The sequence below is a fragment of the Magnolia sinica genome, chromosome 15, assembly GCF_029962835.1.
Source record: "Magnolia sinica isolate HGM2019 chromosome 15, MsV1, whole genome shotgun sequence".
NCBI lineage: Eukaryota > Viridiplantae > Streptophyta > Magnoliopsida > Magnoliales > Magnoliaceae > Magnolia > Magnolia sinica.
Window position 1 is genome coordinate 24,769,416 of NC_080587.1, and position 144,179 is coordinate 24,913,594.

The window sequence follows — 144,179 nt, forward strand, 5'->3', positions numbered from 1 at the left end:
TTCTTCCTTTCTTGATTTCTTTATGCCTTTATTTTCTGAGTTTTAGCCTCACCATGTTTATGATTGGTTAAACCTCTTAGCTAGATCTAAGAGGTGAAGCTTGTAGCGTAATGGGAGACTTTTTGCTTATTTAATTAAGGGAATGTTTTTAATTTTTAATGGTCTGTTGTAACTAAAATTATAATGGGTTTGCAATAGCTTTAAGCATATTCCTTTTCTTTTTATGTTTATGATGTCAGGAGGCCCTGTTGTTCACCATCATCTCCTTGGCATGGTCGGATGACGGTACCCTTCCTAACCTTCATATATTGTTGATTGGTTGGTAATTAGTTTAATTATGTTATTTACTTTGTTTCCTAGGCATGGTTTTGTGATGAAATCCATTCTAATTTGTATACTTTTCATCTCTTGAAAATTATATCAAAGGAAGTTCAGTTTGATTTTTATGGTTACACCCTTCAACTGGATGAAGAGGGGACTCTAAGTTTAGTTGAGTTCTTGAAGCAGACATAAGATCTTCCTGATCTCTACAAGTGGATCCTCTGAATCCCTAGTTTCTTATCTCTGATCTCTTTAAATTTTAGATAAATCTTTCACCATTACTCTTTAAATTTATTTGATTTAAATTTCGTCTTAGTCTAGTTCTAGTTCTACTTAGTTTCAGATAATGTACAGGTATCAGTCCCTTGGGATTCGACCTCGGTCTCACCGAGTTTATTACTACATCACAACCCTATACTTGGGGAGTGAATACATAACACATCGACTATCGTTCAGAGTTCGAGCCCTTCATCCTGCAATAGGCACCTTAAGCTATTCCAATCTCGAAGCTTCTCATCCTGTAAGAGAGACCTCAGTCACTCTCCATGCCCTAAAATATACAAGGGGCATCTTCAATTAATCCAGTCTTCTCACCCTCAGTCAACTAAGGGCACATTTCTCTAGCAATCAATCAGGGGGACAATCTCCTCGTCTCAATAATAGTCAGTCAGGGGCACAATCTGTCTTTTCTAGCAAGCGTCAAAGATGACAACCTTTCCATAACTCCAATAGTCAACCAGGGGCACAACCTGTCTTTTCTAGTAAGCGGCAAAGATGACAACCTTCCCATAACTCCAATAGTCAACCAGGGGCACAACCTTTGTTCGAGACAACCCCAAATGCAGGGCTACAATGTAGTAATAACTTAGTGAGACCGAGGTCATACTTATATGAACTTATAATTGTGTGATTTCAGTAATACTTAAAAATTAGAACTAAAACTAAACTAACTGATGGCATTCACTTTAACGAGTAATTATGAAAAAACAATTAAGGATAAAATATTAGAGTGCCAATGATCCACTTATAGGTATATCTCGATGTTAATTTACTTGATCCAATTATATAACTCAACCGGAATCAAAATTCTATCATATTCAGCTGAATAATAAAATGGTTAAATCATCATTCATATGTCAAAACATAGTTGAACTTCAATTGAACTGGTTCTTACACCATGCATCAAAGTATTGATCGCAAGAAATTCAAAGCATCTATCGTGCCCGTAATATATGGTAGATCAATGAATTTTACATATCAATCTTTTGCAAAATGGATAATAAATTATCCTTACTGTTCCTAAGCATCCAATGTGCCCGGAGTTAACAATAGATCAAAGTAGACTACAGATATATCTTCATTCAAACCAAATATCAACGAATTGTTCATCATTCAAAATTAAATACTTGAATCCAAGTAAACTAAAACATTAAAAATAACTATAGGCTTCACCTCTTAGCGTTGACTAAGATATTAGTCAATCAAAGACATTATTGTATTAAAACTCATTAAAAAAACAGAAAAACTAACTAAAGCCAAAGAATTTGAGAAAAATGAGTACTCTTCAGAGGATTCACAACTCTTAGCACTACCCTAATTTGTCATTTAGAAAGCCTAAAACATTTATTTAAATAGAAAAAATTAGTCTCAACTTATAACTGACTTCAATTTACGCACTTTCGTTACGCTTCGACTGCAACTAACTGGGACATTCGGTCGCACTGAACATAGCCTTCAATCACACCGAATTAACTCTCGGCTGTAGTCAAATTTCTCTAATTTCCATCTAAAGTCTCAATATTCCTTAGGTCACATCGAACATCGCTTGGTGGCACCGAACCTGGATCAATCAAATTAAATGTCGAGCTAAATTATCTCTAAAAATCATAGTTTGTTGCTGACTGTTTTGTGCACATTCGGTCGGATCGAACCGACCGTAGGTGAGACCGAACATTGTGTTAATTTTATTGTAGAACTTTGTGATTTTGTCAGTCTTTTCTCTCTCATTCGCACTTGATTTTCTTGTATCTTTGCCACTTGAATTCTTCATTAATCAACTTCAAATCTTAAAATCTTCGCTTTGCTATTCTTTGAGCTTTAAATATTCACTTTAATCGTTCTTTTCACCTTAGCTATCCAAATCACATGACATAAGAAAAATATATGTAATTATATCAACTAAGTACATCTATGCTTATAAAACCAATGCATAACGAAAAGAAAAGTATACAATATTTCACACTCAACACCCCCAACCAACATTTTGCTACTTATGATAAAAACATTCGAACAACTAATCTTCAATATCCAAATTTCAAACTTTTTTAAGAAAAACAACATTTTATATAATCATATACATATGTAAGTAATGATTAAATATATATGGATGAAATATGTTAATCTAGACCCTAATATCACTAGGAAACCATAGAGTTAAGTTCTCTTTTATTAATTAATTCACATAATGTATCTAAACTTTAAGTTGATAGCGTGTTTAATGAATTTCTAACTTATAATCTATTAAGAGTTACACTTTTCTCCATAACACTAACTATAATGATTACCTCAAAGTGGACAAATCAACCCAAGTTAATGATTCTAAATACATATATTTTCAATTATTTTTCAAGCTTTTTGATTTTTTTATCAATGACTATCACATTATCGCCATTCTTTCTTTATTATTATTTTTAAAAATTATCATTAATTTTATTATTTAAACATAATTAATAGGTAGTTATTTTTTATTTCAATTATTTATTTATTTATTTATTTTTAAACATGCACACACACCACCACACACTCATGCCGTTGGTGGGATTTCACCACCTATGGCTACTCGAACCCTCAACCAGGTGTTGAAACTCTTGAGAGTCTACCACTGAAGTAAGAGTAAGTTCTTTACTTATTTTTATACCAATGTAGATAAGGACCTCAAAAATTGATTCATAACACTTTTATGTAATTATTAAGCTAAAATCATAAAACAATAATAATTCAAGTTAACTTTACAAGATATGAGTCAGACGTTAAAGGTGAATTAGGCTCCATTGATGTTTATAATTTTCTATTAATCAGTTTATTAAAAAAATTTGTTCAAATTTTTTTTTAAAAAGACACAGGGTGTCCCCACTTCTTTTTTGAAGTGAGACTGATCCATGTGGATACATGTAATCAACTACAACCACATGTATCGGGTAAAGACAACGAAGGGATTGAACCCTCACCTATAGGGAGCAAACCTATGGTGAAGACCATTCGCCAAAAATTTATTGATCAACTAGGCTCTAGAGTTTCAAAATTTACTTTGTATCTTATCATTATACTCAAATATATTCAAATACAATGAATATTACTTTCCAAAAAGAGTGTTGGAATCTAAAAATTGAAAATTTTACTTTATATCTTATCATTGCTATTTTCAAGCATCCAGCTGACACAAACACAAGGTATGCAATAAAAGCAAACCGCAATTCATGACTGGTCGACAAAGGTAGGGCGTCCACTCACCTTGGCATTCAGTTACACATAACATCTGTCAAAGATGAGCATCTGCAAACGCCCCAGCCGTGCTGATAAGTTGATTATGGTCAATAAAAACCTCATTTCTTAACTCTAACCCTAAAGCCTGAAACATAGGAACCTCAATCCTAAATCCTAAACTCAGCCCATTCAACCCAGTCGGCCTAATCATAAACCCTGAAAATCTAGAACCCTATAATATTGAGTTAACTCACTCGATCAACTCGCTGAGTTAACTCATTCGGTCAGCCTACCTGGTCCAACAACCCAATCAACTTTCCTAGTTAAGTCCAAAATCAGCTCGAATTAATGCCTAAAATTAAGCCCAATCGAAGTACAATGCGCAAAAACAATACGATGTCCTTCATAGCAGAGCCTCCATACTTGAGGAAGGCTACCTGTTGAAACAAGGAGTCCATGTAGGGACTGATGACAACTAGCTTACCACCAACAACGTGGCATTGCCCTATTCGAGTTGGCACCCCTCAAGCATGTAAACTTCCTCTTTTTGAGACCTTAAGTGTGTGACCGACGTGTATTCACTCCAATGCTTATATTCTTATCCAAAATTACCCTTTACTACCTCATCCAACCCACGAGATAATGTCACATGATAATCTCCAATCATATCCCTTCAATCACTTTTCCCCCCTTAAACTTGACATGAATTGCAATAAAACTGAGTTTGTAGGCTATAAATACCCCCATTCCATTCTCATTTCAAGCATCCATTCTCATTTTCAACCATCAATTCTCATCCAAGGAATCCCCATCCATCCATCCACTAAGGAGAGCGGGAGTAGGAGAGAGAAAGAGAGTCCAACCTAACCATAATCTGTCTCCTGAGTCGTTTAAGCCCTAACTGAAGCTACTTGATCTAATTTTTACGACACTATTGTCCATCCATCCATTCAAGTGTCAATCAGTTGTATTTAAATCCAAGCATTAGCATCGCGCCACACTCATTATCTTCTCACCCCCCCTCTCACTGCATTACATTTCATTGCTTTCTTGTATCTAACTGGTATGCGTATGTTATATGACTTGCCGATATAGTCAGAGCCCACCCACCAGAAACACATTCAGTTAGCCATCGTTTTGTCATAAGTATCAATACAGCATTAAGCATCCCATACAACATATTTCTATATATTTTGTACCTTGCACTCGGTCGGTTTGAATTTATTCTTTGCGGCTTGCCGATATAATCGGAGTCTGTCCATTAAAAATTCAGATCGATTACCCATCATCATCATTACATTACATTACCATTTTTTGTATGTGAAAACTTATTATATTCTTAAAAAATTAGTTAGATCTTATGAAGTGGAGACTGTACATCTGTATAAACAAAGTGAGTGATTAATACATTCCCTCTATGTAACTGTGGTCCCTTATTCATAATATTTGAAACGCAAACTCAATAATCATCAAAAGATTAGGGATCTTCAAATTTTCAATCTTAAGTGTATCTACAGGGTTTAAATGATTGTATGATCGAAGTAATTGGTTAATGGCCACTCTAGTCGAACATAACACCCTTTCAACCCCCAAAAAAGTTCTCAAGCGAGACAACTTATGGAAAGAGAGTTGATTCCTCCACTCTCGTGGGATCTTTAACGTCCACAATTTTCATTTCATTCAACTGCTAATTAAGTTCAAACAAAATTTGATACTTTTGTGGCTCACAATAGTCTTTTAATGATCATTCACCCCTCTTTAGTTGTATAGTTCATACGTGAGATTTGTACTTGCTTGAATTTTTAAAATTTACCTTTAGAAAAAAAAACCCTTAAACGTATAGACGATGTAGATCTTGAGGCGGGCATCAAGTCGAGTTGAACCGGATTGGGTCCAACTCGACTTGGTTCGAAAATTTCAATGAATTGACCCGAACTCGATCTGATCCGGGACCGAGCCCGGGTCATCTGACTCAATCTGATCCGTTGCATTGCAGGCCTGATCTGAATCGAGTCCGACTCGGTCGGTAAAACCGAGTTGGATCGGGTTGGGTACAGTTCGGATCCCATGAGTTGTCTGCCTTTTTCTTTAAAATATATATATATATATATATATATATATATATATATGATTTTCTCTGTTAAAAAATCCGTAGGGCCCACAATAAGGTTAATAAGGTCACAACTACATGGATGAAGAGGAAAAACAAATTTCATATTGATACGAAACTTCTGTGACCCTTAAAATTGTTTCAATGGCAGACGTTCAACCCCCACTGCTTTTTGCAGTGTGGTCCACTTGATCTTTAAATATGTCTTATTTTCTGGCTAAAGCCTTAAGGCGAGCCCCCCAAATGGGTGGACGGTTTGGATATAACAAATACCTCGTGATGGGACCCACAGAACTTACTGATGTCAAAAACAGCTGGTGCCTGTTACACCTGCCAATCCGCTTCTTGCTATGTCACGTCAATATAGGCATAAGGAGTGGACGCGGATTTCTAGTGAAACTTTTTTGTTAAAGAATTATAGGTGGGGCCCACTGCGATGTTTATGAGAAATCAAACCCGTCCATCTATTTTTCGACCTCATTTTAAGATATGCTAAAAAAAATGAGGAGGATCCAAAACTAAAGTGAACCGCACGAGAGGAAACAATGGATATTTAGTGACCATTGTTGAAACATTTATATGGCCATAAAATTTTTGTAACGGTCTAATTTTTTTGGTGTTTTCACTTTATCTGAGTGAAAATGACCTTATTAACGGTCATAAGATTCAACCGTAGGCATTACTTTCCCCAATGTTTCATCTCCTATGGTCCACTTGAGTTTTGTATCCTCCTCATTTTTGGTGGCATATCTTAAAATGAGGTCAGAAAACGGATGGACGGGTTTGATTTCTCACAAACATCGCAATGGGCCCCACCCAGAATCCTTGCTCGAAAGGGTTCTACAGGAAATTCGTGTCCGAAAATCCGTGCCCGTTACGAGTCTCGAGGCACTCGAGTGTTTTATCACGTAGATACACCTGAGAGGAGATAGATTGGCTATTCCCTCGGCTAGTATGTGGACCCCGCCGTGATGTATTTATTTAATCCATGCCGTCCATCTATTTTTCTAGATCATGTTATGGTATTTAAAAAAATGAAGTATATCCCAATCTCAAGTGGACAACATTACAGGAAACAATGTTGAATAAACGTTGTGCGGATCGGATCAGTCCGAATTGGTCATTGATCTGAACTCGACTTGATGTACGATCGGATCTAAGTGAGCCTACTCAATCCGACCTGATCCTGGCCTTCGGATTGGATTGGATCAGATCGGTTAAAATCTATTGGATCGGGTCCGGATCCTTCGGATTGGGTCAGATTCTGCCCAGCTCTCCGTAGATAAAAAAAAAAAATTGTCTAAGTTGGGCCCCACACGGGTGTTACCCGGGCAACACTTAATCTGCTCCCCACTTCTGCAATGTCGCCCGTGGTATCGCCCGTACGAGATTCGACTTACCCTTTTATAGTGGCAAAGCATGAAATTGGTACCGAAGCACTCGGCCGTCGTATGCTAGAAGTGAGCGTACTTAAATCCGAACCATCCAAATATTAGAATCACACTAGATGGCCCATCTAATAGAATCATATTGATTAAAAGATCTCAATATCTGATCAATGAATAATTACTTTTTAAATCCAGATTGTTGACTACTTCTCATTTTTATAATCCATTACCTGTCCACGATACTGTTCATTATATATTTTAATATCATAAGCAGTGGGACTGACTATACGAACAGTTTGGATCTAATTATTTGTATGAAATGAGCACAAAGACAGCGTGCGTCAGCATGGGTGCGTATGGATCATCACATTCTACCCGAGTTCCTCCTCTTACCATCGGAGGCGGATTCCCGTGCCTATTTCCGGGCTGTGTGGGCCCACGAAGATGTCGGTGATAAATCCACTCCGTCCATCAGTTTTTAAAGAACACAATAGACATATTATAAAATTCAGGCTGATCCAAAACTCACGCGGACCACACGAAACAGCGGGGATTGAATGATTGGGGGTGAGAGAAGTTTTATATCAGGACGATATTTATGCCTACAGTTTATAAAATTCAGGGTGACCCAAATCACATTATGAACGGTTTGGATGGCATATAAACATCATGGTCAGCTCCAGGAAGGTTTCAACGGTGGGCGTTTCCATTCCCACTATTTCGTTTGGTGTGGCCCACCTAAGTTCTGGATCTTTCTTATTTTTACTTATTTATTTTATTTTAAAACGTATGGATGGAGTGGATTTGTCACAGACATCTAGATGGACCCCACTCAGCCCCGGGCACGGTTCTGTCTCTTTGCACGGAAACATGCAATCGGCTTCACCACCTGTATCATCCCGGCGCACGTTAGCCCGGAAGCGGATTGCGTCCTGCCCCGCCCAGACCGTTATCCGTACAGGCAGGGTTCTGTGAGGCCCATCGTGATGTATGGGTTTGATCTACTCTGTTCATCCATTTTTTCGGATCATTTTAAGCTAAGAAACAGAAAATGGAACAGATCGAAGTATGAAGTAGACCATACATTGGAATTGAATGATCACCATTAAAAACTGATTGGGAACCTCAGAGGTTTTGGATCAATATGATATTTGTGTTTTCCCTTCATCCATATCTATACGACATAATTAACAGTTTGGATGGCAAATAAACAGTGGCTCTAGTAAGGTTTCAACGGTGGATGTCATTATCACCGCTAATTCTTGTGGTGTGGTCCACTTTAGATTTGGATCTAACTAATTTTTGGATTTATATCCTAAAATAATCTGAAAAAATGGATGGACTGCGTGGATAAATAAAAAAAATCACGGTGGATCCCACAGAATCTCTGCCTGGACGGATTATCGTCCAGCGGGGGTTGGACGTAATCTGCTTCCCGTTGGCCCGAGCCCCAATTTAAATAGAACGAGTGCATCGCAGAGTGCAGTAAACCTCTCCCTCTCCCTCTCCCTCTCCGTCTCCCTCCCATAAAGCGATTTTCCTCCAGCCATTTTCCCAGCATTCTCAAAATATAGGGTTAGGGTTTGCCTTCTTCAGCTACAAAACCCTAGCATTTCTCCCCAACGTACATTTTGTTCCTTTTTGCAGCTGTTGCTGAGGTTAGGGTTTGTCGAAATCCATGGGCGGAAAAGCAGTAATCTCAGATGACGAAGGTTGAAATGATCGAACTCAGCTCATTTTTCTCTCTCTGGATTCGATTTTTTCTCATTTTCGTGATATTTTTTCCCTTTATATTTGCAGATGAGAATGAGATTGCTGAAGAAGACAAGCGAGGAGGAGGAGCTCGAGATAACGAAGATGTTGACGATGACGATGAAGGTTAGGGTTTGCTAGATTTTTGTATGGACGTACTGGATATTTAGGGTTTTGTTGGTTGAGGTTTTACTGGGTGCTTTGCTGAGCTGGACGGTGTTTTGCTTGGCCATTCTTTAGTGCAGATGTCCTGCCATTGTGGTAGTTCTATCCGTTACGAATTCTAGACGGGGGCCTCTTCATTATGTGTGCTATGCTCTATTATCTCCTCCATCAGACGATCCTGGTCACCCAATTGGGGGCTTGAAATGGACAGTGAAATCCAATGGTCAACATTTATTGCGGTAATAGATGCAATAAGTTGGACAGTAAGGATAATTTGATGGGGCCCGCTGTGTGAGTTACACTGTGCATATAAGCAATGTTTACGAGTCATGCTTTGTGATTTAGCTTGATTGGAATGAGCTACATGGGCTGTTCTCCAAATCAGGTCATCGAATTCTCTCATCCAGGGCCAGTACCGAGTCGACTTGGATGAGTTGACCAGGAGTCATATGTTAGTTTAAACCATATTCCTGATGCAAAGAGACTTCCTATTGACATCTCCTTTGTCCAGAGTCTTGGTCATGGATCATGGTATTGTAATTGCCATTCTAAAATTTCATTCAAGTAAAAGGAAACTGCATTGGTAAAGGAGAATAATTAGTTTGTTAAGAAATGGCATCATTTGGGTCTTCTTCAACGATAAGCCGCAATGAGAATGAGAGTGAGAATTCTCAATCCCTTCCCTAATGCTTTTCCTGTCGCTTCCTTTGGACAACTAGCTGCTCTGAAAACACAAATTTGATCATGCTTTTGTTATCCCTGCAGACTCCATATGTCCATACGAAAAGGTTCCGGGTTATCCAAAGAGGAACCATCGACATTCAATTTCTAGATTTCAACTAAAGCACCTTCCATTATGTAAACACCTTTGGTCTCCCTCATTGCTATTGGCAACCATCACCAAATTTCTCATAAGATTTAATGTTGACACCCCTTTGGATTCTTTACCATGAAGAGCCCACTTGACAAAGTACTTTATATGGTTTCCACCATTCTTTGTTGAATGTCGTTTGTTTCTTTCTTACAAAAAAATGCACTAAGAATTGTAAAAGGAGGCGATCTCCAAATGATCCTCTCTGTAACAAGAAAAAGGACCACCTTAAATTTGTAATATTCTCTAGGGGAGACGAAGAGATGCCAAAGTACTCTACCAATTCCTCTTAGTCATCCATCAATGTAAAAAATAAATGTTTGATTATTTCTTCCACTGGTTTAAACATGTAACTATTCTTCAGGAGCCCATGGTCAACCTCAGAGATAGTCTAATGCAAGACTTAGTACTCTCAAACATGCTACCAAATCCTCTTAGTCATCCAACAATGTAAAAAATAAATGGTTGATTCTTTCTTCCGTTTGTTTAAACATGTAACTATTCTTCAGGAGCCCATGATCAACCTCAGAGATAGTCTAGTGTAAGACTTTTCTTCTCTATAACCGTCTTCATGCAACCACATCCGTCAGCGTGGCATGTGTGGGGCTCTCTAAGTGCTCTATCAGGCGGGCCCTGTGATGTATCTGACTTGGCCTAGTCGTAAGCTGATCCGCTTACCAGGTGGGCTGCATGTCCGTGAAAACATTGGATGGTTTAAAAAATTGCTAGTTGTCCACATTCATTGTACATGTGTGTCTTGCTGATGAATCTACTAGTTGGATTTGGATTACGTTACCAACATGGTGTGGCTTGTTTAATGCTTGTTTAATGCATGGCTTGAATTTCTCCCACGTTTGCCAATTATAGACATCCCAGGTCGGTACACATTGTAGTGCGTGGGAGGAGCTTCCCGAGGCTTCTTGCCATGTATATCTGTTTCCCTTTAAGTTTCTGCTCTTTCTTGAATAGTTATTCTCTTTTTGTTGTTGGATTGAATGGTATACTTCCTTTTTTTTTTTCCTTTTCTTATGATGCATGCTTTGTTTATCTAATTCTAGTTTGTCATGCTTGAGGTTCATGATTTCATTGATCCATGTGGCTTATCTATATGGTGGGCCTTTTAGTGGATGGACAATTGTATGATTATCTCATTGCTTGGACAATCTGATCAATGAGCTTCAAGGGATGCTAAAAAAGTTCAACATGGAAGATCTTGCTATGATTGTCCCATCTGTGTACTTCTGTGCAATTACCCATCCAAACTGGAGTAGTAGAGCCCACAAAATGGATGATGTGTATCATTTGACTAGGCAAACAGCATGGACTCCAAGCGACCTTGTGGTTTTTGCCATTGGAAGAAAGGGGTTGGATGAGTTACATGTGAACGTGATGGATTTGAATTTTTTTTTTTTTTTTCCTTTTTCTGGCAATTCAGCTTTGTAATCTCTCATGCAAAAAACATCACTGGATTTTCATTTGAATAATTGCTGTTCTTCTTCTTCTTCCTTTTTTTTTTTTTTTCTTTTCTTCAGGGCCAGGTTTGGTGCCTCTGGAAGTGCGACATATTTGTGCTTAAATTTCATTTCCGCACATGTGCATACATGAACAAGATCAATCTGTTCATTTGTTTTTTCAATAGTTAATGGCCCCTGGTCCAAAACTCAAAATATTTGAATAACCATATCAATATATAATCCTGTGTTTAATTGGTGGCATACTAATTAACGCGAAAAGACAAACCTCGTAACCTGTCCCATCCAGTGAAAAAATGTCCTTTTACTGGATGGTTAAGATGGTCTAAACAAGGAAATCTTTGGTCATTGGCTAATCAGGGGCAGAACATGCAGGCTTTGGACCATCATATGCATGTGCCATGTGTACGGTACACAATATGGAGGTATGGAGGCACGAAAATGGCGTGTCTCCTGAGGCACAATACATGTTCTCCTTTTTTTCAATAAGAAATTTACCCATTCCTTTATTGGGAGAAGTTTTTTTAATATTTGTGACATATACCTATAAATTGACACTCTTCCAAAAAAAAAAAAACCTATAAAGTGTTTGCATCAGTGATGTTGAAGGGCTGGCTTGGGGCACATTGGGGCTAAGTTTCGCCAAGCTAGACTTGGTGACTGGTGGGACTCAGGCTGATTCTTGCCTGGACTTGAACTGTCTAGGCTGGGTCAACTGGGTCAGGCCTATTCAAAATATTGATTTTGCCAGCCAAGGCCCAGCCCATTGCCAACCCTCTTCGGAAACCCCCAAGCACACCTCTGCATGCAATAATCTGTATATGAGGTGGGCCCGACTGATGATCTTGCCCAGATGTTTAGCCAGTTAACCCATCAGGTGCTGCACACGTACATGACGGAATCTAGGCAATACTTTTTTAAACCGTCCATCTTTCTCATGTGGATACATATATCTGCTTTATACAGAGTCCATACTTAACAAGGAAAAGACCACATGATATGGGTATGCTTTCCAATGGGTGAGAAGTTTAATGAGAGGCCTGTTCAGGATGGGACCCACCAACCATTTGAACTGCCTAGATCATAGAAAGCTTAACTTGCATGTGTGGTGTTGGCTGAACTTAGAACACTGGTTAGCTTTGTTGTGCATTCTATATTTCTTCTAATCTGTAATCTGTTGGTGAGTCCTTTGCATTGATGTAGACTTCAGTAAAATGATGATGTTGGGTGCCTGCCGGTACCATTGGTCTTCAATCAACAGTTTAGACAAGTTTCTACATGTATGATATATCTACACATGTATATGTCGGATACCTAGAAATCTAATAGATTGTATACCTCTTTTCTGAGCACTTCATTGCTTGCTTTTCCTTATTGGTCTAGATAGCATATTTGTCACAAAGTGTATCAATGACATAATAATCGTTTTGGTTCTTGATGAGTGTAGGATAATAGGAGGTGAGTCAAAGCTTAGGGTGCCACAACTCATCCCCTGTACTAGTGCCATACCTGCTGCCAAAATAGACCATCCAAATCATGGGCCTCATGATGGATTGATCAAAATCCAAATAGCAGCATTGGCACATGTAGCACGCATTGAAATTGTACATCTATTGTATGCTATTGGGGTCATATCTCAAAAGTCACATTGTTCAGATGGTCCTAGCCATATGTTAAAGATCCTTTTGAGGCTACAGAAAGATAATTAGGAAAAAGCCCAACCACTGGCCAACAGCTGGTTGGAAAAGTCCTCCAAATGGTGTATATGACTTCCTGACCAGTGTCAGTGTGATCTTGGGTTAGTCACATCAATGATAGAGCCCGGTAGTAGAATAGTTTGGATCACTTGCAACTATACTAATGATAAGGCCCAATAGTGGGAGTATAGTTGATGAAGACGTGAACAGCAAAGTGCTGATGGATTGCGCTGTTATACTTGCTGAGGAGTTCTAGAGCATGGAATGAGCCCAAATATCTCCAACAATGGGCCAGATCCATAGATCCATCAGTAAACCACACATAATGGCACTCTTGGCATACTTTTGGGGTCCATAAAGCATTCTTTTGGGGGCATTTTTACATATTAATTTTGGACTTGTTATGATTTTTTTTTTTCTTTGTTTATGTTGTGGTTAAGTGGATGGGAATATTTTAGTCATTTTCTTTGAAGTTGAGATTGTAGGGCTGAGTATATCTCTAGCCTATGGTTTATGCTTGATGTGCAGCCCAAATTAATGCTAGTGATTCTCTTTGCTTTCTTCATACAAAAAGTCAATAAAGAAATTGTCCTTAGATCTTGAGATGTTTTAATTTTTTTTTTTTTTTTTTGTTATTTTTTTTTTCTTCTTTGCAAGCCTTGGGTGTAAACTCCTCTCTAGGGTTTGTGCACGTGCAAGTTTCGACAAGTAACGCCTGTGAACTAGGCCATCAAACTAGATGAGAGCTTTGATTATTCATTGATTTTTGCATTGATTTACCTTTCTTACAATTTGAAGAAGCACTATTCTTGGATTGGGCGTGTTTTGAGGTGTTATTTGTTGCTAGTGTTTGAAATAACTGAGTGCTGTTGACGAATCTCATTTGTTGGCTATGCCAATAGTCTAGATTATTTTCAACTAGAGAAATAATAGGGCCCAATGGCATACTAGTGTAGTTTGGATTACTTACAACTTTTCAAGTAATAGGGACCAATAGTTGAATAGTTTGGATCACTTAGATCTATTCAGCATGCATGAGATTAATGCTTGATATCCAACTTAAAAGAGACCTTACAAATTGATGAGGACATCACATCACGTACACCCTTATGTACGTATCAGAGGAAAAAGCGGGCCACGCCGATTTCCTTGTGGCTAGGCGAGTACCCATGATTGTGCTGAAGACCCCATGTGCATGTGCGAGCATCTGGAAGACCTCACCCTAGGAAGATGCACATGGGCTGCTTTATGGAGTGATCCAGACTGTTAGATCAGAGGGACGCGATGATTGGGCCATTGGATCGCATAGATCATATGATCGGGCCGTTGATCGTTGATCGTCCACATCAGTTTTAAACTTTATCATATTTTAGGATTTTAGTTTTTTATTATTTTATATTTGGGCACATTATGAGTGTTTTAGTTGATTTTATTTAGACTGGCTATTTTCGTTAAAGTTGACAAGATGGGGATTTTTGTAAATTTTGAAACTTCTTGGATCTATCTATAAAAAGAGGAGGGCGTTTGACCTCCCCCTCATTGAATTTCGTGATTAAAAAAAAGAGAAAAGCTCTTGCTTTCTTCCTTTCTTCTCCCTTTGAAGATACTTCCATGCGATTTGGAAGGAAGATTGGTGCGAGGCTAATCTTCATCAACGGAGGTGCGAGGTCTCCATATATCCCCACATCGTCTTCTTTTTTCTTCCCCATTCAGGTATTTCCTTCGGATTCTTAATTCTCCCATCTCAAATCTTCGTCTTCTCCCAAACCTGACTTTCCCATATCCATCCACAATCGAAACCCTAACCCTAAACCTAAAATTTTCAATTTTCCTACTTTCCCAAATCACCTAAACCCTAAACTATATCCTATGTTAATTGGATGTACTTACATCAATTAGATCCGAGTTTCTTTTTATTTAATGATCTTAAGTTACGTTGTTGGTAGCTTAGGCTAGGATTATGCATGGTTTTCTTTTGATTTTCATGATATTTGTGATGATTATAGCGATGTTTGTGTTTTTTTTTGTTAAATATCTTAATTTGGCCATTTGATCTCACATGTTACTTAATTTATGCATCGGTCCTGCATCACAAATTCTTCTGTTTTTTGAAGTTACAAAGTAGAAACATGTTTGCTCCTTTCATGTTAATGTTTAGGCATTCCCATGTGTGATGCACATGCAATTTACTAGTGTGTGCATGCTCACACACACAGTACAATTCCACACACATGGGAAACAAAGTACAATTCCTGATTCTTTTCAACTTCTTATTTTTCAAAAACAGGCGATTCCCTGCTCCTGCTTTTTGCGAAATTGCAACTAAAGTTCTTGTCTTGATGATGGTTTCTTTTTCTTTTTTCTTAATAGTGTGTTGGTGTTGAGCTGAAGAGGTTGTGATTGTGTTCTATACTTTGTTTTTCAATTTTGCTATATGCTTACCAAAAAAGGAAAAACATACTGCCATTCTATTATTGTTTCTGGTGAGGAGTCTAGATTGTATTTTCATTTCCTTCTAGATGTTGTTATATTGCTGCTGGTAGGGTCCTGGTGGGTTCTTATAATGCTGTTTTATTGTGTGTTTTCTAGAAGAAGAGGGGCAGGATGAGTATGAGAAGGATGGGTTTATAGTAGATGATGTAGATGAAGAAGAAGGGGACAGTGACAAGGAAAAGCATATGAAGAAGAAGAAGAGGAAAAAGAGGTAGCATTTGCCTACAAGTTAGTCACTGTTTTGTCCACTGATTTCCTTCGCTGGCAGTAATGGTTTTCTTTTCTGCATTTTAGAGAATCCAAGAAGAATTTTGCTCTTGATGAAGATGACTATGAGTTGCTCAAGGACAACAACGTTACGACCTTCCATCGTCCCAAGCTTGTGAGTTAAATTTTTTTGGTTTCCTGTATTGCTTTTCCTTGGGTTTGAAATTCTAACTATTTGCTAAAAAAGTGGAAGGTTTTTTCCTTTCATCTCAAATTCAAATCTTACTTGAAATGTGAGTAGGGGAGCAAAAACTTCAAGCGATTGAAGAAAGCTGGAAGGGACTCTGAGCAAGTAGAGCTATCTGGTTTTTTGGATAATGATGAGGTCGTTAAAAGCAGTCGGAGTGGTCAGTCTGCTGAAGAAAAACTTAAGCGAAGTTTATTTGGTGACGATGAAGGTTGTTATAGAAACCATCTGTTCAATTCTATTCCTTCTAATTTTTTTTTTCTTTTCACTTTCTATTTTCCGTTAAAAAAAGGAAATTTACATGATTGAATGATGAAACCTTATTTTTCCTAGGGACACCTCTTGAGGATATTGCTGAAGATGAGGAAGAGCTGGAAGAGGGTGGGGATATTGCTGAGGAGGACGAAATGGCAGATTTTATTGTAGATGAGGAAGTAGTTGACAAGTATAGTGCTCGTGTTAGCTATATTTTCTCAATTCAGAATCTCCAGTCACATGTTCATATTGTCGTGATTCTTAAAACACTTTTCTAACTGGGCAAAACTTCCTTCTCTAGGAGAAAACCTAGCAAAATTAAGTTGAGGCAGACAGCTGGAGCTTCCTCATCTGCATTGCAGGAGGCTCACGGCATATTTGGGGATGTTGATGAACTTCTGATGAAGCGCAAACAAGGGCTTGTTAAGAGTGGTAGTTTTCATGATTCCGGTGAGTGGAGCGTAAAGAACCCCGAAGATGAATTTGAACCTTTTATTCTCACGGAGAGGTATAAGACTGAGAAGGATGATCAGATACAAGAGATTGATGTGCCAGAGAGGATCCAGGTCATATTGTCCTGCACTATAATATTCTCCTTTTTAATAATCTTCACAGAAAGAAAGAAATATCCTTTATTGCAGTTCATATGCACATTCTGTGTGTTCAAGCTTCTCAATGAATGCTTCCAACATTTGGGTAAGATCTTAACCATGCATTGTTCTTTCATTGTGCAGTTATTGAAGGAAATTACTGGCCATATTCCAACAGATGATAAAAGTATAGAAGAAGAGAGTGCCTGGATATATAATCAGCTAACTATGTCTGACATGTCGCCATTTTTCGGGAACATGAATCTTATTGGGGAAATTAACAAGGAAGAGATTGGGAATGTATTGGGAATGCTACATGTGCAGAAGCTTGATGTAAGGATTCATTTATTTTTCAGAATAGAAGATCATCGACATCATACATATTCTTTTGATAGCCTGATCCTTTGCTTTTCTTTTCTACTATTTTAGATTCCTTTTATTGCTATGTATCGGAAGGAGCTCTGTCTTAGCCTATTGAAAGACCCAGAGCAAGATCTTGTGGAGAGTGATGATAGTGTTGAGAGAACCTGTACACTGAAGTGGCATAAGGTAATTCTGTTTCACATGGGAATAACTTCTGCATTCATGAATTTTGCATTGAATCTAAATGTTGGGTTCGAATCTTGTAAAATGGAGTGCTGAAGCCGGGCCAACAATATTTTAATTTTGCAGAAACTCTGGGCCATCCAGAACCTTGACAGGAAATGGTTGATTCTGCAAAAACGGAAGACTGCTCTTCAGATATACTACAATAAGCGCTTTCAAGAAGAAACCCGGAGGCTTGATGATGAAACAAGGCTTGCATTGAAACGGCAGCTTTTCAAATCAGTTATTAACTCGCTTAAAGCTTCTGAATCAGAAAGAGAGGTTGATGATGTCGACTTGAAGTTTAATTTGTATTTCCCCCCAGGTGAAGTTGTTGTGGAAGATGGCCAATTTAAAAGGCCAACTCACAAATCCCTATATAGTATTTGTTGTAAGGCTGGTCTTTGGGAGGTTGCCCGCAAGTTCGGGTTAAGTTCTGAGCAATTTGGATTACTTCTAAACTTGGACAAGATGGTATGTATATATTCATTGTCCTTGTATTTGCTTTCAACATAAAGTTGTAACTATGTGCAGCTTCTCTTGATTCCAGCGTGTGGATGAATTAGAGGATCCTAATGAAACTCCTGAGGAAATAGCTGCCAATTTTACATGTGCAATATTTGAGACCCCTAAAGATGTGCTCAAAGGTGCCAGGCACATGGTAAGCATTTTCTTCATGTTGTCCCTAAATTTAAGTTCTACTTGTATCTATCTGGTGCTTATGGCAGAGGATGCTTGGTTTATTTTTCATTTGTGTTTTCAATGCTTGTTATGTTTTGCTTGCTCCAGGTAGCGGTAGAAATCAGCTCTGAGCCATGTGTCAGGAAACATGTTCGCAGTATCTTCATGGAGCATGCAACTGTTTCTACAAGTCCCACTTCTGATGGGAACACGGCTATTGATTCTTTTCATCAGTTTTCTGGCGTGAAGTGGTTGTGTGACAAGCCCCTATCTGAATTCAAAGATGCACAGTGGCTTCTTATACAAAAGGCTGAAGAAGAGAAACTCCTTCAAGTGAGCATAAAACTGCCTGAAAATGTTCACAATAAACTAATGAGTGATGCAAAGGATTTTTATCTTAGTGATGGTGTTAGTAGATCTGCTCAGCTTTGGAACGAGCAACGTGAGTTAATATTGAAGGATTCTTTCTTTAATTTCCTTCTTCCTTCACTGGAAAAGGAAGTTCGGTCTCTGCTGACTGTGAGATCCAAGAACTGGCTACTTATGGATTATGGGAAACAGTTGTGGGAGAAAGTCTCAGTTGCTCCATATCATCAGAAGGAAAAGGATTCTGGTTCTGACAATGACATTGTACCAAGAGTCATGGCTTGCTGTTGGGCCCCCGGAAAGCCAGCAACCACTTTTGTGATGTTGGATTCATCGGGAGAAATGCTAGATGTGCTGTATGCAGGGTCTATCAGTCTTCGGTCTCAGAGTGTTAATGATCAGCAACGGAAGAAAAATGATGAACAACGTCTAGTGAAGTTCATGACCGATCACCAGCCCCAAGTTGTTGTTGTGGGAGCTGTGAATTTGTATTCTACACGTTTGAAAGATGATATATTTGAGGTATCCTTAAAACTTTTGATGGTTTAATTCTAATTGGATGGTTGTTTGAACAAGCTTCTGAGCAATGTGTGCTTGCATACCGAGACTGACCACATTTGTATAGAAAATACAAAAGAACTGTCAGAAATTCAAAATTACCTGATTTTTTTGAACACTGAACTAGAACTTTAAAAAATTACCTGATTTTTTTGAACAATTTATTTTTAAAGTTCTGGCATGGTCAGTTAGATTTTCAAACATTTGTATTTGGTGTGTTTAAAAAACCTGAAATCTCAACCAGACTCGATATCCAGATAGTTTGGGTTGACTCGAAGACTCAACCAAGTCTAACTCGAGACAACTTGGTATTTACTAAAAATGTTTAAATGAGTCCTGCATATTTTTTTGAAACATATTTAAATTTACTTATCTGTTAGTAAAATATATAAATCAGCCAGAATAAACAAAGGCATGGCCTATGATATGATGGTTATAATGTTTGCTTCCTTAGTAAGGGTCACTTCTGAAACTTCACCCTGTTAGTGCTTCGTTTCTTTACTCATAGTTAACAGTAGTTTTCAAACTATGGAGCTCCTTTTTTTCCTTCTAATTTTCTTGCTATATACTTCATAACCTGTTCTTACCTGCTTTTGATGTATTCTTTCTTCAATGAATTGCAATGTCGTATTCATCTTCCACGTTATCTCCAAAAGATATACTGATAGTTTTGCCTAATTTGACAAGTGCTTTGAAAACCAACTGTCTTTTGCAACTACTCTTCTGAGCGATTATTGTGAAGTTCCTTCGTGGTAATCCCCAAACTGTTCATTTGCTTTTATATGTGACACTTTGTAAGTGCACTTGCTCGTGCAAACACAGTCTAGGTGTGTGATATTAGATCTGCTTTTCAGATGATCCGCACTGTTTTGATTCCATTTCTCAAAGACCATTCTGATATGATGATCAGTTGGTTCACATGCATGTATACATCGAATTTAGGCCATTCTTCTATCCCTCTTAACTATTCCATTGTTCGTATAAGTCCAGCTCACCCCGATCATATTTGTCTGATTTTCAAGACGTAACTGACATAGTTGGGAATTGGGATGGCTGGATGTGTGGCTCTAATACTGCATACACGAGCCTTTCTTCCACATGAGAAGCAAGTGCACTTGAATGAGTAGACTTAGCATCCTTCATTTTTTAATTCAGTAGGTGCAACGCTTCATGAGTATGAACTGGCCATAGCCCATTCACTGTGAGGGATCCCCATGTGAAAAAAAGGCGTTTGACTCCTAGTTGGGCGATTGTTGAAACCAGGTGCTGCCTCCACTCTGAATCTGGCTTTGGACTTGTGCTCCCACTTGCTAGCTGTTTATACTCACGAACATTTTGAAACAGGCACTTCCCTTCATCCGAATCTGTTGCTGCTTCACTTCATGCTTCGGGAAACCAACTGAATAGTGCATGGACAAAGTTGCAGAACTAACATGTTTGACTGATCCAAACCAAGGTTTAAAATTGTTTTTAGCGTATCATATAGTTCACCACCAATACATGGTTGTATTGCCCTGTATTGCCGCATTTCAGGCCTGTATTGGCCTGATAAACCTGAATCGTCTGTCCGATACTGTTTTGTATTGTTCAATACATACCAGTTTTGGATGATGCTTTAAACCTTGATCCAAACAGACCACAAATCCCTGTTCAATAAAATTGCGTGGCATTTGAACTGCATTGTTTCAAATGGAAGTAAATGCAATGAAGTCAACATTGCTATCTAGTTCAATCGTGCATCCAGACACGTCCTAAGTTTACATTTTCTGCATGTTTTGATATAGGCTAAAGAAATCATGAACCTGGTCAAACTAAAAGAATTTTCTAACAGTTATTTTCTTGTAATTATGGGCTTGCTTCAGGAAAAAAAACTACACCTGTAATTCTTTTGAGCCTTAACAAAATATTTATTTATTTATTGATGAATAATGACAATTTATTGAAACTAGAAAGATAGTTAAAAAGGCAGGGGGAACTATCCCAGTCTTCCCAGAGGTTTTGATCAATGATTAAATACGCCCACCTGAGAAACGAAATACTTTGTGCTCTAGGCTGTGAGCTCAACGGCTCTAGGATCAACGAAGCTTGGTTTGGGTATAAACAAGATATTTAGAATCTTTGGACTCGACACCACATCCCTGATCACCTCGCAAACAAAAAGAAACCTGCACTGTTCCTGAAGGGTTGGGGAGATGCATTCTGATATTTTGGTAGACAGCCCAGCCACCTGGATGGGGTTAGCCTGGTAATTGCCAACCACCTTCAATACTACCAATAGGACTTCAACAATATCTTTGTCAAACGCCTCAGAAATACATTAGAAAATTTGTTGCAGGTTCATAAAACTCAGTTGCATTTTGGTTAATCCTTGCTATGTTGGCCTGTTGGATGTCTTCTATTTGTTTATTTATTTTAGAAATAGTTATGTCGGTAATAGTTATTTGCACTTCAGCTGGTTTCATTTTGTAATGGATGATTATTAAGCATTTGTGGTATTTTTGTCATGTTTTGTGACAATTTACTGCAAAAATAATCTTGTACATCTGGTGACTGATATCTCTTGTTTTATTTCAAGCAGTGTTTTAAATAGCGTGTAGCTTAAGCTACACAATCGTTAATATTTTTTTAATTAAAATAATAGAAAATATGATAAAATTTACAAAATGCATAATTTCTGTATTCTAGACTATGAATCTGGATCATCAACCGCGTATTTCCATGCAATCTCTCTCTCTCTCTCTCTCTCTCTCTCTCTGCCTGTAGACATCTCTAAGTGTGACCTCTTTTTTTTTTTTTTTTTTCGTTGATATACACCACAATTTGGATAGTCTGGATTAGTTTAATGTAGTGCCACGTGTCATAGGTATAAGTCATCACTATTTTAAAATAGGTGTTAAACAAATATAGAAAAAACACTCAAAAAAAAGAGATTTTAGATAGCTTGTGCTATCTACGCTACACACTACCCCACGTTGCATGCACTGTGGCTTACGCTACCAGGGGGTTATGCTACCTGCTACGCTACATATTGTTTTCTCTATGCTACACTACGTAGTGTACGCTACACGCTACGCTACAATGCTACCGAAACACTAATCTCAAGTTAGTCGTGGAAGCGCAATGGTTGCTGTGAAGAAGATGCAGATGGTTACTATGCATTTATTTTTTGGTTGGAAGATACAATGTTTCATTAAGGGCATGTTTGGATTCACGTATAGTATTGTATAGGGAAGTAAAACTGTCCCATCAACATATTAGTGGTCCTGCAGCGGTAATACGTCTGCAAATTGCAAACCGCTCACAATGTTTAGATAAGAGTGCACTCGTATTGCACTCTTCCCATGGTTTCCGAAGTCATTGTTTGGGAATGGAGTGGTCATCAGCCGCACTGCTTCCCAAGCATGACATGGGTCTGGAATTAATGTGGGCCGTGAGAGGAAAATTGTATACAGACATCCAGCCCTCACATGATGTATTTCCTGTCCAAAGTCAATGTGGGCCCCACCATGATGACGTAAGTAAAACCCCAACAGTCCACCTGATTTATATATCCTGGATATATTCAGTATAATCAGTTAGATCGGTATCAATCCAGATAGGACGGTCTAGATTTCAATTATGCCTCCAGGCCACAACCGTTATGGTTCATCAGTAACCAACCAGATCGTAGATGTCGTCACATGAAGTGGTCCCACTATGACATATAATAATGCCCTCAATAAAAGAACATGTAAAAGTGTTCATAGGATGATTTCCTTGTGAAACATAGCTGGTGGTGGAGAGCAAAGAACAACCAGACAGATGTACCATGATTCCTGTTCACAGCAAGAAAAAAAACCACAAAAAAAAAGAAAAAAAGAAAAAAAAGGAGCGTTTATCTTTCAAAAAAATCCAAACAATTTGACTGGAAGTAACAGACAATACTACAACTGCTGCTAACCCGACACAGATGGTGGAAGAAACATAATGCAAACTTGCTACATAAAAATAGCAGACATATTTTGACTTGAAGAGAGGTTTGCAACCAATATGGACATAGCCCTGCAACTATATGTTTAAGATACGATAGAAGAAATGATCCAGGCAATGACAACATAAATCAGCAACACCACAATCACAACTTTGATTAGTGCATTCATCATCCCATTTTCACCATGTTCTCCTATCAAGCCTGTGTGTGATTCGCATGGAGATTGCGTCCCAACAAAATCCTCCTGCCGATGAGCCGAGCCCTGAGGAGGAGAATTTTCAGTCTGAAATCTCCTGGTGGGCCCATCATAATTTTGGCGTGTGGTGGGTCTTCCATGATTCTGGTATGTGCTTTGACAAACAGTTAAAAACACAATATTCAAATGTATTATGATGGAGATGGTATACAAATCGCTTCTCAAACAATAAGACTAACGATGTGACGATTCCATCTGAACATAGGTTTCTTATCAGTACCAGAAAATCCTGCCAAGCTTTTGCAGCCTCCTCATATGACTTGTACGATTGGTGCCTACATCCGCTATAGCGATCCACCTGTGCTCGTGCATCCTCTCACTTGTAATATAATCCAAGATGTCTGCCAACAAAGACTACGTAGTATTTCCCCATACGTTGCTGAAAAAACATTCCAAATAACAGTCATTATTACAATGAAGTGAATATAGCATGTGCCAGCAGTTTTGAATCTGTTCAATTGTTATTAGAAGAATCAGATAACAACAATAAGTACAACTGCTTCCATCCACACCCAATCTCGGGTCTTACCTTATCAGTAGGTATTTATGAAGTGATGAACTGATATTCAATCCCATGAAATCATGGAATTTAATACAATCCTTGCAAAAAAAATGAAATATACATATCCTAATTCATACCAGGTGGTACTGCAACAATGATAAAGTGCAGAGAGTTTATAACATCAGTTAACAGAAAAGATAATGTACATATATGATGTGAAGAGATGACAGTTTTCTCTGCAAGGAAACAGAACAGACAGTCCACATATAACAACACATACAACATGGAAAACCATCCAAACATAATATATGCAAACATTCGAAATCAAGAGGTATGTTCCTGCGTTCTGAGGTAGATAATCAGTTTTACCTGCACTCGTGCATTTCATTCTCATTGCTAACAGATATTAGAAGTAATCCTACCACCAAGGATCAATTTGCAGAGTCAAAGTTAATGAAGCATTATCAACAAGGTCCCAAAAGTTGGGTGCTAGTACCCATGTAGTACCCTAATTATCCAGCCCACCAAAAACAACAATCCAAAAAACCACGTGTTTAAATTACAAAAAAAACCAAAAGAAACTATTTCAGTAATAGTTGTTTAAGAGTTCCAGAAATCCCCAGGATAGAGATGTTTCAAACATTTGTGTTGCGGTCGATGAGCTTTTGAACCCACTCCTTCCGCCTTTCATGTCCCATCTTGATGAAGAAATTGGCATGAACAATATCATTCTGTAGCAGTCTAGCAGCCCAGACCTGATCCTCCTGGCTGAGACCATCGACATCCTCTAAAATGCTCAGTATTTTTTGGAGACGGGTCATAGTTTTTCCCATTGCTATAGTAATTGTTAGGGACCTGACAGCCTCGGCCACTTCACCCATCTTGTATCTTATTTGGTCACTTGGTTTAACCCTTTGTTGACGGGTCGTGCCAGTACCAGTGCTCTGACTGTTCCTAGACCCAAACGAAGTCTCCATAGGGCCTATATGAACCCTCTTCGTCTGCTTATGTGACCCCTCATTGGGACATCGTGCCGAACCACTACCGTTTTCATCATCATCGTCTGAAGAAAGGCGTACTGTATCATTGCCATCCTCTTCAAACTCATCGGAAGAGTCAACGTCATCTCTTGGGCGGCGACGTCCAGAAATGGGAGATGAGTATGCTGTACTGGCATAAGATCCCTGCGCACAGTCACTACCGAACATAAAACTCAGATCCTCGTACTTATCTATATGTTTTCCTCGTACCCTTTCCACATATGGGTGGGACTGCAAGAACAAAAAAGTACAAGTTAACAACCTAACAACTATATAATCAGATATGTCCCACCTAAAGAAAATGAGGTTGAACACATAATTTAATTACAGAGATGTCTATCTGATATCCCCTCAGTCTATAATCATTTTGAAATCAGGTATGGGGTCTACAAAATCATTAGCAACAACCATTCTCTTCTCAGATATGCATAGCTGAAACATTATATCCGACAAGTCCATTTATACAGATAACACTCCGTTCAGTTCATTGAATTTCAGATATGCATTGCTGAAATTTGGGCAATGCATCAAAAATGCATAGAGATATGCATAGGACTGATATTGTCTGCAGCAACTTCAGTTTTCTTTAATCAGCTGTGCATATATTACTTGTTCAGCATTATATAGAGAATACATGTATCTTACCGCAATATAGGCCTCCCAGACATCATTAGTAGCAATGACCATTTTAACAATGGGATCCCAACCAAAACCACTCGCGTTTAACATATCCTTCACAACCCAGTAGAATTTTTTCAAAGTGCGCAGGCGGTTGGATATATGTTTATTCTCTAGCTGGACTCTACATCTGACACTGATTTCAGTTATAGTTGCTTTGTACGCTTCCGGCTTGAAGCTGACGTTGCTCTTACGACCCAGGTTTACCTGCTCAACTAGAGCATCGACCAATGCGTTGTCCATCGCATCAGTCCATTGTATGCGAACAGTTTTCTTCGGGCGTGCATATCTTCGATTTTTTCCGGTTGGAGACACTGGTGATGCTGCTGTCAATAGTGCTGCTGAGCTGATTGTAGCTGATGTTCCAAATATTTTGCTGGGTGATGTCAGGGGGCTATTGGTAGAGCCTTTGCGTTTTGACGGAGATGCTAACACATTCTTATCTTTGCCTATTTTGTTGGAACTCCGTAGGAAGTTCATATTACCTACGAAGCATTAACAATCAATGGAAAGTAGTCTGAAAGAAACAAGCATGTGGACAAGAAATATGAGTATGAGGCATACTAAGATTATACATTGCAAACTTAGCGATAATAATCGATTAAACTGTCAGACATCATGAAGTCATTTCATAAGAAAATAAAAAGGGAAATAGTCGTAAGTTCTCAAGAGCACACGAGATGACCAACAAAACAGTAAAAATCTGATGTTATAGAAAACAGCTTAATACATGACATAAAAAAGGGAAAATTAACACCGCCGTCGGGCACGAGGAAGGCTGTCATTTCACATCCTCTGCGCAATTTGATCCCTTTTTTTGATCCACTCATCTCTCGCGCGGTCTGTCAGACTAGTCAACGCGCGATCTTCGTCAGCATTATTGACCTCGATAGGGAAAGGCGAGATTTCCTCAGAACCACTCCAAAATCCTCAACTGCTTCATAAAAATCGTCTTCACCAGAAACACAGATGAAATTGTGCAGCACACAGAAAGCTATAACAATTTTTACTTGTGTTATAAACTTGAACTGTGGTGCTATCCGCAATATAGGGAATCAACCCTTTAAAAGACCGAAACACTGTTCGATAACATTTCTCAACTGGGCATGACGATAATTGAATAGTTCTTTCATATTTGCAGGCTTTCTTCCTGTACAAAATTCATTCAAATGATACTGGACACCTCGATAAGGTGCCATACAACTAGGAGAGTGGGCATATCCCGCATCCACAACATAATATTTTCCTACACAAATCAATATATGAGAATTAACCATGTGAACAATCGCATCCTACATATGTACATGAATAGCAAGTGTCATTGATTATCATGAGGGACAAGGAAACAATTAGGGCGACGAGTTAATGCATTTTGCAATACACGAGCATTGGCGGCTGAACCATCCCAACCCGCTAGCACATATACAAATTTCATATCGAACGTACATGCTGCCATTACGTTTTGTGACAGAATACCTTTTCGATTATGAAAAGTTGCTCTTTCGCCTTTCGGCAAATAGGCTGGAGTGTGGGTGCCATCGAGTGCCCCAATGCAATCCTACAAGCAACATTCAACTAACATTTAGGTTGTTATTAAGCAAACAACAATATAACTTTATCAGTATTTCAATATTATGGGATCGTATTACCTGAAAATAGGGGCTCCACATTGGATTATTGGATATCTCTTTTGGAGTATGTAAGCCTGAGAACTTGACATATTCCGGATAAAGACCAATTACAGCTTGAAGAACCCTATTGAAGTGTCGACTCACTCTCTCCAGACCTTGAAAACCGATTACCAATGACCCGATTTCGCACGTTGTGGCCAATTGTATGTAGGAACATGACAACTTGTTCCTCTAAACTGCACCTTTTAGTATCACACAACAAATTCTAATATCTTAACAAAGAATATAACTCAAAAAATTTATCTCGCCCCATACGTAGTTGTGAAAGGCAGTCTGCATCACTTTTCCTTATGATTCCATTCACAAATCTATTTCTCGTTACATGACAATCTCGAGAGGACGACTTCAAACAATAACGATGATAATATTCGGCAGCCCCCATGACACATGCAGAGGCTGCAATTGCAGTCATTGTTGCTGCTACCTCATTTTCATTCCAGTCACTATTGGATGAACCCTCGCTACTAGAGACACCACTACTAGACCCCATGAGACAATTTGTGTCCGAACTGTTACTAGGTCCAAGTTACTTTGAATTTACAGATGGAAATGTCATGAAAATCCCAAATGTACATCAACATTATGATATATTTTGCAGAGTTTTTCTGTTAAACATTAGTTCGATTATCAACATAGTATCGAGTTTAACATACATCTATTCCATCTAAAACATGAAAACCATTTTCATTCATCAGAGATAACACAGGATATTGACATTGATCAAGCAACCAACAAGCATGTCTTGAAATACAATCCGAAATAGATATTAGCAATAGCAACCACATCAATTAGGATAGCCTGACAATATATTCACATATTTTTTCATGCCCAAAAAAATGGGGAAATGTTCATAAAACATACATACACTATGCGCCTTTAAAAAAGGTGATCAAGCAGGCTACGGAATGTGTCAAATGAGAAGAAGCATGTTCGATACATTGCAAAAGATTGCTAACACAGATAGGAAGGTAATACCTGACCTAATGCAGAAGACTTGGAGTCTATGCAACAGTTCAGTATTTAAGGATGGGATCGAATGAGGGAAGAAGGAAGATAAAGATAGTTTATATAGAGTATCTGCAAATGGTTATGAGGCGCTTCAAAGATCAGTACGCCCTGTTCATTGACATGCACAGGTCAAGTCGCATGTCGTGATGACATGAATCCACCAATCGGATACACTGTAGATACGGAGTGAAAAGAAAAGATTCATCTGCCAGGAATATCTCCTTGACGATAGCCTTCACACAGGGTCCATCGACTAAGCGTGAATCCCCACCATGGTCGTTACTCAACCCACACATGCATATCCAAGAGGTATATACATTTGGGCTTTTGGGGAGTAAACAGAGAGATGGAGAAGCATGTAGCATAATAACATCGTACTACATCAAACGGGAAATTTCTCCCAGAGAATCGAGTCATTAGGGTGTTTATTACCTGTAATTGCGAAATCACCCACCTGTAATGTCTGCAGGGAAGAAGGCGAGAGGAATGGCGACAGTAAGGATGTTACTTGAATCCTATTCAATCGGTTCCAGTCGGAGGCGGTGGTGGAGGTATTTGGAGAGATGCACAATAGGAGGAGTGAGGGGAGGAGGGTGGGATTCGCCTGAGACAACCAAAGAGATGAGAAGAGAGAGTAGATGGTAAATGATGGTCTGCGGAATTGCTTGGAAATCCTGGGATTTTTTTCCCCTTTCCGTCTGCTATGGCAGTGTAGTGGTATCATTGCACTGGACAGACGCTTGCGTTATAGTAATGTTTTACATGACGTGTCATCTCGAGAAACTGGGTTAGCGACGTACTTGGGTAGCCAGCGTACCACGTGGCGCTGTTTGGATCGGATCGACTTCGGTGTTGTATTTTATTAATATATACGATACATTATCATATGGGCCCGACATCCAAACACGCCTTAAAGGATATGCTTAAAAAACTGGCAACTTACACCAATGAGACCCAATGCAAATGGGAAAAATTACCATTAGCTAAGGAATCAATACATGAAGCCCACCCCATAACATCCATAGCCCTTTTAAATGCTTCCGACATTGATCTAGTCTTGTTATGAAAGCATTGATTATTCCGTTCCCCCATAGGGCCCACAAACGTGCTAGGAGCGAACCTCCAAACCACCTTTGATGGGGACATCTCGTGCACATGCACGCCCCACCCCCCAACACCTCTACGCGCGTATGCAAGGAGGAGGGCCCCATCGTTGATCTGGATCGATGACGACGTCCAGGGAGGGTCCCCTAGTTAGAAGACTGAGTTTTGGTTCGTTGGAATGAGCCCGATAGTCAAATAAAGCCCATCACGGGTTCTCATGATCGTGTCCCGCTAGTCTGATTAGTCTCATATTTTAGGTTTTGCTTATTAATGTTATTTAGAATATCATGGACGGTTTAGATTACTTTGATTAGTTATTATTTGTGTTTACTTCATCACCAAATAACAGGTTGCGCACATAGCGCGAGTTTTGGGGTATAGGGTTTTCTTATAAATAGGCACCCCTTGTAGGCTTTTTTTTTTTTTTTTTTTTCTCAATGAAGATTAATAAAATTGCTACGTTTTCCTGCTCTTTTTCGAGTTATGAAAACCTAATTGGGTGCGAAGCCCTCCCTTCTTCGAAGGGCTAACTATCGTGGTGCGAAGCCACATCTATCCCGATTTGCTCCCATCTTCTACCATCTACCCTTCTCATCTCCCACAATCATCTGCGCTACAAATCTGTCTTTTATTGCGGCAATTTTCCTCTATTCAGCAGAATTCCAGAATCTGGCCCTGTAGGAGGGCTAAAATTTCAGCGGAGCATGACGCCCAAACCGTACATTGGATCGACTTGAAACTTGGAGGTTTTGAAGCTCAGCCCTGGCCGACCAGACCCAAGAGGGCGTTTTTTGGGTTCGTGGGCCCCACACGTGCGGCTAGCCATCAGTGCACGTGCATTAGGCCCAACTTGCTGTCCACACGCGCGGGTTGGTTACAGGTTTTCTTCTCTTTTTCACTCCTCTCTCACCTGATTTCACTAACTTCAACCCTAGATTGTCCTAAATCTCCAATTTCTATCCCTTTTCTTTAACCCTAGGGTTCCCCGAATTGAACCTATGAATCCCTTGGATTGGGAAAATATTTCTGTGCACGTGTGGATGAATTTATTCTCCTTTGAGCATTGTTTGATTTATAATTTTAATTGATCCAGCCTTAGCCTATGTAGGCCTAGACCCGCATAGATTCCCCTTGTTGAGTGCTTGATGTTATGTGGGATGTGGAATTTTGTGTGATAGTCTCTGAACTAGTGTGATCTAAAGCCTAAAAATCTTGCACATCATATTTGAATTTCATGTCCTGTATCAACCTTCTTGTATTCCCTACACCTCCCCCGTATGGCCATACTAAGCTAGGAAAAAACTATCAATGGATCCCGGCATTACCCACTCCATTCTAAAGGTTTCAAATAACTTCTCCCACACTTCTTTAGCAGAGGGGCAATGAATAAAAAGGTGATTGACCAATTTGGCTGCATACACAACACCGCATATTTTCTATGATATTGGTTAGTTTCTTTAGTTTTTCTTGCTTTCTTTCTTTTACATGTATGTAAAGGGAGTTGTATGGATAATTCTGGGAGTTGCTTCAGTAAAATCTCATTGACTTGCTTTCTGGATTATCAATGCGATCTATAATGTATATTTGTTTTTTTACCACTCAGATCATTTATAATTTGGTCGAGAAACATTCTAGGGAAGATGGTCAAAGCATGAGTGAGATGAGTGTTGTTTATGGTGATGAATCTCTGCCTCGTCTCTATGAAAATTCACGGATTTCTTCAGACCAGTTGACTGGGCAGCCAGGTGAACACCTCTCTTGGTAATCAACAAATGTTTTGTGATTTTCTCCTTTAAAATTTTAAAATTTTATTTTTTTCATCTTATGATTTTCTATCACGAAGTATGTTCCTTCTGTTTGCAGGCATTGTCAAGCGTGCTGTTGCTCTTGGCCGTTACCTTCAAAATCCATTGTGCCTGATGGCGACACTATGTGGACCAGGGCGGGAGATCCTATCTTGGAAGCTGAACCCACTAGAACACTTCCTTAGCCCTGATGAGAAGTATGGGGTGGTTGAACAGGTAATGATAGATGCCACCAATCAAGTCGGAGTCGATATAAATTTGGCTGCTCACCATGAATGGCTTTTTGCTCCTTTGCAATTTGTCTCGGGTCTTGGACCCAGAAAGGCATCTGCTTTACAGAGAGCAATGCTAAGAACTGGTGCTGTTTTCAGTCGGAAAGAGATTCCAATGAATGGTGTTCTTAAAAAGAAAGTGTTTATTAATGCGGTTGGTTTTCTGCGTGTCCGTCGGAATGGGCTGGCTACCACTAGCAATCATACTATAGACTTATTGGATGATACAAGAATTCATCCGGAGTCGTACGACCTGGCAAAGAAAATGGTAAAGGATATTTATGATGAGGGTGTTCGAGAGGAACCGTATGACATGGATGATGATGCGCAACAGATGGTGATTGAACATGTTAGATATAGGCCAAAGCCGCTAAAAGCTCTTGTTATTGAGGAATATTGTAAGAGTGTGGAGGAACGGCTTGGGACGAGAAAAAGGGAGACCCTTTGTGATATACAGATGGAGTTGCTTCATGGGTTTCAAGACTGGCGCAGTCCGTATAGAGAACCAAATCCAGATGATGTTTTTTATATGATATCTAGTGAAACTAAAGATACTCTTCTAGTGGGAAGAATTGTTCAGGCAACTGTCAGCAGGGTGCAATCTCAACGTTTGATTTGTGAGCTTGGATCTGGTTTGACAGGGGTGATTTTTAAGGAGGATTTTTCAGATGAAGGAGATGTTGATTTAGCTGAGAAGGTAATAGAAGGGAGCACAATCACGTGCAAAATTAAAGTAATTCAAAGAAATAGATACCAGGTGTTACTAACTTCTAAAGAAAGCGAACTTTGTAAGTGTGACCAACCACAGAGTTCTGGAAACCAGGATCCTTACTATGATGAAGAGAAGGGCAAGTTACAGATAGAACAAGATAAAGGTCGCAAGGAGAGGAAGGGAAATTTACATAATGAACAAGATAAAGGTCGCAAGGAGGAGACGGGCATTTTACGGAACGAACAAGATAAAGGTCTGAAGGAGGGGCTTGTAAAGAAGCATTTCAAGCGAAGGATGATTGTTCATCACCGTTTTCAAAATTTGACAGCTGATGAGGCAATCAAGGTGCATTTTCATAGAAATAGGATTTACCAATTCTTTTATCATAATTGTGTTGCTTATTGCCCTGAAGCATGTGCCTATATATTGTGTTGAACAGTTCCTGTCAGACAAGGATCCAGGTGAAAGCATTATCCATCCAAGTGCTAGAGGGCCATCTTATTTAACTCTGACTCTGAAAGTGTATGACGGAGTCTATACCCACAAGGAGATAGTCGAGGGTGGAAAAGATCACAAGGACATCACAAGCTTGCTTTGTCTTGGGAAAACATTGAAAATAGGGGAAGATACTTTTGAGGATCTGGACGAGGTTGCTAACTTTTTGTTGATTTTTTAATTCTTTGTTGTCATCTCCTTTTGTTTTTGCACTAAAGGTAGCACACCACCTGTAATCAGAAGGCAATAATTACATTGTCTAACCCCTGAAAATACTGTTTGTTGCAATTTGCTTAAGGAGAACTGTTGGTTGGAGCAGGCCATGCTAGGGTTTAGATTTCATCATAGATCGTAATGCACCATTTTTTTTTTTTTTTGTTGTTGTTATAGCTGGATTGAGTTTCTTATTGAAAGAATGTGTGATTACAGCAAGGGAAAGGCTCTTTGATATCATGATACACCTATTCATTTTATTATTGGTGAAAAAATATCGTTAAATTTGCTTATAATGGTTAGATTTTCTTGTGATTACAAGCTGATCAATTTTCTCAAGACCACAAAATATATTTAAATGAAACTACAGAAATGTATTGAATATCCAGCAAATGCAAAAAATACTTAGTAGATAAAGGGTCCGTTTGGGCTAGGGGTCCCATATTATTGGGATTAAGCATAATATCCAATTTTAGTGGGCCCCATGCCCATCATATAGGATCAATGTTGTTAAATAGCATATGCGATCGTGTGCGATTGCATATGCCTGTGTGCATATGCGATCGCACAATTTTTTTTTTTTTTAAAAACATTTTTCAAAAAATTAAAAAAAATCAGAAAAATAGGGATAAATTTAGAAAAAAAAGAATAAATTAGTATATGTCATTGGCCCTTGAAATACATTTAATTTAAGTAAAATAAAACCAATTACATAATGAATTAAATATTAAGTCATCATTCATCAACAATTCTACATTCTACAATATAGTTAACATTTAACAAATATGAAATATCAACATTCGACATTCAAAACTACATATACATCAACAATCAACATCAACACACTTAGTAAACAAAATGAAGTTATTTATTTATTATTTATCTAATCATATACTATATACATTGATCTAGTTGGCATTGTGGCATATCACCACCACCACCATCATCATTCGAGTCATCTCCTTCTTCCACATACACTTCTTCTTTTTCTGTTTCTTCATCATCTGTACGTACTAATGCTTCATCAACATCCAATGGTAGATCTTCATCTTGATCATCATTATCACCATCTCCTTCTTCCATCTCCTCAATCTCTTCAACGGGTTGACGGCTACTACTCTCCTCCCGGCTCTCTCCATCCTTCGCCTTCGAGTGGTACTACCTTCACTAGGTATCGATCCGTATGCGGAATCTTCAACTTGTGCCCATGTTAGGTTCTCTCCAGCAAATACCGGGTCCTCCGTCTCTACGAGCCACTCGTTATCTACATCCAACTCATCTAAGCAGATAAGGTCAAAGAAACCGGGCTTCACTTTCCTAGTTTGGAATCGTTCTCGCAATTTTTGATTGTATTGAACGAAAACCAGGTCATTGAGCTTTTTTTGCTCAAGGCAATTCCTTTTCTTGGTATGAATCTGTAAGAAAGAAAGCACATTTGACATTAATTATTCAGGTAATTAATTTAGCTTAGGCCTTATACTAAAAAATTGAAGTTTACAATTACTAAATAGTTTAAACTTACCGCCTCAAATGTGCTCCAATTGCGCTCGTAACCACTGGCAGAACACGTGAGTCCAAGAATCCTCATAGCCAGCTTTTTTAGAGCTGGATCCTTCCTGTTCGGGTCCACTCCATTGGTAGCCCACCAGTCAGCTGAGAAAAACAGTTTAAATAGGTTAGAGACACTTTGCATAAAAACTATTTGTAAGACACTAAGACTGACATTCATAGTAGTATTTACTGGGTAATTTGTTTGTCCGATGCCTTATTACAATATCCCTTGAGAATATCCCCTCACTTTTTGTGTAGAAGTCCATCAAAGTTGTCCTGTTCTCCTCTATCTGGAATCATTCTTTCCAAGACATCAATAAATCCAACCATATGCATGGTTAGTGCTTCTCCTGGATCAATAGAAGCGAATAAACAGGCTGGGTTAAGGATGTAAGCAACCAAATACAATGGAGATGACATTTGGCTGCTCCATCTTCTATCTATAATATCTAAAATTGGTCTGTAATCACGGTCTCTATAGTTAAAATGGTCCATAATCTTATTTTTCGCCATCTCCATCGCATCATATATGTAGCCCATTGCAGGCTTCTCATCCCCGTCCACCAATCGCAACACAGTGACTAAGGGCTCGGATGCTTTTAGCGCATTTACCATTTGTGTCCAAAAACTTTGAGAAATGATTGTTTGTTGAACCTGTTTCCCTTCAGCCTTCTTTGATCAAGGCCCACTTGTAAAATCGGCCGACATTACAAAGCTTCTAAGTTCCAATTTTTTTGCATGTAATCTTTGTAGTGTTAAAAAGTCTGTAGTGAAACGGGTGACTGCTGGACGTAGCAAGTTACCCCAATGTGTTTTCTCATTCAACTGAGAAGAAGGGCGTGTTTGTACGTAAAGACCGTGATTATTCTAGCCCTTGCAATCACATTTATAAATAATCTACATGTCTTCTAACATAAGATCAACACAATGGGCCTCACAGGGGGTCCAAAATAAACGTTGCCTCTTCTCCATAAGAATATGACCGGCCACTAAATACAAGGCTCAAGGTATCCCAAATCGGTTACGTATCGACCGATACGTAACGGTAATGGTGGGGCCTGTTACGCGATACGGGGGCGTAACAGGCGATGGGCCGATATTGTAACCGTAACGGCCGTTACGGGGCCGTTATGGGCCATAATGGCCGTTACGGACCCGTAACAGCTGTTACAGGCCTTGAAAAAAAAAGAAGAAAAAACTTAACTTTCTTCTTCTCTTTCTTCTTCTTCTTCTCTCTCTCTTTCTCTCTCTCTGTTCTTTCCCTCTTTCCCTCTTTTTTCTTCTCTCTTCTTCTCTCTTTTTTCTTTTCGGTTTCCCTCTCCCCTTTTTTTTTTTTCCATGTGTACCACACACCAGCTTAGCTGCTGTAGGTACGTGTCACGCTAAGACGAGCGCTGACACTCCTCGAGCTCTGAGTTGTACGAACAGTTCAAAGGAGATCAAAGTTATATGGGCTCCACAGTGATGTATTTATTATATCTACACCGTTCATCTATTTTTAAATATCATTTTAGAGCATTACCCAAAAAATGAATCATATCCAAAGATCGTCTGGACCACACCAAAAATAGCAGCGGAGATGATGATTTTCACCATTAAACAATTCGTAGGCCCACCATAACATTTATTTTCCATCCAATCCGTTCATAAGGTCAAAAGGACCTGAATGAAGAGGAAAAACAAATTTCGTATTGATCCAAAAGTTCTGTGATCCCAAAAAAGGTTTCAATGGTAGACGTTCAATCCCCCACTGCTTTTTGCAGTGTGGTACACTTGATAATTAGATTTGTATTATTTTTTATGTCAAGCCTTAAGATGATCTCATCAAATGAATGGACGGTTTAGATATAACACATTCATCACGGGTGGGGCCCAAAAAACTTTGACACGTGTGCTACACTTCACAATCCGAGTCCCGCCTAATTCGGGCACTTAAAAATTGTGCACGAGACATATTAACTTAAAATTTACCAATTTAATTATGAACTGCAATTGCTAACTCACAATGCCAAAATCAAATTATTTGAATAGTTTTAATTGTTATTTTGTGGACTTTTATTTTTTGAAATAGGGCCTTTTGATTTTTTTCATGATTCACTATCCAATAAATGTCCGCCAATACATAAGTGGGATAATGGCAATAAATTGCATGAATTTGAGGCTAATTTGGTGCATAGATTGGTCCTCCAAGTCAGCCCGAAATTGGCAACGCCATCTACCTGAATTTAATTTCATTTTTTTAAAGAACTATTGGGAGAAAGATATTAAATTGTTAAGTATATAAATTAGATATTTAGAAAATTAAATATATGAATTTTGTAGTCAAATTCAGGTTACCTGGTTCAAAAATTAATAAGATAGTCCGATATAACTTCTCACCAAAGAGTGGACCGTTACACCACCATAAACATGTTCCAATTTATAAATGAATGCATATTTGGAATGCTTAGAATATTCCATATTTAATCTATATTTTTTCATATTTTTTGGAAAAAAAAAATTTGCGTTGTTACGGGTCGTTACGCCCCCGTATCTGTATCGGTTTTGGAGGGCACCGTTACGCCAACCGATACCAATACGGGATACCTTGACGAGGCTGCGTTGTTTGTAATTACCTGTATAACATATTTCTCACCTATTTCTTCAACTACATTATCTAATAAGCTAAACAAATATTCTCCTGTGTGCGAATGGCCCGATGCATCCACGGACTTCAAGAACATTGTCGCAGCTGGACAATTTACCAAAAAGTTAATGAGAGACCGACCGGATCTATTGGTCCATCCATCGGCCATTAGTGAATACCCATATGTTTTCCACGATTCCTTGTATTCAATTATGAAGGATCGTTATATTCAACTTCAGTTTTCAGGCATGTCTCCCTCATTTCATGATATGAAGGAGGTTTAAAGCCCAGGTCCAAATTGACCTATAGCCTCAACCATTACTTTGAAGCTTCTCGATTTAACGGTGTTGAAAGTAATACCGGTTTGGTAAAACCACTTAGCAATATATTGAATAGTGGTTTTTCTATCTTTTTGTTTATACCGGTTCTCTAAAGTTGTTTTAGCCGGCCCTTTGCCTTTACCCCTTTAGTCGATCACATCCTCGGGGTGTGGTCTATACCATCTATCCATGGGCCCATGCCCCCGGGCTCTTTTCGAGACCGTTGATTGTATTTGTGATCTAGACTGGCCTGTTAAAGTAGGGGGAGTGAGACTAGTTTCATCTACATTAATTACATTTTTATCTTCATATGCATCTTGTTCTAAATATTCCTCCTGACGTAGGGCAATATTGCATCTCTTTCTTGATTGTTTTTCCATATACTCCATGATCTCCCTTCGGATTTTTGGAGTAATTTTGTCGCATGCTTTTGCATTTGACCCCGGTAAATGTGCAAGGTGTTGCTTGTGCCTTGTAATGCCATTGGAACTGACATACCCACATAACTCATATACTATGTGAGTCTTTTCCGTAACACTACGGTAGTGCCCATACTTCCAACCCGGGTCATTCGACTTGGGTTTCAAAGAGGAAGATTGGGAAGAAGACATTATGTTGGTTGTATGTGTATTGATTGCTAGTAGCCTAGTATTAAAAAGTAACTAGAAAGTAAGCTAAAAAGTAAAAACTAAAGTAAAGTAAGAGACTAAAGAGATGGGACTTGGGAGAGGGAGAGAGAGAGAGAGAGTTACACACACACACACTTACACACTTACACTAGTAGTAGACTAGTAGTAGTCTAGTAGAAACTAGAAAGGGAGAGGAAAAAGAAAAGGAGATAAGAGAGAGAGAGAGAGAGAGAGAGAGAGAGAGAGAGAGTTGAGTTACACTTGTAGAAAGGGAGAAGAAGAGAGAAAAGAAAAGGAGCAAGAGAGAGAGAGAGAGAGTTGAGTTACATTTGTAGGCTTGCGGAAAAGAGAGGGGAGAGAGATATATACACAAACAAAATTACAATTACAAATTTAAGAAGAGGTTTCAAATTCTTCAATCTTTACTTCTTGTCTAAGTTGTCTTCTCTTTGCCTTGAGTCCTTGACCCTTGACTTGAGTCTTGATCTTGATTCTAGAATTATGTAGAATGTAGACTTGTAAAGTTGTGTTGTTGTAAGTTGTAAGTTGTAACACTAAGTCACTAACACAACACTAACTTGTCACTTGTAACAAAGTAAGAAATAAACTAAAAAAAAATGTTAGAAGTTGTTAGAAAACTTAGAACTTGGATATTATTAAACTTTAAGAGAGAATGAGATAGAAAGAGAGATAGATAATATATTAGAAACTAGAAAGAGAGAGTGGTGGGTGTTGTGTGAATATTTATAACTTGGAAAAATTAGAAACTAGAAAGAGAGTTCAATTCAATGGATGAAGAGCTTGGTTGTCTTGTAATGTCTCTTGATTCTTGATTTTTGAATCCTTGTGGATGTATGTACTTGTCCCTTGATTGAAACTTCAATCTCAATCTTGATTCTTGAAAGAAACATGGATGGAGGAGTGGAGCTTGAGGGTTGGAATTGTGTAAGAGAGAGTGTAAGAGAGCAAAATAGAGATAAAGAGAGTTTGAGCTTTGAGTGCATGTAGGAGTGTTTAAAATCCCTTTTTATAGAGAAAAAATCATGATTTTTAATTTTTTTTTTATTTATAAAATTTCCAACGGTCAGAAAACGGTTAGATTTCTGACCATTGACAACTATGCGATCGCATATTATGGCACATGGCATGTGCGATCGCACATGACAACACTGTATAGGATCCTCGGCACTAAAGTGCAACTTTCTTTCGCATAAATGCAATTAGTAGCATTTCACCCCCAAAAAAAAAGAAAAAAAAAACATTGGTAATTACAATTATGTGGAGGAAAGCAGCAACGAATCTTATGTGGAAGGCTAGAGCCCAATCCTGATTTAGTAGGATCCCATACCCAAATGGACCCTAAATATCTTCAAATTGGATAAATGGTTTATGGGTTAGGATGTGGGAATTAGGGTTTTGGATAAAAGGTGTGTAAGGATTTTGGGTGAATTGAATAATAGGAAAAGTTAGGGTTTGGTAATTTGGGAAAGTAGGAAAGTTATGGATTTTAGGTTTAGGGTTGGGGTTTTGGAAAAGAGAAAAGGGGGTTTTGATTTTAAGGGTAATGGGAAGCCAAGAACGACAAGGTGTGGCTGTACGTCCAACCCGAGTGGTTCACATGTGTGGTCGTAATGTCACACATGTGGCTTGGTTGGATGGGTTTAGGTCTCTTAGGGCTTGGATTGTAGATGGGTATGTGAAAGTTAGGTTTAGGAGAAGATGAAGATTTGAGATGAGAGAATCAAAGAACTTCGAGGAAAAACCTTGATGGAGGAAAAATGGATGATGATATGGGGATAGATGGAGACCTCGCACCTCCGTTGATGAAGATTAGCCTCACATTAATCTCCCTTCCAAATCACATGGAAGTATCTTCAAATCTCATGAAGATGATGAAAGAAGAAGAAGAAAAGGAGCAAAGCTTCATTGTTTTTTGTTTTTTTTTTTTTTTTTTCTGTTTTTCACAAAATCTAACGAGGGAGAGAGTCACACGCCCACCCTCTTTTATAGCTCTAGGAAGTTTCAATAATTACAATAACCACCCTGTTTTGTGAATTTTAAAGAAAATAGCTATAAATAAAATCAACTAAGAACATTCATAATGGTGTCTAAACATAACATAAACAAAACTAAATCCTATAAGCTGATAAAGTCTAAGAAAAACTAGTGTGGACGATCCACGATCAATGGCCCGGTCGTCACGTCCCTCCAATCCAACGGTCTGGATCACTCCATAAAGCAGCCCATGTGCATCTTCTCAGTGTGGGGTCTTCTAGATGCTCGTACATGCACACGAGGTCTTCAGCACGATCACGGGTACTTGCCTAGCCACAGGGAAATCGGTGCGGCCCGACTCCTCTCAGTGTACGTGAAGTGATGTCCTCATTAAAAACCTTGGATAATTTAGAAACAACATTGGTCCTAATGCTGTCTAAATTATCTTGAGTGGAGAGGAATGTCCCCTTGGAATATTGTAAGCAACTTACAGCTGGACTCTTCTCAGTGTTTTCTGCACGTGTTACTTCATGAAACCTTTCTGCATAAGCACAAAAAAGATGAAGATGAAGAAGAAGAGGAGAACTAACAGACTCCATGTATGGATACCAATGCAGAAATTAGTTCATTATCCAAATTAATATACCTAAAAACTGGAAATGCCTTTTATTTCATTTTCTTACCTTCAGTTCATGGATATTGGACCTGTGGAAGTTCTGAAATAACAGTGGAATGATATGCAAACCATTTGGGAAATTGATATTGATGCGGACACAGGTGCATTCAAGGTGTACCAACGAAGAAAGCGCCAACCACAAGTGCCGTCCTTGTGGATAGGCGAATATTGAGGAGCTGAAGACCTTTCACATGTGATTGGACATATAGAAGACCCCACTTAGGGAAGACACATGTGAAGGAAGATTGGAGAAAGAGGACCGAGCGCCCAAACTTTCCCATACTTATGTTATTTGCACGTTTTTTGACTTAGTTAGCGGTCTTTTAGTAATCTTATATCTTTATTTGCTTATCCTAGGGGTATTTTAGTAATTTTATGTCTTTATGTGCTTATTTAAGTGGGGTAAAGCCCTAAACACGAATTTCAACTATTGATGAATGAAAAGCAAACCCTTTGGTTGCCTCCTTCCTCTCTTCTCTCTAATGGTGCTTCTTCTCTCCCCTTGATCTTCTTCTTCTAATTTCTTCTTGTGCCCCTCCAACTTCCTCAAGGTAATAACTTTCTTTCTTCTATTATTTTGTTTTGGCTAATTCCTCTACGATCAAAATCTTGAGAACCGATCTAAACCCTAAATCCCCAAATTCTCAAATCCCTAATCCGAGAAACTTCTTGGTTCTTCGGACTAGTGATCTTCATTGATCGATTGGGTGTGACCATGCAAGATCGGGAGGTCTCATCCTGACGGATCCAACCTAAGTAGTAATTGAATTCCATACTCCATGGTTGTAGTGATGGCCCGCTCCATAGCATGTTTCCTTTATGATTTTCTCAGATATGATGATTAATGTTAGAATTTTAGAACATTTATTCCTTTTATTTCCTCTGTTTAATTATATCCATGAGAATGCATAATAATAAGGGCTGTCCTGCGTCAAATTTGGTATCAAAGCCTAGGCTTGCATGGTTTTTGTCTAGATCGAGTTATCAAATTAGGGTTTTGATTTTTAGGTTTAACTTAGGAAAGTTTCAGGTTTAGAAAGTTTTCAATTTTAGAAACTTTCCAATTTTAGAAAGTTCCTAATCTGGAAAATTTTCAAATTTGAGTTGTTTCCTGTTTCAACTTAATTGTGTCAGTTCATAGTAGTTTTGCATTCATCGCATTCATCTTGAAAGTCATAACACCTAGTAGTCTAGTTAGGTAGAGTTTGGTTCAAGTCTTCATTGTATGCCCACGAGAAGAGGTAGAGGTTTCGGACTTCAACCTACCATGAATAACGAGCAGTTATCTGAGCAACTTGCTCAATTGATACAAAAGATAACCGCCCTAGAAGCGGGTCAAAGGCGTGAGTTTGCCCGCCTTGAGAACCAAATTACCACCACCATGACTAAGGTGGAGCAACTAGAGGCGTCCCAAAAGGAAAATCCCGCTGTAGGGGAAGATGCGCACTCCCAAGTGGAAGGAATCATTGAAGAACGTGCTGCCACACGTGGTGGTAGTGAGGATAGAGATCGTGGTAACGGTCGTGGTGTGGTGCGAGAGGCACGAGCCACATGCGGTCATCAAGACCGTTATGATCCAGATGAGCGTGCGATGAAGAGTGTGAGAGTTGAGGCCCCGAGTTTTGATGGACGCTTGGATCCCAAGGCATTCCTTGACTGGGTTGACATGGACCACTACTTTGAGTGGTATGGCATGTCGAAAAACCGTCAAATGCGGTTTGCTAAGATGAAGCTTGTGGGTCAAGCCAAGCTCTTCTGGACCAACACCGAGCGTAGGGTAGAGAGAGTTGGTAGAGCCCCTATCACACATTGGTATGAGATGAAAGAGAAGTTGAAGGAGAAGTACCTTCCTCTCTCATACCGTCAGAAGCTCCTTGACCAATGGCAATCCTTACGCCAAGGGTCAATGTCTGCCGCTGACTACATCGCTAAATTTGAAGAGTATGTGATGCGATGTGATATCCGAGAAGACCCTCTAGTAACGCTCTCGCGTTTTAAGACGGGCCTTTGTGCGGATCTTCAGCGCGAGCTTATCACTCGGCCCTTAACGGACTTAGATGAAGCATATCAAGTCGTGCAGGAGTTAGAGCAGTCTGAAGGCTCCTGTCGTTCGTCGTTTAGACTCCCGAGACTCCAATACTAGATCTAGTTCCCAAGGAACTAGACCTAATATTGGTAATCAACCTAGGACACAGGCGACCATTCCGCCTAGGCCTAGGGAGGACAAGGGCAAAGGGGTTCTTGGTGCCGGTCCTAGTAACATGAGCCAAGTGAGGTGCTATGAGTGTGGCAACCTTGGCCACATGTCTAATCAGTGTCCTACGAAGAGCCGTGGGAGAGCCTTAGTTATAGGCGAATCCCACGAGGGTGGAGATGACCAGGGTGATTATGAAGTTGAAGAGTATCACCCTGAAGGAGGACTTACTGATGAAGAAGTGGATGGAGAAGCAACGCTTGCAGTAGTTAGGCGTGTGTTAGCTCAGTCTAGAAGTAGTGTTGACTGGCGTCGAAGCACTATCTTCTACACTATTGCCAAGTGTGGTGAAAAGAATTGTAAGGTGATAGTGGACAGTGGAAGTTGTCAGAATGTGATTTCCACTAGCACCTTAGATCGCTTAAAACTGAAATCCACACCTCATCCAGACCCGTATAAAGTTTCTTGGGTTGACAAGACATCCCTACCTGTCACCCAGCAATGTCTAGTCCCCATCGAGTTTGGGTCATACAAAGAGTCCCTGTGGTGTGATGTTTTACCTATGGATGTGGGGCATGTTATCCTAGGTAGATCGTGGCTATTCGATAATGATGTCACGATCTTTGGCCGTTCGAATGCGTGTACTTTTATGTATAATGGTAAAAAGATCAAACTTAATCCCATGCCACCTGAGAATACACTAGGAAAGAAGAAGGATGAGAAGGCAAGTGAGCCTAGAGAAATGGGGAAATCCAAACCTAAGTCTTTACATATAATCAGCGCAAGAGAGTTTGAAAAAGAGGCTAAGGAGGATTCTATGGTGTATGCCCTTGTGGCTAGAGAAATTACACCTGAGGTTCCATCAGAGTTGCCCTGTGAGGTGATCTCGGTCCTGAAGGAATACAGTGATGTATTTCCTGAAGACTTACCGAATGAGTTGCCACCTATGAGGGACATACAACATGCCATTGATCTTGTCCCAGGGTCTACTCTACCGAACCTTCCTCACCACAGGATGAACCCTGCAGCGCATGCAGAGTTGAAGAAGCAAGTTGATGAGCTTCTACAAAAGGGTTTCATCCAAGAGAGTATGAGCCCGTGTGCCGTGCCTGCATTGTTGACGCCAAAGAAAGACGGCACGTGGCGCATGTGTGTGGACAGCCGTGCCATAAACAAAATTACTGTCAAGTATAGGTTCCCTATACCTAGACTTGATGATATGCTTGACATGATGGCCAGGTCCACTATATTCTCTAAGATAGACCTCAAGAGTGGATATCACCAAATTCGTATACGCCCAGGAGATGAGTGGAAGACGGCGTTTAAGACGAAAGATGGGTTGTATGAGTGGTTGGTCATGCCCTTCGGCTTGACTAACGCACCCAGTACTTTCATGCGGGTGATGACCCAAGCTTTGAGGCCGTTCATGGAAAAATTCCTAGTGGTGTACTTTGACGATATTCTTATTTATAGTACCACTAAGGAATCACACCTTGAACATTTAAAGAAGGTTTGTAGTGTCCTTAGGAAGGAAAAGTTGTACGCTAATCTTAAGAAATGTGCATTCATGTCTAGCCAAGTTGTGTTCTTAGGATTTATAGTGTCATCTGAAGGGATGCCCGCAGACCCTGAAAAAGTCAGGGCCATAGTTGAGTGGCCAGAACCAAGGAACATTCATGAGGTGCGAAGTTTTCACGGCCTAGCAACTTTTTATCGTCGGTTCATTAGGAGTTTTAGCACGATCATGGCTCCCATTACCGAGTGCATGAAAAAGGGAGAGTTCGTGTGGTCTAAAGCCGCCGTCAAGGCTTTTAAAGAAATTAAGGGCAAGATGGTGGAAGCTCCTGTCATGCGTCTACCTGACTTTTCTACAGTCTTTGTAGTAGCGTGCGATGCGTCTGGTGTCGGTATAGGTGGAGTGTTGAGTCAAGAAGGACACCCAGTGGCCTATTTCAGTGAAAAATTGAATGAGGCAAAACAAAAATACTCCACTTACGACAAAGAATTTTATGCGGTAGTGCAATCCCTGAGACATTGGCGACACTACCTCCTACCGCAAGAATTCGTTTTGTTTTCTGACCATGAGGCTTTGAGATATTTGCATTCTCAGAAGAAACTCAACCCAAGGCATGCCAAGTGGGTAGCGTTTCTTCAGGAATATTCGTTTGTTTTGAAACACAAGGCCGGGGTTGAAAACAAACCAGCGGATGCCCTTAGTAGGAGAGTGGCGTTGCTCAACTCCTTGAGTGTAGAGGTAGTCGGATTTGAGCAACTGAAAGATGAATACCCCATATGTCCTGATTTTGGGGGTACTTACACGTCGCTCTCTAGTGACCAGCATATTATGGGTGGATATGTTCTTAAAGATGGCTTTCTTTTCAAGGGAGACAGACTTTGTATTCCCCGTATGTCCCTTCGTGAATTCCTCATCTGGGAGCTTCATTCAGGAGGGATAGCTGGCCATTTTGGTCGTGATAAGACCATTGCCCTCGTGGAAGATCGTTTCTATTGGCCAAGCCTCAAGCGAGACGTAGCCAAAGTTTTAGGGCAGTGTCGAACATGTCAGCTGGCAAAGCAAAGAAAGCAAAATACCGGGTTGTACACGCCATTGCCAGTGCCACATGCTCCGTGGCAGGACATTAGTATGGACTTCGTGCTCGGGCTTCCCAAGACTATAAAAAAGCACGATTCCGTTTTTGTCGTTGTGGACCGTTTTTTCTAAAATGGCGCATTTCCTCCCATGTTCGAAGACGTCAGATGCGTCTCATGTTGCTCGTATCTTTTTTGATGGTGTGGTGCGTCTCCATGGGTTACCTAAAACCATAGTGTCTGATCGTGATGTTCGATTTACTAGCTATTTTTGGAAGACACTGTGGCACATTATGGGAACTCATTTGCAATTTTCTTGCTTACCACCCACAAACAGATGGTCAAATTGAAGTGGTAAACCGTAGCCTTGGAAATCTTCTACGTTGTCTAGTGGGTGAACATGTTAAGACTTGGGACCTAATTTTACCAACTCTGAACTTGCTTATAATGGGTCAGTTAATAGATCTACCGGGTTGAGTCCTTTTGAAATTGTAAGTGGTTATAAACCTAGAATACCCATAGATCTCTTACCTATGTCTGTTACCCAAAGGTCTTTTGAGTCAACCGATGCATTCGCACGCCATATTCATGATTTGCATACACATATTAGACAGCGGTTAAATAAGAGCAATGATGATTATAAAGTTTCAGCTGATTCTCATCGTAGAGTGCAAGAATTTCAAGAAGGAGACTATGTAATGGTGCGAATAAGGCCAGAGCGATTCTATCAAGGATCTGCAAAGAAATTACAAGCGCGTAGTGCTGGACCATTCAAGATATTACAAAAGGTTGGGTCCAACGCGTATCGGGTTGACCTTCCATCTGAAATGAGCATTAATCCAACTTTTAATGTGGAAGATCTAGTCCGTGCCCATACTCCCATTGTTGATACATCGTCCCTTTCATGGCCTTTTTCTGAGTTTGCTACCCAACCCCATACACCCCCACCACCACCCAATAACCAAAAAGAAGCAAATGAGGAAAAATTGGATGACGAGATAGTATACACGAGAGATGGGGGTTTACAAAGGTATATTGTCAAGTGGAAGAACAAACCATCGTCTGAATCTACGTGGCTGTCGGGCGACGCATTGCAGGGTATTGATCCAGATCTACTTGAGCGCTACAAAAGTTTCAACTCGTCGGGGTCGAGTTTTTCTCACCCGAGGGGAATTGATGCGGACACAGGTGCATTCAAGGTGTACCAACGAAGAAAGCGCCAACCACAAGTGCCGTCCTTGTGGATAGGCGAATATTGAGGAGCTGAAGACCTTTCACATGTGATTGGACATATAGAAGACCCCACTTAGGGAAGACACATGTGAAGGAAGATTGGAGAAAGAGGACCGAGCGCCCAAACTTTCCCATACTTATGTTATTTGCACGTTTTTTGACTTAGTTAGCGGTCTTTTAGTAATCTTATATCTTTATTTGCTTATCCTAGGGGTATTTTAGTAATTTTATGTCTTTATGTGCTTATTTAAGTGGGGTAAAGCCCTAAACACGAATTTCAACTATTGATGAATGAAAAGCAAACCCTTTGGTTGCCTCCTTCCTCTCTTCTCTCTAATGGTGCTTCTTCTCTCCCCTTGATCTTCTTCTTCTAATTTCTTCTTGTGCCCCTCCAACTTCCTCAAGGTAATAACTTTCTTTCTTCTATTTTTTTTTGTTTTGGCTAATTCCTCTACGATCAAAATCTTGAGAACCGATCTAAACCCTAAATCCCCAAATTCTCAAATCCCTAATCCGAGAAACTTCTTGGTTCTTCGGACTAGTGATCTTCATTGATCGATTGGGTGTGACCATGCAAGATCGGGAGGTCTCATCCCTCGCCGGATCCAACCTAAGTAGTAATTGAATTCCATACTCCATGGTTGTAGTGATGGCCCGCTCCATTGCATGTTTCCTTTATGATTTTCTCAGTTATGATGATTATTGTTAGAATTTTAGATCATTTATTCCTTTTATTTCCGCTGTTTAATTATCTCCATGAGCATGCATCATAATTAGGGCTGTCCTGCGTCAGATATTTTGATGTCATTGAATGAAAAATAGATTGTTTTGGCATTTGGTCATGGAGTTTGGTTTTGGCATTTTAAATTTGGTGCTTGCCATCTTTCAAAAGAGAGAGAGAGAAAAAAGAACCTGCTATTATCTTGTTTAAAAAATGCTTGATCTTGGTACAGTAGAACTTGTCTGCACTAATGTTCTCTTATTAGAGAATTGTTGTGAGTTTGACAATACACGAATGCATGAAATTCGGCATGTCTCAAATCATGGGAGAATGTGAAATCAAATCAGTTACTGTTTTAATGTTTGTGTATTTAATGGCTTTGTTCTCGCTTGCTACTTTCAGGCAGTTTACTTCGAAACAGCTTCACTCATGGATTAATCTTTTTTATATTTTTCTTGTTTGCTGCTTCCATTCTTGGCAGGTTGTAGATCGCTATGTTGACCCCCTGGTAGCCTACCTGAAAGTTATGCTTGGGTACCGCAAATTCCAGAGGGGCTCACAAGCAGAAGTTGATGAGCTTTTAAGGGTGGAGAAAGCAGAACATCCAATGAGAATAGTTTACTGTTTTGGCATTTCCTACGAAAATCCTGGAGCCTTTATTTTATCATATATACGGAGTACGAATCTGCATCATGAATTTATCGGTCTGTGCCACAATGGCTACAAGTTTCGAAAACAGATGTTTGCTGGAAATAATAGCATCGACAAGCTTGTGGCATATTTTCAGAGACATGTTGAAGATTTTGGGCCAACAACCGGATCGGTAGCTGCCATGGTCTCAATGAAAGGCCCTGGAATTGGGGGTTCCTCTGGCAGGGGATCTGCTAGTGGTGGTTGGGGCGGCTCTGCAGCTGATAATGATGATGGTAGTGGGAGAGGTCAGACAAATTCAGACTGGGATGGATCTTCTAGGCCAGGGTCTGGAACAGGTAAGCAAATAATACATACTTTCTGCATTTTAATATGCATGAAAATTCAATCATGTTGATAGAATTCAAAGAATAATCATGTTACTGCCATTTGAAGTCTGGTGGAGTACCAAAAATTATCCCGGTATGCCCTTGATGCTGATGAGGTTTGTTTCAACAAGGTTTGGTAGCTCGGGACTTGTACTTGATTCTGCCCGCTTAAAATTTTTATCAGGTGAGGGGTCTATTCATTTTTGGTAAATAAGAATACACACACGTGCACGAGTGAACTTCATAAAAAAGACAACTAGAAGTTACTCTCTCTTTTTTTCCTTCTAAAGTATCAAAACTACTAAAAAAATAAAAATAAATCCCTGGGATATTATTTGCTTTCTCCTTTCTTCTTTTCCTTTAATCACTACTGATAACAGCCCCAACTTGATGGTTGGAAAATTTCCAAAAATCTACATGTGCCTCAATTGCAAGTACCAGCATTCTAAGCCTTTCAGTTAAGCTCATAGGATTCCTGGAAACCCCAACTTTTGAGGGGTTTCCATCCTTTTGCCGGAGTTTGCCCTAGCATTGAGCGTTGTTGGAGTCACCAAGGTTGTTCCCACATTATTGATCATGCTTAGTGTTGTCTCATCCTTAAATCCTTTATCAACAAGACGCTAATACTATGAGTCACATCTGTAACTTGGGAATAGCTCTTTTAGGTATATGGCTTGAATGTTGACGATGAACTTGTTTGTAGATGAAGAGTGCCTCATATTGTTTAACTCGTGGGTGTTGCTGCTTCGAGTTCAAACTGGTCTGTTGGCTGTTTGGCTTGAATGTTGACGATGAACTTGTTTGTAGATGAAGAGTGCCTCATATTGTTTAGCTCACGGGTGTTGCTGCTTCTAGTCCAAACTGGTCTGTTGGCTGTTTGGCCTTGGCCGCATTTTAAAATTTGGTCGCGGGTATCTTTGGATTGTCAAATATGTTGTGTCGCAATTCAACAAGATTGAATCAATTAAGTTTTAATAATAGGAAACAAGGCTCCGACAAGTCTCTTTCTACTTGGGGGAGTCAACACACTATGCAAGAGCTTGATAAAAGTTGTTTCAGTCAACCCTTTTATTTTATAGAGTGAGGGTTCTGCCGTTTTGGCTTGGTTTTAGCTAAAATTTGGTTGACTTTGAGTCATGGGTTGAATTGGAGGGTCTTCGGACTGTCTATTGAATTTGTGCTTTCAACATTGTTCACATGAATCACTCTTATAAGAGGCACTGGCCATCTATACTTTATTTGTTAAGTCTGTAAACTTCTATCTTGCCTTGAGGACATTGTGGTCATTTCATGAAGTTGTTATAAAGGCCTAGCAAAGTGGGGGTTTTACCAAGAAATTTATTCACATTTCCCTCCTTTTCAAATAGCATCTTCCATGGCTGCTGCTAAATAGTTTATATGTGCGTGTTGTGTTGTGCTGTACAGTGTTCCAAACATTGTTGGTATTATCCAGTGTTTTAAATAGCTACGCTATGTAGCATGTAGCTTACACTACATAGCGTAGCATAGCCTTGATGCTATGTAGCTCATGAAAATAGCTTAAGTCACATGTAGCCTTCTCTACGGGATAATTTGCACACGCTACCCACTACATAGATTATGCTACATGCTATGTAGCTCACATGATGTTTTCAATGATTTGTTACATTTTTCTATTTCTAGTAAAAAAATTAGTTAACATTTTAAATTATTTTAGTGAAATAATATAAATAACATTTATTTTGAAAGGTGAGAAACACACACTCTTACACCCCCCCACACACACATGGGTTCTCGAATCCATGACCTCAGAGATGAGACACACAATCAGTTTTGATACCCTTTCTTTACCTTTATACTCAATCATTGTCCTTTCCTATTACTTTAGATTGCATTTTGTTGCACCAAATATCAAGAAATTTTGTTAAATTCATTATTAATAAGTCTAATTTGTTACAAAATATCATAACGCTAGTGTAACCAAGCACCTTGATTAAAAATCTACAAGTAGTGTGTAGCTTACACTATGCGCTATGTAGCTTATGCCTCACGCTTCTAAGGGGTGAATGCTATGCTACACACCATTCGCTATTTAAAACACTGTATTATCTAATATCATCAACATTACCGATATCAGCAGGCTAACGATATCGTAATTCCTGGCAGTTTAAAATTGTTCGAATATTGCCAATATTTTCAATAGTTTATTAGGGGTATTTTAGGAAGAATCCCTTATGAAAGTTCCCCAGTATCGATGATAATGTTGTAATTCTGAGCCATAACAATCCCGAATCATCCCTAGGTATTAGAAATTCGGATCTAATACCACCGTTAATCTGTGCACTTTGTGGAAGCATGTTCAACGAAGACATAACAATCAAATAGATAATAAAACAATCAAGCAAGCAAACACAGAACACCGATTTTACATGGAAAACTCTTGCAGGAAAAAACCACGGCACAAAGCGACAAAGATCTCTACTATAATCAAAAGCCTTAAGAGTTTTTACACCATTCACCTTCTCTGATTACAGAATCACCGGATCCTACCTTGCAATGTGCACCTAGGAAAACCCTAGCCCCTTAAGAAAATCCCTCCTAAGCCCTTACAAGTGTAGAGAACCCTCTCACCTTGCAAAACTCTAGCCCCATTTTTTGCAAAATCGCAAAACTAAATTGGAGTCCATCGGTCGGACTGATTGCACCGTTCGTTGGACTGACTCGAATTGACAGAACCCTGTTCTGCACAGATCTCTGATCGAGAAAACGACCACTCTGTAAGTCGGATCGACAAGGTGTTGGTCCGATCGATAGAGCCTTGCAACTACCCCTTGGCTATGCAGAATCCAATGCATTCGCACAACAATCTCTACCTTGACTTGTATTCTACAAAGTCACCATGAAGATCTCCCGTGCAAACTCTACCTTGAGCGTGGACCGCTCCTTGCATCCTTCACCTGCAATGCAGCTCCATCCACACGCCTGTGCAAGGGTGGCCAATCTCATTAATGGCTGGTGAGATTGATCAAGCCCAAGCTATGCTTGAACTTATTTGTGGTCACCGGCTTCGTCAACATGTCCACGACGTTCTTATCCATCAATGGGTTCTTGTATCTTGTGGAACCTCACGTTGATGTGCTTGGTTGTCGCATGATACACCTTATTCAACACTAGATGGATAGCGCTCAGACTATCGCAATGTAATGGATCGCCTCCTGCTTCAACCCTAGTTCTCCAATTAGACCCTTCAACTATAATGCCTCTAACTCCTTTGTCGCAGCCATGTATTCTGTCTCGGTTGTAGACAACACTATAGTAGAGTATTAACGTAGATCTCTAACATATCGGTCTGCTTGCTAATGTTTAAACATATCCCATAGTGGACCTCCTGTTGTTCAAATCTCCTGCATAATTCGAATCCATGTAGTTTACAACTCCACCTGAAGCTCCATGCCTCCTGAACATGATCCTAGTGTCGATTGTGCTCTTGAGATACCCAAGAATCCATGTAACAACATTCCAATGCTCATTTCCTGGATTCACCATATATCTGCTGACCACACTAATTGCCTGTGAGATATCCCGCCTCATGTAAACTATTGCATACATGAGACTCCCCACTAAACTCGCGTACGACACCCATGACATGTCCGAAATCTCCTATTCTATGTTTGGACATGACTTGGTTGATAACTTAAAGTGACCCGCTAGAGGCGTGCTAACTGGCTTAGCACCTTCCATATGGAACTTCTTTAGCACCTTCTGCACATAACCATTTTGAGACAACCACAACTTCCCAGACTCTATCTCTGTGAATCTCCATGCCTAGGATCTTCTTCGCAGCGCCTAAATCCTTCATGTCAAACTCCCTGCGTTACAAACTTGAGCAAGAGTATCTTCTTCTTGTCCTTTGCAGCAATTATCATATCATCAACATATAACATTAGTAGAATGTGAGACCCATCCTCAAGCACCCTGTAATATATGCAACAATCGTACTTACATCTGATATAAACCAATCTCCACCATGTAGGAATCGAACTGCGTATACCAATGCCTCAAAGACTGCTTCAACCCACACAATGACTTCTTCAGCCTACACACATGATCTTCCTTATCAAGTTCCTCAAATCCTTCTGGCTGTTTCATGTAAATAACTTCCTTCGAGTTCTCATGAAGGAATGCTGTCTTCATATCAAGCTGCTCCAATTCCAAATTGGATTCCACTATAATAGCTAGCGCCACCCTAATTGACTTATGTTTCACAACCGGAGAGTACTTCCTTGTAATCTATTCCTTCCCTCTGCGAGTACCCTTTTGCTATAAGCCGTGCCTTGTACTTTTCGCCCTCCTTTTCTATTAATGTTTCCTTTTTGAACAATCATTTACATCCTATAGCCCTTTGACCTTTTAGAAGTTCCACCAACTCACATGTCTGATTCCTGTGTAAAGATTCCATCTCCTCCGCCATGGATGACATCCACTTGTTGTCATCCTTTCCAGACTTGGCCTCTTGAAAGGTGAAGTGATCTTCACTCCCCGTGAACAATGCGAAAGAAACCATGTCTTAGAACCCATATCGAACCGGGCCTCTAATGGTTCTTCTCTTCCTGTTCTTGGCTATACTTCCTGTGTATTCTGCTAATTGTTTCAGTCAATTTCTTGCTCTCGCTGAATTTTGCCTTTAGTAATCGGCTTAACTTACTCCACCTGCACCAACAATCACTCTGCATCACCATGTATTTTTGACTAATCGGCAACGTTCTTGTTGGCCTTCAGCATTGATGCCTCATCGAAGATGATATCTCTGCTAATGACCACCTTATGAGAAACTGTAACTCAAAGCTTGTAACCCTTGACACCTTTCTCATACTCGACAAAGATGCACTTTATAGATTTAGGATCCAATTTCATCCTTTGTCTACTCTGCACGTGAACGTATGCTGGACACCTAAAGATCTTCATCCCTAAGTAATCAATGTCCTTCCCCATCCAGATTTCCTCCGCAACTTTGAAGTTCATCACTGTAGATGGTGATCAATTTACAATATAGCATGTTATGTTAACCGCTTCTACCTAGAAGATTATTGGCAGCCCCGCATGCAACAACATACTTCTTGCCCTCTCTAATAGAGTTCTGTTCATCCTCTCTGCCACCCCATTATGCCGTGAGGTCCATGGAGTTAAGAAGTGCCTTGTGATGCCTTGTTCCTTTCAGAATTTCATGAATTCCTCTTTTATGTACTTTTTCCATTATCTGACTTTAGACACTTCACCCGTTTCTCGGTTTGCTTTTCTACTTCCGCCATTTATAACTTGAACTTGGCTTACACTTCAGACTTGTGCTTTAAGAAGTAGACCCAAACCTTCATTGAGTAATTGTCTATGAAGCTCGCAAAGTATTGTGATCCTCTCTTAGACGGTACTCACTGGCCCCCAGACATCAGAATGTATGTAATCGAGCACCCTACTGCTATTATGTGTGGTAGGCTTGAACCTTATCCTCCACTGCTTCCTATAGATGCAATGCTCGCAGAAATCTACCTTGCATGCCTTAACTCTCTTCAACAGTTTCTGTTTATTGAGTTTTGTCATGCTTCTATCGCTCATATGTCATAGCCACATATGCCACATATGCCACATATTAGTACGGGGTAAGACAAGTTGCTTGACAGTCGGGAACGTCTCAATCCACTCGGGAGAGACAAGAAATCTATCAAGCCGAGATTGGATAGTATTTGCCCGCCCATCGGACCAAGTGAATCGGGCGCCCAAAAGGGGTAAGTCGATGAGCTGCTCCTGTTGAATCCATTCAGAGAAGCGCAACATTCCTGGGGAAGGCCTTCTACTTCTGGAATGATCCTTCGCAAAACGAGTGACATTGAAGTCGCCAACCACGCAGGAAGGCCCCGAGAAAGATTCTCTAGCCTGAGTGAGCTCATCCCAAAAATCCGACCTGAGAGAGTCATTGTTTAGGCCCATAGATAACAGTGAGTAAGCATTTAACAGAAGAATACTTATCTTGGAGAATAACTGTAAGCGAGAATGTGCCAACAGTGGAGGAAACGAGCTCCCACTTGGAAGATTTCCAAGCAATGAGGATCCCACCCGAGCTACCGATCGCATTCAACGTCAAGAACTTAACATCCCTTTCCTTCCAAAGAGAAGTCAGGAGATAATCTTTAAATCGAGAGACCTTCGTTTCTTGAAAACAAATTACATCTGGTTTTTTTTCTGCTAATGGACGCTTTAATCAGGCTCCTTTTGAGTTTGGAGCCCACACCCCTAACATTCCAGGAAATGATCTTCATTGACTCACCACACTTCCCCGATTACCCTGGCGCCTTGGTTTTGATGCAGAAGCCTCTATAAAACCAGGACTCGCTTCTAGGCATTGAAGCTCACAGCTACCTGAAATCTTCAGTAAGTGCCTTGGCGAAGAAAGACATTTCTCAATAGGTCTACCCCTATTTTCTATGCATTGGAATAAAGCAACGTAATCCGCCAATCTGTCCCCGAAGGAGAGTCCAAGGGATCTCCCCACCTTACCGATGGCTTCTCTGATCCATCGTTTCTTCTGAATTTTTGACATTAAGTCGGCTCTGCTCAAGTCGGACAGTTGCAGATCTGTCTGTGAGTCTGCAATCATTTGCAGAGGTTCCGCCATAAGGATATGTGAGGAATCGTTGTCTTGGAAAAGAGTATTCGGTCCCATATCTAAGGCATCAACATGAGGAGATGAGCAGGAATGGGAAATAGGCGAGGAAGGCCGCAATTGAAGATCAGCCTGGCTACAGTCAGATAGATGGCGGTCAATTGACGCTGTGTCTGCGGGCCATGAAGATGGCGACGAGTTAGAAGGGAAGGAGGAGGTGATCGCTAAGGAACCCATATTCGGGAGGATACGAGAAGTTTCCAGTGGGTCCGGTTGCTTAAGCGCATCGCTACATGCATTACGCAGTCTGGGAGAAAGGAGATGGGACTTGGCCAACTGTCCCGAGGCAGTACCCGAACAACGATCAAGACGGTCCACGTGTTCTAACGGAGAGACGTTGCTTGTTGAAGAAGAAATCCTCCCTCTCTCCTCGACATCCATGCGTCCCACTTTACGTGTCACAATAGACAAGGCAGATAGATCAGCACCTGGCGCGGGCTGGTGGAGGGACCGGTTAAAAGGCGAACAGTGCTGGCTAAAAGAGAGAGCGTCTGAATAATCTCCTGGATAATCAGGAGGCAGAAGATCCTTCACTCGATTCGATTCGGCGCAATCGCCACGTGTCACATCCTCCTCAATACTCGTCTGATGCCGCGGCAGACGAGGAGGCGAGGCAGCTGGAGGGGAGAGCGAAGGCGGCATGGTTGTTCCACATGTCGCACTGGGGAAAGAGGAGGGGACGTCTCGTCTGGGAGTTGCAGGTGTATTGACAGGGATCGGAAACGGTAGTCCGCTGGAACATGTGGTATGTGCACCTTCCTCCAGAGAAGGTTGACGAAACGCCGTCTGCTCTGGTGGGGGTCCTCTGACTCTCCAAAGGTCACCCCAATGAGGAACCGGAACTCCGTTCGTTTCTATGATGACCGGAAAATCGAAGCATCGGTCTTCGACTATCACTTTCACCGATAATGGCAGAGGAAGACCCACCCTTCTTCTGACTCTCACTCTAATCACATCGACCTCCTCTTCGAGCTTCGTCTTCTCATCTAACTCTAAATAGGAGCCTAGATAGGCGGCAACGACAATAAAAAAATTCATCGAACCATAGTTCCAGAGGGATTTCCCAGACTTGAAACCACACATTCTCCATGCTGAATGTCGAAAACTCTTCCCATCTCATCACCCTTGCCACTGGTCCTCTTGAATGAAGATGACCTGCCATTAGCAGCATCTCCGAGTTGATCCCTGGACAAACCTTCATCCACAGTTTGTTGTAACCTAGCGGTTTGATGATATAATTCCCTGGATGAAATCCGGTAGTTTTTCATATCCAATCCCTCACTTGAGACGTAGAAGCACCTTCTTTAGAGATGATGACCATTGACTCCTTAAGATGTTCCTTGGACCTATGAAACAGTTCGGGATCAACAGCTATGGGAACACCCATCTTCGAGCAGAAAGGGTCGAGCGAGGCAGGAAAAACTAAGGGAGCAGGCGGCACGGGGGGGTGTGTGTGGAAGGATAAGGGTGGGTTAGGGCCTCCTTGAAGGATGGAGCCCGAATCTAACCCGCTGAACCAGAAGAGGGGAACCTGCGAATTTTACTCCGTGTAGCATTGTAACCGCTCTAGCCAGCTCGATTATGAGGATATCCGAACCAGTGCAAAGCCCTTGTAAACTCCCGTCTTTCGGTCTCTGGGCATAACCACATCCATAACTGCACCAGCACGGCTGAAGATCCTTTCGATATTAAGAGGAAACCAGCCTTTCGGGAACCCTTTCACGAACAAGGTTGGATAGGTAGCTCTCGTTTTGGCCGCGGATGCAATGGAAGTGGGTTTCCGGCGACGAACCTCTTTCCATTCGCTATTGTTAAAACCTTCGACGTCCTCGTCTCCCGACTCAACGTTTTTCAACTTTCTATTTGGCGCATCTGAACCTTCACCAGTAACCCTCCTGGATTCATCAGAGGATGAATCGCCACAGCGGCGAGAATGCGACTCCCTTACCATCGTCATTTTAATCCAGTTGTTGTCGTTGGCGATGCTAACGTTGTCGGCGTTGTCATGCTGTCGTCGTCGGCGTTGTCATGCTCGTGTTGTCATGCTGTCGTCGTCGGCGTTGTCATGCCCACCTCTACTCCAGGGTATGTTGCTCAGGGGGAAATCTTCAAAAGTCTGCAAACTAAGCAAGTCTATATATGGATTAAAGCAATCGTTGTGGGCTTGGTTTGAAAAGTTCAGTAGTGTAGTAAGTCTGGTTATATTGTACTTGTTGTGTATGTGGGTGACATTCAAGGTATCCCGTATCGATATCGATTGGCATAACGGTGCTCACTGATACCGATACGGGGATGTATCGGTGATAAGGGGGCGTAACGGCCCGTAACGGTGCAATTTTATTATTATTTTTTTTTGTCAAAAAATATGGATAAAATTCAAAATATTCTAAGCATTCCAAATATGCATTCATTTATAAATTGGAACATGTTTATGGTGGTGTAACAATCCACTCTTTGGTGAGAAGCTGTACCGGACTGTCTGATGAATTTATGAATCAGACAACCTTGTATTGGCTATGGATATTTTATATTTAATTATCTAACTATATAATATCAATATGAATTAATTAGAATGAATCTAATACCAAAATATCTCATATTTGTAGGTATTGGTGTATTACATACCTTGTGACTTGTGTACATTTTATTTCAACATACAATGTAGGGACTTTTATGTCTAATTATATAATTCATATATCTAACATATTAATATAATTTTTCCCAATAAATCTTAAGAAAAAATTTGAAATTATATTTAAGTAAATAGCTTTGTCGATTTAGAGCTGATTTGGTGGACCATTTGATGCCCCAAATCAACATTAAATTCATGCAATCTATTGACACTTATCTCACTAATGGATTGGTGGATATTTATTGAACAGTGATGAATGAAAAATATCAAATCATCTTATTTCAGAAAAACAAGTGTTTGCAAATTAACGGTGAAAATTATTTAAATAATTTAATTTTGGAATTGTGACATGGCAACAATAGTGCCATAATTTAATTTATTAATTTTGCCTCATGGACAATTTTTACGGCCATGTACATAGAGCCCACCACGATGTATGTATTGTATATCAATGACATCCATCTGTTTTATCAAATCATTTTAAGGCATGGTCCAAAAATGAAGTAGATACATATCTAAGGTGGACCACTAGTGGGTGAGGCCTTGAAATTGGGGTCCACCTGAATTTATTTGTATATCCGTGTCGTCAATCTATTTTGCCAGCTCACTTTAATGCATGATCCAAAAAAACAGGCAGATTTAAACCTTAGGTGGACCGTTAGTGAATGACGCCCTGAACATAGGACCCACCTTGAATTCTTGATGCATTTGTTGCATATCCATGCTGTCCATCCTTTTAGCCAACTCATTTTAAGGCATGGTCCAAAAAATGAGGCAAATCCAAATCTTTGGTGGACCACACAGTGGAGATTGAATTCCCACAATTAAAACTTTTATTATTATTATTATTATTATTATTATTTATTATTATTATTAGTTATTTTTAAGCTGCGACTTTTGTTTTCCTTGGTCCAAGTCCATGCAACCTTATGAGTAGTTTCGATGGTAAATAAACATTACAGTGGGCCATAATAAGTTTTTAACAGTGGGCATTCAATCCTACTGTGCGGTCGGCCCACTTGAGATCTGGATCCGCATCATTTTAGGGACCATGCCTTGAAATGATCAGGAAAAATTGATGGGTAGCATGGATTCATAATACAACACATAAATCAAGGTGGGCTGCATGCCACTAAAACAATGCAAGTGCACAGTGGGCATTCAATCCTATTGTGCGGTCCACTTGAGATCTGGATCTGTTTCATTCTAGGGACCATGCCTTGAAATGTTTATGAAAAACTAATGGGTGGCATGTATATATAATACAACACATAAATCGAGGTGGGCCACTTGCACTAAAACAATGCAAGTGCACAGTGGGCATTCAATCCTACTATGCGGTCCACTTGAGATATGGATCTGCTTCATTTTAGGGACCATACCTTGAAATGATCAGGAAAAATTGATGGGGGGTGTGCAGCTGAAGCCGCAGCCCGAGAAGAAGAAGAAGAAGGAAAGAAAGGGGAAAAAAAAAAAAAAAAATGTCCCCCCCCCCTTATTTTCTTTAGGCCCGTAACGGCTGTTATAGCCTGTAACATATGTTACGGCTTTGTAACGGTCGTTACGGTCACAGAATCCGGGGGGGGGGGGGGTGTCCGTTTTGGTCCTGTATCGCGTAACGGTCTGGGCCGTTACGTATCAGCCGATATGTAACCGATTCGGGATAACTTGGTGATATTAGTGTTTACAATATTAACGATATCGGCGATATTATTGATATCGCAAGTCACCATACCCCTATGGAGTATCCAAAATCCATGGTATCGCTTAATGTATCACAATGTATCACTTGATATCGCGATATATTGCAATTTATCGCTAGTCTCCTTTATTTTTTTTTTCTTAAGTATTGACTGTGAAGTGAAAAAGAACCCCAAAAATTCAATTTTTCTTGTTTTTCCTCCATTCTTTCCTTTTTTGAACACTTCTATAGTGGATTCCAATCCATCCTCTTTGATCATTTTGAAGGAAAACCGCATTTTCATACCAGAATCAAGATCAATTTTGATTTAGGGCCGGTTTCGATTCAATTAATATTTTTGCATTTTCATCTTCTTTTTTTTTTTTTAAAAAAAAATCATATTAAATCAGTGTCAATCGGTTAGAAATGCATGATTATTCATGTTTTACATGAATAATCAAGAATTCAACCTTCGATTTTGATATTCGAGGCTAGGTGGTCCGATTTGGGGGAAATTGGGGAAAATAAAAAATTCCGCAATTTCTTCCAAATTGGTTCCAATTTTTCTGTCCGAACACTAAATCAAACATGTACAAGGCCTAATCTACTGATTTGTATTGTTTTGGATACTTTTCTGGAAAAAATTAAAATTTAATATATATATATATATATATATACACAGAGAGAGAGAGAGAGAGAGAGAGAGAGAGAGAGAGAGAGAGAGAAATTCCACTTCTAAATTTCTAGTTCTTCTTTTGTTTTTGAATGTACTGGTTGTGTTTCCATAAATGTCTTCTTGTATTTTATTATTATATGAATGGACTTTGAATATATTTGCATTAGTTCAGTCAGACAGGGCATAGCTTAGGACCCTATACAAAGGAATCCTATTACGTGCACATTTAAAAAAAATGGTTTAAAAGTGTGTATTAATGTTATTTATTTATTTATTTTTTTAAACAATCCATGAAGTTTCATTGAAAAATTCGACCAGTTTCCCAATGTTTCCCATGTTTCCCAACAACATCGAAACAACTGATATATCCCATGCGATAATAGATACGGATATGTATCCGTATCCCAAGGGTGCGATATCGATAAGATAAACATTGGATGACATTATAATGACAGGTGATGACTTAGAGGTACCAAGATGCCGAAGTTATATCTTCAATCTCAATTTCAAATCAAAGGATCTTGGTCTTTGATATTTCCTAGGCATTGAAGTGGCAAGAACCAAAGCTGGAAATAAATCTATGTCAAAGAAAATATATTTGCGACTTACTGGAAGAGACAGGTATGTTGGGCGCCAAGCTTGCGGATCAATGTATTCCGTAACGGTAACGGTGGCTGTAACGACCACCGCTATTACTTTTACATTACGGAGTGTAACAGCCATTACGGGGGTCATAACGGCCGTCACGGTCTCTCTTTTATATTGAAAAAAATGAAAAACCTATATTGGCCCCCTTAACATACCGTTACGCTTTACGACCTTTACAGGGGGCGTAACGGGCTGTTATAGGATTGTAATGGCCTTTACGGGTCTTTTTTTCGTAACAGTTGTTATGACCTATACGACCCTGTAACATGTAACAGTTGCCATTGTCACCTCTACATAATGTCCTTTATGGTCATGTAGCATCCTTTACGGCACACCATGTTGCAGATACTCGAATGGATCCTCATGTTAAACTTGAGCTTGGAGATGGAGAGTTACTGCCAGATCTTGGCATGTACAGAAGGCTTGTCGGTAAACGTATCTATTTGACTGTCACTGGACCAGACATTGCCTTCTCTGTTAGCGTGGTTAGTCAGTTCATGCAAAGTCCAAGAGCACCTCATTTGGCTGCAATTATGAGAATTCTCAGGTACTTGAAGGGTATGCTTGGTAAAGGCGTCATGCATAGGTCTCATGGTCATCTCTAGATAGCAAGTTAATTTGATGTAGATTTTGCATGGTCAAGATATGACAGACGGTCAACTACAGGTTATTGCACCTTGGTGGCAATGTGGTTACTTGGAAAAGTAAGAAACAGAATGTGGTTGCCAAGTCAAGTTTTGAGCGGGAACACAGATCAATGGCACACACATATGAACTTGTTTGGCTTAAATCTCTTCTTGAAGAATTAGGGTTTGTCGTGCAAGATCCAATATCTTTACATTGTAATAATCAAACTACTATACATATTGCCAACATTCCGGTATTCCATGAGAGAAAGAAGCATATTGAGGTCATCTGCCATTTCACCCGAGATAAGGTCTCTGCGAAGGAAATTCACACTTCTCCTCTCATGGACAAATTGTAGATTTATTCACCAAAGTTCTTGGAAAATTTCAATTTGAAAAACTTATATCCAAGCTGGGCATGTTTGATATCTATGCTCTAACTAGTGTTCTAAATATTGGTATCGCGTTATGTATCACACTCTTGGGATACGAATATGTATTGGTTATCATATGGGATATGTCGGTTGTATCACGCAATGTATTACTATTGTTGGAAACATAGGGAAACATTGGGAAATTGGTTGAATTTTTTAATGAAACTTCAATGATTGTTAAAAAAGACATCAATACACACTTATAAATCAAAACATTACAAAAAAAGTGCACATAATAAGTTTTCTTCATACGGGGTCCTAATCTATGCATTGTCTAATTGAATTGATGTAAGTATATTCAAAGTCTATTCATATAATTATTAATGTAAGAACACGTGTGGAAACACAAGCAATACATTCAAAAGCAAAAGAAGAATCACTAAATTAGGTTACATACATGTTTGATTTTATGTTTGGACATAAATTATAATCAATTTGCGAGAAATTGAAAATTTTGTTTTTTTTTTTCCTTCCAATTTCCGCAACTCGGTCCATCTCCTCGAAATCGATGCTCCAAATCTATGATTTTTCATGCAAAACATGAAAAATCATGGATTTGTAACAATTTGACTCTGATTTAACATGATTTACAGAAAAAAAGAATCGAAAATAAAAAATGCTCACGTGATTGAATATGTGGGATATATTTCACTACTTGTGTGTTTCATATCACACATGTGAGATACAGGATATATCTTGGGATATATTAGCCGATATCATTGATACTTAAAACACTGGTTCCAACTTGAGGGGGTGTGTTACATCTGTCAAATTATAGAGTGGTAGTGTCTGGAGTGTTGTTGGGTCTTAGTTGTATGGGTTTTGGGGGTGTTTGGGCCCATTGCTTAAAGAGTTCAAGTTGTTACTTAAGCAAGAGGGGCATACTTGTAATTTCATTCTTCATTTGTGAAAGCCCTATTAAAAAAAAGGGAGGGGGGATGTGTGAAGGCTTTCAATAGTCCAGCGGTCCACTACTCTTCTCTCTCCTTTTCTCTCTCTCTTTTCTTTTCCTTCTTATTCTCTCATCTCTATTTTAGTTAAGTATCTTTCACTTTACACCGTTCACATCCTCAAATCCTCTTACCTAAATTTTCTAATGTCCCTACACTCCTCAATTTATTGGCTTTCTCTTGCGTGGTGCAAATGGAAACTTAAGTTTGTTTTAACAAGTCCAATGCAGTGCTTGAATGCTAATAGTAGAAAGAAATTAAGAAAAGGATCTCATGGGCTTATGAAAAATCAAAGGAATTTGGGAGAAAAGATATTCTTCATGAATCAAAACATTTATATAAAGGAAATGGGGAAAGTGTTGAAACTAGTATTGCCACTATGTGGCTACAAGCTCTCCTAATCACCTGCGCGGGGTTCGGGGGAGCGGCAAGCGTCGTGGGTGTGCTCCCTATAGACGAGAGTTCGACTCCCCTCCCTGGGATTTACCCAATGCATGTGGTTTGCGGGTGATTGTGTGCATCCGTAGCGAATAGTCTTGCCTTTAATTGGGCAGGGACACCCTGACGTCATCAAAAAAAGAAAGAAAAAGCTCTCCTAACTCAGACGAGTTCAGCTTTCGACCATCTTTGAAAATCATTGTGTTATTATTTTTATTGTTGTTGTTTGTTGTTGTTGTGAATCTGATATGGCTACAAGTTACAATCAGATGGTGATTCCATCTATTAATGATTTCAACAGGTGCCACCTTATTGTTCAGAAAAAAGAAAAAGGAAAAAAGGTGCCACCTTATTTTCAAATATTTTGGCATCTCTCCTTCCACAGGCCCCATAAAATCCCAAATAGTCACATTGCCCACAATGATTCATTTCAACCCTTAAACGGTCCACCAAGCCAATCAACCACCACACTTCCTGTTGCATTGTTGACTGTGTATCATTGTTTGGTGAACTGACATGGAATTGAAAAGAAAAATTACATTCTGGAGATTTGACATTGAAACAGAAGATATAGGCTGAAGCCAATGGTGTTTCGTATATTACAATCACCTGAGTTGGGAGTCAAAGGTTTTAGGATCATCAAGGAAAGATGCCTGAGATTTTTAATAAAGGGGTTCTTTTGTGGACAATTTCTTGATTTATGTGTGTCATCCTTGCACAGGGGCCATGCTAATCTTCTCTGTATTTTCCAATTTTATCGTCATTTCCAAAGGAAATAGTTATGCTCTCTTCATGCAAACTTGTAAATCATAATTGTTTTATTACAAATATATGCAAGTTATATGCCCTAATGCTTCTTGTATATAAAGCTTGTAAAACTTGGATGGAACAGGGCATAGTTTATCATTTTGTGACAGTTGTGGAATAGGTATTGATTAAGGTTGAGTAACTATAGAGTTTTCTTCTCTCTCTACTACATAGCCTACACCTATTCTACATTTGAGGCCCGGTTTTGCCCTCACTCTTCTATTGTATTCTTGATGCCAAAGCAAACTACTTGCACACATGAATACTCAGATTTGCTTGATTCGCATGCGTGGAAACTGATATTTGCATTTTGCATTCTGATTGAGCAGGGGGGAAAGATTACAGGGATGGTGGTTATACTGGTAGTGGCGGCAAGCACAATAGTGAGCGGGGCGGCGGCGGCAATAGAGGTCGCTATGGTAGGGGTAGCAGTGGTCGTGGTAATAGGGATGGTGGTAGTGATTGGGGCGGCGTTAGTGGTGGTGGTTGGGGTGACGAAGGTGGCGGCAGTGGTGGTAGTTGGGGTGGTGGTCATACCAGCAGTAGTGGTAGGGGTGGCAACGATCGTGGTGGTGGCAACAGTAGGGGTCGTGGTGGTAGGAGGGGCAATGGTGATTGGGGAAGTGGTGATGGCGGCAATGACAGCAGTGGCAAGGGCAATGTTGGCGATGGGGGCAATGTTGGTTGGGGTGGTGATGGAAGTGGGGGTTGGGGTGGTGGTGGAAACAATAGGGGTCGGGGTGGTAGGAGTAACGGCCGTGGTGGTTGGGGCAACAGTGATGGTGGGGAAGAGGGCAATGTTGGTGGGGGTGGTAATGAAAGTGGGGGTTGGGGTGGTGGTGGAAACAATAGGGGTCGGGGTGGTAGGAGTAACGGCCGTGGTGGTTGGGGCAACAGTGATGGTGGGGATGAGGGCAATGTTGGTTGGGGTGGGAATGAAAGTGGGGGTTGGGGTGGTGGTGGAAACAATAGGGGTCGGGGTGGTAGGAGTAATGGTCGTGGTGGTTGGGGTGGCGGCAATAGTGATGGTGGTGATGAGGGCAATGTTGATGATGGGGCCAATGTTGGCTGGGGTGGTGATGAAAGTGGAGGTTGGGGTGGTGGTGGAAACAATAGGGGTCGGGGTGGCAGGGGTCGGGGTGGTAGGAGTAACGGCCGTGGTGGTTGGGGTGGCGGCAATAGTGATGGTGACGGCCGCATTAGCAACGGTGGTGATGCTGGTGGTAGAGATGATGGTGGTTGGGGTGGCAGTGATAGTGGTGGAGGTCGTAGGGGTGGTCGGGGTCGTGGAGGCGGCAGAGGTCGCAACAGTCGTGGTGGCAGTGGTGGTGGTAGTGGCCATTGGGGTAGCAGCGGAGGTGGCAGTGGTGGTGGTTGGGGCAATGAAGGCGGTAGTGGTTGGGGCAGTGGCAGCGATGGTAATAATGGTGGGGCCAGCGGAGCTAGTGGTGGACAGGTAAGTGGTGGTTGGGCTGGTGGCAATAAGGAAGGCAGTAGTGGCGGTGGTAGTGTTGGTGGTTGGGGAGATGGTGCTGGTGGGCATGGTGGTGGAGATAATAGTGGCGGGAACAGTGGTTGGGGAGGCTGAAGTGGGTGGTCTGGAACTGGTGGCAGGGCCAGCAGCAGTGGCGGTGGTGGCTGGGGAAGCTAGTGGTTTGACTGGTTTTCAAGCCTCTCCTCTACGCAATGCAGAATCATACTGATGTTTTTGTTTGGGGCCATTGAACTATTTCCCTGTTTTCTGGAGCTGTACAGCTTACTCTCTACCCTTTTTGGGTTTTATGACGACAGAAAGGATGTGTACATGGGTTGTCTCTACTGTGAATAGTGGTCTCATGCGACTTATGAAATGCTTTTGAGCCTTTGGAATTGAAGGTTTTGCTACCCACACGCGGCACATGAGAGATCAAATACCAGGCGGGATCCACTGCGTGGATGCCATGGCATGAAAATCAGGCCAAAGATTGTTCACTTGTAGTGTTATGTTGACAAAGGTAACCTTTCTAGAAGACGAGACCTCCCTGCATGTGGCCCAATCGATAGATGAACTTGTGGATGCCTGTGTCATGAATGTTCATGGCAGCTGGTGGTAGCTGTTGAACTTGGACTATCAGGTTGTGGGTTGTGGATTTCTCCTTACGGTATGATAGTCCAATCTTTGTGGCCCTTTAAGCTTGTGTCGAACTCTACGGTTAAAATAACCCTGCTTTGCTAATTCTACAGGCTTGTTTGATTCCTATTAGGCCTTATCATCCATGAATGCACGCCACATATGTATGAGACAAGCTATAACTGTGGGATTGGTCCCACCATGTAGCTGCTTCTCGCTGAAAGGCTTGTCCAGCGATTGAGCAACAGGTAATAAAATGAAAATGTATGTATTAGAAAAAAAAAAAGATCAATATTGATGGATGGCTGGGATCTAACACAACCTCAATGCAATTGGTTGCACTCTCTCTAACCTTCCAATTTGGCCGTCTTGAAGTTAGGGGTAGCAATGGGCCAGGCTAGTGCCGGGCCACTGTTGCCCTGGTCTAATCGCCCTTGCTATAACCAGCTAATCCCTCGAGTCCTGGCAGCACTAAGCCTAAGAAGGCCTCCACCTCGGGCCCTGGCCCTGTAAGATAAAAGAGTGTCATGACCAGAGGTTTGAAATAGTCTGAATCTAAGAATTTCTTTTGCAGTTTCCATTGATGATGAATCTCATTGTATGGGTGGTTTTCATAATAGAAGATGACCTTGAATCTAAAAGTGATTTTAACTTACACATGTACATGGATTAGGACCACCAACTAGTGTATCTAAATCGGCCATTCTTTTTATATAACAGTGACCCACTTGATGACTGGACTAGGCCAATGGTCTGGGCTGGCCTATTCATTGTTGGCCACGCTGGGCCTAGATTTGAAGCCTGGGATCAGACCTTAGGTCAAGTTTAAGGGCCAAGCCCTGGCTCCACGGGTTAGCCTGGCCAATTGTCACTCCTTGAAAGTGGTGATTATATGATCCTCAATCCAATGAGATGGACAGTGTACTAGCCTTTCTCCAAATTAATAAACTTTAGGCCGTACCGTTCTCAGGATTTAGATTATCGAAGTGGACCTCATGTTTTTCCTATCCATTCAATTAATCTGTTGGACTCCCATGTGGATGGATGATGCCGCAAAAATCAACTGGATTGGAAGATCCTAGCCGCCAATCTTGTCTCTTTTTCTATTAAGTGCAGATTTTTTTATTTTTTATTTTTCTTTTGGTTTTTCTAAATTAAGATGGGCTTGACTTTGTCACTGGAGCTCTACGCAACTTTAAAAAATCAGAAAATTCTCTCTAAATTTTGTTCCCCTTTCGTCAAGAATGTATGGTGGTGTTTTTTGAAACATTGGAGACTGTATTCTAAGGATAGTGAGCTGCAAACTTACCGCATGAGAGAAATTTTACCGGGACGTGAACCATTCAACTAAGCCCGCACCTCATCCAACATGAAGATAGCTTTTTCGTCGACTAGGATTATTGCTTTCGCAATCGTCTAAACAGGTGTGCTATTATATATTTCATTGATTTATTCTAGTTTAAAGATTTCTTATATCAATGTTTTAAACACCAAATCATATGAATAAAAGAGATCATTGGTCCTCTCTGTCCAAGCTCAAAAACCTAAAAGTCTACCTATCTCTAATACACACTCAAGAGAGAGAATTAGGGACTAGGTGAGCGTGGCACGTGGGAGTGGGAGCAATGATCGGAGCCATTCATCTTCAAGGCTAAGCGAGGGGAATCTAGCCGTGGGTCACCATTCTAACACGATGCAAGGCATGTAGCTGATTTTCCATCCGCTTTGTGGTTTTCTAGTCGATAAAATTGAGTAACTATGGGTTTCACTTTCACGATAATGAATTAAGGAATCATAACGGGTCATCCAATTCCATTAAAGTTAAACAGTTAAAAGTGAGGTGGACCTCTTGCTCTGAATGCCTATGAGAAAGCAAATGCTTGTTTTTGAGTGTTGCCCTCCTCATGGAGGTGGTGGACCTTGGAGCAGCTATTGTGCATCTATGGATTGGTTGACCATGTTGGTCATAGAGTCGTGTGTTTCTGTTTTTAAATGGCTGGGCTAGATCCTACTCGTTTGGTTGCGTATATTTAGAAAGCATTGGTTTTGAAATTTCAAATTGGAATCCTTAATTGTGTTTGGCATCCTGTAATTGGAATGCACGGGAATCTAAAGTTTGTATAATAACTTGCATTGTGAATTATAATCACAGATGCCTGAATTTGATTAGCTAAATCATCTACAATATTTCAAAATGGCATACATGTATAACATTATAAATAGCCATTGTAATTAGCCGATCAAAACATACACCACCTTCAAATTGAGGTAATTTCAAGCCTTAGGTGGGCCACAAAAGTGAGCCTGCAAAGATCATGGTGGGGCCCATGTGCACGTGCGATTCTCCATCTTAGTTTTGAAGGTCTCCAAATCATTCCCCCCAGTTTTACTGCCAAAAGCAAAAACGATAGGTTTTGGATTCAGAATACATCCAAATACCCTCAAATCCTGGCTACCAAACGAAGCTAGCCTTAATTGGGCTTAAAAAAGGTGTCCCACATGAACTATATCAGCCATATGAAAAGGCAACAGCATAATTAAAAAAATGGGCATGAATAACGTTACAAAGGCACATCAAATTAAAACAGCAACACCAACACTGACGAAAATGTTCAACAACATGACGGGACTTGAGAGCAAACCCTAGAAGCATTTGCAAGCTAGAGAAATATATGAGAAATGATCCAGCAGGCTGTGTATGGAAACCTTCCCATGCGACCTCGTTGCATTTGGACGTGTAGACATCCATATCATGACCGTCCATTTTCTTTTTTAGTTCCATTTCAATCTTCTTCCAGTTTTGTGCAAAATTCAAAAGCATTGGGCGGTCCCAGACATCCATTACTAGACCTATCTCCTCCAAATAATCGTCCATACATTTTTCACAACCCACAAAATGGGCGTTTTCAGTCACTCAAATCAGGACAATTTCATCAAGGCAGGCAAAATGAACAGTCCACATCCAAATGTCCCTACGTGCATGGGAAGATTTCCAAACGCTTTAATCCAACTTGTCATTTCTCGAAATAATACATTTTTAAAAATATATAATTGATGGAACTGATAGCTTCCTTGGCAACCACGGAAGGCAGATGTAATGACAAAGAACACATCATCATCATATACACAAATTGAACAACAGAATCAACGGCTTCAGGCTTCTGACAATCTTCACATTCCTCGCCAAGGTCTTAAATAACTTTCACTCTGAACTCATGCCGAGTTGAACTTGTAGTACCAGTGAAGGAAAAGCTATAGAGAGACATGAGCTTAGCAATCAAAAGGCCATTGAGAATGACTCACCTGGTTCATTATTCCCGCGCATGGGTGCTGAGACCTGATTCTCTACGGGAATTAGAGCTTGTTGAACGGAACGGCCACAAAAAGGAGAACCGATTGCGCCTCCCTCTATTCTCTCCATCTCTGCCATTGGTGCTGTTTGCACCACTGGTTCTACGGCCACTGCTGGAACTTTGACTACTCAATCTTGCTTGAGAACTGCTAGAGCCCTGTGGCGGCAATTCATGACGACAAACAGGGCAGGAGTTGTGCTGAACCAACCATGGGATAATACAATCGGAGTGATATATATGGTTACATGGCATTTCTCGTGCTTCAGAACCCAACTCGAATCTTTCTTTACAAACAGCACAATGCGAGTCTCCACGCAAATGCCTCTGAGTGATCTTTACAGTCGGCATCCCATCAATTGCAGACCTGGAAGCAGGAGGTGGCCCCCGGGAATCATTCTGAGTGAGTTCTTCGATTAGTTCGTCTAACCCTGGGCCCACAAAGTAATCGCTAATGTTAGCTCGCCTCAACCCAATACCTGGACCGCCATTGAGGAGAACTTCAATCCCACCTTCAGACATGGGTAAAGGAAATTGGCCACGGAAGATTAACCAAGGACTGGAATCAAATCCTAGCCCGGATCTCCCTCTAACATCAACCTCACGATTTCTCGGTAACATTGGCTGCCTCATCAGAGCTGAGAAAGCTTCCATCATCCTAATCCTCTGGTCACGATCATCGTCAGCATCCAGACCAAAGGAATCCGGAGTGATAACACTTTCCATCTCATTGAGTTGTTGCACAAAGCCTCCATCACAACTAGGGCAGGCTGTGTCTCGCCCCCGGATGCGAACTGGTCGCCTGCATCTGTAGCACCAGTGTGTATTCCTGCCACTTGACATTCTTTTCCTCCTCTTCGTTATCAGTGTCAGATCCTCTTCGGAAACGCTCCAAAGAACCCAACAACAAAAATGCAATGGAAAACCAAACCTCGGCTCCCGAACCTGTTTCTAACCAAGCATCACCAAACAACTAAAAGAGAAAAGCAGAGAAGTAAATAGATGAACAAAGAAATATAAAAAGAGAGAGATCATAACCAAAGGGGGGAAGAAAAAAGAAAGATTATGCCACATGTAAAAAAAATGACGAGTTTGCATTCTTCGAAAGTCTGATATAGTTTGTGTCACCATCTCCACCCCATGGCCACATGTAAGAAATATGAACCGCCCATCTGGTGGGTGGTGGGCTCCAGATGAAAAGAGAGCCCAAAAGTTGCACTGGCTGAGCCAGTAATGGCCCAAAAACAAATGAAAAGTAATGCAAGCATGAACGTTCAGAATAAGCATCCAATGGAGGTGTGGGTCCCAAAAGCCCAATTTGCATATCCTACACTCTGCCCTGTGCCCCCCACATGTTGAAGTCATGCTTAGAGATTTTTAAGAGATGGGTATCCTTTGTGTGGTCTAGCTTGATTCTTTGAGGTCTTTATTTAGTAAAGAATTAAAGAATGTAGAAAGGAACATTGTTGATAGTTTTCTATTTCGAGAGACTCGAGTCTTGGGAGATATTTAATAGGATATATAAATCTCTTTGGTATCTTTAATAAGATATATTAATATCTTCGGAGATCTTTGTAAGATAAGTAATAAGAGGATAAAAGTAAGAGATTTATGTCCATAAATGTGTTGGATTCTTTCTTACTTTAGGATTATTGAGATTTGAGTGCGTGTGCGTGTGCGTGTGTGTGTGTGTGTGTGTGTGTGTGTGTGTGCGTGTGTCTTTGTAGATGCCCTAGGGCAATGAAGATTGGAATTAAAAAGAAAAAGAAAAGAAAAGAAATACTGGGAGAAGTATGCTCTTGTGGAGAGAGAAAACCCTATAGAATCAACCATTTGATTTGTGTGGTGTGTGAAAAATCTGTTTTTCTCCCCTTCTCATTCTTTCCATCCAACCTACATCAAATTGGTGGCACAGCAAGCTCATCTATGGGCTTGTATAAGATCAATGATGAGCAATGAGAGGAATGTCGTGGAAAAAAATAAGTCCGAGGCTCACCATCACTAAAACCTCGCCTTTCGATTAGTCGAATTCCAGTGGTTTGGGGGAGGGGTGGAGCATGCACCCCAAAGGCCAACTGATGATAATAGAAAGCTAAAGAAAAGATAAGGATACCAAATGCCACCCAACAAAACCAGCAGCTGATGCGTGCGAGGGTGAGCAAAAGGAATGCTCCTCCAAGATAAAGAGGTGTTTGAATGAAAGAGGAATAATAGTCACCAGAGGAAGAACAAAAAACCTGAGTTATGATCATATGAAGGGAATGCTCCATAAGATTTGGAGTTGACGGGATAATTTGGTAAAGCCAAAACAACATTAAAGAGTGCCTCCTTGTGCATGAGAAGGTGGCAGCATCTTGGAATCAGATGATAACGGTTTTGATGATGTTTCGTCAGTCATCCTTGTGGAAGAAGAGATGAACAATTTGAGGAAAAATACTAGGTTTTGATGATGTTTCATCCATTCATCCTTGTGGAAGAAGAGATGAACAATTTGAGGACCTTGACTACACTTGTGATGGAAAACTTGAGATGCCCAAGTTTAACAGAGAATCTGAGAATGTCAATGAACAAATCCATGATTTATTAGAGGAAATATGGCCGAAGATTTGTAAGGATTATGTGCCTGGAAAAAGTGCCAAAAGACCAGGCCAGGTCCCCAATTTCTTCTTTTTACAAATTAACTCCAAGCATCTCTCTTGCACTTAGCCAGATTTACCCTCTGCTACAAGACCACTGCGAAACACCTTATACCCAATACTCAAATTGTCAACCTTCGCCTCATCAGCCTTGCAAAAGAGAAGCATATTGTCTGCATATTAGATATGGGAAATTGGAGGGCTCAGACTTCCCACTTTGAACGCTTCGAAAAGATCCACCTCCTGGCCTCTAGTAAGCATCTTACCCAACACTTCGGCAATCACAACAAAGAGGAACGGGAAAGAGGGCCACCTTGTCTAATACCTCGCAAGCTTTTGAAGAAACCTTTAAGAAAACCACTGACCAAAACTGAGAACCTAGCAAAATCAATGCATCCCCTAATCCATCCTATCCACATATACCACAACTAATTCTACCGAGCAAGTAATCTGTCAAGCCCTAGTTCACATGGACATAAGCCTTTTCAATATCTAACTTCCAAACCACCCCTTTTAGGAGTTTCAACACCCAGTGAAGGGTTCGAGTATCCATAGGTGGTGAAATCCCACTAAGGCGTGAGTGTGTAGAGTTGTGTGTGCGTGTGTAAAATAAAAAAAAAACCCACCCCTTTTAGCCCTTTCTTGTGTCTTGAATCGACGCACTCATGAGTGATAATAGCATTATCCAAGATATGACTCTCCTCAACGAAGGTGCCTTTGTTCTTAGAGAAAACACTGCCAAGAGCACCGCAAAGTCTGGACGCAAGAACTTTAACAAGAATTTTGCACGGCCCCCCAATAAAGTTAATCGGCTGGAAATCCCTCAAATTTCCCGCTCTGGAAATCTTAGAGATGATCACAATAAAAAAGGCCCCCATTTCCGAGGAAAGACGACCCCTAGCGAAAAAACTGTCGCATGAATTTCATCACGTCATCTTTAAGCATGTCCCAAAACTCCTAAAAGAAAGCTCATGGAAAACCTTATAGCCACGGGGCTTTATCTCTCCCTAAAGAGAAAGCAACTTTTTTCACGTCTTCCTCTGAGAAAGGGTGCTCCACTCTTGCAAAATCGAATCCTCCCAAGAGAACCTACTGGAAAACAAGTTATCCACTCTTGGTCTTTCTATATATATATATATATATATATATATATATATAGAACTTAACCACCTCCTTGCTTACCCTAATTTTTCCTCTATCCTCTCACCTTCCACCACGATACTGCTCACCTTGTTGTTTCTAGCTCGAGCACTAGCAATGTTATGGAAAAAAAAAAAAAAAACTAGTATTTTTATCCCTCTCTTTCAACCATGTGGCACACGATCTTTGCCTCTATTTTGTCTCCTCCTCTTTTAGCCGACTAGCGTAGTCTTGGGCTAACTTAGATCTCAAGATCTTTTCCTCATTCGACAACTCATCTCCTTCCCGCCTTTATGACGAGAGCTTGGCTATTGCTCAATATGAAGTCCACCTCTTCCCATCACTTTCCCATCAATTCTTTTTTCCAATCCAGAATCTTCCTTTTTAAGAGCTTCAACTTTTGAAATAAAACAAACCCAATGTAGCCCAAAACCTTAAAGATTCCCACCACAGAGGAGAGGCTTTCGACCTTTAACCATAATAACTCAAACCTAAAAGCTTTGGGACCCCAATTCTCCTCCTCCAACAAAATTGGATAGTAGTCCGACTCAAGCTTAGGCAAGGCACGTTGAGAAGCCAACGACATCCTCTCCACCCATTCAGGGGATACAAGAAACCTCTCTAGCCTTGACATGATGGCCTGATTTTGACCATTCGACGAAGCAAAACTTCCCCCTCCCGATGGAAGATCTACAAGGTCATGCTATCATACCCAGCCCAAGAATGCCGTCATAATGCTTGTGATTCTTCCCCAATGGATTTCTCGAAAGTAAATCTGGTGACATTGAAGCCACGGCCCCTGGAGCAACTTGTGAGCTTTAGATGGCTCTGCCCACATCTCAAGCCTTTTAGTAGGCACATTTGGACCATATACTACTGTGAAAAGCCAACAGAACACGTCAGAGACATTTTTCAGCACCAACGAAACACTGAAGGTACCTCCTTGCTAAGATTCCTTCACCCAAATTGACGAATCCCAAGCCACCAAGATCCCCCCAGTACTACCAACAACGTTCAGGGTGACCCATTTCTATGATTTCACCCCCATAGAGAATCCATTAGCCTGCATCTTGATCTCCTAAAGCATGATAAATTGAGCTTTAGATCTTTTGCATGTATCCCTAATATGAACCCTCTTCTGACTACACCCCAAGCCTCGGATGTTCCAAGAAAGAATCTTCATTTGGGAACTGATCTCCCCCATCAACCCTTCCTCTTATGCTTAGCGGAATCCACATTCCTTGCCATGGCCATGATTGTTGAGGCTTCCTTGGGGACATTGGCCGGTGTAATTGTCTTCCTTGATCCTTGATGAAGTGGGTGAGAGCATAATAATCCTCGTCCCTATTCCCAAATGATACTCCAATTTGCCTTCCCACATGACATAAGGCTTCTCTTATCCATCTTTCCCTTTCATAACCTCAACTTACTTGGCAACCTTGCTACCTTCTAGAACCTTGGGAAACTCGGTAGGAACCTGACAACCTTCCAACACCCCTTCTGAAGCGATTGCCATACACAAAGGGGCCACCTCCAAAATTTCCTTGAAGGTGGAGATGATGTCCCTGGAGCTACAAGGACTTGACTCTAGAAGGAAGCCATTAGCTTCTAAACCTCCACTTTGAAATGAGCACACCATTACCTGCTTTGCCACATCAGAGGAAGTAGGAGAGATAGTAGATAACCACCCTTGACCCATAAATTCCCCGACCAACGAGCACTCCCCAGTTCATTCTCACGCAAACGAGTGGCTAACGATTCGAAACCTTCGATTGACTTGAGAAAAAGGATAAAAAAAGCTTCGCACGTGTGGCCTAAAGCAAAACTCCGCATGAGATGAAAATTCCGCATGATTTGGGCTACTTGTCTGCATATCCATCTTGACCTGAACACATGTACTGAGACCATCAATGGCACTTGACGAAGCCAGCTCGAGATTGACACCTTCAAACCCATGTGCTGGTTAGCTTCAATCACCCAAACCTTGCCAGCATGGACCATGTCCCCACTAAGCCTACAGTCTGAGCCTACATGTGTCTTAGCCATCGAGATTTCCCCCGCCAATGGTGCAGGTGGTGACATCAAGTAGGAAATGTCACCTTTCTCACCACGCATCCACTGGAGAGAGAAGACCTTGCCGCCTGATGCCATTCGACCCATCTCCGCATGGCATGTAACGTCTCTCCATCTGGTAATCCACATGTGTATAGCTTTCGTGATCCACCATCCAACGGAGATGCAACGCCACCCACAAACATGAGTCCATCATGGTTGACCATTAGATCTCACAACTTATTTATCCTCCATAGAAATCCTAACCTCGCAAACAACAATAACAATTGACTCTGGAACTAGCACAACCTTCTTTCTTCAAACACGCCCTCACCGAACACACCTCCACTCTATCCGCCATTGATGGTTCGAGGTCGATTGCCAATACCTCGCCCACACAGGACCCCACCATGGCGACAACTTCCATAAACTAGACTTCCATCGGCGCCTAGTCTGCCCATCTGCATATGCTCTTCATCACTCCTCCCTTGAAAAATGCCCCCGCCATGAGAAGCTTACCCACCTCCACCTCTAGGCTGAGGGCCATCCACACTTCCTTCATGGATAGGAACTTGAGCATACACCGATCATTCAACACTCCTCCATTCTCATTGAGCCACTCTGGAACTTTTCCATGGAGGCTCCTTCCTTTGCATGTGCCACCAGACTCCTCCAGAGAGATTCCCATACATGTTTAATGACCTTTGGATGAAACCTCGTCGTTGATCCTTCTTCATTATCATCCCCCCATAATCCTTCCTTTTCCTTGTTCCTCCTCCCCGATGACCCCTTTTCTCAGATTCCCTATAGCCCTCGGTTCTCTCATGCCTTTCCCCCTGGTCAGATGTTTCTCTTGTGAAACCATCCCTGCCCCCACCATTCAAACATCCCCGGGAAGGGTCGTGAGAGATACCCTTTCGATTGGCTTCACCAATGTAAATTTTCTCATTGACCTCTCCTTTTGCATCTCCCTCTGAAACTCTAGCCTCGAGTCACATGAGGAAATCCTGATTTTCTCCTAGATCTAAGCCAAAGCTCTATCTGAAGACCTACCTTGCATCTGTGACCTGCTTTGCCTTCTCGCTCCCGAACTCTCTTGATCTTTCAGCTTCAATCTATCTTGAATCCCTCCGTTCTCATTATCATCAAGATGGTGAATGAATTAATCGCTTTTTTTATTTATTGATGATGGTGACGGTGATGGTGAATGCGACCATGTAGGAAATCTTGCCATATAACTGCTAGGCCCTATCACGAAGATCACCTATCTTGGAAAATCAGGAAAACCAATTAATTAGGTGGGCCAAGCCTATATGTTGGGTCGGATATCCACTTTGTTGTCGTACACGGGTACAGATTTGGATAGTCTAGAAAAGTCGGATAAAAGCCAAATACAGATGTTGGAATACAAGTTGCATACAGGTCATATATTGCAATAACTGAGCTGTATATAGCCCTAGTTTTTTTACATTATCACACTGTCAAGTTGATGGTTGATAGGGACCTAAGCATGTCCTTAAACTGCTAGCTGGGGGACTTTGAGATGTACTTCCCTAGCTGCCTTAAATGGCTCACTAGGTGAACGGCCAAGGCAAAGTGATCCTTGTACCTTGGGCAAGCCGCCTAGTGGTTAGGAGTAAGTGAAACTTAACCTCCCAGCACCTAATCTCAGGATGGGGGAGGTTTCAGTGGACAAAGTCCCTGCTTCCGGCAAACCTGAGGTTAGCCACCTGAGGTAACAAAGGTGGAAAAACCAACCACTCACCCCCCAAGTTGATGGTTGATATGCGAGAACTCATAAATTATACACATGGCATGCATCAAATGAAATTAAAATGGTGCAAATTGTAGGACCCAATTTAGATAGGTCATTGTTCCAAAATCAGAGTGGTTGAACAATCACAACCCTCTAATTCAGGGCCACTTTCTTGACAAATTCAGATGGTGGGATCCTTTTCACCTCACCTGTCTCTTAAATGTCTACCAATTGGCCAGCTATCTAAGTAAATCACTATAGTGTTTTACTTATAACCCATCCAAGTCGTGCACACAACTTGGTCAGTTCAATTTGATGAGTGCAAGTTTTGAGCAACTGCAAATCAACCATCGCATTCTACAATAGTATCAAAATTCTCCTCAAAATCAATAACATATAAAAAAATGTCCATCCCTAATCAAAATATTAGAAGCACCCTCCAGAACACAATATATCAACCGAATACCCCAATCCGATTGCTGCCGATTCTTCAAAAAAAAAAAAAACAGATCAGATTTGACTAATGCGAAAATCTTCGTCCAAACACAGCAAAGCAAGAAATTACATATTCATTAACCCCCCAAGTTGATGGTTGATATCCAAGCACTAATAAATTATACACATGGCATGCATAAAATGAAATTAAAACGGTGCAAATTGTAGGACCCAATTTAGATAGGTCATTGTTCCAAAATCAGAGTGGTTGAACAATCACAACCCTCTAATTCAGGGCCACTTTCTTGACAAATTCAGATGGTTGGATCCTTTTCACCTCACCTGTCTCTTAAATGTCTACCAATTGGCCAGCTATCTAAGTAAATCACTATAATGTTTTACTTATAACCCATCCAAGTCGTGCGCACAACTTGGTCAGTTCAATTTGACGAGTGCAAGTTTTGAGCAACTGCATATCAACCATCACATTCTACCAGTGTATCAAAATTCTCCTCAAAATCAATAACATATAAAAACTGTCCATCCCTAACCAAAATATTAGAAGCACCCTCCAGAACACAATATATCAACCGAATACCCCAATCTGATGGCTGCTGATTCTTCAAAAAGGAAAAAAAAAAAAAAAACCACAGATCAGATTTGACTAATGCGAAAATCTTCGTCCAAACACAGCAAAGCAAGAAATTACAAGTTCATTAACCCCCCAAGTTGATGGTTGATATGCAGGCACTAATAAATTATACACATGGCATGTATCAAATGAAATTAAAATGGTGCAAATTGTAGGACCCAATTTAGATAGGTCATTGTTCCAAAATCAGAGTGGTTGAACAAACATAACCCTCTGATTCAGGGGCACTTTCTTGACAAATTCAGACGGTTGGATCCTTTTCACCTTGACCATCCCTTAAATGTCTACCAATTGGCCAGCTAAGTAAATCACTATAATGTTTTGCTTATAAACCATCCAAGTCGTGCACACAACTTGGTCAGTTCAATTTGATGAGTGCAAGTTTTGAGCAACTGCATATCAACCATCACATTCTACCAGTGTATCAAAATTCTCCTCAAAATCAATAACATATATAAAAAATGTCCATCCCTAATCAAAATATTAGAAGCACCCTCCAGAGCACAATATATCAACTGAATACCCCAATCTGATTGCAGCTGATTCTTCAAAAAAAAAAAAAAAAAAAAAAAAAACAGATCAGATTTTACTAATGCGAAAATCTTCGTCCAAACACAACAAAGCAAGAAATTACAAGTTCATTAACCCCCCAAGTTTGGTTGATATGCAAGCACTCATAAATTATGCACAGGCATGCGTCAAATGAAATTGAAACTGTGCAAATCGTAGGACCCAATTTAGATAGGTCATTGTTCCAAAATCAGAGTGGTTGTACAATCATAATCCTCTAATTCAGGGGGCACTTTCTAGACAAATTCAGACGGTTGGATCCTTTTCACCTCAACCATCCCTTAAATGTCTACCAATTGGCCAGCTTTCTAAGTAAATCACTATAATGTTCTACTTATAACCCATCCAAGTCGTGCACACAGCTTGGTTAATTTAATTTGACGAGTGCAAGTTTTGAGCAATTACATATCAACTGTTATGGGGAAACTGAACTGGTCCCTTGCACGGAAAAAACGATCGACTAACTATAAAAGAATCCAAACCAAGGTAGTCGAAGGCCCAAGACGGGTTTCTGAGCAGAGCTGTCCAAGGATAGAGCTAAGAGGGGTAGGATTTGTCTCACCATGAGCATCTACAGCATAGGCGAAGTGCCCACAAGGCAAGGAGCTCGAGATCCAAACTCACCCGGCCTTCCGAGCTGATCCAACCACCCACCGCCATGATGGTACAAGTAACCAAGATGGGATTACACCCTAGGTCCAAAGAAAGAGGACCAGACCTGATTTTGTCCGAAGAACACGCTGACAGAGGTAGTCCCGGTGACAATTTTGGAATAGTTTCCTATCCAATTAGGGACTCTCCAGCGTATCCCATTAAAACATAGCAGTTTCAGAACCACCCAAGGACCCTATAAATACCGCTACCCCAAACTAGAAGAGGTAAGCAAGAAAACCCATTGTCTACTCCTTAACCCAAGTTTCTCAGCCTAACTTGGGCATCAGAGGGTCCATAACCGGTCATTGGCACCCCCCACTGTCTATATCTCCCTTGTTCTTGCAAGTCCATCTGTGGGTATACCTCCACAACCGATCATATATGTTGGCCCATCGGTGGGTATATCTCCCTTGTTTAGCACCCCCACGACGACGCACTTGTGGTCGCCAAGAACATTGCCAACCACAAGGTACATTGGATGCTGGTCAACACAGGTAATTCGACAGACATCCTGTTCGCAACCACTTTCGACAAAATGGGTGTCAGGAGATCGAGACTGCGACCTGTGTGGACCCCTCTGCTTGACTTCACAGGAGAGAAGGTGACCTTGGAAGGAAGCATCTTGCTATAGGTGACAGCAAGAGAGTGCTTCAACTAGGTCACCATAGACTTTCTCGAGGTAGATTGCCCTTCAGTATATAATGTAATTCTGGGCAAACCATCATTGAACGCCATGCGAGCCATAGTCTATACCTATCACCTCGCCATGAAGTTCCCGACCGAGCATGGTCCGGGGCGACCAACATGAGGCCCGACAGTGTTATTTGACAGCTCCCCGAGGAAGGGCGCAAGAGCAATAGACAATGCAAGTCAATGCCCTCGATCCTAGGGGTGAGACTACCAAGAGGGGATCACTTACAAAAGACCTCGTCTCGATACAACTCTCTAAAGCCGACCCATCCCGGACAGTCCAAGTCGGGTCACTCCTCGAACCTCAACTCCAAGTAGAGATAATAGACCTGCTAAGAGAACACACCGATGTATTTGCATGGTCTCACCATGACATGCCTGGGATAGACTCGAGAGCCGTAGTCCATCGACTGAACGTAGACCCCAACCATAAGCCCGTTCAACAAAAAAAGATGAGCATTCGAAAAGATACGCAACAATCAATGAGGTTAGCAAGCTCCTCGAGGTCGGCTTTATCGAGGAAGTGCACTATCCCGACTAACTAGCCAATATGGTACTGGTGAAAAAGGCCAGCGGAAAATGGCGAGTCTGTGTGGACTACACCGACCTGAATAAGGCTTACCCAAAAGACAATTTTCCACTATCGAGGATCGACCAATTGGTAGATGCTACCGCTGAGTACGCACTCAGTTTTATGGACGCATACTCAGGGTACAACTAGATTGGCATGCACAAGCATGGCAAGCAGAAGACCGCCTTCATCGCATACAGAGGGTTGTATTGTTATTGAGTAATGCCATTCGGGTTGAAAAATGCCTGAGCAACGTATTAAAGACTAGTGAACAAGATGTTCGCCAAGCAGATTGGGAAAACTATGGAAGTCTGCGTCGACGACATGTTCGTCAAGAGCACTGTGGTTAAGGACCATGTGGCGAATTTGAGAGAGATGTTCAGAATCTTGAGGAGATACTAGATGAAACTTAACCCGAGCAAATGCGCCTTTGGCGTCAACTCGAGCAAGTTTCTAGGTTTCATGGTCTACTAGAGAGGGATCGAAGTGAATCCCGACAAAATCTGAGTTCTCATAGAAATGAGCTAGCCTAGCTCAACAAAAGAGATCCAACGCCTCACAGGCAGAGTGGCAGCGTTGAATAGATTTGTATCTCGAGTTACAGATAAGTGTCTACCCTTCTTTAAGCAGTTGAATGAGACTAAAAAGCCGACATAGACAGAGGAATGCGAACAGGCATTCCAATAGCTCAAGGCTTACCTGGGGTCCCCCCCCCCCCCCAAAAAAAAAAAAACTACTCTCGAAGCCCGCACAAAGGGAAGAGCTATTGTTGTACCTAGTCATCTCGCCAACAACAGTTAACTCAGCCCTAGTGAAGGAGGAGGGAAGCGTCTAAGGACCTGTCTACTATGTGAGCAAAGCCATGGCCGACACAAAGATGTGCTACCCAGAGATAGAGAAGCTAGCCCTGGCCCTGATCACGTCATCCCGACAACTCGGGCCTTATTTCTAAGCTCACACCATCATCATCCCGACCAATTAGCCTCTTCGCCAGGTATTGCAGAAACTCGAGGCTTTAGGGCGACTCGCCAAGTGGGCAATCGAGTTCGGTGAATTTGACATCATATATCGACTTCGGACAACAATCAAAGGGCAGGCCATCGCCAAGTTTATTGCAGAATTCACCTACCCTACAGACCCGCCACCCACAGGGGCAATTGAGCAGAGCGTAGCACCACCAACATGGACCATCTATTTAGACGGGTCCTCGAATGCTCAGGGAAGCAAAGCGAGACTGATTCTGCCCTCGCCCGACTAAGTCTAGATCGAGTACGCGCTACAATTCAGCTTCTAAGCCTCACACAACGAGGCCAAATACGTGGCGCTCCTGGCAGGTCTGTGATTAACCAAGGCAATGGGAGCTAACATGTTGAAAATCAATAGTGACTTGCAGTTAGTGGTCAGCCAAGTGACCAATGAGTACCAGGCCAAAGGCGAAAAGGTGATTGCCTGCTTGACCAGGCTCACGAATTACTCGACGAATTTGAAAAGTACGAAATCGCACCAGTTCTGAGATCTGAGAACTCCAACGCGGACTCTCTAGCCAGGTTAGTCGCGGCCATCAATGCCGACCTTGTCAGGACCATCCCAATTGAATTCCTGCCTGAGCCGAGCATCAGTCAGCCCGACCAGAGAGTAGCTCTCCCGGTTAGCCACACACCGAGCTGGATATATCCAATCATGCGCTACCTACAGCAGGGTGACCTGCTCGATGACAGACTGGAAGCCCGAAAAATAAGATACCGATCTGTTTGGTACACGATACTGAGGGACGTCCTATATAAGAAAGGGTTCCCACTACCCTACCTGAGGTGCTTATGACCGGATGAGGCCGAGTATGTCTTGAGAGAAATCCATAAAGGTGTGGGGAAACCATTCTGGCAGGAAAGCCCTAGCACACAAAACAATTTGACAGGGATACTATTAGCCCACTATGTACAAGGATGCTAAGTGGTTTGCAAGAAAATGTGACAAGTGTCAGCACTTCGTGGTAGTGCCACGACAACCGCCCTAACAACTAACCCCGATGAGTGGGCCTTGGCCTTTCACACAACGAGTTAACGTCATTGGACCCCTGGCAACCGGCAAGGGGTAGACCAAGTTCGTTATCGTCATTGTCGATTACTTCACAAAGTGTGCCGAGGCCGAGCCTCTAGCTCGGATCACCAAATAGAAAACGACTGACTTCATCTGGAAAAGCACCGTCTGCAGATTTGGCACACCCCACACTATTGTTACCAACAATGGTAGGCAATTGGACAACGCTAAGTTCTGAGGATTGTGTTAGAAGCTAGGCATTCACAACACCTTTGCCTCACCTCGGCACTCGCAAGTCAATGGCCAGGTGGAAGCGATTAACAAGATCATCAAGAGCCACCTCAAGACCAAGCTCGAGGGGTTCAAGGGGGGCTTGGGCTGAGGAGTTGCCGCATGTCCTATGGGCGTATTAGACCACTGCGCGAACAACTATCAGAGAGACCCCTTTTTCACTAGCCTTCAGCACAGAGGCAGTGGTCCCAGTGGAAATCGGAATGCCATCAAGCCGAACTAAACCCTTCCAAATAGAGGAAAATGACAGGCAAATGCTATTGAGCCTCGACCTGTTTGAGGAACTCAGAGACAATGCCCAAGTAAGAGTCGCCGCCTACCAGCACAGAGCTGCTCGGCACTACAATTCAAGGGTCAAGCAGCGAAGATTCAGGGTGGGAGACCTAGTACTTCGAGAGGTCTCCCTGAGTACCAAGGAGCCCGGCTTGGGAGCCCTAGGACCGATCTGGGAAGGACCCTACAAAGTCATCGGTATAGCCCGACCTAGGACATACCGGCTAGAGGACATAGAGGGGTGAGCCCTGTCTCATCCCTGGAATGTAGAGAACCTGAAGTTCTATTATCAGTAGAAACTGATCCGATGGAATTCTGCAAGCACCTCAGGCGTGCCAGGTTGACAAAACACCTTAGGTGTTAACTAGTTGTAATTTTTTATATATATAAAAAGGAAGAACACATTTTTTCTACATCAACAACTTGTTGTCTATAAGTGACAAACGCGGCAGCTAGAGAGCCTGAGAAGGGGCCAAATCCGAGGAGGTACCCTTCCAACTATGAAAGGCTCGGTGGCTAGAAAGCCAAAGAGAGAGGGGGAGGCCAAGAAAGGCACCCTCTGGTTGAGCTCATTACCCTAATAAGGCAACGGATCCAAGGGGTACAACCCGAACACAAATATTCGACACTGACCGAAGTGCTCAGGATTAAATATTTTCAAGGAGACTTGTAAAGGGTTCTAGCGCGAGCAAGCCAAGCTCGAAAGTGGGGGGAGTAGCAACCATACACACAAGACTTGAAGTACGCAAAGACTTAAGAGATGTAAAAAAAAAAAGTATTTCATTGATAATGAAAACTTGTACAAAATATCTTTTAAAAAAACACACAAATACTGATGGAGGCCTCTCTGGCTCAATGGTGATACGACCAACAACAACCTCGGCCGCAGCAGTGCCCTCCACTGAGTCTGCCTCCTCATCTAGCCACAACATGCTAAGCTTAAGAAATCGACCCTAGATTTCTTCTAGGTAGTTAGCGAAGCCGGCATTGAAAACTTCCTCCAACTCCGCTTGATGGTCCTTGGAGGCCTATGCCTCCACTACCGCCACCTCTCTGGCCAGGATACCAACTTCTGCCTTGGCTGCCCGAGTCTTTACCTCTGCCACCTCGGCCTCCTGCTTGGCCCCCCCTGGCCATTAGTGCGACACTCTGCTAGCGTTCTGTCAGTTGGGACAGAGTAGCCTCCTGTCCCTCCTTGGATCCGTGAAGGGCATCGCGAAGCTCCTCCAGGGTTGTCGTGGCCGACACTAGCTCCTAGGCCTTTGCCTCGAGGTTGGTCCGGGCAGAGTTTAGTATGCGGTCAACCTCTGGATCAAGGAAAAATTGGCAAAGGGCGATGATCCCGAGGACCTCCTACAACAAAGAGAACCAAAGTAAGTAAAAAAAAAAGTGAAAAATGAAAAGAAGAGGAAGGGAGATGGACTCTGGCGTACCGGAAAAAAGCCCCGGCATGGGAACTTCGGATTGTCGGACACCAGGTAGAGAAAACCGTTAGGTTGCGGTGAAGACTAGATGTTAGTTGGCAGAGCTCGGACTTCGCAAAACAAACAAATGAATAGAAAGGGGGGATCGGGATATTTATAGAATTCGTATGACAGCACATTTACTCCTGCATAGTGCCACATGTCAGCACGAGAGCCCGAGGAGACGCTTCGACTGACGTGCCCCTCCACGTGGTAGCATGGGGTTCGTCCGAGCAAAAACATGACAGCTCGGGTGACAACTGTTGAGCTGCCATTCGTCCAAAATCCAAACGGTGATCTGTCATTAATGCATGCCTCCTCATGCCCTGTGACAGTAATCATGCCCCTTCAATTTCCGCATCGGGTGCCGACTTTTCAGCTATCGTCTTTGCCAGCAAACGATAAACCCAAGCTTAGCAAGCCCATCGACAATTTCAGAACAGTTTCCTATCCAAATAGGGACTCTCTAGCATATCCCATTAAAACATGACGGTTTCAGAATCGCCCAATAACCCTATAAATACAAATACCCCAAACTAGAAGAGGTAAGCAAGAAAACTCATTATTTACTCCTTAACCCAAGTTTCTCAACCTAACTTAAGGCATTGGAGGGTCCATAGTCGGTCACCGGCACCCCCCACTGTCTATATCTCCCTTGCTCTTGTAGGTCCATCGATGGGTATACCTCCACAACTGATCATATCTGTTGGCCCACAATTTGGTGACAATATCAACCATCGCATTCTACCAGTATCAAAATTCTCCTCAAAATCAATAACATATAAAAAAAAAATGTCCATCCCTAATCAAAATATTAGAAGCACGCTCCAGAACACAATATATCAACCGAATACCCCAATCTGATTGTTGTTGATTCTTTAAAAAGAAAAAAGAAACAAAAAAAGAAAAGAAAAAAAAAACACAAATCAAATTTGAAATATGCAAAAAACTTCGTCCAAACACAGCAAAGCAAGAAATTATAAGTTTATTAACTTGCTAAAGACACAAAAAACAGTAAAACTGCTGAATTCAATTATGGTCCATTTGGGAGCTTGTATTTGGAATGCATTGGAATCCAAATTACAATAACATTGGAATCAAGGAGATTCTAAATCATCAGTTGTGTTTGATTGGAATGCAGTGAAATCCAAACCTTCCATTTGGTAGCTTGTATTTGGAATACATTAAAATTCTTTAGTATATTCATAGGACCTGAATTTGATTTAAGTAAATCAGTTTTAATATGATAATATCCCAAACTAGTATGCACACATGATATTTGATAGAATGATTGTAATAAGCCCATTGAAATATACCCTTTGGCGAAAAACGAGAAAATTCCAAGCCTCAGGTGGGCCACAAATGAAAGGATCACAAACTAACGACTACCGATGTTTTCTAACCGTCCATTTGGATGGCCGAAGTTTGGATAGTTCAAATGATTCTATTAATGTGATTTTAGAGTTGCAGTCGATAATTGGAATGTTTTGGCGCATCATCAGCGTGCCACATGTACAACGGATTAGTAGCCTAGCAACACCTTTGTTACACGAGCGAATCTCCTACTTTTAAAAGGGAGCCAAAAAAGGCATTTCACTCATATTACACCCAAATCATAGCATTTTGTTGGAATTTCAAAACACACCAAAAGTGTGTATTTCAAATACCTCCGATTCCACTTATCTCCGAATCTGGGGCTGCCAAACGCAAAAGGTAGCTACTTGGATTCGAAATACACCCATTTACCTCCAAATCCAGGCTGCCAAACGCCCCCTTAGAAAATTGAAGACATCAGAACCAATGAATTGAAGAAAATAAAACTAAAACCTAAAACTTGCTATTCTCAATCTCTAATTATGAAAAAACCAGATATGAACACAAGAAAAACAGTGAAATTAAAAGAAAATTTTGAAGAAAGCACTAAACTTGAGAATACCAACATCCAACCATGCACAAAAAATAAAATAAAATAAAACAAAACAAAATAAAATAAAAAAACCCAAATTTCTCGTTAAAATTAAAAAACCCTAAAAATAATATCCCTAACAGTGCGTTAGGTTACACCAAACATCATCAAAATTTCATGATTAATTAATCTAAATTTGGTCTAAAATTTCATGATATTTGGTCCAACCAAATGCATACCAAATCAAACAAATCAAACCAAAAAAGGAAAAAAAAAATCCGCATTTCTACCTCCAACAACAAAAAATCCCACTCAAATCACTCCTGTAACAATATCAAACCCTAGAAACAACAAGCGATTCGAAATTTGAATGACATATAATGTTAACTGTCAATTGATCGAAACCAACAGAAAATTACTAAGGGTCCATTTCGTTGCACAAAATATCATGAAATTTCAGGATAGTTCCTGCTTAATGTGCCTAATTTGGTGGAAATTTTCATGAAATTTGATGCAACCGAAAATGCCATAAAACATCAAAATACAAAGAGAGAGATAGAGAGAGAGATAGAGAGAGAGAGAGAGAGAGAGAGAGAGAGAGAGAGAGGAGATGAGTACCTTGATAGAAGGGAAGAAGGAGAGAAGATCCGAAGGCGAGCTTCCATGGAGGAAATCGGAACCCTAGCTCCTCCCCTCCTCTCTCTCTCTCCCCCCTTCTCTAGGGTTGAGAAACGGCGTCAGAAGAGAGCAACGAAGACGCTGGAAATGATTAGACGAATGTCAGATTCATTCGTCAAATGGACGCTTCTGCCTAAATTACGCGAGATGATAATGTGCATGCTCCCCCTGTCTGGATCGTAAGCCGGTAGCGTACTGCATAACTCAGTAGAACTCTCGCGGGGGAACCGTTATGTATAGATCTTATCCACGCCGTCCATCCGTTTTAGCGGCTCATTTTAGAGCACGATCTAAAAATTGAAGCATATCCAAAGCTCAAGTGCACCACACCACAGTAAACAGCGGGGATAATGGGGTCTTCCGTTGAAACCTTGTTAAGGACAACGATGATGTTTATTTATCATCCAACCTGTTGAAAAGGTCACACGGACATAGACGAAAGGAAAACACAAATATCAGCTTCATCCAAAACTTATGTGGCCCCTAAGAAGTTTTCAACAGTAGGGGTTTAATTCACACTTTTTCCTGTGGTGTGGTCCATTTGAGATTTGAATATACTTCAATTTTAGACTCGTTACATTAAATGAGCTGATAAAACATATGAACGGCGTGGATAAGATACACGCATCACTGTGTGCCCCACAGAGTTTGCTGAGTACGCAATCTACATCCGTTTAGATACATGCTCTACGTCAAGTTTGATAGTCAGTCACTTGCATGAAGCATCTCAATTAGAATTATAATTTGGACAGTTTAATTCCGATTAATTATATATTATTATGCAATTTCTAAGTAATTGCTTGAGTATCATCCATCACACTCTAGCAAAGTATCAAAGTTTTTCTAAAAATAAAAAAAGAAGGTAAAATGCTAGTGTAAGCCCGCCTCTTACTTCTGTGGGTGAATGACTTCATGTGCATGCGATCCATACCGACCATCCGGTGGACCATCTAATTGTTGGCATTGGACCGGAATATAGCACCCATCTAAAACTCGGGTGGGCCTCATCGTAGGAAACAATGTAAAACCATGCCTAAAACCTGGCATGGCCTACCTTAGTTTTGGAATAAAATTATTTTTTGAAGGTCTCTTTCATCCCAATGATTAGCATGAAATGAAAGTATTATTATGAGATGTCTTAAATCTATACATGAAATAAAGTTTTGATCGTCGATTAATCGAGTGAATTTCGACTTATGCACATTGGTGTCTTGACAGTTTTGGACATCTTTGATTGATCGAACTGTTGGGTAGATCGACCAACGAAGATTTAGAAATACCTTTAAACTCTCTAGACGCTTTTGGGTATGTTCAATCACTTGAACACGCTGGCTCGATCAATCAAGGATTGCTAAAAAAATATCGATCAATCGATGCTTCGATTGATGGCACACACGATTTTATAGAATTGCAAGGATTGTTTCCTATTTCGTGTGTGACACTATATATATGGGTGTAAGTGGGATTATAGTATATGTTAATCGAGGACTAAACATTTTTAGAGTTTGAGGAGGTAAAAATGAGGATTTTTTGAACTTTGTAAGTGATTCCATCTCTTATACTTTTGCTTTCATAGTGATTCGTTGTTACTTTGTACCGTAGTTTTTTCCCGTAAGGGTTTTTTAACATAAAAACAACTTTGAACTATAAAAGGCGAAGATGAGAGGCATTCTAGTTCAGCTAGGGCTACAATATGCACTCATAGGTGTTGAGAAGCCTCAGTTTAACTATGTTTGGTGGACGATGTCCTTTATAATGTCTTTGATCAAAAGACTACCGCAGGAGTTTAGAAGAAATTGGATAACATGTTGTAACGCCCTGAAATTCGAGGGTCGAGCATAACTCAGCTCCCGAGTTCCAAAACATCACTTATGCAACATAATGAATGATGGATGTATGTTGTCTGTATGAGTGCATAAAACATGGAATAGATTAAGCCAAATAGCAAATATAGTTCAGGGATAAGTGAAGAACGCAAGCGGAAGACTTACAAAAATATATGTGTACATGTGCAAATCCCTGAAATACATATACATACCAGGTCGTATTTCAAGTGTTACTATCAAAATTACAAGTATCAAATTACATTATTTAATTCCAAAAGAAATCCCAGCATCCCGCGCATCAGAATAAGGCTCACTAGAACCCGTCTGAAAACTGCATAAAAGAGAAAGCAGCCTCATCATCCTCGATCTCCGGCTCTGCCTCAAAGGTTTATCAACATCTGCAACATCAACAACTAAGACAGAGTCTAGTGGGTGTTTAACACCGCCCCAGAACGTGGGAGTGAGTGATCAACTCAGTGGAACAATAAAGCAAAGGTTAACATGTTATCAGTTCATTCAAGCAGTAATGATAAAGCAGAACAATCAAACATGTCCTAAGTACTCTTGTTAATGCAAGGATGTATGCAGAATGATGCGTGCCCTCACGCGTACACCCTCAGCGTCTTCATCTTACGTTACGCATGACATCGCCTCAAAGTGTGCTACGTCTACAAAGCACATGCAAATGCAGTGCATGAACATGATTACCAAGTTGTTATTAGTCCTTTTCATACAGCAGGATTGGGAAGCTAAGGTACCTTCCTCATATCACTATCCAAACAGTGATCCATTCTAGGGTCGTCAGTCCTAGACAATCTCATACGATCATATATTTTCAGGTCGTTGCAAAGGGCTCGTCACCAATCAATGCACGCCTATCACACCTTCGTTACTACACTAAGGCTCGTCACCTCAATGTGGTATCCAGGCATGCTCGAGGTCACTACAAAGGGCTCGTCACCAATCAATGTAGGCCGACGGCACGAATATAGTGTCCCATACCACCATAATCGGCTCACGAGTTTGGTTGCTCACTGGTCACTACGGGGAGGCTCGTCACCCCAGCGTAGGCTGACAGCTCGATCACGGTGTCCCATACCACCATGTCCGGCTCATGAGTCTTAGCGGATCAAGGTACCATGGTTAACAGGCTTTCATCGGTAAGTTTGGTAACCTAGATTCAAACAGTAGCGTCCATACATGGTGAACATACATCGGACAATCGGGTTACTTGACGAACTCGACTAGCACGAGCGCACGTTGGGTTGAACGACATAGAGTGCGCAAACACTCCGCGTGGCCAAACCACTGCCGAGAACTCTAATACGACTCGGGTTCGTCTAATCACGTCCTACGTGGTGAAAGCAACCTCAACCACACTCTCAAGGCCGATTACCGATTTTCTGGATTATTCATAGTCCCACACACATTCCACTACAACAGATATTGATATCAGCAATTTAGAATAGTAATGGAACAACAACTCAAATCATATGGTACATGAGCATTTAAAGAATATCAACTTAACATGATTCTCACATAAGTAATACTTGAAATTAAACAACAAGGAATGTAACTTGCATGAAGTAAATCCTACACATCAATAGGAGTGTTGAGAATCGCTTCTCAACGCCCGCAAATAGTATAATATATTACACTTTAGATCATTCAGGCATTTCTACAAACACTTAGAATACATAGTTCAACATACATGACGTATGTTGAAATACACGCATTGGACAATTCCTTTTACCAAGGAGTTGCCACACATACAAAAAGCATAAGTATACGACAAATAATCATGGCAATCACATGTTCATATTTTATACGCATACGGTACTTTATACATACACATAGAATACATAAATCTCGATGTAACACATGCATATCAGGAACGCAAAATAAACATAACATTTGTCATGTGAATCTCATCCATAGCAAGAATAAACCATTCACTGGCATTGAAAGCCTTAAAAACCATAACCTATATGTTTAAAGTTCGCACCTTAATCCAGAAAAGAACACCGAACTGATTTCAGACGATAAGTCTTCGTCAACGGCGACAGGATAACCTATAGCAAGAATAGAAATGAGCTACAACAACACAAGGACTATTCTAAGTTCTAACACAGATTAGGGTTAGGTTAACTTACCCAAAGATGAACTTAGAATCGCCGGAATAACGATTCAAAAGTGAAGGTTTAAGGATGAAGAAGAACAGAAAAGAATCTAAGATAATTCACTAACTTCTCTCTCACTTTCTCTCTCTTTTCCTCTCTCTTTCTTGGCTAGGGTTAGGAAATTCGTATGGAAAAGAGAGTTAGGGTTTTAAGGTCTATATATAGGCCTAACATTGATGAAAATAACGCCAGGGCCAAGGTATACTTAGGGTATAACCAAAACAGGCCTCTCTCGATCCAACGAAGCACTTCCGGTGGGCCTATTATCACGAAAGGTCGGACTTAAGCTCACTGACCATGGATCTTGGTCAGGCTGAATTTTCGTACTGACCGGATCTTCAGATCAGCCGTGGAGGACCACACTCAAATCAACGGTCACTGAATCTTGATCAGGTCCACAAGCATAAGGACATGCCTGGGCCACCTTTCCTGATCAGAGGGTGAAATTGGGTCAGAATCCAACGATCAGATTGCTTAAAATCGTCGCACAAGCGACACGACTCAGATTTCATAAAATCTTATTAAATTTCCAACCGTTCTCACACTCTTCACTCTGGACTCAATCAAATCGACCCAGAATATCATCTGGACTAGATTTTTGAGGTGATGGTCAAGCCCAACATGGTGACCGCAACAGCCTAAGATCATCGCTATCGGACTTTCGACGCGCGGTCCAGGTCCGATCCAGAACTTCTAAAAATTTTCAAGAGCAACTGGTTTTAGCGATGAATCCTAGATTTCAGAGTAACCTAGGGCTAACTATTCTACAGATTTTAAGTCATGCAGATCAAATTTAAAGTGATTGATGCAAATTTCACAAGCAATCGAGTTTAGCGCTAATTACCCCAAAAAGCTACTAAGGAAAGAATAGAGGTAGTACTCAGGTCTTGGCACAAAATTTTTCGGGTCATTACACATGTACATGATGAAATTATTGTCGAATAATTTGTACTTGAAAAAATAAATTTATAATCTTAAGATAGCAGAATGGTCAGATCTTAATGAACATATCAATGCGTTTAATCAGATCATTTGTAAATTAACAAAGGTGGAAGATTATAAGTGAATATGGGTGAGGAAGATCAAGTCCTAATTCTGTTGAATTCTTTTCCAGAGTCTTACGATAGCTTCGCAGATACTATATCCACGGTAGATAAACCATTAATGTTGATTATGTCATCTTAGCTCTTCAATAAAGGGTGTTGAGAAAGAAGGACAACGGTGCAAGTTCCTCTACGAATGCATTGGGAGCTAGAGGAAGCAATTTAGAGCAGGAGAATGGTAATTCGTTGTGTTTATGGTCTAAATTTAAGGGCAAGGGAAAGATGAAGTGTTGGAATTGTGGAAGACATGGGCATATGAAAAAGGATTGCTTAAATTCTAAAACTCAAAAGGGAGATAAGGCAAATGAAGCGCCGAAGGAAGCCAACGTAGTAGTGGAACTAAGTGAGGATGTGGACATTGTTAGTACACTTATTTATGCACCTTGTTTGAGCTCTTGGAAGCTGAAGACCGAAGGCACATGAAGATTGGAGCATGAATGAGCAAAAAACGGGTATATGAGGTGCCTTGGTAACCCTAACCTTAACCCAAAACAATCATTAACCTCTAGATGATCATGGCTTAATAGATAAACCTTATTTGATTATCCCTTAGCCTTAGGAGCCTAATTGGAATATGATAATTAAGGCTAGAAGAGGTGCGAAGCTGCTGTAATCATACTTGCCCAAAACAGTAGTTTTCGAGTGGTTCTCGATCCAATCAATAATTTATCGATGGGTCTCATGGCATCGAAGGACCACTTGATCTGATTGAAGAAACATTCTAATAACCCAATAGATAATTTTCTGAATTTTCTCGATGGCATCGACGGATAGTTCAATCCTATTGAAGGACCTTCGATCCCATCGACAGAGCCGTTAACTAGTTGTTGGAACAAAGTCTTTTATAAAAGGGCATTCGGTTCTTAGTCATTGAGAGTGATTTTTTTGTGCAAAATATAAGCTATATTTTTTTCCATTCATACCACACATCCTAAACCTCAATCAAAAGAGTTTCATGCAATCTTCTTATGATACTTCACTCTAATGAGCATTCCATCCTCCTATTCGAAGATATGGTTAGACTCTCACATTTATAAAGATTAGAAACTATGGCTATAGTCAAATCATTGTCTAAACTTTCTATAAGAACCTTCTAGATGAATCCCGTAGGAATTAAAACATTCTCATACGTTGTAGGAAATTCACCCAACCTCCTTTACGTTGGTCACCTAATTGGCATAACATATGCAAGGCAAACTACCATATGAGTTGAAGCATTGACATCACCATTCAGTGGAGCGATTGAAGAGAAGATTCAAGCATGAGAGAGCTTTGAAGGAGTGACTCAAGCACGTCACTATAAAAAGGGGGCTTGATCCGGCAACTAAGTTGTCAATTGTAAGAGAGCATTTATACTCCATCCTTATGTAGGACTAAGTGTAGAGTTTGTAATCCAAACTCGTGTAGATTCTTGAGTAGGACCATATCGCCACTGACATGGGTGAGTACATGTGTAAGTCTTTGTGTAGGCCATCGACACGGGTGTTATGTGGTAAGTCCTTGTGTAGGCCACCAACATAGGTGAGTATGTGAGTAAGTCCATGTATATGCCTTCGGTGGAAGTGTACGCTTGTATAGGTTATAAATGAACCTAATTTAAAACTTCCGATAATGAATATGTAACATCTGATCCAAAATGACACTGGACCCTACAGCGTCCACTAGCGAGCTGCCTTAGGACCGTATTAGACAACCCTTATGGGACACATGTGCATAGCTTCGGGAAGAAAGAGTGAATAAGGTCAAATGACCACATTCCAAAAATTCTAAGAGGGTAACATTGCAGATATAACTAGTCCTAGGTATGACCGGGACCCGAAATAGACCGCGAGGGCTGGCCCTCCCAAAATCCGCTCTAACAGATAAAAATGAGCATGGGCCTCCTATCGAAGTTCTGCTAAGTCCGAAACTATAGGAAATTATCGGCTTCACTGGGCATGAATTGTGGCAGCAAACCCAGATCATGCCCTGAACTGCATAACTTGGGCCAGGAAGGAGGTGCTTGAAATGCGCAACTCTGTTAAACCTGAATATGAAACTAAAGTGAAGTAGGCCCCGCCACTCATTTGTGAAATTGTGACTTTTAGACCGTTGGAATGCAACTAAACTCGAGCCATGAGTCAAGGATATTTCCCTACTTGTATCTGTATAATTATGGCCTCGATCGAGCACTGATAGTTGTCGATTGCAAGAAGGGTCCCCGAGGTCGATCGAGGCATCCCATCTCTAGCTAATTGGGACTAATTGCGGATCCCATGATGGGGCACCTGCCCCAAGGCGCGGATGGGCCAACGGGCTCCTGAAGGAGCCCTGTGGGCCAAAATTCATCTCACAAGGGGCATGCATGTTAGAAAAAGGGCCCGCAGGGCTATTTAGACACAAAAATTGGACTATATAAAGCCCAAATATACACTCCCTCACTCCCATACAAATTTTCAATTGCAAGGGAGAGAGGGAGTGGGGAGAAGTGAGAGAGGGAGCTCCTTGGGGAACTGATTTGGGGGATTTCCCTGTTGCTACTGCCCACGTAGGAGCCGCTACCATGCCCCATTGTAGAGAACGGCCCGACGATAATAGAAAGCTAAGCCTCTAACCCCTTTTAGAAATTTGAGCCTTGCGGGCTTTTGCATGCGCCCTTACGAGCTAACCTATTTGACATAGGGCGTCAATCCGTCAATTGCTCGGTTGGTATCTTAGGAGCTCGCTAGAGAATCATCTGACCACCACTAGGTGCGGACAACTACCTTTAGGTTGCTAAATATCGAAATTATGCCGCAAATAGGGGTGTACATCGGGCCGAACCGAGTCGAATTGGGCTCAACCCGGCCACCAGCCAAACCCAACCTGAACCTGGCCCGGCCCGGTCACCGGGCCAACATATCTAGCCCAAACTCGGCCCGGTCAGCAATCGGGCAAGTTCAGGCCGAGTTCGGACCTTACAGTAAGTTCATGGGTCGGGCGGCGTTCTCACTTCTCTATCTCAAATGGTTAGGGTAAGGATTTAGGAATATGTGTGTGTGTGTGTGTGTGTGTGTGTGTGTGTGGGTGAACGACCAGGTCGAGTCGGGTTTTGGATCGAGTCGGTCTGAACTGGGACCTGTTCGAACTCGGCCCGAACTCAGTTTTGAGTTGAAGAAAATGGCCTGTCCTGGACCAAACTCAGTTCCGGGTCAAGCTGTGTCGAGCTTTTTCGGGCCGAGTCGAGCGAGTTAACCGAGCTAGCTCGGTTCATGTACAACCCTAGCCGCAAATAATGATTGTGTAGTGAATTTGTGATTGCACGCAAATCAGTGAATACCCCTTTAATTGATTATCCTCCATGAATTGTGAATCATGCCTAGCATAGCTGCACTTTTAAACCAATGCTTGAATAGATTGAGCTTATTGAAATGCCTGCCCTTTTATTCTACATTGTTCCCTGATACATGCATTTTTATCTTAATGTTGTAAATTCTGCTATGATTGTGTATTGCACCCGCATGTCCATTTGATTGCCGCTATTAACTGGAATATCTTGAAATTTTGACAAGTATGTTTGCCTATGCCTGAAATAGAATGTGTTTGTAGCATGCTATAAAATTGTAGCCTATTAGTCAATTGGATTGGCCAGAAAATTGGAAAAACTCATAAGGTCAGCCTTATTGGATCAACTGCCCTGGGCCAATCCGATTGATCCAGGCCGAAGACAGACAACTGACAATAGATGGACTACACGGGATGCTTGCACCCAGTATCGGTTGTAAGACCTGTATCCTAGTCCATACTGTTCCGTCGACCCCCGCGATTCTTCCCGGCGAATTTCGGCAACCTGCAACGTATAATCAACGTTTGCGCGAGACCCTAAGTCGTATCCTGTAGAATCGAGTCAGCTTAATTCGAGACTTGTACTAGTGCGACCGCACCGTACCGCGGTTCCAACACCGCGACTCACGCACCGATGCGATACCCTGGCCGGAATATGTGGGCCAGCGTTTATTTCGAAGAAAACACTGCGCAATGAAATCCCAAGAGAATCTCTACAACATGTCCCATCAATCAATCAATCAATCAATCTATCTATCACCTCATGTCAAGTACAAGAGTACCCATGCTTTCTTTCTCCACAAGTTAAGCAACCACCAAAGTCAACCCGTCACTCACCTCACCCATCACTCACCTCACATCCATCACTCCATCACCCATCACTCTCTCTCCTTACATCCTCTCTCTTTCTCTACACAATTTCCAAGCAACCAAAGAGAGAAAAAAAATGGACGTCCAAGCCATCCCAAGTGAGAAAAAAAATGATTTTGGTGGCCCACCTTTCCATCCCCAAAATCTATCATCCTAGCCCTTCATTTCTCATCCTCTCCATCAAAGTGAAGCACAAGGAGATTGGCGTTCCAACGGACCGAGAAGATCGAATGGTGGGTGCTTCTATAAGCTAGATTTTCATGTTCTTATGAGGGGCCAAGTGAGGCCTACCGATCAATGGTATGGATCTCACTTTGGACCCTAAGATGTGGCTGATGGCTCACCTTGATCTTCATAATTATTCCATGATGAGGCCATTCTCCATGGACCCCATCATGATGTTTATTTTGTAGCTTGAAAATGGGTCATCTAGACCCTCTATTTCGGTGGAGGAAGGACCTTCACCGTTTATTTTGATCGGTGGGCCCATTTGAAATGGGACCCACTTGATGTATGTTATAGATCATGTAAGGGAGGGCCCATAATGCCGGGGTCCCTCCATCATCACGTGTCTCTCTTTCTCTCTCCCTCTCTTTTTATTTATTTTTGTGTGTGATGATATGGCCGTGTGGCCCACTTAGATGGACCCCACCATGAAGCATGTGTTTTATCCAAGCCATTTGCGGGTGGGGCCCACTTTATATGTGTGTCTTACCCAAGCCATTTAGCCATTTGGTGGCCCACCTGAGCAGGGCCCACCTCATATGCATGTGTTATGCATAAACCGTCCAGCGTCTAGGGATGCTGGACGTGAAAAGAAAACAAAAATATTAGCTTTTTCCAAAGCTTATTGGGTGGGCTACTTGTGTAGGCCCCACCTTGATGCAAGTATTTAATCCACTCCGTCCATTCCCTTTCACGGCTCATTTTAGGCGTTGAGTCAAAAAATGATGTTAATCCGATTTTTCTGGTGGGCCATAGCATACAAAATATTGATTTTTACGGTTAAAAATCGACTAGGACCCACCTTGAGCTATAATATACTGGATATTGGACTCCTTTGGATGGTATCGGGCCATGGAATCTAGTGGCTGGGGTGGATTCAGTTTAAGTGGGCGCTACGTATGGAAAACCGTGAAAAATCACGATTTTTTAAAAAAATAAACAAAACCCTGCAGCCCAGCAAAGTTTCCAACAGTCCAATCCCTGCCGTTTCCTCTTGTGGGGTCCACCTGGTATTTAAATTTGCCTCAGTTTTGAAATCATGCTCACGAAGTTTTGACACCAGTTAGCCAAAGATCAGGTCGATCTGATGCTTAGGTGGCCCACATCATTGAAAACAGCGGTGTTTGAACGGCTGCCTTTGAGACCATTTTTGTGGCCACAGAAGTTTTGGATCAAGATGAAATTTATTTTCCCTTTTCACCCAGGTACGTGTGACCTTATGAACAGATTGGATGGCATATAAGCATTATGGTGGGCCTCACATGGGACCCACAGTGATGTATGTGTTCCAGGCACACCGTCCACTGCTATGGACGGTGGATCCCACCCAGATGTATGTGTTTTACCAATGTCGTCCAGCGACTAGACGGCCAGTGAGCCCCACCATGATTTATATGTTTATCCACACCGTCCACACCTGGACGGTGGGACCCACCATGATGCATGTGTTGCATCCAAATCGTCAATCCATTTTGCAAGCTCATTTTTGGGCATGAGGTAAAGAATGAATCAAATCCATGGTTCATGTGAACCCCCCTCCATGATGCATGTGTTGCATCCAACCTATCCATCCATTTTAAAAGCTCATGTTATGATATGAGCTAAAGAATGAGCTAGATCCATAGCTCGGTGGACCCCACCCTTGATGCATGTGTTGCATCCAAATGGTCCAGCCATTTGGCAAGCTTGCCTTAATAGGTTTGAGGCTAAAAATAAGATAGATCTATAGTTCAAATGGACCCCACCTTGGTATATGAATGAGGCCCTTGATTTATTTGTGGCCATCCATCAAGGCCCACCTTGGTATGTGGATGAGTCCCACCTTGATATAATTGTGGCCTGTTGTTGAGGCCCACCTTGATATTTATAAGGCCCATGTGATGGGGCCCATATCGATATATTTGTGGCCGTTGTTGAGGCCCACCTTTATATGTATAAGGCCCATGTGATGGGGCCCATATTGATGTATTTGTGGCTGTTGTTGAGGCCCACCTTTATATGTAAAAGGCCCATGTGATGGGGCCCATATTGATGTATTTGTGGCTGTTGTTGAGGCCCACCTTGATATGAATGTAAGGCCATGTTGTGAGGCCCATTGTACTGTATTCAAGGCCCATGGGTTATGGCCCATTGCAATGTGCACAAGGCCCATTGATGTGGCCCACTTGATTTATATAAGGCCCATATGAGGCGGCCCATTTGATGTATCTAAGGCCTATGGGTCGAGGCCCAATAAGATGTATATAGGTCCATTGCAATGTGTGATTCCTTATGGTTTGTGTAATGATATTTTATGGCGGGCCATGCCTTGGGAGCAATGTCGGTTTGACGTCCACGTTGTAAGAATAATATTGGTTAAATGTCCGCATTATAACTCTCCCTAGGGCCCATTGGTAGGCCCATACTTGTTGATGGTTCACCACTTTGTAACATGCTTAGTATATTTCCATGATTCATGCCCATACGCATCATATGTATGTTTGATATGAGGAATGTTTGATCATAGCATTAGCGGTTGGGCTGAGACATTTACGGGACTCCTTATGAGATGGAGTGCCCCACATGAGCGCGTGGTACGCGCGAGATTGCTGCATGACTGACGGTGTGACTCATGCATTTCGCATTATGTGTCGTGATTCACTGCACGCTCTAGCGACATCAGGGCCGTGGCCTCCACAGGCACATCGTGGATGGTCGTACGGGATACCGAAAATATTGGCTCTAGCATTGTGGGTACTTAGGATGTCCTTGGGTGAAAGTCCCAGAACCTTTTTGGTACTAGGAGATGCTCTAACGTCTAGACCGAGTGGATACACGAGCGCCCGAGTGCCGAATACCAGTAGGTCGCGTCTTCCACTATGTCATGGTCGGTTGGAAGGGGGTGTGCCCTTATCCGCCCGAGTGAGGGGGCTATAAGCTAGGCTGAGTTTGACCAGCTCTCGAATGAGTCCGCTATCAACGAGCCGGGTAGGTATTGGCAGACTACTGGTCAGGCGGATAGTGTGGTCTCTTCCACTTGCTTGGCTGTGCAGCTAGGGAGGAGGCAGTCAGTGTGAGTGTACTAGACCCCGGTGATATCCAGAGAGGAACTGTACTGATATGTGTACTTGATGAGTACTGGCACGCTTGCTTTGCATCTCGCATATGACATTTGGTTACATAGGCCTCGCATCGCATGGCCTTAGTATGGCCGATAGCATTCATGCCTTGCATCACATCGTTTTGGTATAACTGATTGCATTCGTGGACTTACCCACATATTTTCGCATTACTCTGATATTGTAGACTTGGCACTCGCCTTACACACACTTTCACCACCCTTTAAGCTTTCTATAAGCTTATGCACGATAGATGCGTACAGGTGGCGTTAGGTTGCAGCAGCGTTGAGCTTGGAGCGTGCGACCAAGCTTCTGGAGTTTCTTTTACTTTCATTATATTGTATTTTCCTTTCTTACGCATTGTACTTAAAGTTTTTGATATAGTGGATATGTGGTGTTGTTGTTTTGTGACTTGGTTATGCTTGTGGTTATGCTCCTCATTGTAGGATCTCAGGATCGGAATCTGGTGTATGGGCAATGGGGTACTACGGAGGCTGTTAGCACCGGATTCGGCGATCAAAAATTTTGTGAGCCTATTTTTCGAGTTTGGGGCGTGACACCGGTTGCGCCGTAGTTCATCTGAGTCAACCGAATTAGTCCACTAGCTGACCAACCATGTGTGCTCACCATGTATGTTCACGCCTGTCTGAACTTGGGACACCCTACGCCCCTGTAACGCTCACTTACAACCGCCAATGATATGATTCGTAAGTCTTGAGAACCGGGCATGGTAGTATGAGACACTGTGTTCGAGTTGTCGGCCTACGCTGGGGTGACGAGCCTTCCCGTAGTGACCACGAGTAATTCGGTTTATAAACCCGCCTTTCATATGAGTTCAACTGGGAGTGACGAACCCAGATGGATCAAGGGTCGCAGGCACGAGGCCACTACGGCCGCCCTGGGCCTCACGATCGGGTTAAGGCCTTTGATTTCGTGGGAGTGCTTTAGTTTATATTTTATCAATTCGGGTAGTTTCTAGTATAGTCAAAATAGGGTTTTTGATTAGGGTGATTAGAGCTGAATCACCTTATCTGCTAATTGCGAAGATGAAGCTCTATAAACTTAGCTAATCTAAACCCTATTGGTCGTGCACAAGAAATCTTGCCGCCCAGTTTATTCTAGAAGTGCCTTGATTAACCAAACTAGCTTTAGGTCACTCATTAGTGGGACACTAAACTTGAAAGTATAGGAATATGTTCATCTTAGCGGCCTTGGCATCCATCGCGAGACATCGAGCCAAAATCACATATTGAATCGCTTAACTTGAGCTTGCAAGGCAAGTGCATGTGTTGTGTGAATACCTTTAGAGTCTGTTAGGAACTTAAGTTAAATGTCCTTTTCACTCTTGGCCTAAGTTGTGGTTTGCGGACCACTAGATCTTGATCAAATTTAAGAAACTAACTTAGAACAATACCTTTGATATATCCGTATAGCCATAGTCCCGATTGATGATCGGTGATCGTCGAATTGGCTTCTAATTATACTCATCAATTGGTGTATCCAAATGGCGGGTCAATCGTATCATGTATAGATCTCCACTTGGGGCACTCATCCTATGGCATAGATTGACCCTTATGTCTTCTAGTGGGCCCCAAAAGCTAGAAACACCCTCCCATAGGAATCGCTACACCAAAACTTGACCCTTGGGGCCAAAAAATCACTTCTAGCACTATAAAAGGGCCTCATTTGGGCTCTCCCTCTCCCCATAAGAATTTTTCCTAGCAAATAAGAGAAAGAGAAAGTGAGAAAGAGAAAGAGAGAAGGAAGAAGAGGAGGGATGGGAGGAATGGTGGGGCATGGTGTCGGATCACACCATCTTATTCCCGTGCTAGCCGGATCTTAGAAGATCTTACCTCTAGGCTTGGTTTCATGCATTCTTTGGCTGAAATCCGATGATTTTGGGTTAGATGCTTCATCCCTTACTAAGTAAGAGTTTCCTTAGTTGCTTTTCCATCTCTTTCTTTTGATTCTTACACTTTTGAGCCATTAGGGTTAGAAACCCCTTTCATTTTTGTCATTTCTCACAAACCCTAATGTTAGGATTTATGTATGTTACAGTTTTAGGTCTCAGTTATCGATTGGGCCAGTCCATGCTCTTGTGGCAGCCATAATCGAGGTTAATTACATTAGGGTTTTGGTTATGCGCCAATTCCAGGCCTTAATTCATCAAACTAAGTTGAGAGATTGTTCCAGTTAAGTTAGTAAAGCCATAATCAGTTGTTTAATATTTAATTAGGATTAAATCGATATTATTAATGATAGTCTTGTGCTTTAATTTAGGTTTGGAGTGTTTTCCCCAAATTCCCGATGCTAGGACCACATTTGTGTCGAGGATTTCAAGTTTATGGTGAAGACTACCTTCAAGTTTCTACCTAACATTTTACAATAATTAAATATGTTTGTTTGCTATTTGGTTGATAACATGCTTGATGAAATTCCTCAAGGGGATAACTACTTCGAATCCACGGAGCCTCTCTAGACTCCTCACAGAGATACCTCGAATCCACAAGGAAAAATAAGAAAATATAAATAAATTCTAGAAAATTTGAAATTTCATTAGTAGATAATAAAAATGAATTTACAACCCTTTAAATAGTGATGCAAACCTTGGAAGAAGTTTTAGAATCAAACTCCAACTCAAAGTCCCAAAAATTCGCAACTTACTATAAATAGTAAAAATGGAAATAAAATGGATTTTCGACCATCGATCTGATAAAATCTCACAAATTCAGTATAGGTAACTCGACATACCTAGGTTGGTTAGCTAAAGTATCTTCTCCTACCCCAAATCATATATGGTACGTCGAGTAACTCATTCTAGTTTGCGAGATACGCCTATTGTAAGGTTCTGATGCTCTGGATCACCTCCGCCTCCGATCGGGCCTTCTCTGGTCCATCTTGGACATGAAAGTGTCCGCGACCCGCTCTACATCATCTAATGTAATGAAAATCTTAATATTATAACTCTTTGATGTCAAATACTAAGAAATGTTAATATGATTGAATTGTATTGATATGAATTGAAATGCACTGAATTGTACATGTATTTAATTGATATACCTTAGTGTCACATTAAAAGTCCTTGCAATCATGTTTATGTAGTTGATAAACTTGAATTGTTGTGTGGTGGATCGAACTCCACAAATTATTTAAATATGCTGATAGCTAACTTTAGAGAGGCTATCCCGGACTTACACAGTTGAATGAAGTTGAACACGGATGATCGACAGTAGTTGAAACTACATGGGGATGCTTTACACCCAATGCCAATTTACTGGGAGTCCTCCGTAGTCGAACGCATCGGTCTAATGTAAAGCGCGATCATCCTTATGCTTGGTGATTATATAACATTTAATGGAATGTGGGATACCACTATTACTATTGATTAAGTCTAATGGTAACAATTAGTACGTTATAATCCTACAAAGACTCATGAGCCGAGCATAGTGGTATGGGATACCGTGTTTGATCTGTCAGCCTATGTTGGGGCGATGAGCCTCCTCATAGTGACCAGTGAGGATTGATAAAGGTGATAGATTATTGTCCAAACGACCCCCTTCAAATAACCTGGCCGATGGTTCCATGACAGAGTACCGTTCGAATGACCGGACGCGAATGGAATTGGGTAACGAGCCATTTTCTCTGTATTGATTTAATTTTGAGTGATAAGCCCACACCTCTAAATTGATTATTCATACTTGATTTTGGGTAATGATTCTTGCTATGTTGATGCCTTGATTTGGATCAATGGATACTGGTGAGGAGCCGCTACGAACCACATGATTTGGATAATGACTCGTGATATAATGTAGGTATTCGAACTTCGTCAACCTGCTGTATGAACTAAGATTAATAATCATTTGGCTAATCATACATATTTTAGGATAGGTGGCGAAACAGGCATTGAAGTCGTGTGTTAATGGAGTGTTGGCATTTTGCGAAATAGGCGTTGAAGTCACTTGTTAAGGGATGGTGGATTGTAAGGGGCATGCATAATTTCATCATAGCATTAATATACTTAACCGCTAGATTAGGAAACTGTTTGTTTGTTATGTCATCATTACTTGCGTTGTTGTGTTGATAACATATGTAACTTGTTTAGTATTTGTGCGTTAGTGGTAACATACTTAAGAGTATTGCATGTATGAATATGATTTGTCGTGAACCTGCTCTTCACTAAAATGTCCCAAGTAGCAATCTTCCACTTTTGAAAATGTAACTTTTGGGTGTTAGCCTTATTTTTCTAAATTTTGCTATCTCTACCTTGTTTTGGTTCCGCTAAGTTGAAATGTGTTACTTTGATTATTTATGAATAAAATGAATATGAATCTGAATGAGGACATATATGCATTTTTATTAAGTTAACACTCAGGAACTTGGGATCAAAGTCTCTATACTCGGGTGCCGATTTTCGGGGCGTTACACAAACCCTCTCAACTAGTGGCCCACCTTAGTCCATCAAGTAGGCCTTACCATCCCAGTATATCAATCTAATAACAGGTTCCTCCTAACAAAAGGCAACAAGGCACAAACAAAATTTTGTCCAAACAAAGCCAATGAGGCACAATGATATATCAAGATGGTAAGTCTACAACTAAATTCCATTTAATCCAAACATAGGACTACCAATAGTTTAAGGTACAATCTCATAAATGTGTTACAACTGTATAAATCACAAATAGGGTAGTTGGGTCGCATGAGTCAATCTACAATCACTCATAATCTTTATAGATATCACTAGTGAGTTTTGGTTGCCATGATTCATGATTCCAAACATCTTATATGCGACACGGGTGGATTATACTAAAACATATCATAATTACATGTCCACGTACATTGTACAAGGCAAGTGATAGATTTAAACAGATTTGAGCATGTTAGGGAGCGCATGTGTGTGATTCAACCTAAGCATTAGGCTAAACATGTTATGTGATAATATACAAAATTCTAAACATGTTACAGATTCCATCAGGGAGCTAAGAATGTTATGGGTTTTAACAATTTATTATAGATTTAATGTACGTAAGATAGATTACCAGGGCTATAGCATGATTATTAAATATTAAGACTATTAGAAGACTAAAATATCATTGAAAAGCTTGAGGGGTAAATCTCACCTTAGAATAAAAGATTCTTTGCTCCAATGTAACCTTGACATAAAGAATTTGGGAAAATTAGCGCTACACCCTAATTCAATGGCAATTACATCATTATTTACCTAGATTCTGACCTAATTAAACTTTCAACAAGGGTTTAAGGATTCGAGTAAACCCTAACTCGATTTGATGAGTAGGGCCTGAGATCGATGCACAATCAACGTCCATAGAAAGCTGAGCTCGATTATGACTTGTGGACGAGAACAAGCCACGACAAATTGCTTGTGGGGACCACCAATCCTATCATGAACAAACCTTAACATCAAAACTTTAAAATTGTATATAAATGAAGGGGTTTCTAATCCTAATCATTCTAAGTTGCTAGAAATTGGGGAATGACGCACATGCGCCATGGGAAGACTCCTTACCTGGCTAATCAATGGATTTTTGATTGAAAAAGACATTGGATGGCTCGCATGAATCGGATTGGCAAAGAATGGCTTGGTGCAGTGATCCGCACTTGATCTCTGATTTCCCACGAAAGCTCTCTCAAACTCCCACACACTATCTCCCTCACTCTCACACGCTCTCACTCTCCCTCACCATTTTCCAAACCTGGGAAATGAAAGAAAAGGGAAAAAGCCCTTTTTATAGCCCCACTTGGAAAAGTCGGTGATTGCAAGTGTTTTGAAATTCGGAGGTTGTCGGTCGGACCGACGACAACTATTAGTCTGACCAGCAGGAATCGACGTTTGGTTAGTCAGACCAACAGATACCAATTTTGTTATGTTCTTATATTAATATTGTTGGTTGATCCGACATAGGCCACATTACCCTGTATCAGCCTAGTTCATTATTCTCGGGGTCCTACAAGTTCACCATGTGTCATGTTGATTATTCACTCATACTGAGTAACTTATTCATTTACAAAGTAGAACCAACACCTGCTACTTTCACATTGAAGCCTAGTGGATTGGGAATCTAATGATCTAGGTTATAGTTCTAATTCAGCGGGATCAAATGATGATTCAACTGACCGACATTGAGGTTTGATCGAATGCACCTCACAAGTTAACCTTCAGTTGAATATTCACTATGATGTATTTTATGATAGACCCTATTGGATTGGACATCTGAACTAACGGGTGGGGATCTGGGGAGTTCAAGTCCCACTGTCGATTCAATATGGTTGATTCAGGTAAGGTATGGGGTTTGATTGAGCCACAGGCTTCTAGGTCGGGTTTTGACCTGCGATCCCTAAGTCTTCAAGTACATGCATGTGTAAGTACACATGACTTCCTATTTTAATCAAAATTTCATTGGTAACACTTGAGGACATCTAATACCTGAGTATTGGAGGGCCGGGGTGTTACATGTATGGTTTTGTGTGTTTTAAAGCCTTTTACAGCTTGATTTGAACTAAATGCTTATCACCCCAAGCATTAAGATAGATAGATAAAGAGACCGTGAATGGTCGTCCATGACCGAGAATTAAAGCAGTTTTGTCGTCTATTTAACTACATATAAATGAAATCAAGTGTTTTGTGAAGGGGATGGTTCGTCTTTCTAATGAGTTTTTTTTTTTCCTTTCAACCAAAAGAACTTTTTTCTCACTGTGATAATAGTGATAACCTAAATCGTGTAATGTGTGAGTAGAAGAAGGAACTCTATTGTATTAATTAAAATAAAGTAAAAACTTATAAAAATATCCATCGGTGATTTAGTGTGCATGACGTAGATGGCAAGGGCCTATATCCAAATCTTCATTGGTCCAATGGCTTGGGTGTAAATGAAATGAATTATATTATTGAAAAAGAAAACAAAAGGTAATCCTTGAGATCTAGTGCTCGACATAGATGAAAGGGAGTTACACTACTCCTAACTTAAGTCCGTCCAACGTAGCAACAAAAACAACGTGATTACACTACTCTTATGTTAAAGTCGATCTAGCATAGCATTGTAGATATGTTAGATTACACTACTCCTAATCTAGGATAAATTAAGATAATATTAAAAAGGATACACAGTATTGCGCTGTAGATTTGATTTGTTTTGGGTTGGCCAAGGTCACGAGCTCTTCAATCATTCTTCTATTTATAGAATTTTGAGGCAGTAGCTAGAAAGATATCTTCATGGTCACTTCTCACGTCTGTTGATGTGGAAATAATCGTCTATGCTTGAAAATAGTTGTAGCCTATCAAGAAATGCCACATATAGTAGTTATTTGTCATATTTGTCATTGGTTACGTGCACGTCCTGCTCCTGCAATATGAACAAGAGTCTTTGTCGAGACACCATGTGTTGGTGATACTGCACTATCACTTTTTCCACAAGGATGTGTGTAGTATTCTATGAAACAAAACCAACAATTGACATTATTGTTATTCTACTCCTTAAAGCAATTTTAGCCATAAGAGCTTCTACAAGATGCTAAGGTGCATCGGCCGAATGCATCACTTGCCGCAATTGTGTTTCGGTTGATATTCGTTTTCGGTCATTAGGCCACCATGGTGAATTGCTGGCTCTGCTTTTATCCTTTTTGGACTACTTATGACTTTTTAAATTTTGATAACATTTAGCCATTTGAGTAGTAAAAAAGATATTCCATTTATCTCTTGTTAAGATTCTCAACTACGACGTGACATCATCTGAATCGCTAAATCTAGCATAATTTTATCAAGCATAAACCCTTACAGACATCCAAACGACCCAAGTCAACAAATGGAATTGCCATGATTCACTAAGGGCCTGTTTGATTTTTCAGCTCAATTGTAATTACCATGTAAATAGGTAATAATTATTTACCTAGGTAATTAGGGCATCTTTACCATGTGACATCTTACTCTTTTAACACTTAAATCAAGAAGTTTATGAAATCAATATGGGGTCCATGGTGATGTATGTGAGTTATCCACACCACTCATTTGTTATGTCAGCTGAATTTAGAGCATGAGAAAAAAATGAGGCAGATCCAAAGCTCAACTGGATCACGTCAAAGGAAACAACGGGAATCGAACGCCAACCATAAAAAACTTCTTAGGGCCCTTAAAAGTTGTGGATCAAGATGATATTTGTGTTTTCCCCTTATTCATGTATGTGTGACCCTATGAATGGGTTATATGATAAAGAACCTCAATGTGGGCCCAGTGAAGGAAACAACTTTCAAAGATGGATGAATTAAGGCCACTGTTTCCTTTCATGTGGGTCATTTGAGCATTGGATTTGCCTCATTTTTCGGCTCATACCCTAAAATGTTCAAATAAAATAGATGGATGGTGTGGATATATCATATACATTACGGTGGGGTCCACATATTTAAGTCAACACTTTGTATTGATTTTCGAGGTGGAATTACTCTCACATTTTCAAACTTGGTGAAAAAGATGCTGAGGGAGAAAAGAAACCCATTTGAACCACGAAACCCCGCTCAGAAACTGTGTGGTATAGCTGCACGGTTGGTACCATGAGTACCGAACTCAAGTAGCACAACCCAGTTGACCCTAGCTGGTATTATAATACAACCACAGGGTAAGTAGGCATCTTGCATTGGTTTATCTTCTCTAAGGTTTTTTAAGAGAGATGTTTCACCTCTTCCAAGGGGCCATAAGGTTCAATTTTCCACCCTTGACTGCACCATAACGTTTATTGTAAATGTGGGAACTCTTCGTATTTGCCAAGATAGAAACTTCACCCAATCTTTAGCTTTGAAATCCACCAGGATACAGATCAGCCAGGGAGCAGATATTTGTCCAATTCAACACGGTAATGGATGAACTACAATATCTGTCAAAGAAGCAAACTCCTCATTCGAGGGTTGCGATGATTCGAGGAAAAAAGTTCCAGGTCATGGATGGCTATAGAAATTTAATACAAGGTCAATAGCCAAATGTCCATGATTTCTAATCTAGTAACAAGAGATCATAAGTCTATTGCTGTGAGTCGTTCACGGCACTGCCGAACCAATAAATCAAGACGAGAAGATTTGAAAAATGAGAAGCCAGTATGATATTCGTACATGCGTGAAGAGAAAGGCAATGATATTCAAAAGTCAAGAGAGAGAATGCAGTACATGCGTGAAGAGAAAGGCAAGCTAAAGGCAATGAATCTGATGATCAACAATCCTTCTCAGAGTGGGAACACGCTCCCTGGATATTTGTGATCTTAGAAGGGTTCCCAACCCTTCCAACATGGGAAGTGGTCCCCTGCAATGGAAATGGGATGGCTCATAAATCTCAGGTCGATTCAACCGTTAGATGGGGCCCATATGAACATACGAACATGGAGTGTTTTGGGGACGCGGATTAGATACTACACGCACTTCCCTGGCTAGGAAGGGAAACGGATTGGCTACTCCCCCTGCCACCAGCCAATGGCTGGTGGACGGTGCTCTGTGGGGCCCATCATGATGTATATTTTACATCCATGCCGTCCATCTATTTTTTTAGATGATTTTATGGTATGAGACCAAAAATGAGGTATATCCCAATCTCAAGTGGACCACATTACAGGAAAGAGTGTTGAATGAACTTCGACCATTAAAAACCTTTTGGGGGCATAAAAGTTTTGGATTAAGCTGATCTTTGGTTTTTTCCCTTCATCTGGGTCTGTATGACATAATCAATAGATTTGATGTCAAATAAACAGGTTCAATGGGTCTTAGGAGGATTCTAATGGTGGATATCCAATCAATATTGTTTTCCTGTGGTGTGGTTCACCTGAGATTTATATTCCTCTCATTTTTGGGATTAAGTACTAAAATGATCTGTAAAAATGGATGAACGGAATGGATGAAAAACATACGTCATGGTGGGCCCACAGATCACCGACCATCTGCCGCGGGGCTGGTGGCCCAGTGAGTAGCCAATCCGTTCTCGCTAGGAAGGGACAGGGGCTCTGAGGGGCCGCCGTGATGTACGGGTTTTATCCGAACCGTCCAAAAATGAAGCAGATCCAAGTTAAAGTGGACCACACCAGGGGAAGCAGAAATGATACGCACCGTTGAAACCTTCCTAAGCCCTGATGATTAATTGCCACCCAACCTGTTCATAAGGTCACGTGGACTTGGATGAAGGGAAAACGCAAATACCAGCTTGATCCAAAACTTCTGTGGACCCCAAAAGATTTTCAACCATGTGTGTTTAATCCCCACTCAGTGGCACACATGAGCCTTGGAACTGCCTCATTTTTGGGCCTGTACCCTAAAATACTATGGGAAAAATGGATGGATGGTTTGGATAAAACCCAAACATCATGATGGGCCTTCGGAGTCCTTGTCCGTTCCTAGCCAGGAATGGGCAGTGTAATACTCAATCCACGTCTGTTTTTGGGTGATTATTCGTTGTTTTTTATGATTTGGCCTACCTGATAGTTGGATCGACCTGATTTTTAAGGAATCTCATTTTTACGGTGGGGCCACCTTACTAAACGGTTCAGATATTGTACAAGCGGGCCTCACGCAACTATTGTGTTTGAGCACTTCTCTTTCAAGATACTAAGTGTTTCTTATCTGTATTTGCAGGTAAAATACTCTAGTTGAGCCACTGTAACTCATTGTAACTCTCTCTCCATAAGTAAAGGTCGTTTAGAACCCGAAACCTATAAATCTTGATGGAGATCCAAGCCATGGATTTTGTGGGTACAACCATCTAAAGGGGAATAGAAGCTACTCTTGGTCGACTATCAAACGTGATGCCACAAGGTGAGTACGTAAGGATCTTCAATTTCATGTGTGATTGGAGTATTGGATTTGTTGTACATCATGGGAAAGCCGAATAGGAGGGTGATACGTGCCATTGGAGCGCATTTTGCAAAATCAAAGTTGATATAAAATCCAATTTTACACTTCAGTGGATAGTCGATAGAATGATGCGGTCAAGTTATTCAAAAGTTTAACAAGCGAAAAAAGAACTGCAGTTAAAGCAGTTTGAGATACAAAAGGAGACCAAGAGGAATAAAGTTTGGTTGACATAAGAGGAATAGTTGTAAAAGGAATATGTAACAATAAAAAAAGATTTTAAAGAAATTCTTTTTGACTAGTGTAACCTTTCCAATAATAGAAGAATGATTTGGAAGAATAAATTGTATAACAAAACTCTATAAATAGGAGAAAAAATTTATAGAGCAAAAAACCCAATCTCAAATCTAACAACAATCAATCAAACAATTGTTTTTTTTTTTTTTTTTAAATATATATATATATATCTCAGCTTATCCTAGGAGTAACGGTAATCAAGTAGCGGTAATTCTTAGTTATAATAATTAGTTGTAATCTAAACCACACTCATACAATGGATTTGATTTCTATCCAGTATCACGCAATTCTTTCAAGAGACGCATTCTTGTAGTCGCTCCTAGTGATCGATTGTGAGTTTTTTTTCTTTTGTTTGATTCCACTAGTATTCTGAAAAGTCTTTTCTTATGGAAGGTACAAAGCAACCCATCTTTGGAGGAAGAACCAAACCTTTCGATTATAGCCTGATCATTATAAAATTCTGCAAGTGGCTGAGTAAGCGACTGATACTCTCAGAATCTAGTCATATACATTCATATTGGGCGTATCTGCTTATTTTGGCCTTGGGGTTGAAGTTGATCGGTTTGAATCGAGCCACTTTATCGATTCTGGCATGCCTGCGCACATTACACGTGACAGAAAACAAACCAGACTGCCAACATTTTTGGCATGCCCAATGGGACTAAAAAAACTACTTAGTCATCATCAATATTCATTTTATACCAACTGTGCAGAAAGAACACTTTTGACACAAGTAAACTTACTGGTGTAGTATGCAGTACTTTCTTAAAATCATGAGATGAAGAGGTGTTTATAATACTTCAATAGCCGCTATTAATGTTGTTGTAGCCAACGAGCCTCCTACTCACAAAGAGGAGTCGAAAGTTCAACAGGTGCCTGAGTAAGAAAATCTACCACCTAGTCTAGTGCCTATTCTACCAAATTCAGATAGACTATCGACATCTTCAATTGAACATCTTGAGATTATGTCAGCTGGGATAGTCGATAAGATAATGGGAATTCAACATAATGTAGAATTGTTGCGAGTTTTGGCAAAACACTCTCAAGCTTAGACTAGGGCCTTTAATAGGTGGATGGTGAACCATGCCGAGAGCATGAATCGGTTAGTGCCTTTATTTGCTGAAAGAGAACCTATTGTACCTCAGCAACAAGTCAATATTAGTTACATTGGGAATCTAACACCTGTACCATCGGCCCAACCATCACCACAATACACATTACCTATTCTTATCCCTGGTCCAATCCAGGACGTGCAAAATTCACTGATACCGGTAGATTTCGGAGGTCCTGAATGTATTCTTCTCCAAGATGTATGAAATTCACCACCACCATTAGATTTCAGGCATCCTAAAGGTGAGAATAGAAATTTAATCCCTAAAGCCAGGAATCAAGGGATACAGATGGGGAAACCTTTGCTTAGAAATCAAACGTATAATGAAGAACAATATCAGGTTGGTCCAGAAATACCGCCAGTTGCTGCACAATAATACTGGGATACTGAGAGCGTAATCAAATTGTTCAACTAGTTCAATTAGTAGTAGGCCAAATTCTCGGCCAAACTACTACTCTAGTTTATCATAAGCCATATCCTGACTAGATCAAATAGCAATATCCATTATCGATGAATTATCGATCTGAATTTACATTGTTTACATCTGATACGGGACAATCGACCATAGAATACATAGGTTAATCTACCATACAATATGGAGAGTTAGCCAGTAATGAGTATTATCAATTACAAATATTTGGTCATTCACTCACTAGGGTAACTTTCACCTGGTAATTCAATTTGCTACCAAATTCCATACAAAATTGGTAAGAAATGGAAGAAAAGTTTTATGCCTAGTTCTTTTATAAGGACAAAGAAATTTTCATGGCCAATCTTACTCATTTTCGACAATTACCAGGAGAATCAGTCAAAATTTATATTGCTTAATTTAAGAGAGTAAAAAGCCGATGTAAGGTAGTCATGACCGAAGCGGAATTTGTCCAGTTAGATCAAGATGGGATAGAATTCAAGATTCGAGAGAAGTTTATAGAGATAAAATTCATGGATCTTTATGGTTTGACTAGAAAGGTGTCTCAGTATGAGGCCCTGCTTCAGGAGTCAATGTGACAAAAGAATTTATCATCAGGAATATATTATTACAACCTTAATAATGATGTTGTAGTGGCTCAAGTAATGGCTAAACAACCATTCATGTGTTTTGTCTTAGTTAAAACAGAGGCAACGACATCCTGTAATCAGAAAGTTCAAAGAATGTACACCTTTGATATTTTTCGTGTTGATAAAATCTTTGATATAATGTTAGTCAGAAAATTTATGAAAATTCTTTTTAATCATAAGATTCCGACAGCCAAAGAATTAAAAAAATTAATTATTGTAAATGGCATGAAACTCGATCACATTCCACATGTGTTGTTTATAGGAATGTTATTCATGACAACATCGACAAAGGGTTGCTAAAGTTCATTGAAAAAGAAAAAGAAGTGATGTTGATCGATATTGATCCATTTTCATTTAATATGGAGATCAATATGGCTACCATCAATCCTCAAAGTCTAGTTCATCCGCGATAAAAAAATGATATTGGAGTGCAAATAGGTTAAGCCGAGGCGCGAAAAAGATGGCAAGAAGAGTATTGAGCCTAAGCCTATGGTCGACCAGACCAAAGCATGACCGGAGGTAATAATTTCAAACTATCAGCGCCTTTGTGACAAATTTACGGGGCTAACTCGATCGAATGGTATATTTTATCGAACGAAATATTAGGCAAGACAATCGGTCAATCAAAACTATGAAGAAGAAAATTCCTTTTACCCACAAAAGGTCAAGTGTAAGACCCGTATCCTAGCCCGTACTGTTCCGTTGAATCCCGCGATCCTTCCCGTCGAATTCCGGCAAACTGCGACCAATAATCAATGTTTGTGCGCGACCCTAAGTTATATCCTGTAGATTCGAGTAGGCTTAATCCGAGACTTGTACTATTGCGACCGCACCGTCGCCGCGGTTCTAACGCCGCGACTCGCGCACCGATCCGATACCCTGGCCGAGAGATGTGGGCCGGCGTTTCTTTTGAAGAAATGCCACGCGGTTGCAATCCCAAGAGAATCTCTACATCATGTCCCATCAATCAATCACTCAAATTAATTAATCAATCAACCCATGCTTTCTTTCTCCACAAGTCAAGCAACCACCAAGTCAACTCTCTCTCACCCTCTCTCTTACACACCCATACATGTTAAGTACAAAATCACCTCACCCATCACTCACATCCATCACTCTCTCTCTCCTTACATCCCATCTCTCTCTCTCTCTCTCTCTCTCTCTCTCTTTTCTCTACACAATTTCCAAGCAACCAAAGAGAGCAAAAAAATGTGGACGTCCATGGTCTTTCATGAGAGAAAAGAGTGTTGTGTGGCCCACTTTCCTATTTCAAATCCTTCATCCTAACCCTTAATTCCTCATCATCCACCATCAAAGTGGAGCACAAGGAGATCGGCTTTACAACGGACCAAGAAGATAAAACGGTGGGTGCTTCTATAGGCTAGTTTCATGTTTTTATGATGGGCCAAGTGAGGCCTACCGATTGATGGTATGGATCACACTTTGGACCCTTGATGTGGCCGATGGCCCACCTTGATTCTCATTATCATTCCATGCTGGGGCCATTCTCTATGGACCCCATTATGATGTTTATTTTCTAGTTTGAAAGGGGTCATCTAGACCTTCCATTTTGGTGGAGAAGGGATCTCCACCATTGATTTTTGTTTTGGTGGGCCCACATGTAATGGGATCCACCTGATGTATGATTGAATGCATGGAAAGGGAGGGCTCATAGTAGTGGAGCCCTCCAACATCACATGTCTCTGTCACTCTCACTCTCTTCCTCTCCTTCTTTTATTTTGTGGCCCACTTAATGAATATATGTGATGTCCAAACCGTCCATTAAATGGACCCCACGGCCGTCCAAATCATGTGGGCCCTACCCAAAAGGTGGTGGGAAAACACAAATCTCAGATTGATCCAAATTGAGTGGACCACGTCCATGTGGGACCCACCTTGAAAACACGTTCACAGTGGACGTGGGTCCAAGTCAAGCGTGTACAGACAGTGGGATGCACTCCAGCGTCAGCGTCTAGACGTGCCTTGCAAAAAAAAATATTATTAGCTTTGTTTGTGTTTGGGAGAGCCACTTGTGTAAGCCCCACTTTGATGTATAAACCCAATCCACACTGTCCATCCCTCTCCCCAGACCATTTTAGGCGTTGAGCCGAAAAATGGGGCCAATCCAACTTGCTGGTGGGCCATACCTTAGCAAACAGTGATTTTCATCATTTAAATTCACTTAAAATTTTCTACACACCGAAATATGCCCAATATTGGGCTTGATGGATTTGTTATGGACTGTAGAAACCAATGGGCAGGATGGATTCTTCCGATGCGGGCCCCACGCATGAAAAACCTCAGAAAAACCTAAATTTTTCAAAAAAAAAAAATAGACAGCACCTGCTGCCGCTGACGTCAGCAGCAGGCGCTACTGCGCTGTGGGTGGATGGGCAGGGACCACGGGTCCCAGCCGAGGACCCCACCGTGATGTGTGGCAGCATCCACACCGTGCATTTGTTGGGTCCACTTTAGGACAGTGGCCCCCCCAAAACTCAGCCCTATCGGGAACTCAGGTGGCCCACATCACAGGAAACAGTGGGGTTGAACCATCTGCCATTGAAACCCTTTTTGGGTCAATGAAGTTTTAGATTAATATGAAATTTGTTTTTCCCTTTCATCCAGGTTCGTGTGACCTTATCAACGGTTGGATGTTAAACAAATGTTATGGTGGGCCCCACGTGGGACCCACTATGGTGTATGTGTTTTAACCACACCGTCCACACCAGTGGACAGTGGGACCTATTATAAGGCATGTGTTTTATGTATGCCATCCAGCCATCTTGGCTGGGCTGCTGGACGGCAGGGGACCCCAATGATGTATGTTTTGTATCCATAGTCCATCCAACTGACGTGGGACCCCCCTTGAGTTATGTGTTGTCCACACCCGTGACACGTGTGACTATGAGATGGCCACCACATGGAAATCCACCTTGATATCTGTGTTTTACCTAAGCCATCCACCTGTTTTGCCAGATGGGACCTATGTGATATATGTTTTGATCCACACCATTCAGTCCAACGTGGACAGTGGGCCCCATCATGATACATGCATTGTATATTCACGCCGTTTGTCTAACTGGGGCCCTGGTGTGTGTGTCCTAGCCACGCCGTCCATCTGTATGTGGGACCGGCCATGATGTAAGTGTTCCATCCATGCTGTCCCGTCCATGTGTTGGACGTGGACCCTATGCACGTGGTTCACCCCGACGTATGATTTAATCTACACCGTCCTTCAGGTTGGGACTGTGAGGACTTCACCATGATATGTATTATATCCTAACCATCTAGATCATACAGGGCTTGCCTCGATGTATGTTTGATCCACACTATCCGTGGGACGTATGACCCACCTGATGTATACATTCTATATCCACACCGACCATCTGGTGGGGCCCATTTGCTGCATGTGTAGGGCCCACCTATTGTGCATTGGTGTGGCCTATTGATGCGGCCCACTTGATTTATGTGGTGTATTCCACGCCACTCATCTTGTTTACATCCATGACCGTTCTTTTGTGCGGACTGCCGTGATGAATGTATTGTACATCTATGCCGTCCATTGATGCGGCCCACTTGATGTACATGAGGCCCATTGGCGCGTCCCGTTTGATGCATATGAGACCCATGTGTAGGGCCCACCTATTGTGTATTTATGGCCCCTCTTGGCGTGGCCCATTGAGTTGTATTCGGGGCCCATGGGTTAAGGCACATTACGATGTATTAGGGCCCATGGGCCATTATGGTGTATTAGGGCCCATGGGTTGAGGCCCATTGTGTTGTATTTGGGGCCCATGGGTTGGGGCCCATTGTGATGTATTCAAGGCCCGTTATTGAGGCCCACCTTGATATGTATGAGGCTTGTTATTGAGGCCCACCGTGATGTGTATGAGGACCATATGATGAGGCCCATTTGATGTATTTGAGGCCCATGGGTCGAGGCCCGATGGGATGTATAGAAGGTCTATTGTATTGTGTGATTCCCCCATGAGTTATGTAATGACATTTATAGCAGGCCATGCCTTGGGAGTAATGTTGGTTTGACGTCTACATTGTAAGAATAATGTTGGTTAAATGTCCGCATTATAACTCTCCCTAGGGCCCATTGATAGGCCCATACTTGTTGTGTGTGGGCCATCAAGGCCCATCTTCGCTGTGAGGATAGCTCATCACCATATAAAATGCTTAGTATAACTCCATGATTCATGCCTATACGCATCATATGTATGCTTGATATGAGGAATGTTTGATCATAGTATACGCCATTGGGCAGACTATTTACGGGATTCCTTATAAGATGGAGTGCCCACATTATCGCACTGTACGTGCAGGATTGCTGCATGACTGGATAGTGTGACTCATGTATCTCGCATATATATGACTTGATCATTGTACGCCCTAGCGACATCAGGGCCATGGCCTCCATAGGCACATCGTGGATGGCTAAATGGGACACCGAAAATACTTAGTTCTAGCACTGTGGGCACTTAGGATGTCCTTAGGTAAAAATTCCAGAATCTCCGAGGCCAGGAGGTGCCCCAACATCTAGACCGAGTGGAACATGAGCACCTAAGTACTGAATACCAGTAGGCCGTGTCTCCCACTATGTCGTGGTCAGTTGGGAGGGGGTATGGCCTTATCCGCCCGAGTGAGGGGTCTATAAGCTAGGCTGAGTATGACTAGCTCGTAAATGGGTCTGCTATCGACAAGCCGGGTAGGTATTGGTAGATTACTGGTCAGGCGGATAGTGAGGTCTATTCCGCTTACTGGGCTGTGCAACTAGGGAGGAGGCAGTCAGTGTCGAGTGAAATAGACCCCGATGATTTCCCTAGAGAGCAACCGTACTGATATGTTGACTTACTGAGCGGGAATTGCATATCCATTCATTCATTCATTCACCATCCACTGGGGCTAGTGGTGCATAACTATTTGTTACGTGTACCTTCGTATGGCCAGGATTTCGGTTGGGCGCGCGACTAACCTGAGATCAGGAATTTACCACATTAAGTCAGACTATCCAAATTTAGGTATGGGACTGGTTTGGATAGAAGTCCCTTGTGGTGGACCCTGTAGCCTACGATACTACGTACTATCATCCCGACTCCACATTCCAGCATGGTCATTTCATTCGCACCGCATATTACATTAATCTGCAGTACTTAGCATTTTTGGTAACTATGTTTTTGCACTTATATAGCCTAGATGAGGTTGATGGTATTCATGGCTCGTCAGGATTTGCATATTGCATTGCATCATTAGCATTTGTTATTGTCTTTTTTTGTTTCGCATCGCATGGCCTTGGTATGGCCGATAGCATTCATGCCTTGTATCACCTAGCTTTGGTACAACTGATAACATTCATGGACTTACCGCATGTTTCCGCATTACTCTGATATTGTATGATTCATGATCTTGTTAGTATTTCCGCTTATTCCGATGGTGTATGATTTATGGGCTTTATTATATACTTGGCACTTACTTTACACACACTTTTATCACCTTCTAAGCTTTCTATAAGCTTATGCACGATAGATACGTGCAGGTGGCATTAGGTTGCAACAGCGTTGAGCTAGGAGCGTGCAACGGTCTTCTGAAGTTTTGATTTTCGACATATGTATTTTCCCTTTTAGCATTGTATTCAAATATTTATATTAGTGGATATGTGATGATGATGTTGCCTTTGTGATTTGGGTAAACTTGTGGTTATGCTCCATACAAAAAAAATATCATACTGAAAAATCCTCATTGTAGGATCCTAGGATTGGATGCTGGGAGCCGAGAATGGGGTACTGCGGAGGCTGTCAGCACCGGATTTGGCGATCAGGAATTTTGTGAGCCCGATTTTCGAGTTTGGGGTATGACATCAAGCATGCCAACGATCACCCTAGGCTCATTTAAGGGCAAAGGGTCAAACCTCATCCTGTCCAAGAAGGAGTGTGGAAAAGGCTCAATCATCTGAAATTCCTAACAATACCAGACTGGATGATCGTACTAAAAAAGGACGCTAAGAAAGGCAACATGCAACAAAGAGGAGGTAGTTGGCTGATGTATGGGACAAATCTACAATGAAGTACTCACCAACTCAATCGAGCCTGGTAATACCAAAGGTAGAAGGAGAAGAACAAATATCGGTAAATATGTTCGTGCTTCATGTGGGGCTTGACTCGGTCGAAAACCAGAATTATGATAATGTAAGAATGGATATGGAAGGATCAATCGAATACTTAACTGATGAAGAGTTCTCAGATGATCTTCTAATTAAAGAATTACTTGCTAAAGTAACAACATTAGAACCAACTTCTTTTAAACTGAATGAAGGAACCAAGAATGAACTTGTAAATAAACTGAATTCAGAGACACTTGGGGTACAATGTTCGAATTTGGTCATATATTTTTTCTTGTTTTCACCAATTACATTGGATTATAATATAGTGCTAACATTGCCATTAAGTTTTCAGGCTAATCTATCTCAACCAAACAGGATGGAAGGAGGTGTGGAAGAGTTAAGCTATCCTATAATCATATATCATGGTTCCTTTAATTCTGAGGAGGAAGCAAACAAGGTGTTGATTGTGATGGTCGAATCAGGATCCCCTTCTAAAAAAATAATTATTGAAAGGGCGACTCTTATAATAACCTAACGTTTGAAGCCATTATATATCTTAGTACATTTAAAAGGGTGTCCAATCACTCGGGTTCTGGTCAATAATGGAGTTGTTGTTAACATTCTCCCAGACAGAATGATGGCTAAATTGAAAAAGATTCAAGATGACCTTATTCTGATTGAGGTCATAATGAGTAATTTTGCTAGAGGTGTAATACAAACGCAAAGTATTTTACCAGTTGAACTAATGGTGGGAACCAAGAAGGTGCTGACCACTTTCTTTGTGGTTGATGCTTCATTAAATTACAATGCTTTGCTTGGACAAGATTCCATCATCACTTCACCAATTCATAATCTTTTAGAATCAAGACATAGTAGAATTGGTTTTGGCTAATAACAAAACATTCTTAGCCATGTCTAACGCGGCCGAGACTTATTATATGGAAATGAGATTAGACCCATGCGATTTACAAGATAAGATAAGAATGGTAAACCAATTAAAATTGATGCCAAACTCAACTTTGATAATGTTGTACAATATATTGCTACCATGATTCGACCAAACGAAGAGTCGTCGAAGACTATCATTCCCTTACATATGACTATAAGCTGTATGATTGAAGAAATTCTGTGATGGATTAATAGTCGGTTAAGGCCGAGTTCACAGCCAGAGTGCGGCAACTTGAAGAGAGTTTGCGAGATCATGATATATAATGGATGTTTTGTTGACATGACTGATGTAGTAGTACCGACCAATTAGGTAGCCGAAGATGGTATTGAAATGAAGGATTTGAAACTATCCCTAGAGAAATTAGAGGATCATCAAGCTTAGGTTTAAGATCCTCTAATAGAGGTAAATTTGGCGACAAAATAACATCTTAAGACTATTTTTATTAGTGGATTATTGGATTAATTCTCAAATACAGACCAAACTTATTAATTTACTTAAAGAGTTTACCGATTACTTTGCTTAGGATTATCATGAGTTGCTTAGATTAGATTGAAATTTGGTTGAACACAGGTTACCCATAAAGGAAGGTTATTGGCCATATAAATAGTTGCTCAGGCGGATGATGGCCAAAATGACGCAAAGGATAAAGGAATAAATCGAGCAGCTTTTAAAAGCAGGTTTCAATAAACCCATTAAATATGTCAACTAGATTTTGAACATAGTATCTATTATCAAGACGAACAGTAAGTTCAAAGTATGCATTAACTTTTGGAATTTAAATCGAGCCACACTAAAGAATGAGTTTCCTATGCCTATGTGATAGCTGATCGATTGGTTTGCTGTATATCAAATGGTATCCTTTATTGATGGTCATTAAGGATATAATCAAATACACATTGCAATGGAAGATGTCTTAAAGATATCCTTTAGATGTACTAATCCTTTACGTATATTTTGGTGGGTAGTAATGACATTTGGTCTTAAAAATGCAAGAGCTACTTATCAAAGAGCCATGAACGCCATTTTCCATGACATGATTGATCGATTCATGAAAATTTATATTGATGACGTGGTGGTCAAATAAGCCAATTTGACTGAACATCTTGACCACTTACGAAAGTCATTTGAAAGAATGGGGATTTATAAATTAAAGATGAACCATCTCAAATGTACTTTTGGTGTATTGACCGAAAAATTTCTAAAATTCATGATACGTCAAAGAGGAATTGAAATCATCACCATAAGGCTTGAGCAATCATAGAAGCTCAGCTGCCAACAACTAAAACTAAGTTACAGAGGTTTCTTAGCAAGGTTAACTTTATGCGGCAATTTATTTCCAATTGCGCTGAAAAAAGTTATGTGTTTTCTCCTTTGTTGAAACTGAAACAAGGATACGAGTTCAGATGGGAGGTAGAGTATCAATTGGCTTTTGATAACATTAAAGATTATTTATCCATGCCATTAATGTTAATATCACCAGTAAAGGGTCGACCGCTCAAGTTGCATATTGTGACTTTTGCAATGTCAGTTGGAACTTTGTTAACACAAGACGACGATGATCGAAAAGAGCATGTGGTCCATTATCTTAGTCGAACATTATTAGATACCGAGAGATGATATTCTGCCATATAAAAGTTGTGGTTATTATTATAGTTTACCGCTACAAAATTATGACATTATTTGTTGGCCCAAAATAGTAAATGCAATTGCAATAACTGATTTAATAAAATAGATGTTAAATTGGTCGATCTGAATGACTAAATTGGCAAATTGATTCTTGCATTATCTGAGTTTGATTTAGTTTATGTGTCACGAAGGGCCGTAAAAGGATATGCTATAATAGATTTTCTGGCTGATCATCCTTTAGACATAAAAACTTGATTGCCCTTGGAAACCTTAGATGTATATGTGGTCTATCAGTCATTGTGGAAACTGATATTTGATGGTTCAAGGATTGAGAAAGGATCGGGAGTAGGGAATGTCTTGATCAATCTAACCAGTAGAAAATAAGAATTTACATTCCAGTTTGAGTTCGATTGCACCAATAATCAAGCCGAATACTAAGCCTTGATAATCAGTTTAAAGATGTTGGTCGATCGAGGAGCAAAAGAAGTATTGGTTATGGGGGATTTCTTATTAGTGATAAACTAGTTAATTGGTTTGTTTAATTGTACAAGTGCAGCTCTATAATCATATTATCTTTTGGCGACACAATTGCTAAGTAGATTCGATGAGGTTAAGTTAAAACATATAACTCGAAAAAAATAATATTGATATAAATGAAATGACACAGTTAACATTGGGGATTCAAATCGCCTAGGGATTTGAAGAAAGAATGGTGACCATTTAAAAGGAAGTCACTAATCTCAGTTTTTCAGATGGAATCAACTGATGAAATTTGCAGGTTGAAGTGAGCGATGACGACTGGAGAACTCCAATTATAGAATATCTTTGGTCTTCACGGACGAATGTCGGCCGAGACATTAGAAGAACGACTGTAAATTATGTGTTGATCGATAATGAGCTATATCGAAAGTGGACCGATGGAGTATTGTTGCGATGTTTGAGCAAAAAGGAATCTATATTGGCTATGGGAGAGGTGCATGAAGGAATTTGTGGAGCATATCAGGTCGGAAGAGAAATGAGGCTTATACTTCGATGCTATGGATATTTTTGGCCAAGCATCTCTACCGATTGTAACCAATATACCAAAGGGTGTGAAGCACGTAAAAAACATGGCCCAATACAATATGTGCACACGATCAAATTACATCCTATTGTCAAACCTTAGTCATTTCGAGAAAGGGCCATTGATTTGATAGGAAAAATTTATCCTCCATCATCTAAGGGGTGCAATTCTATTATTATGGCGACCAATTACTTCACCAAATGGGTAGAAGCAAAACCTATGTCGGGAATATATTATTAAGAAATTATTGAGTTTATTTAAACTCATATAATTCATCAGTTTAGAATTCCTGAATCAATTACTATGAATCGAGGAACAACATTTTTCATCCAAGCAGGTCAAGGTAATGGTTGATCAATATAAAATTAGTTTGATGCATTCATCACCTTATTATGCTTAGGCCAATGGTCAGGCCAATGCTAGTAATAAGGTCACCAAGAATATCTTTTGAAAAATGATTGATGGGAATCTTAAGTAATGACACATTAATTTTTTAGAAGCTCCTTGGGCTGATTGCAACTCATTTCGAACAAGCACGAGGGCGAGTCCATTCAGAGTAGTATATGGACATGGTGTTATGTTACCATTGGAGGTCACAGTGCGATCATTACAGGTAGCCTATCAGGCTAACTTAACCCTAGCCAAGTTCACAGAGGTTATACTAGTTAAACTCAAGGAGTTAGACGAAATTCGGCTAAGGGCCTTAAATTTCATCAGGATACATAAGGCCATAGTCGCTCGAGCGTATAATAAAAAAGTGAAAAAGAAAGCTTTCGGTAAGGGTGATATGGTTTTGAAAGTGATATTACCTCTTGGGACTAAGTATGCTGAATTTCGTAAATGGTTGCCTACATGGGATGAATCATATACAATGATAAGTACTCCATGGAGGAGCTTATATCCTTCATAATGTTGATGGAAAGATAACAAAAAATCCAATAAATGGTCAATTTTTAAAAGTATATCATCTCGGCCTATGGGAGATATGGAAAGATTAGGCCAAGTGATGGTTAGAATAATCACAAATGATGTGCAAAGACTGACATCGGTTAAAAGATGAAGTAAGCAGAAATATAAATAGTATATTATAAGGCTGAGACTAAGAAAAATGCAGTCGATGGGCCGATTAAATATTTATTTATAAAAAAGAACAGAGATAAAAGAAAGAAAAAGTAAGGGGTCGGGCAGAGTGTGAATTAGGCATAAACAGCCTTCGTCTCATCAAATTCTTTGGCAACACATTCTCCGATGAATTTAGCTATTTTCCTTTGAGCCTTCGAGACTCTCCACTTTCTAGAACTTAGTCGATGCAGTGATCGATGACGTCGAATTTGTGCTCAGCCTCTCTTCTGTTCGCTGCTCTCTCACAATTGAGCCTGATAAAAATTGATATGAGAATTGATGAAGTTCAGAAGAATCTGGGAGTAGTGCGGGCATGGGTAGATTCGCTCAGTCTCCCAGAGATCGGTATTGATTTATATGTGTTGAACTTGCAGAGTTCTCGATATCATTTTATTGAAATTATGTTGTTGAGTCTAGTGCATGCGATTATACCAGGCCCACTCATATTGATAAGAGACTACGTTCGTTTCCCTGTGAATGAGAGTGCATTGATTTGCATGAGCATCAAGCTTTTCCAAATCTTTCTCGACAATGAAGTATGCTTCGCCGATGCTCTGAAGTTTGGTTAGGGAATCCAGTAGTTCAGTCAAGGGAACGTCATCCCTGGTAGTGATCCGAAGTTCACAAACGAATGGATATATGTCATACTGAAGGGTAGAGTGAGTGAAGGCCTCAATATCCAGGGAAAAGATTTCCTTCAAGAACCTCTGAACCTGATCGATAGCAGATACGGGTGCAACAAGCACTGAAAAGAGAAACTAAGAGTTTTTGAAGATGGGAAGTGAGAAAATTTAAGTGTGTAGGGGAGAAAGCACCAGAGAATCCTTTATATAAGAGCTTAGAATGAATAATCAAACCCTAAGATGAGATGTCATGATGGTTAAAGTACCCCATTAATTGCATGAAACGTTCTTTAGGAAGAGAGAATGAACGGGTGCATGCTTTCTCATTAATATGCCATATCATTAATACAATTATGTTACAAAGCGAAAAAAGAAAAGCTAAGTACTTAATTTAATACAAGACGGGTGGAAGGAAATATTTTGGTTGATTGTATTAAAGATAAAGAAAATTACAAACTGACAGTAGAAAAGTACAAAGCAATCAAAATTCAAAAGATGAAAAAGAGGCAATCACTTCTTGAAGCTTCGACTGCTTGGCTTCTTGTCGATGGAGAGCAGCCCTGGTTTTAGCTTTTGAGCATGATATTTCCTAATCAGTGGAGTATGCTCTTGCATATAGGCACCTAATTGATTGATTTCGGCCTTCTAACTTTGCCTGTGCTCAGTTAGAGATTCTTCTTCTTCTCTCAATACTTTCAGTTTATCCTCAATGGCCAAGATTTGAGCTTTCAGATTGATCAAGGTTATGTCTGACTCTTTCAGGTTGTTGTATATAACAACAAGTTGTTCTCTAGTAGTTGCGATCTTATTCATTCTAAGGGAGATAGCTAAATGCTCAGCTTGAAGTCTATCGACCACAACTACTGGATCCTGATGCTCGTGAATTAAGCTCAGAAATTTATAAATTATAGGCAGTTTGGTTGATAGAGACTCATCCAGTCGAGTGAGAGTTTGATGCCGATGAATGAGGAAGTTAAGTCTCTCGATCGATCCCGACGAAATGATGTCAACAACACCAGAGTGAGTGAGAATTCATAATTCCTCCTGTAGCTGCTGAATCTTTGATGAAGGTGCAGAGGATTTAGCCACAAGGATGTCACACGTGAAGGCCTGATCAAAGGAGGATAAGATGTATTTTATGGGAAGTAGCTCCTCCTAAGAAGAAGATAAGGCATGTGAGATATCGGCCGATGGGGCCAGAGAGGCAGAAACGTTGACCACAAGAACTTCTGTAGCTCGACTAGGAGAAACTTCAGCTGGCCAAGATGTTTCCTCTTTTAATGCTTCTACTTTGTCCAAAGGAACCATCATGTGTTCATCAATTGGGGCAAGGGCTACTTGATTGGTTAGTACTGTGGATGGAGCAGGCTGAATCGAAGATAAAGTTGTCGGCGCGATTGATTCCCCAACTCCCTGATCTTGATCAGGTCTGAGCGATGAAGTTATGGATTGTAAAAGGAGATTGAAGGACTCCACAAGATATATTATTACCTCCTCTTGAGTTTGACCTTCTGTCTGATTCTTTGATTGACAAATGTCGCTCATAGTCTCTTCCGAGTCAGAAACTTTGAGTCTTTCTTCAGGAGACTGAGCAACGTTGATCGAAGTGTCTGGAAAGATTCCTCAGCTTGAGAAGCTGGCATAGAGACCGACTTTTCAGAAGCTGAGAGTTCTCTGATTACTGTAAAAAAGATAAGAAAGTAAGACAAGATGATTATAAAATATTTACAAAAGAAAAGGATAAAATGTTGGAATAACATCCACCTAAATCTGACCGAACAACAATGGTAGTAAATTGGTCGACTGTTGGTGAAATTTTGGTGGGATTGACGACCAAAGCCAGAGCTCGGTTGGAACGAAGTAAAGGAGGAGGATTGTGATGATATGGCTTGAGAAGTCGATCAAAAGGAAGATTATGATAGTTTAATATTTTCATTTCACTTTGCCATTTATTAAAGGCTCTATTGAAGAGAGCATCTTTATGTCTCTTATACGCCTCTTCTATCTCATAAGAATATTTTGAAGGTGGGATACACGGTCAAAATTTAATTTTTAATATTTTTCAAAGTCTACAATAACTTTGGTCGAAGAAGAAATAGTTGGCGTTGATCGACCAGACATTGCAGGCGGTGGAGGGCGAGGAACTGAGAGAGGCCTAAACTCACAAATCCTCAAAATTGTTGAAGGAGTTGTAGGTGTTAGGATTGAAGTAATAGTTAGAACTCCCTTGGTTGGACTTGCAACTATGGTCTTCTAACACTTCAATTCGGGTTGAGTTGGCTTGACCATTCTTATTAATGTGAAAGAAGGCTCGACCGTCTTTATTGGTGTTAGGGATGGGACGATTGTTATAACCGATATTGTCTTCCTTGATCATGTCTTCCTCTAAGTAGGAGACATGATTGACTGAGGAGTAGTTGATTTTTTGGTGCCTTCTTTATTCACCTTCTTCTTCTTGACTATAGGTTTTTCCACTTTGGATGAAGAAGAAAGCCGACCGATGATCAATTCATGGGAACTACTAATCAATGTCTCGTAGTATTTTATCCACTAGGAGTGGAATGAGTCTAGCTGTTGTGGATAGTTGGTGAAGAGGGGAAGCATAAAAGAAGAGTTTACGGAATCAAACCCACTGTGGAGAGCTGAAATGTGATGACCGAGTCTGCAATTGGTCGATGAGTAGTAGGTTAGTTGCAAGTTCAGTGAATAAATGGAAAAGAGATGCCTTGAGTCAAGCCAAATTGACGAGCAAGAAGATTGAGGCAGTATTGTGTCGTCATATGGTAGGTCTTTGCAAATCAGATAGCTTTTCCAAGCCGCATCCTTGAGGCTTGCCTTCTCGGTGTTGGTCAACTCATAGTTTTTAGTAAACTAGGTCAGACCGAACTCTTTATCTTTAAAGGGACAAAAAAAGGGTTAAACTTATCGAGGGTGAAAGAAAAGAAAAGAAAATTCATATATTCAACAAAAGAATAACTGATTTAGGGCAGAGGATGCCGTGGTGATTGAATGAGGTAAATTCTACGTCTGCTGGAATAGATTTAACAATTTTTACTCCAAAGTACTCATAAAACCACATCTAGACAAGCCAGATAAACTCGCTAGAGTGATAAAATCCCTTTGTAGTTGCTTCAAACATGCTGTGGTAAAGGTGGCCGAGCACGAAGGGGGCGAGAGCAAGCTAGTGTTCTTGAGCGAGCACCTCGGCCAGATGAATGTATTCCTTGGTAATTTACAGGGCACTCATATATAACAGGAATAGACAAATCGACATCAAAGGAAAATACGTGTCTTCTTGCTCATCCACTTCATCTTGAGATTTGTGTTGTAGAGCCATGAACATGAAATATGCCTTGTTGGTCTTGTTTGGAAGAGTGAAGGGATGTTGATTCTTCAAAGTAAAGTCTGGATAGACAACCTTCCTAAAGGGTAAAAGATGGGTGAATGCACATACATGCATAATTGTTTGACCCATGGGGCCACATCTAAAATAAAATGTATTGATTGACTGACTCCAGAAAGTTGACACTGCTGCAAGAAGGAAGGTGTTAGCTGGATATTCATGCAAGGAGAGCTTGATGCATTCATAGATTCCTACTTGCCTTCATGTATCACTATTCTGTGCTTCAACGTGTGTGAACCAGTCGACCCAATCATTCATCAGTGTCACGCCCCGAACTCGGAAACCGGGTTCACAAAATTTTCGATCGCCGAATCTGGCATCGACAGCCTCCGTAGTACCCCATTCTCGGCTCCCGGCATCTATACACCAGGTTCTGATCCTGGGATGCTACAAGGAGGATTTCAAGCATGATTTTGATTCAATATAAGCATAACCATAAGCATAACCCATGATCAATAACCACAAGAATACCATCATAAAATCCACTATGATCAAAAAATTTGAATACAATGCGTATGAAGGGAAATACAAGATAATGATAATAACAGAAACTCTAAAAGCTCGGCTCCACACTCCAACTGTGACAAGGCTACAGTTGCGTCCTGGCATCGCCTACACGCATCAATCGTGCATAAACTTATAGAAAGCTTAGAGGGTGGTGTAAGTGTGTGCGTAATATAAGCGTGCTTAGAATGCAAGGTCAGAGAAATGCGGAATCATGCTGATGAGTACATGAATGCAATTTGTCGTACCAAGGCTATGCGGTGCAAGATATGAATGCTATCGGCCATGTCAAGACCATGCGATGCAAGATGTAGTTCAAGCATGCCAATCCTCATCATATATCAGTACAGTTCTCATTCTGTATTATCATCGAGATTTAGTACACTCCAAATGGCACTACCGCTCTCCTAGCCGCACGGTCCAAGTGAGCATAAGAAACCTCACTATTTGCCTGGCCAATAGTCTGCCAATACCTATCCGGCACGTCGATAGCGGACCCATTCACAAGCTGATCAAACTCAGCCTAGTATTGCCCCCTACTCTTGGGCGAGTAAGGCCACACCCCTTTTCAACCGACCACGATATAGTGGGAGACGCGGCCTCCTAGTATTTGGTCCTCGTGCGCTCATATATCCACTCGGTCTTGACGTTGGAGTCATCTTCTGGTATCATCGGGTTTAGGAATTTTCACCCAGGGACATCTATGGCACCCCGATCCTTAGAAACAGTATTTTCGGTATCCAATCCGGCCACCCACGATGTGTTTGTGGAGGCTATGACCCTGATGTCGCTAGGGCATACAATAATCACAATCACACAAATGCAAGTACATGAATCACACTACCAGTTATGCAACAATCCTGCGCGTACCGCGCGCTCATGTAGGGCAACTCCGCCTATCAGGGAGCCCACGAACATTCTACTCGAAGGCATATGCTATGATCAGTCACTCCTCATATCAAGCATACATATGATGCGTATGAGTATGAATCATAGAACTATACTAAACATGTTTTATGGTGATGGATTCTATTCATAACGAAAATGGGCCTAGGCTAAATGCCCGACTGCAGTGCCCTCCCTATCCTCGTCCGAGAGGGTCACAGCGCTCCACGAGCAGAGATTCAAGAGATTTGACCTCAAAAACAAAGCGACCCCATCACCCACGCCACCTCACGCCGAGACCCAGCAGCGAGAGGACAACAGATAGGCCACCGTAGAGGCAAGAGCGGCACAGGGACCTCGAGGGGACATGCACCTCCCGGCCGGCTCAGCTAGATTTTACGCGCTCCGAGGACCCGTAGTCATCCGGAGGAGTCGCGAGGGTATACTTCCTATCTCTTCATGCATCACCCGAGTATTATTTAATTCGGTGCTTCTCACTCATTTATGTCCGAGAATTTCCGATCGATTGGATTACCGAGAGTCGCTAGTGAGGGGTTAACCGTATCGACGCCCTTAGGGAGGACCATAGTATTGGGCCGTTTTGTTCATCTTGCCTGTTCAGTCGGTGATATCTTTTTGCCGGCTGACTTGTTTGTTTGATGACAGATTTCGACGTTATTTTGAGCATGGATTGGCTTGCCGAGTACTACACCGTGTTGGACTTCGGAGGACATCACTTCGTCCATACCAGGCTTGCCGCGATTTGATTCGTCGAGCCTAGAGAGAGCCGTTATCTTGCTTGATGTCCTCTGTCGAGGAGCCTATTACCATTTGTATTGATCGGTTGCTGGTGTCTGTGATTTCCCCGATGTGTTCCAGGAGATTCTGGGATTGCTATCGCGCCGTTATATTGAGTTCCAAATAGATCTTATGCTTAGTACCATGCCTATTTTGAAGGCCTCATGCCATATGGCACCGATGGAGTTGCGTGAGCTGTAGCGGCAATTGGACGAGTTGCGTGAGTTGGGATTCATTTGTTCGAGTAGTTTTCTGTGGGGAGCGCCGGTACTCTTCGTCAGGAAGAAGGATGGCTCGTTGAGGATCTGTGTGGATTATCGCGAGCTCAACCGGGTCACAATTAAGAACAAGTACCTGCTCCCGAGGATAGATGATTTGTTTGATCAGCTGCATGGTGCACGGTTCTTTTCGAAGATTGACCTGCGTTCGGGTTATCATCAGATTCGTGTCCGAGAGGAAGACATCCGGAAGACAGCTTTCAGGACACGCTATGGTCATTTTGAGTTTGAGGTCATGCTTCGGACCGACCAATGCACCCGTGGTCTTCATGCGATTGATGAACGGGTCTTTCGTCCATATCTCGATCGTTTGTTGTGGTCTTCATCGACGACATTCTCGATATATTCGAGGACCCGTGAGGACCATATGCGGCATCTGGGAGATCGCCTTGCAGACCCTTCGTGCCCACTAGCTATATGCGAAGCTGGAGAAGTGTGAGTTATGCCGGAGGAGGTGAGATTCCTCGTCACGTGGTGACGAGGAACTTCTCGCAATGGACCCCTCGAAGGTTGAGGCGGTGCGTCAGTGGGGCGCCCACGACTGCGTCCGAGATCGCAGTTTCCTTGGTTTAGCGGGATATTATCGGCGTATCATTGAGGGCTTCTCCCGTAGTGCAGCCCCGTTGACCAGTTGACTCGGAAGGGCGCAGAGTTTATTTGGAGTGACGCCTGTGAGCAAGCATTTATGGAGCCGAAGGACCGTCTGACATCCGCTCCTGTCCTCACTCTTCCCTCCGGGAGTGATGGATTCATGGTATTTACCGATGCTTCGCGTATTGGATTGGGTGTTGTCCTGATGCAGCACGGCAGACCAGTGGCCTTTGCGTCTCATCGGCTCAAGGTTCCATGAGCCGAACTACCCCACGCACGATTTGGAGCTAGCAGGGTTGTCTTCGCACTGAAGGTGTGGAGACACTATCTCTATGGCGTCAGGTTCGAGCTCTTCTCTGACCACAAGAGCTTGAAGTACTTATTCTCTCAGTCCGAGCTGAACATGGGGCAAAGGCACTGGATGGAGCTTCTGAAGGACTATAATTTTGATCTCCAGTACCACCAAGGCAAGGCAAACGTGGTGGCAGATGCCGTCAGCCACGAGGCCTAGTGACATACATGATGATTTAGGAGTGGAGGATGCGCGAGGATATAACAGAGTATAACTTTAATTTTGGTCTGCAGTCTTCTATCGTTCAGCTATCGAGCCTGTCGATTCAACCCTCTCTTGTCACAAGGGTGATCGAGGCTCAACAGACAGATGAGCCGTTACAGGATTACCGAGCAGAGGCGACATCTGAGAGTCAGACAGATTGACAGATTAGTTCTGATGGTGGACTTCACTTTAGAGGCTGATTATGTGTCCTAGATATTCCTGAGTTGCGCAGAGATCTTATAACTGAGGAACATCGATCATGATTTTCTATCCACCCTGGCTCGACGAAGATGTATCGTGATATGAGGAGATAGTATTTTTGGGTAGGGATGAAGCGTCAGATCACCAGTCTTGTAGCCGAGTGTGACACATGCCAGCATGTCAAGGCCGATCATCAGAGACCCCCTGATCCATTGCAGCCATTGAGTGTCTCGACGTGGAAGTGGGAGCACGTATCTACCGATTTTGTCATGGGTTTACCGAGAACTCAATGCGGTTATGACCCCATCTGGGTTGTCGTGGACCGTTTGACGAAGTCGGCACATTTCCTTGCGATTCATATGACTTGGCCTTTGGACCGGCTTGCAATGTTATTCATTGAGAAGATTGTGAGACTACACAGCATTTCTGACCAAGACTCGAGGTTCACGTCTCGATTTTGGAGGAGCTTTCAGAGAGCTATGGGCACTGATTTGCAACTTAGCACCACGTAGCATCCGCAGACCGATGGCCAGACCGAGAGGGTCAACCAGATCCTTGAGGATATGCTTCGGGCCTGCGTGATTGACTTCGGGGGTAACTGGGATGAGCATCTGCGATTGGCTGAGTTCGTATACAACAACAGCTATCAGGCGACCATTGGCATGGTTCCTTTCAAGGCATTATATGGCAGACCATGTAGATCTCCGAGTTGTTGGACTGAGGTTAGAGAACGGCGTCTCCTAGGTCCTGAGCTTGTGCAGCAGACGTCAGAGGTTATCGATATCATTAGGCAAATGATGCGCACAGCTTAGAGCCGGTAGAAGAGTTTTGCTGATCACCGACGTCGTCTCTTGGAGTTTGATGTAGGGGACTATGTGTATCTCAAGGTCTCGCCCATGAAGGGCGTTGTTCGATTTGGAGCAAAGGCCAAGCTTGTCCTGAGATTCATTGGACCTTTCGAGATCACTGAGCGCATTGGCGCCGTGGCCTATCGGCTTGCCTTACCATCTCAGTTATCTGGCATTCACAATGTTTTCCCCGTCTTTATGTTGAGGAAGTGTGGGTCAGACGTAGTTCCTGTTATCGATTGGTAGCCGTTAGAGGTTCGTGATGACGCTTCTTACATTGAGTAGCCGGTTTGTATCCTTGATTGGAAGGAGCAGGTCCTCCGGACTATGGTCATTCCCTTGGTGAAGGTTTAGTGGGGTCACCATTCCATTGATGAGGCGTCTTGGGAGCGAGAGGCCGAGATTCCAGAGCGCTATCCCCATCTCTTTGATGATTGATTGTATGTTGTATTTTGTATGTTGTCACTGATATTTATATTACGATGCCTTACTTCCTCTTCTATTATGAGTTATGTTTACTTGCAATGATCATATAAATTTTGAGGATAAAATTTTTATTTGGAGGGGAGAGTTGTAAGACCTGTACCCTAGTCCGTACCATTCCATTAAGTTCTGCGGTCTTTCCAGTCGAATTCCGGCAACCTTCGCACCATATCCGACGTTTGCGTGCAATTCTAAGTCCAGACCTATATGCCAAAGTTAGCTCGAACCGAAACCTATATCTTGGCGACCGCGTCGTCGCCGCGGTTCCAACGTCACGACTCGTGCACCGAACCGATACCCAGGCTAGAAGATGTCGATCTGCGTTTATTCCCAAGAAACGCCGCGCGTTGTGAATCTCGAGGGAATCTCTACGATATGTCCCATCAATCAATCAATCAATCAATGTCAAGTACAACCATACCTCAAGTACAACAACCCATCCCTACTTTTTCAAAAGTCCACTCTCTTTCCACCTCACCATTCCTCTTTTTCCCATTTTCAACAACAACCATACCCCTTTTTCAAAATTTTCAACCCAACCCATCACCCATCACACCTCACCCATCTATATCATCTCTCTCTCTCTCTCACTCTCTCTCTCTCTCTCATTTCTCAAATCTCCCAAGCCACTCAAGCCTCTCACGTCCAACCCCTCTCTTCCAAAAACATCAAGTGTGGCCCACCCTCTCATCTCTCATCCACACCATCCAAACCCCATCATCCACCGTCCAAGGCAAAGGCAAGGAGCATTTGAGGCCAAGGGAGAAAGGAGGAGGCTTAGAGGTGGGTGATCCACCGTTAATTTTAAAATTTAGGGCCACTTGTTGTGGGACCCACTTGATGTATGTGTTGTATCAATGGAGGGCCCATAGTGGCGGGGTCCTTCCTCTCTATCGCACCGTATCTTCTCTCTCTCTCTCTCTTTCTTTGTAAAATAGTGATGATGAATGGGTGTGTGGCCCATCTGTTGTGTGTGTCCCACCATGAAGTTTAAATTTTATCCATGCCATTCATCTTCATGTGGGACCCACCTGACAGGTGTGTTGGATCTACCGCATCCAACCCATTAGCGGGCCCGGATGGAGGGGGAAAACATAAATATCAAATGGTCCAAACTGGTGGGCCACACACATGTGGGACCCACCATGACATTGTGTTTATCCCAGCTGTCCGGCGTCCCTGGACGCTGGACGTGAGGCAGGGGTAGCCAACATGGAATGTGTACTGACATGGTGTGCACTAATAAAGCAAAAAAAAAAAGAGTTGCCTTTGAGGTGGGCCACCTATGAAGGCCCCACCTTGATGTATATACACAATCCAAGACATCCATCCTTCTCCTCAGATCATTTTAGGCGTTGAGCCAAAATTTGGGACCAATCTCATTCTTGAGCGGGCCATACCATAAGAAACAGCGGTAATACCGTTTAAAAAAAACACTTTGAATCTTCTATTCGCCGAGACTACATTACATATTGGTCTCATTTAGCCAATCAGAGGCCATAGAATCCAATGAACAGATTGGATTTTTCAGATGTGGGCCATACCTCTGAAAATCTTCAGATTTTTTTTAAAAAATAAAAAATAAAAAAAATAGCATGTAGCAGCGCTGTTGCTGCTGTCAGACGGGCGGACGGGCTAGGGCTCACGGCCCCAGCTGTGGGCCCCACCGTGATGCGTTTCAAACATCTACTCCATGCATTTGATGGGTCCCCTCGGACCAGATGACCACCCCAAAAATCAGCTGTATACAGAACTCCGGTGGGCCACACCATTTAAAATCATGTGAAGACATGCATAAACATATAGAAACACTTGGTGGGGCCTACCTGAAATTTGGATGAAGCTGAAACTTGGTCTGAACGGTCAGCCAAGTGGGACGCACCCAATGAGTGGGCTGGATCTGTGGACCACATCGCGGTGGACCCCTGACTATGACCTTATGGTCAGTTTGGATGATAATAAATATTACTGTGGGCCCCTGGTCCACACGAACCGTGAACAGTTTGGATGGTAAACAAATAAACATTCCAGTGGGCCCATTTTGGACAGAAAATAAATAGCACAGTGGGCCCTATCCAGGCCCACGTGACCTTATGAATAGATTGGATGATAAATAAATATTACAGTGGGCCCTACCCTGGTCCACATGACCTTATGAACAGTTGGTTGGAAAATAAACATTATGTTGGGCCCTAGGTTGCTTGGAAAATAAACACTACTGTGGGCCCCGGTCTGAATGACCTTATCAATGGGTTGGATGGGAAGTAAACATTATGGTAGGCCCCACATGGGACCCACTTATGTATGTATTGTAAACCATACCCTCCATTAGAGTGGGCTCCATCATGATGCATGTGTTTCATCCAACTGTCCAACCATTTTGGAGATAATTTAAGGCCCACCTTGATATATGTATACGAGACCCATGCATGAGGCCCATTTGATGTATTGGAGGCCCAATGGGATGTACATGAGGCCCATACCATGATTTATCTGTTGACTCTTATAGCGGCAGTGCCTTGGGAGCAATGATGGTTTGATGTCCACATTGTAAGGTTAATGTTGGTTATGTAAGACCCGCATCCTAGCCGTACCATTCCATAAACTTCCGCGGTCCTCCCAGTCGAATTTCGACGACCCGCGACGCGTAGATAACATTGGCGCACGCTCTTGAGTCACATCCTGTAAACCCGAGCCGACTCAAAACGAGACCTATGACATTGCGACTGCGCCATCGCCGCGGTTCTGACGACGCGTCTTGTGCGTCAATGCGACGCTCAGATTATGAGATCCGGCCCGTGCATTATCTAGGTCGTTGATCGCTTGATCGTGGGACCCACCTACCCTTGTTGTTGTACTTTCTAAAAAAATAATAATAATAATTACTATGATGTCACCCATAGGGTGACATCACCCTACCCTACCCTAGCCATAAATCCTTACAAGCAACCAACCCTTCCCTTTTTCCCCAAAAGTCAAAATCATTAATTGCCTAGGAACCTTCCCCTCTCTATCTCTCCTATCCCTCTCCCTCACTCTTTCTTCCTCATTCTCCTTGGCAAAAACCATGGACGTCCAACCATCTCCCACCTTATATCCCCACCAATCCAACCTCTAGATCATCATCTTCACCATTAATAGAGCTTCTTAGAGGCATTGGAGTATATGGGAAGGAGAAAAGTAAGGTGGGTGCTTCTCTCTCCCTCTCCCTCTCTTTTTCATTTGTTTGGTGTGAAGATGTGATTGTGTGGCCCATCTAATGGGCTGTGTGATGTTCAAACCGTTCATCAAATGGACCTCACTTTGATGTGTGTATTACCCACATCATCTAACCATTTGGGTGGCCCACCTGGACAGCATGTCTATGGGTGAGGCCCACCTTAATGAATGTTTGAGCAATCTCCAGTGTCTAGGGAGGCTGGCCGCTGTAACCGTGAAGTGTTTGCTGACGGTGGATGTATTGACGTCCGAGAGCAAAAAAACAAAGAAAAAGGATTTTGGGTGGGCCACTCATGCAGGCCCTACCTTGATATATGTTTCTAATCCAAGCCGTCCATTATGTTCCCCAGCTCATTTCAGGCGTTGAACCGAAAAATGAGGTTGATCTAGTTTCCTGGCGGGCCATGGTTTAGGAAACGGTGCTCTTACCTTTAATTTACTTCCTGATGCTCCTGAATATCAAAAACAGCCCAATCTTAGACTCGTTAGGATTTTATCAAGCCATGGTGACCAATGGATGGATTGGATTCATCCGACGTGGGCCCCATCTACAAAATAGTGCCGAAATTTAGTTTTCAAAAAAAAAAACAGGCAGTAAAGCAGCAGCAGCTGCTGCTGTCAGAGCACGCAGTAGGCGGCTGACGGACGGGCGGATGGACTGGGGCTCACGGCCCCAGCTGTGGGCCCCACCATGATGCGTTTCGACCATCAACACCATGAATTTGATGGGTCCCCACAAACCAGGTGTCCATCCCAAAACTCAACCTTATACGGGACTCAGGCGGGCCACACCATCTAAAATCATGTGAAAACATGTCTAAACATATAAAATCATTTGGTGGGGCCTACTTAAGTTTTGAATTTGATTGAAACTTGGTTTGGACCTCTAAGTTTATGGGACATATATAATGGACGGAGTAGATCTGGTTATGTGGGTCCCACCTAGGATAAAAGAAAAAAAATAATTAATATACATGTATATACGTTAACGTCCACACTCCCTGGACGTCCAACGTTAAACAGGGCCCCCGTTTGGCCCCAATTATGGACCCTACCATGATGTATGTTCTACATCCATGCCGTTCATTTAATAGGTTCCCTTTTATGATGTGTTGGTTCCAAAAATCAGTCATAAAAAAGTTCTCGGATAGCCCACACCATCACCTTTCATGCGGTGGTATGCCAAGCCACATGGAATCAACTGCTGGGGTCCACATGCAGCTTGGATCCACCTGAAACTCGGTTTGGACCCTTAAATTGGTGGGACACACACGGTGAATGGGTTGGATTTATGAACAACATCACGGTAGACCCCAGGACCACATAACCGTACCAAAAGTTTGGTGGACAAATAAACATTACAGTGGCTCAGTCCACGTGACCTTATAAACAGGTTGCATGGCAAGTAAAGATTGTAGTGGGCCCCTGACCCATGTAACTTTATCAACAGATTTGATGCAAGTAAATATTGCAGTGGGTTTCATGATCGTGTGACCCCATCAACAGGTTGGAAGAAAAATAAATATTGTAGTGGGCCCCAAGTCTATAAGACCTTATCAACAGGTTGGATGCAAATAGATATTATAGTGGCCCAGGTTGGATGATAAATAAATATTACGGTGGGCCCAAGGTCCACGTGACCTTATGAATAGATTGGATTGCAAATAAATAATACAGTGGGCCCTAGGCCCATATGACCCTATGACTAGTTTGGATGGAAGATAAACATCATGTTGGCCCCAGTTCGGATGGACAGTATGTTGGGCCCTAAGTTGGGTGGAAAATAAACATTTTGGTGGGTCTTACTTAAGACCTATTTATGTATGTGTTATGTCCACAATTGTGGACGTCCATCATGGAACATGTGACTTATCTATACCTTCCATCCTTATGGGACCCACCATGATGCATGTGTTTCATCCAACCGTCCAACCATTTTTGGAAAATGATCTTTTTTTGGTTTGGGACGAAAATAAGACAGATTTATTTATCAAGTAGACCATAGTGCACGGTGAGGATTGAACGGCTATTTTTGAAATCCTTGAGATCTTATGATTAGATTGGGTGAGAAATAAATGTTATGGCGGGCCTTGGAAATTTTAGTAGTGGAAATCATTATCACCACTTATATTTGAGTGTGGCCATATGGTGTGGCCCACTTACCATATTTATGGCCCATTGTTAAGGCCCACCTTGTTATATATGAGGTCCCTGTGATACGGCCCATTAGATGTATTTGGGGCTCATGGGTCGAGGCCCAATATGATGTATATAAGGCCCCTTTCAATGTGTGATTCCACCATGATAAATGTATTGTATATCCGCACCATCTACCCGTCTTGATGGCGCAGGGCCCGCTTGCTGCATGTGCTGGGCCCGCCTACACTGTACAGGCCCACCATGCTGTGTATACTTCACCCACACCGTCCACTTGTGCGGCCCGCCTAGATGTTCATATTTTGTATCCACCCCTTCCATAATGTTGGGATAGTGCTGGACAATATTTGGTTGGTGTCGATTTACATGGATATGTTTGTACAAGTGTTGATCATCATATGTGGGCCATAGGTGTAGTGATACACATGTTATACCTACAACTATTGAAAAGATTTTTTTTTGGTGCAGCCCATATAAAGAGGCCCACCTTGATGTATTAGTGCGGCCCATTGAGACGTATTTCTGACCCGTATGTCGTGGCCTATTGTGATACGTTTCCGACCCATTTATTGAGGCCCGACTTGAATTGCATGAGGCCCATTGGTGCGGCTCAACGATGCGACCCACCGTGATGTGTATATTAGGTCCAATGGTGCGGCCCAATGTATCGACCCACCATGAAGTGTAGGCCCACCTGTGATGACTGTTTGAGGCCCACCTTATGTTTGACTCTATGTGGACCACTCCTTGGGAGCAATGTTAGTTAAATGTCCACATTGTTGGGCAGTGATGGTTAGATGTCCACATTGTGACCCTTCCTTAGACCTTATCAGGCCCATTCTCATCATTCTCTTAGTGGGTTAACCCAAATAAGTGGGCCCCATTTACCACGGACGGATGGCTCCATGCTACCAGATTTGATATAACCACGGCCGAGGGCTGATCTTTATATTATGGTTGATCAGATGTTCATCTATGGACCCAGTCTTGTCTATGTGACCGGTCCTCGGTGTTGATTATCGATGCCGATTGTCGGTGCTAATTGTCGAGGTCGATTGTATTGGCTAGTTCCGATTGCCGAGGCCGATTCTAAGTATCGAATTCGATTGCCAAGGCCAATTGTCGAGACCTATATGATGTATATGTGACCCGTAGTTGAGGGCCATTGTGATATGTATTAAGCCTATGATGCATGGTCCATTTGATGTATTCAAGACCCATGTGTAGGGCCCACATGTCCTGTATTTGAGGCCCATGGGCAAGGCCCATTGTGATGTATTCATGGCCCATGGGCAAGGCCCATTGTGATATGTATTAGGCCCATGAGCAGAGTCCACCTGTTGTGTAAATGTGGCCCTTGAGTGAGACCATTGTGTTGTATATTAGGCCCTTGTGTGAGGCCGTGGGCCCATTATATGTTTGACTCTATGTAGGCCATTCCTTGGGGGCAATGTTGATTAAATGTCCACATGGTCGAGGTCGATTATCGATGCTGGTTGTGGATACCGGTTATGAGTATGTGACAGCATAGCATCATGATACATGCCCATACGCATCATCTGCATGTTTGTTATGAAAGGTGGTTGATCATTGCATATGTCATTGAGCATGTTGTTATGAGACTCCCTGATGGGTGGAGGTTATCTCACATGAGTACGTGGTATGTGCAGGACTGATGCATGACTGGATTGTATGACTCATGCATCTCGTATTATGATTACTGTATGCCCTAGCGACATCAGGGTCGTAGCCTCCACAGGCATATCGTGGATGGCCAAAGAGGACACCGAAAATGTTTGGTTCTAGCATACGGGCGCCATAGATGTCCCTGGGTGAAAATCCTTAAACCTCTGTGGCCAGGAGACGCCCCAACGTCGAGACCAAGTGGATACATGAGCGCCCGAGTGCCGAATACCAGGAGGCCGCGTCTCCCACTGTATCGTGGTCGGTTGGGAGGGGGTGTGGCCTTACTCGCCCGAGGGTAGGAGGCAATACTAGGCTGAGTTTGACCAGCTCGTGAATGGATCCGCTATCGACGTGCCGGATAGGTATTGGCGGACTATTGGCAAGGCAGATAGTGAGGTTTCTTATGCTCACTTAGACTGTGCGGTTGGGAGAGCGGCAGTGCCATTTGGAGTGTACTAAACCCCGGTGATGATCCTAGAGATGAACTGTACTGATATGTGGATTTAGTGAGTAGGAGTTGCATACTCATTCATGCATTCATTCATTCACTATCCACTCAGGTTGGTTGTGCGCAACTATTTGTTACGAGTGCTTTCGCAATGGCTAGGATTTCGGTTGGGGCGCGCGACTAACCTGAGATCAGGAGTTTACCACATTGAGTCTAACTATCCAAATTTAGGTATGGGACTGGTTTGGATAGAAGTCTCTTGTGATGGACCCCATAGCCTGCGATACTGCGTACCATCATCCCGACTTCACACTCCAGCATGGTCATTCCATTTGCATCACATATTACAGAACATTCGCGGCATATGGCACTTTGGCCTATTGTGTCTCTGCATTTATATAGTTTAGGTACGGCTGACGGTATTTGTGTTACTCATCAGGAATGTATATTGTATTGTATCCTCTACATTTGATATTTAGCTACCTATGATTCCTCATTTGCATAGTAGTTATATACTGCATATTCTGACATTGATTGACTCATGGACTTGTCCGTATTTTCGCTTACTTTGTTATCGTATGATTTATGATATTGTCAATATTTTGTTTTGTATGATTTATGGATTACCGGTATTTCTAGTCTTATATGATGATGTCATTATGTTAAATACTTGGCACTTACCTTGTACACACTTACACCACCCTCTAAGCTTTCTATAAGCTTATGCACGATAGATGCGTGCAGGTGATGTTAGGTTGCAGCAGTGTTGAGCTTGGAGTGTGAGGCGGTCTTCTGGAGCTTGGTTTTTAATTATGTATTTCCTTTCAGCATTGTACCCAAATGATTATATTAGTGGATATGTGACGATGATGTTGCCTTTGTGAATTGGGTAATCTTGTAGTTATGTTTATTACGAGTTAAATGTATATAAAAAAAGAAAAAAAAAACCTCCTTGTAGGACCTCAGGATCAGAATCTGGCGTATGGACGCTAGGAGCCGAGAATGGGGTACTACGGAGGCTGTCAGCACCGGATTCGGCAATCGGGATTCCTGTGAATCCGATTTCAAGGTTTGGGGCGTGATAGGTTAAATGTCCGCATTGTCTCTCTCTCCCTAGGGCCCATTGATAGGCCCATACTTGCAGTGTGTAGGCCATCTAGGCCCATCTTCGTTTTGATTAAAGCCCATCACCACATAACATGTAGAGCATAGATCCATGATTCATGATCATACGCATCATATGTATACCTGATATGAGAAGTGATTGATCATAGCATATGCCTTCGGGCAGATTGTTTATGGGCTCCCGGATAGGCCGAGTCACCCCACATGAGCGCTCGGTACGCGCAGGATTGTTGCATATTTGGTAGGGTGATTCATGCACTTGCATTTGTGTGATCATGATTATTGTATGCCCTAACAACATCAGGGCCATAGCCTCCACAGACACATCGTGGGTGGCTGGGTTGGATACCGAAAATGTTTGGTTCTAGCATACGGGCGCCATAGATGTCCCTAGGTGAAAATTCCTAAACCCGATGGTACCAAAGGATGACTCCAATGTCGAGACCGAGTGGATATATGAGCGCATGAGGGCCGAATACCAGGAGGCCTCGTCTCCCACTATGTCATGGTCGGTTGGAAAGGGGTTGGCCTTACTCGCCCGAGGGTAGAGGGCAATACTAGGCCGAGTTTGACCAGCTCGTGAATGGGTTCGCTATTGACGTGCCGGATAGGTATCGGAATATTGGCCGGCGGATAGTGAGGTTTCTTACGCTCATTTGGACTATACGGCTTGGAGAGCGCGTGCCTCTTGGAGTATACTAAACCCCGGTGATTATCCAGAATGAGAACTGTACTGATATATGATGAGGATTGGCATGCTTGAGTTGCATCTCGCATCGCATGGTCGTGTTATGGCCGATGACATTCATATCTTGCACCGCATAGCCTTGGTACGGCTGATTGCATTCATGTACTCATCACCATGATTCCGCATTACTCTGACCTTGCGTTCTGAGCACGCTTATATTGCGCACACACTTACACCACCCTCTAAGCTTCCTATAAGCTTATGCACGATTGATGCGTGCAGGTGACGCCAGGACGCAGCCATAATATAGTAGCAGCAGGAGCGTGCAGACGAGCTTTGGAGTTTCTATCTGTTGTACTATCTTGTATTTTTTCCCTTTCAGACGCATTGTACTCAAAAGTTTTTGATCATAGTGGATTTTGTGGTGGTGTTCTTGTGGTTATTGTTCGTGGGTTAAGATAAGAATGGTAAACCAATTAAAATTGATGCCAAACTCAACTTTGATAATGTTGTACAATATATTGCTACCATGATTCGACCAAACGAAGAGTCGTCGAAGACTATCATTCCCTTACATATGACTATAAGCTGTATGATTGAAGAAATTCTGTGATGGATTAATAGTCGGTTAAGGCCGAGTTCACAGCCAGAGTGCGGCAACTTGAAGAGAGTTTGCGAGATCATGATATATAATGGATGTTTTGTTGACATGACTGATGTAGTAGTACCGACCAATTAGGTAGCCGAAGATGGTATTGAAATGAAGGATTTGAAACTATCCCTAGAGAAATTAGAGGATCATCAAGCTTAGGTTTAAGATCCTCTAATAGAGGTAAATTTGGCGACAAAATAACATCTTAAGACTATTTTTATTAGTGGATTATTGGATTAATTCTCAAATACAGACCAAACTTATTAATTTACTTAAAGAGTTTACCGATTACTTTGCTTAGGATTATCATGAGTTGCTTAGATTAGATTGAAATTTGGTTGAACACAGGTTACCCATAAAGGAAGGTTATTGGCCATATAAATAGTTGCTCAGGCGGATGATGGCCAAAATGACGCAAAGGATAAAGGAATAAATCGAGCAGCTTTTAAAAGCAGGTTTCAATAAACCCATTAAATATGTCAACTAGATTTTGAACATAGTATCTATTATCAAGACGAACAGTAAGTTCAAAGTATGCATTAACTTTTGGAATTTAAATCGAGCCACACTAAAGAATGAGTTTCCTATGCCTATGTGATAGCTGATCGATTGGTTTGCTGTATATCAAATGGTATCCTTTATTGATGGTCATTAAGGATATAATCAAATACACATTGCAATGGAAGATGTCTTAAAGATATCCTTTAGATGTACTAATCCTTTACGTATATTTTGGTGGGTAGTAATGACATTTGGTCTTAAAAATGCAAGAGCTACTTATCAAAGAGCCATGAACGCCATTTTCCATGACATGATTGATCGATTCATGAAAATTTATATTGATGACGTGGTGGTCAAATAAGCCAATTTGACTGA

The 144,179-nt window shown here is 41.5% G+C and overlaps 2 protein-coding genes and 1 non-coding gene across 5 annotated transcripts; 1 reads left to right on the forward strand and 2 right to left on the reverse strand.

Moving 5' to 3' along the window:
* The first annotated feature begins 8,798 nt into the window (after nucleotides 1-8,798).
* Nucleotides 8,799-65,995, forward strand: LOC131227450 (transcription elongation factor SPT6 homolog). Of its 2 annotated transcripts, none has more exons than XM_058223247.1 (17): nucleotides 8,799-9,014; nucleotides 9,103-9,180; nucleotides 15,849-15,963; nucleotides 16,047-16,134; nucleotides 16,261-16,417; nucleotides 16,540-16,666; nucleotides 16,760-17,027; nucleotides 17,196-17,384; nucleotides 17,481-17,600; nucleotides 17,724-18,110; nucleotides 18,187-18,297; nucleotides 18,426-19,205; nucleotides 31,094-31,235; nucleotides 31,354-32,624; nucleotides 32,719-32,928; nucleotides 48,003-48,510; nucleotides 64,456-65,995. In XM_058223247.1, exons 1-17 carry the CDS (start codon nucleotides 8,981-8,983, stop codon nucleotides 65,712-65,714), a joined length of 5,844 nt encoding a protein of 1,947 aa, XP_058079230.1. In that variant the 5' UTR covers nucleotides 8,799-8,980; the 3' UTR covers nucleotides 65,715-65,995. The 2 variants fall into 2 exon arrangements, with proteins under 2 accessions (XP_058079230.1, XP_058079231.1); XM_058223248.1 differs by having other exon boundaries at nucleotides 15,852-15,963.
* Nucleotides 63,995-64,095, reverse strand: LOC131228373 (U6 spliceosomal RNA). Its single transcript, XR_009162876.1, has one exon. It is a non-coding gene; the product is annotated as a U6 spliceosomal RNA (small nuclear RNA).
* Nucleotides 65,996-69,046: 3,051 nt separating the features above from the next.
* LOC131227999 (probable E3 ubiquitin-protein ligase RHC1A) lies at nucleotides 69,047-87,541 on the reverse strand. 2 transcript variants are annotated; one of them, XM_058223814.1, is made up of 2 exons: nucleotides 87,331-87,541; nucleotides 69,047-70,531 (listed from the first exon to the last, which is right to left on the reverse strand). In XM_058223814.1, exon 2 carries the CDS (start codon nucleotides 70,427-70,429, stop codon nucleotides 69,548-69,550), a length of 882 nt encoding a protein of 293 aa, XP_058079797.1. In that variant the 5' UTR covers nucleotides 70,430-70,531; nucleotides 87,331-87,541; the 3' UTR covers nucleotides 69,047-69,547. The 2 variants fall into 2 exon arrangements, with proteins under 2 accessions (XP_058079797.1, XP_058079796.1); XM_058223813.1 differs by having other exon boundaries at nucleotides 69,047-70,559; nucleotides 87,331-87,540.
* Nucleotides 87,542-144,179: the final 56,638 nt, after the last annotated feature.

Bases quoted from the DNA above. Each gene is read 5' to 3' on its own strand.
- LOC131227450 (XM_058223247.1), top strand. From the start codon at position 8,981: ATGGGCGGAAAAGCAGTAATCTCAGATGACGAAG. The intron at 9,015-9,102 runs GTTGAAATGATC...TTATATTTGCAG, and splicing joins AGTAATCTCAGATGACGAAG to ATGAGAATGAGATTGCTGAA. The intron at 19,206-31,093 runs GTATCCTTAAAA...TTTACCACTCAG, and splicing joins TGAAAGATGATATATTTGAG to ATCATTTATAATTTGGTCGA.
- LOC131227999 (XM_058223814.1), bottom strand. From the start codon at position 70,429: ATGTCAAGTGGCAGGAATACACACTGGTGCTACAGATGCAGGCGACCA.